Source organism: Ceratotherium simum, chromosome 11 (assembly GCF_057802395.1).
Source record: "Ceratotherium simum simum isolate JZ-2026a chromosome 11, ASM5780239v1, whole genome shotgun sequence".
In the NCBI taxonomy this organism is placed as follows: Eukaryota; Metazoa; Chordata; class Mammalia; order Perissodactyla; family Rhinocerotidae; genus Ceratotherium; species Ceratotherium simum.
The window spans coordinates 25,519,996-25,664,174 of record NC_141910.1 but is presented as its reverse complement, the minus strand read 5'-3'; the positions used below and the strand labels follow the sequence as shown (position 1 = coordinate 25,664,174).

Below are 144,179 nucleotides of genomic sequence, written 5' to 3'. Positions count from 1 at the left end.
AAGATTGCATCTGTGAAAATTCATTGGGCCAAGTCCTGTCTTCCAGGTGGAACGAAAAATTCGCGTTAACTCTTTCACAAGAGCTTGACTGATCATAAGATAGAGGGAGACCCATCTCTGTTTGTGCATTTTAAATAACTTCTGAACCAATTAGAGATCCCAAGAACTCATAGTCTCAGGATAAAAGGTCAAATCAGCACATGTGCCTAAGACTTCAGAGGAAGGTCATTCATAAGAAGAAAGTCTTTATGTCTTAGTCTATCTTTATGTCGTATCCTGCTCTCTTCTCTCACTCACTCCTTTTTCTCTGAGCTTTTCTCCATCCTCCCTCCTAACCTGTCCTTTTTTCTTTCACCTTCAGTCACCATGTTTTCACCAGCTTAATCAGGCTTCAATCTCCTGGGGTAGGTAACAGCTGCTTGTATATATGCAAACATTTACCTTCATGTAGTCTCTGCTACATTTTTCTTAGCGTGATCATCATGTGATAGTGGTGAAAGTCCTCCTAGATCTGGAGCAGCCTGAAAAGATACAGAAATCAGAAAAGATGCAAGTCAAAAATTCAGCAATTTTCCTATATTTCTTCCTCTCTTTGATCAGGTTCATCTCCATACCACTGCTTGGAGGGATATACTGGCTTCTAAAGAGTATGAGAGAGAAAGAGAGAGAGATAGTCTGTGCGTGCGCTTGTGTAGGAGGCAATTAACCGGACTTGTCTAATCAAAATGGTCAATTAATTAGAATTTTTCTGCACCTGAATTTTAGGAGAAATGGAAAGGAAGCAAGGAATCAGCAACATTAAACTCTTCTGCCAAACACATCTGCGTGCGTTTTTTCAGTTAATCTTCACACCCACCCTGCCAGGTAGGTTTTTTTAAGCCTCCATTTTACCCACAAGGAAACTGAGGCGCAAAGAGTTTACAACAGGGGCCAGCAAATTATGGCCCGTGGACCAAACCCGGCCTGCTACCTGCTTTTGTAAAAAAAATTCTCATTGGAACTTGGTGACACCTATGAGTGAGTGTACTGCAACTGCTTTCACACTAGGGCAGCAGAGCTAAGTAGTCACAATGAGACTATATGGCCTATAAAGCCAGATTGATTATCTGGTCCTTTATAGAATAGGTTTGTCAACCTCTGGTTTAAAAGGTAACTATCTTCACCCAAAAAATACTTGATGGAAGTAGGATTTGACCTTCAACCTACACCTTTCTGGTTCCAGACCCTACTGGACTTTGAGACGAGAAACAAGAAAATAAGGTGAAATAGGGTTTTTATTGACTAATCTCAATTTCATATAACTACTTAATCTATAATAAAGAAAGAAAAAACTACTCTGGAATGTTCTGAGGTCAGAACATTCTTTGGGAACACCTGTGTTCTTTGTTCTAGCAACCCCTTCAGGTAATTCTGATGCATGCTAAAGCTTGAGAACCACTAGTTTGTGTTATGGATATTTAATCAGGTTTGGATGGTTGGTTGGTTGGTTGGTTCATTCATTCATTGAACATCTTGTAAATCTTTCTTTATAATATGTTTGGTCTCTGTTTATACAGTGTATACATATTTACCTAGCAGAGGAGAAAGGAAAATGGTGTAATGGAGAAAAACACATTCTGACATTATTCCAGGCCTTTCTTCCCCTCTAGTAGGGTACAAATAATTCCATACTATTGCTATTATTTGACATCACTTGATATTCCCATAGCAAAGTTTCTTATTTAATTAGTAAAGGCTACTATGTATGCCTGTTCCACATTTCTCTAAGATGAAATGTATCCCTGATCTATCCTGGGGAAAGGCCTGGGAGAGCAGGGGAAGGTGCATTTTGACCTTTGGGGGTTTTTGTTCAATGTCTTATTGTTCATTCTTCTAGTATCATGGTGCTGTTATTAAGACAACTACTTGAGAGTAAAACAATGTCCTCTTCATGGAATTAAGAAAAAAATCTTGTCATATGAGTCCGACACCTTCACGTGTCACTTCAGATTATATCAGCTTATTTGTGAAGCTTTTGGCCACAACTACCACTTCATGGATGAACAGGTCTATGGGCATCCCCCCCCACCCTGGATTTTTCCCCTGTTGATGCTGCAGGACCACTGAGAACACATGCATGCATAACCCCAAAGTGTGGGGAAGCGAATGCCCCATGGAGTGAACCTTCGACCAATAGTGGGCAGAAGCCAGCAGATAAATCTTCCCCCTGCCTCACACTAACCAAGTGTAGTGAGATGCAGCCGTCATAAAATATCCTTTTAGAATACAGTCCACAATATGAAGCAAGCAGTGACATTTGCTACCCAGTAGGGGCCAGCTCAGTAATGCACTTCCTTTCCTGTCTCACTCCCCTTTCCCCTCACTTCACTTTCCTGAGCTTCACTCTCTAATCATTAGAAGCACATACACCGTTGCCCTAGGCTCTGTTTTTTTCTGAAACCCAGGCTATGGTGCTACATTATACCAGAACAGAGGTCAGAAACTTCTTTCTTAGATTCATCTCCATCTGTGCTCAGTGAAAGTTCTAGCTCACGGAGAACATTTGAAAAAAGTGGGATTGGGCACTTAGATGATGGCAATCAGATTACTTCAGGATGGATGCAAAGAGCTCCTTGGGGGTGGAGGATGGGTAGGGTCATGGTAAAGTACAGAAGTCCACACCACTGTCAGGGTTCAGAAACACCTGTGGAGATCCCACAGCCCAAATCCCTCAGAGCTACTGCATCAGAATCTCTGGAGTGGCTTATGAAATGTTTATTATATTTTCCCATTTCCAAGCACGATTCTGATGGGTGGTAGGGTAGTAAACCATTAAAGTAGCATAAAAATACACATTGGACTGAACAGATACGATTTGGAGTGCCTTAGTCTTTCACTTATTTGTCTCATGACCTTGAGTAAGTTATTTATCTTTTGTGAACATCAGTTTCCTCATCTCTAAAAGGAAGATGATGACGATACCTATCTCAAAGAATTGTGATGAATAAATTAGCTCATGAAGCACCCGGTACATAGTATGTGCTCAACAGCTGTTGATTTGCTGGTCCCGTCTCATTCCATGCCTTGTCAACATCCTCACATTGACCTCACATTGAGTCCTCTAAGCACATGTTATCACCTGAACCCTTGTTGCACAGAGCTGGGTCCTCATCTTGTATCCTTGCTTTCCCTGTTGCACCTCACTGCTTGAGATTCCCATTCTCTAGACCTATCTGGATTATACTCCTACAAGAGCCTCTGAGATCCCAAACTCAGACCTATCCATAAAGACTTCTGCTTCCCCTGTGGCCTGCAGCTCTCTCTCCACTTCTGAAACGTTCTGGCACTTGTTGTCTTTTCCACTTAGCATTGATTCCTTTGCATCTTTGTTACAACTTTGCATATCTTTGAGTTATTTTCTAATGAGATATACACTGCTTGAGAGAAGGCACTGCCTCTTACTTCCTGGTAACCCTCAGAGAGGCCAGCAGGGAACTTTCAGCTTTGGTTGCTAGTTTTGGTTGGAGAGTTTATTCTCCCTTTCTGAAGAAAACTGAGTAAGTGTGAGAAAAATGCTACCAAGTACACGCTCCCAGACTCCACCCCTGAATCCAGCCAAACTGCTTAACAACGGAAAAGTGTCTGTTTTTCCCAGTTTGGTTGAACGATTTTCCTGTAGATCCACATCTCTTTCTATCACAAAGAAATCACTTTAGCCTGCTGGGTAATTAATACAAATGTACAGTATGGCAAACACATTCCTGTAGACTGCTTATTTTGCTGGTAAATTACAGGAAATCCTATACAGTACACCTGGGATGCCCTGCAGTTTGAAATTAGAATATAAAGTGTCTCCCAGCTCCTCCTACTTGGCCAGGATACTGGTCTGATTGTCAAAATCTTTCTAGTTAGACATGTAATAAACCGGGATGATGGCAAATTCATTTACTTCCCTTTAGCTTAAAATTAATAAAGATTTTAATTCTAAGCTTAAAAAAACCCACCACCCTGTTTACAGCCCTCTGAGTTACTAGAAAGGGATGTGATATGGTGTTGGCTCCCAGTTGTGAATTCATTCAAAAAACATATGCCACATACAAATTTGTAACCAAACCCTTAGAGTTTAAGGTATTTGCCAGTAAAACTCCTTGGCCAAGCTTTAGTTCTGCGTGATGTCACATCTATATGAGCCCTGTGATAGCATTAAACTGGCCACAGCTGTTTCTGATTGAAGCACTATAGCCCCTTAAAGGCAGGCTGCACCTCTCCTCCGCCCCTTCTCTCCCTCTTCCTGAGTGGCTTTCTTTCACAAAAGGACTTCTTTATGAACACGGTCAGTGGGCTCTAGCTGCTTATTCTCACAGCAAGTTTGTAGTAATTCGGTTCAGTCTTGGAATGGTTTTGTCCACCCACGTGCGGGGGAGCACTGGCGAACACACACACACACACACACACACACACACACACACACACAGAAGGCCCAGAAAGGCTTTCTTCTTGATAATTAATGTGTAAATCCTCCCTAGGCCTGTGTGCTGAAGTACAAAGAAAATACCTTGGCATCTTCCTTTCTGGAAAGACTAGTCCAGCCCAGAATAAGCAGCTTGTGGGAAGTATCAAAACTCATCTCTTCTTGGAAGGGGTGGGGAGGGGAATGGTGGGTGGTGTAAACTTTGCTGAAATTTACCCCCATCTTTTTGTTACCTAGTGTGTTCTAGTTCAACAGGGTCCATAAACTGTTTCTTAAAGGGGCAGATAGTAAATATTTTAGGCTTGTAGGCCACACACTCTGTTGCAACTACTCAACTCTGCATGGTGGTGTGGAAGCACCCACAGACAATTCATAAGTGTCTGACAAAACTTTACTTACAAAAACAGGTGTTGAGTGGGATTTTACTCACAGGCCTAGTCTGCCAACTCAGTTCTAGCACAGCGCTAACAGAGCGTGGTGGGCAGGTGCCAGTCCGAAATTGTTTAGAAATGATCCACGACATGGTAAGTACAGAAGTTGAAAGTAAATGGTTAGAAACTTTTATGCAATATGACATTGCCACAACATTCCGTTGTATGAGCATTGCCTTCCTTTCCCTGAAGAAAAGATAGACCAGTTCAGATGTTGTTGACCTTGCGTGTAAAGCTCTATACCAGTCATGCCCAGTAGGACAGACATAGGTCCCTGATGGATTTCAAACCAAATGGACAAATGGGTTGTTTACCACAGAGAGGCTGCTTTAGCAGTCCCCTGAGGGAGAGAGATGTCAGTGTTCCAATCCCAACTTCTAGCCCCACTCGCCTCTCTTGTGAAGAAAGGTTGGGTACTGGTCTCTACTCTGCCTGCTTGAGACCCTGCAACACCGAGTCTCCATTTGCTTTGTCGGCACGTTAGAAACAAAGGGCCCTGTGGCTTGGTGGTTAAGTGCATGCGCTGCGATGCTGGTGGCCCGGGTTCGGATCCCGGGTGCGCATCGAGGCACCACTTCTCCGTTCATCCTGAGGCCGAGTCCCGCATACAGCAACTAGAAGGATGTGCAGCTACAACATACAACTATCCACTGGGGCTTTGGGGGGAAAAAATAAAAATAAATAAAATCTTAAAAAAAAAAAAAAAAGAAACAAAGGGGACGTGCCTTTGTCTCTGGGAAGTTAGCCCAGGAGCATGAACTCCTGATGCATCATGAGGAAGGTTGGATTTTTTTTTCTTTTTTGGTCTTGAGGTGAAAATTATTGGTTAGAGTAGGCCCAAAGGGAATGGGGAAGCAAGTGCAAATTGCCGGACCTGGAGAAAAAGAAAAAGAAAGCGTTACTGCTTGAACCCAGACTGTTTTGTCTCTTTTCTAACTCTCCATCTACCCTCCCTCCAGTAAAGCCACCTTCGGAGCCAGGCCTCTTTTATAAGGTGCTATTCACAGGGTTGGCCTCACAGTTTGTAAACACATAGAAGCTTATCTGGGATCTAGGGTTGAAGTCTTCCAAACCCAAAGAAAACTTTGGAAACTTAAGGTTGTTAAGGAAAAGTATCAAATGCCAAATTTTGCTGTATTGGAACACTTTAAGATACAAGTGCCATTGGATTCCTATCCTTAAAAGCCATGACATCACTGTAGAGGAATATGATGTCAGGCTGTAAAAAGATCAGAAAGCTTTTGAAAATTCCTAGGCCATGCTGGGAAGTTTATATGCAATGCTGAGCAGAAAATACAGTGTTCTTTTTCTTCTTCCTGCACAAGTAGCCCTGCCAAAATCCTGAAGGTGAGGCAAGCACTGCCTAGGAGCAGAGCTGGCCTGGCTTTTATTATTAGAACTTGTTTATTCTGTAACAGTTGCAGTAAAACTTTTTTTAAAAGTTCCTTGGCTTAACTACTGCACAAAGTATTAAATGGTCAGCCACCCCCTTTTAGAAATAGCCTTTACTCTCCGTAAAGTAGAGAAGACACTTTCCCTTGTGTTGGCTCAGTAACGTGGCAATCATTTGTGTATTTTCATTTAAGAAGACTCTGGAATTCTTGTCTTTGCTCTTATTATAGACTTACTGTGGTTCTCTATCTCTTTCTCTCTCTCCAAGGACTCAGTACTAATAATGTTTTTTTTTTTTTAAATAATTTACATTAATACACTTTCGAAGACAATGATCTCACATTCTGATGGTAAACTATTGGGTAAATCATCTGTCAAGAATGATTAAGGGGCTGGAGAGGCTGATTTATGAGGAAAGATTAAAAGAACTAAATGTGTAGAGCTTGGCTAAGAGGAGACTGGGGGACACCTGATAGTCATCTACTAAAATCAGGAAGGGGTGGGACTGGAGGAGAGGGGGAGAATATCTCACCTAGAAGCTGAGCTCTAACTAAGAGTAATGTGAAGAAATTCAGGAGAGGAGGATGTAAGATGGGTATCGTGGAAGGCTTTCTGACACTGAGATCCATTAGACAGTGGGCTCATCTCAGGAGAGTTGGTGTAGGTCTCGTCCTCTGAGAGGTGAATGCCCAGCTGGGGAGCAAGCTATACTTTAGGGAACTGTTCAGGTAGCTGAGTATCTGTGAGATGGGCAGCTTTCTTTTGTTTGGTTCTTTGTTTCATTTTTGCTGGATTGTCATTCTGATGCCTCAAGTCTTTGCAAAACGCTGTACAATACCAACACAAACAAAAAGGAAAAGCTGAGTGATGGGTGAGCCTTGGGACCTATATCTATTGATTCCCGCATGCCTTCCTCCTTTCCCTGCTTTAGTCCCAGTATCCCAAACCCAGCAAATGCACAATGTGTTCTTTAAGTTAAAATGTAAAATAAAATAAAGTAAAATTAGAGCAAGAAAATACCCACTTTTCATACTAATTTGGAAGAAATAAAATGCTTTGAACATTATTGGAAAAAGAAAGAAATTCACCTGAAATCCCACTGACAAAAATGAATAACGTTAACAAGTTGGTATGTATCATTCTTTCAATATCATTTATGCATTAAATAATTTTCACTACTCTTGTTGTTTTAAATTACTTCAAGTTTGGGGTGCCTATACTTTTGACCATACTGCACATTTGGTCATTCCAAATACAAGAAGAATGTGACGCTAAGGCCCAGCTGATTGCCTCCCACCACTAACCAGAGCTCTTGTTAAGTGGTGGGATGCTAGCTGACCCATTGAGGGCATCCTGGCCAGATTCTGTTTAAATCATTTACATACTAGGGAGGTGAGACCACAAGATCTTAGAATAACATTTCTTTGAATGTTTACTGTTTTCCTATTTTCTCTACTCACTGAATGTAAATAGGAAATTATAAAGGGCAGATAGGGCTATAAAGGTGAGAGATTAAAAGAGAGAGAGAGTGAAGAGGTAAAAAAAAAAAAAGAGAAAGAGGAGAAGGAGGAGCAGGGAGACGAAATAAAACTGATTTCAAGGGATTTGCAATCTGGTTAATATTTCCATCTTCTCAAAGCCCTAAGTTTCATATGCATTTTCCCTGTGAAACACAGTATCAGCATAAGGCTAACATTGATTTGAATCTCTCTTAACAACAGATAAAATATCCTAAAATTGTGATGTTATTTAAACAAGGTTGAGAGAGAGAAGGGCACATATTGATGTGACAAGTCACTTTGAGAAAAATAAGATTACATAGGTGAGATGAGATCATATCCAGCTGGGAAAGAAACTAAATTTTCTGAATTTTGGATTACCTTTCACGCAAATATTATTAAAAAGCTCAGAGACCACAATATTGAAGACAAATATATAGCCGATTTCACCTGACCTGTATATGAAAACAAACACATAAATTTTCCGATACACTGAATTTTTTCAGCACTAATTCAAACCTCTGTTATTACAAATAAAACAACCAGTTGTTTTCCTTACAAGTCATTATATGGATTTTAGTTACTCAAATATTTTCGTTGAAATTTTAAGCTTTCATTGAAATTCTTGCTACTATAAAGACATAACCTAAATGTCTTTTGTAAGACTTTTTCATAAAATTTTGGAACTAATATCTAAATTGAAAATGTAGTGTTCGTTTACCTAATTGAGTTTTTTTTCCTCGTTTGTATGTATAACATGTAACTGGTCAGTAAAGAGAATGCTGAGCTGTACTTTGCCTTTTCGTACTAATACTAATGGGAGTGGAAAAACCAACCCTCTCCCTCCCTACCTCCTTCAACCCTAACTGACTTTTGCTCATTTCCTTTCTACACGTACATACCTATAATAAAAGGAAACCAAAACGTCGATTTGAATCTTGCTGCTGGCTTTTCTGACTTTTCAGTTTTGTTTTTCTCTGCTGTTTGTCACTTCGGTGGATGTTTTGTGTGGGTGAGAGTGTGTGTGTGTGTGTGTGTGTGTATGTGGTTTAATTATATGAAAATTATACTGGGGGTTCAGTAACCACTGGCTTGAAAATTAACTGAATTATGAAAGCTGAGATGTTGCTCATAGCATCAGTTAATGACAAGGTCGCCGCCACTGTCATATTCAAAAGAAACGTCACACTTGAATGGGGCTGAGATGGCTGCGTTGTCTCAGGGTCCCAAGTAGAGACAATGAAACAGGGGCTCCTTGGGTACTGTTTCATCCCATGTTTGAATGTAATGCATTCTTCCTTCCACTCGTTTTGGTTTTGCTGTGTTCCCATAACATATGGAGTCCCTAGGTAATCTGCTATAACATGGAAACTTTTGGGGCTGGGGATAACAGATCATGAATAGATTGGAAATTCTCTCTAAATGTCCCCTTGGGTGATTCATGTAAAGGTTCATTGTGTGTTGTTTCTGTCTTTTACAAAAATCAAATATGTCTAGAGTTATTTAGTCCAACAGGCTATATTAGGGATCTGAATGCTAGCATACCCCATACACTACCGGATAAATGATGACAGATGTATGCCCCTAGTATCTCCTCCTATCTCCCCAGCTCTGGGCAACTGTAGTTAATTGAAAAAGAGGAAAAAGGAAATTGAGTCTGGGATGGAATCAGTTGGAGATGGAAGAAAAATTCCAAATAAAAGACTTTAATGTTTAGCTTGTCCCAAATCAGTAGGCAGGATTCATGGGAGCAGGGGGCAGGGTGGCTGGGAGAGCAGTAATTCTGCAGAGCAGCAAGACAGAGAAGGAGCGTGACTGATGGGTGACTTATAACCCAAAAGGAGGTGAAGTGTGCCTCAGCTTCCTTGGAGCCCACTGAACCCCCAAGGATCAGAATGGGACTTCAGGAGAAGAGGAGGCAGTTCCCTGCCCTGGCACCCCCAAATACTATCACCTCCTCTTCATTGAATCTGATATTGTACATGTATCATTTATTTTCTCTCCCTTTCTCTCTCATGATGAAGGTTACCTAAGACAGAAGACTAGAATACGTAAACATGAATATACTTTTCTTCTTTCAAATTTTCTCTTTCCCACCAGGAGCCTAGATTCAATGGGTCATCTAAAGGGTCTTCAAGGAAACAAAAAATGACTAACACCTACCATTTTCCTGTCACTGTGTTAAGCCCTTTACTTACTCCACTTCATTTAATCTTCACAATAGCCCAATGAGGTTAAAATACCACCCCAATTTTAGAGATGAGAAAACCAAAATTTGGAGAGCAAAAGGAAGTAAGTTGCCAAAGGCCACCCAATTAGAAAGCAGCTCAACCTGGATACAATCACAGGACAGACGTCCGAAGCCCAAGTCTGTGCATGAATGCATTTGCAGTCCACCTCTAAGCTCCTGTGGCCCATAGCTAGGGTTACCTTAATTCCTTCTTTACTCAGGACAAAACTACTTTATACTGTTGTCTCAGTTTCTCGCTTGCTTGACATTTGCCCCAGATGAGAGTTTCCTGGCATGGATGATGTGGGTGCTCTGCACATAACCTAGCTCACTGGCGTAGTGATAAGATTTAGCCCACTGCGGTTCCAGCAGCAGGAACAGAGTTTCGGTTCTGACTCCAGGTACTCAGGGAAGCATCAGTGGCACTCGAGAAAATGGGATGCTTGCCCCAGGCTGAGTGCTGAGTGCCCACAAGACAACAAAAGGATGTGCAGATGTGTAGCACCTGCCCTCTTCTCCCCGGTGACTATCAGCTCAACTTCTCTAGAAATCAGAGAAGGTGAAAGAAGGGAGTGGTGAGGTAAGCTGTGATGAGTGGTGAACCCTCAGTTGAGAATTAATCAATATTCTGTCTAATTAGATAACTAAACAATATGTTGTGATTTTCTCTGATTACTCGTGCTGAAACAATAACATACTGAGGAAGGATATTCTTCAGTGCTTATAGTTTTAGAGTGAGAGTAGATGCAAAGTACATTTTTGCAGCTCTTAGTCTTGGAGGAGAAAATGTATAAACACCTAAAGAAGGTCTGTCTTAAGGTTTGGACATCAAATAGGAAAAGCACGTGACATACTTTGGGATGACATATTGCTCAAGAAATGCACCTTCAAGGAAGAAAGCAAAAGGATAAACAAATCCTGACCAGAAATTCCATAGGTCTATGGCTTATGATGCAGGTATATGTCATGGGTATCCCAGTGGATGTGCGCTGGGGTCCCCTACACTTACAGGTGAAGAGAGAAGAATGTGTGCCCGACTTCCAATTCCCACCCTAATATCTGCCACAACGGCCTTGCTGGCTGCGCTGTCTCAATACTTCAGCAAGGTAATGTGTCTGGGTTTAATAGGGTTTTTGCAGAAATAGTGGATGCTATTTCCTGTGTGTGGAGCCCACATCATATCCTTGAACTAGATTCTATGATGGGGTAGGTCGGCCACTTTGTAAGTGCCTAAAAGCCAGTGTGGAAAGAGCTAAAATAGCCAACTTTTTTGAATATTTGCTAGATCATGCTCTATTTCAAGGGTTTTACTTAGAACAAGTTACTTAATATCTTCACTACACATCCAAGGAAGGAAGGACTTTTATTATTCCCACTTTAAAGCCAAGGAAACTAAGATTCCAGATGGAACATCACCTCTAGAGTTATATCATTCTTCAGCCCATGGAGATTGGCCTCCCCAGTGGGATAGCTCTGAACAAGATAAGGAGTATTTTGAGTTTCTTTGGATTCAATCTTCACAATTATTCTTTGTTTCTTTTTAATTTTAAATATACTTGACATATTATTTCCCCATTTCCATCACGTCTGCATTTCTACTCATACATGTATAAGTGAGAGGCATAGTACTGACACTGCCTTAAAGCAGAGATGAAAATTTGATCATGTGCTAGGACTGTGGCAGAAAGTACTTGTTGGCTACCCAATATCCATTCTCCTTCCTTAGAACACTCATTTGGTTGGGGGCGACAATGTGCTCAGATAAAATAAAACAACAAAAACTCAAGTCTACATTCCTCAGACTCCTTTGCAGATATGTGTTACCACGTGACACAATTCTGACCAAGAGGTATAAATAGAAATTTTAAGATGGTTCTTAAGGAGAAACTTGGGGAAAAGGGGAGCGAACTCTGCAGGGAGATACTCTTTAGACTTTATGCATGTCTTCCTTCTTTCTCATGTTCAAGAGCTAACACAGACAGTCTCTTGCAGTTGAACAGGAAAGAAAGGACAATACAACTGTGAAGACTTAAAGCTTTAAGTTGCTTCATCAACCCTGGACTTCCACCCATCATATCTCTTATTACTCAAGAGAGGATGTTAAGAAGATTAAGTAGATAGATAAATGTAAAGCTTATGACAATATGTCCTATAGTAGGTCTATAAGTATGGCTATTATTTTATTAGAGCCACTGTTACACAGGTTTCTCATTGTGCATAGCTGAACCTAACTCTTAACTAATATTAGTGCTAAGTGTAGCTGAACAATTTACTAACAATTTATCTGATAGGCTATTTGAGGGCACTAACAGGGGCCTTCTGTAGGAAGTTAATTGTTATCACATGGAAAAAGCATTGTGTGGTCAAATAAACTTGAGAACTCCTGGAATAAACAAAATTCGTCAGATTTCTGTATTGTAGTTTTTCTCAGAGCCTTTAGTAATTTAATGTACACTAAGAATCATCAAGTGGGAGTTTAAGAAGGCAGTGTTTTCCAAACTTCTTAAGCAAAGAACACTTTTTCTGAATTTTACAGGACTATTGCTCTCCACAACACACTTTCAGGAATTCTTAGATGTGTTTAAAGATGCTTTCCATTTCTAATATGTTATGATTCTTTTCTAAGAATTCTTCTGTTTACAGAATCCCTGAATGCATTGTGCTATTTCATTCCATCCATTTGTTCAAAGTGCTCTCTCTCCCTGGAACACAGCTTTTTAATGAAAACGTTAATTGAGTGCTAGTTTGTTCCCAGCTTGGGTAAGAAATTTTCGTACATTTTCTAAATTATTCCTCATAACAAGCAACAAATAATCGGGGTAGCTAGGTTATGATGTGGTAAGAACAACAAAATAATGACCTCAAAATCTTAGTGGCATAACACAATAAAATGTTCCTCACAAAAAAACTGCAGATCTGAGTGACTCTCCAAGACGACCATCCTCTGTGTGTTGACTCAGAGACACAGGTGGCTTTGAACCTGTGGCTCCACCTTCTCAGGGAAAGAGAGAAAGGCTTGGGCTGTTCACTGCCTTAGCCTGGAAGTAAAACATGTCACTTCCTTTCACAGTTCATTGGCCAGAACTAGTCATGTGACCCCATCTGATTGCAAGAAGGCTGAGAAGTGCAGTCACCCATGTGCTAGGACATTGCTAAGACCATAAAGTCTATTGACAAGTTGGTTAATATTGTTATCTTTTATTTCATCACAGATGAGGAAACTGAGTCTTAAAAAAAGGAAAGTAACTTATCCAAGACCACACAACATAGCCAAAATTTTAATCCAGACTATCCGTCTTTCAGTATTACCTGCCCTCATATTTACCATGGGTGGATTGGTGTAACCAGCTCCTCTCTACCCATCCGCCACCCCTGTAAAGGAACTGCTCAGACAAGAGACCCAAAGCGTCTAATAGAAGGAATAGTCTGCAATCCTTTTTTTCCCCGTTTCTGGACTATTTCCCCTTTACTTTTCACCAACACTTAATGCACATCAACCTTAAAAAAGAGAAGAAAAAAAACTAGCCCCCCCTACACGCACAGACAAGTGATGCCCTTCTGCTGCTTTACAGAATAGAGAGAAAACAATGGGTCCCTGTGTAGAGTTCTAAGTCTTTTATCTTTCTACAGATTCAACCACAGTATTGATTCTTTATTGACCTAAACTGTCCTCAGCACAGCTGTGGTTTTTTCTCATATAGTGTATGGGAGAGTTAAGGCAGATACTACTTTAATATTGATTTTTGTGAAAAAGGTGCAGGAAAGAGGGCAATTTGTGTCTGCAGTCACTCTTCACTATAAAAGATACCATTGTTAGGAGCTTATAGCATTATATCAAGGGTCTTAATCTGTAGCAATCTTTTTTTTACAACTTAGAAATAGGCTTGGGCAAATGTGTTATTGGTGTTAATGATATTTTGAAGCGAAGCAAATTTGTCAGCCTTTCTAAGTAAACTGCTCAACTTAACTATTTGAGGACTTAGCAGGTCGACTCTATGAGTGTGAAGAAATCCTACAATTTATTTATTTATTTGAAAGTCCTTTGGAAATAATGTTTTGTTGTATAAACAGTGACAACAATGTTTGCTCAATTAATCTTTGAGAAATGGGAATGATTATCTGGGGCTGAAATAAGCCATGCATCTCTCCCTAGGGGAAAGTTTCTTCTTATTTTAAGAATCTAAGGATTCTGGTTTCTGGAATATCATTCTGTGATTCAAGAGAGAGGAGGAAAAATGTCACCGAAGAGAAGGCAGTTTTATTGGCCAGAGTGGAATGGCCATTGAACTTGTGGGTGGGGTTTTCATGTTCTTGAATGAATAAGTATTTTTAGAAACATATTTTGTTTGTATGATAGAAAAGCTTCTGAAAGGTTTCAAAGAAGCCATCAGAAATAGTAGCTTTTCTGAATCTGGCCAGCTTTGTTTTATTTTTAGCAAGTACACTAAAAATGGGTATTTAACATTCTAAGTTTGGAGTGTTTCAGCCATAATAGTGTGGTTTTATTGAGGTTATTTGCTTCTCTTCACGTGGGAATGGCCAATGAGTCGGTAAGAAATATTAATTATGTATCTACTGCACAAGAACATTCCCCAATGCACTGGTCATTGAAGAGTACAGGAGTATGATGATTTCGGGCCATGACCCCAGATAATAACGACTATGGACTGGTGTGGGATGCCAAGGAACTGAGCTCTTTGTGGGTGTAGCAAGACTTCTGTTAACTTAGCTTTAAAAGCTCAAAGGGTAGAGTTCCCCTAAGCTACTGGATAAATGTCACATGACAGCCCTCAAGGTTAAAAAGATATAGTACTTCTCAAGACGCTGAGAATTATCATCCTGTTAGGGAAGTCTATACACTGTTTGGCAATATTAAAATGATGACTTCCACTGATGAATGCTGTGTTAGTGAGCTTTAACACTCTCTCTACTGGGCAAAATCCATCTCTTGGGTCTGATTCTTGCAGACAGATGCCAAGATGTATCAAATATTCAAATTATCACTTCCTTGTAACACCTGGTTTCTGCTTAAAACCCCAAGAAATTCCAAAATAACACCTGCTCTTCAGATCATTAGTTGGTATTTTAAACATTTTTCTTTTATCTAACGCTATTGTTTGGAAATGTGTAGTACTGGGACCCCATTGGGCAACCTTGTATATATTAAAATATCATAGTACCTGGTACAGGTTATATAAGAACAAGGCCAGAAAGCAGATCATTCCAGAAGGAATAGAGGAACTAGTGATTTGCTAACACCCTTAATCATCTTTTCTTTCTTCCATTTCATTTTAAATCTCTGTATTGAGTTGCCTGACAAAATTTGCAAATGCGTAAAAAAATATGCCCCATATTGATTGACTCTTTGACATAAGAGTAAATTATCCCTACAGCTCGTAAATATGTTGCTTAGCAAACACACACACAGACATGTACACACACATAGACACACACACCCTCACACTTTATGCCTCTTGAAAGCTAATGAAACAGCTATGAAAATAAACACAGGCCCATGTGCCACACTCTCAAAGACAACAGATAATATGGTAAAATAAGCATTTTACATTCTTTTCCGCCACCAATTCCCTTTTTAAAAATTTTTACTGAAATCCCCTTGCAGGGGAACTCAGACTGTCAATTTAAGGAAACTGGAAGCCAAGGCTTATGGCTTAAATAAATGAGCTGGAATCACTGAGTGGCCAGTTGGGGAGATCTCCCATGTGGCTTAAAGTGGCTCAGAAAACTAGGGAAGCCTAGTGGAATGAATAGGGATTTTTGATTTGCCTTGTCCAAGTGAAGTCTACGTATGATCTTGGTGAACAAATGGCATGTCTTTTCCCAAAAATGTTTAGACAGAAGTGGAACAACTGAAGATTGAAAATCAAAGGAAGGAGGTTGCCACTAAGAACAAAAAATCTTAAAACTTGTAGCTCAGGGGTATGCAGGCCTATAAGCTTCCTTGACACATCCACACTCCCCCACTGTATATATTCTTTACAGCACCCATTGAGGGAATGAGGTAAGGGATGGAGGGTAGTCCTACCTTTTACAGCACATTTTGAAATATTGGGGAGCATTGTTGGTTATCACAATGATCTTGGCCAAGTATTCTAGACCATCTTGCACAATGAAGAACATTCCTCTGTCCTGTAAAGCTTGAGAATTCCCTGCAACAATTGCATATAAGTAAGCCCATCATTAATCTAACCTAGAGCAAAACTTCACTTTACTATTTTACATATTTAGCATAATTTTAACATACACAACTTTTTCCAGAGTGTCACCGCCACATAAGCCAAAGGGATAGCATACTTTGTTTCACTGGAAGCAATGTTAGGAAATTGTTTACCATTTTGGACAGTCACATCTCTGACCAGCTTATGATATTGGATTTATCATTTAACTCACTTCTACTTCTCAGGCTGCATTTACAGCTATTTGACATGCACAGCGATTCTATGTAATTTCAAGCATTTGATTATTTTCTTAAAACATATAACAAAATATATATTTTAGGAAAGGAATATTTGGTCTGATGGAGTTGAGAAAACCATTGATCAAAAAAAAAAAGAAATTAAAAAAAAATGAGTCTAGTTTATCCCTACCATATACTATCTTAGTTCTAAATAGTCACCGTCAAGCATTTCTTCACACTTGATTATCTCCAATTTCTGACTTGACTCTCTTTTTCATATGTCAGACTAGGCACTAAACACCCTTTTCCTGGCCACAGCCCCACTACAGTTCCCCAGTCTACCTTGGATAAATTCTTCTCTTAGGTGAACTCAACTGTGATACCAACCTCAATTTGCCTCTGCCCTAAAACTGGAGGAAAGTCTGTGATCATATAATTCAATCTGCTCGTTTGAAGATGGCAAAACTGATTCTCAGAGGTAGTCTAAGACTTGCCTAAGTTCATACTGTTTTCATAGAGAACATGAGGCAAACAAGATTGGACCCTCAGCATTAATTCTTCCAATCTGTATGTAAGGATCAGAGCCCTGTTTAGCCAAGTTACCTTCAAGCGATCTTATGGCTTCCAGGCTTATAAGACTGGACTGTGATACGATTGACATCTTCTTTCTTCAGAAATGCTAATATGTTCAACTGGAAGCTTCAGGGAGGATATGTTGAGGAAAAGCTTTCAGGTTCCCTCTAGAGCTGAGGGAATATGGGCTATTAGGTTTTGCATGTTCAAGTCCTATGAACAAGATTATCTCTATTATGAAACGGATGAGTCTGGCAAAGCCTGATGCTGCTAACCTCTAGTTCACCTCATTAACTTCCTTTGTTTTGAGGTCATGCTCACTATGGTTAGATTTGGTTCTCTAAGGAGGACGTAGAATGGTTATATGGATGAAATCTAGATTCTGGCATCATTTTTATTGTAAATAAGTATGTTGGCAATCTCAAAGTAAAAAAAATAATAAATTTCTGATTATGGTTTGGCTTTTTCAAGTAGCATTACTACAGACTGCAGAGAGGGAATCTATTGATCACGCTGGCACAATTACTTTTCTTCCAAGCAACAGCTATTTCTCATCACATCAACTTGCTGGTTTATTCCTCAGTTTCTTTGGGGTTAGTTAATTCATATCCAGCTCTAGAAGACGAACCCTCCTTGGGTGCTCACTTGTCAGGTTTCTGATTCTGCAAGTCTGAGACCTATGGTATGAATAAAAATTTCCCACCAGAATGTAAACTCTGTGTGGGCAGGGATTATTGTATGTTTTATTCATTGCTTTGTTCCTAGTGCCTGAGTGTGTGGCATATATTTTGGATGAATGTAAATTCCTCTGGAGAAGACAAACTTCTGGCTATTCCTCAGGGACATACTCCACCCTTATTCCCACACCCACCATCACCACGGTGTCAGTCATATCCATTTTTCTGCCGTTGCTAGCACACCTGGGACTAGGTGTCCTGACTGTCTTACCTTCCTTTCATTAGACATAGCATCAGAAGAAAGGGAGTAATATACCCCCGTAGGCTTGTTCAGACTCAGAAATGACAAACAAGGATGGGACTGAAATGAGCAATTTTTTGTGATTTGGTTTCTGGCAGAACTGAAGAATGAGAGGAATAGGAAAGAAAATCATAAGAAAACAAAGACATTAAAGAAAGTTTTCTCTTTTGTTCTTAGTCCTTTTATTACCTTTCACATGGCATTTAGCAAATAAGATATGGATTATTTAGGCTGAACCTTAGGAAATTAAAATTCAGGAAAGAAGACAAGTACGCTAAAAACTAAACGGTGTCAATTTAATTTGTAATATAGTACCTTCAACAAAATGATGGGGACGTGAAATAATGATTGTGGTTTGAGGAACGGATGAGAGATAAGAATATAGACCATTGTTTCTAGAAGTTTGAGTCTGAAGCAAATGAGAGAAGGTAGTAGCTAGAAGAAAGTTTAAAATCAGGGGTTTATATTTGTTTCTAAAGTAGGAGATACTTGAGCATGTTTTAGCCTGTAGTCTAGATGAAGAGCCATTAGAGAATTTCAGGCTGAAGATGTAGTGGAGAGGTAATAATTGATGAACCAATATTCTGCATGAGATGGTAGTGGAGAGCATCCAGAACGTAGACTTTTCCCAAAGCAACTGAGAAATGGTTCCCTTAAGACAAGTTTAGCTTTTGTTATATATTAGAAACCTCATAAGAGTTCTCTTGCAAAGGGGCATCATAATATATGACAATCTTGCTTCGTTAGTACAGCTCTGAAGACACTTTTATGTGGAGTTCAATCTAAACTTAACTTGTATGCATAACTTCTTCCAAATACACAGCACACTCCTATTTGAATAAGTTCACGATATCTAGAGGAAAAATGGGGGCAAAACGATTATACTGTTCTTACTTATTTAGAGCAGCCCTATTTGCAGAATTGTTTTATACTAAGTTACTCTCTTGACACCAATCCATTACACTGTGGTGCTTCTATTTCTGAAGCATAGTATGATGAAAAGAAAATCTTTAGACTTGGTGGAAAAAGAAAGGTCAGAGCACCCGGATGGATGAACCTCTGCATGTAGAATGATCAGAGATTCCAATGAAACCAACAGAAATCAGAAATGACACCCAGGTGAGTCTCTCTCTGGCAAGTCCTTAACAATATGAGTATATAACCACTTAAATTCTTTTTTTTTTATTTATGGCAGATTCTCAATAATTATATGTCAAGGATGGAATGAAGGAAGAGTTCAAACACATCTAGTCAGTGAACATCTCCAATCTGAATATAAATATACAAATACAGGGGTGCAGATATCAATTATCACATAGAAAATTCTCGTAAATTCACTCTTAGCCACCTTTTCTATAAACAAGTTCTTTACATAGAATCAAAACAAAACGTTGGTAGACCCCTAGTTTATGGACATAGTTATAGAGATAATCCTTATCCTTATCGTATGTGCCGTTTGATTTACAGAAATCTATAGAAGAATTACTTTGAGAAATCACATTCCTTAATTCTGTAATGATATAATTGCTAGCACTAGCACGAACATTTCTGCCTATAAAACATATTTCATTCTTCTAAAAAGATAATATTTAGAAGATTTGAATGAAAATAACTTGCTAAAAATAGTGATTCTGTTTATCTTTCCTTATTTATTTTTATTACAAACATAGGTTTACCATATAGATTAATGAAAGTAGAGCAAATCTAAGGAAATAAAAATCATCCATAATCCCAACACCCAGAAGGCTCAGGTAGCATATTTCCTTCCAGTTTCTTTACCATGAATTTTGTTCATAGTTGATTTTATGTTACATAGCAACTTAGTGTTCTTGTTTTCCCATGTAACATAGCAGTGTTCATCTTATTATTCCATTTTTTTCAAAAACATATTTAACAAATATGGGCCAGCCCCATGGCTTAGCGGTTAAGTGCGCGCACTCCGCTACTGGTAGCCTGGGTTCAGATCCCGGGCGCGCACCGACGCACCGCTTCTCCGGCCATGCTGGGGCCGCTTCCCACGTACAGCAACTAGAAGGATGTGCAACTATGACATACAACTATCTACTGGGGCTTTGGGGGGAAAAAGGAGGAGGATTGGCAATAGATGTTAGCTCAGAGCCAGTCTTCCTCAGCAAAGAGACGAGGATTAGCACAGATGTTAGCTCAGGGCTGATCTTCCTCACACACAAACACAAAAAAAGAATATACAAAAACATATTTAACAAATGTAAAAGAACCCCTTGCATATATTACATTGAACCGTATGAAATTGTTGATATTTAACCTTTTTATTTTTAGACCTCTTAAAAGGGTAATTTCATAGGGTTCAGCTTGTATATAGAACAATTTACCTATCATTTCTCTAATAATGTGATGGATGATTTGATTCTTTCTTGTTTATTTTTTATTATTAAAAACATGTTGAAATGAGTGTCTTTTTAAATACATCTATATTAGCGTTTCTGATCATTTTCATAGGTTAGATTCCTAGAAGTGATGTAATTGAGCTAAGAATAAACATCTGTATAGTATTTTAACTTCTTTGAGAAAAGTTTTTCCAAAATACTGAGCAAAATTAACTCCAATGAACAATGTTTGAGAAAGCCTGTTTAACCACATGCTCTTCAACATTGAAGTTTTTTATTTCTGCACTTTTTGTAAGTTTAATAGAAATATAAACAAAACCAAAACAAAAGCCCAGCAACTGTTTAAATTTACCTTTCTTCTTTAATAATCAGATAAAATATTTTCCATGATTGTTAGTCATTTGCACTTCCTCTTTGGGGAATTGTCTTCCCCTGAACTTCTCTTGTTTTGTTTTGATGGCTTAGTGTTTCCTCTCAAATTCAGGTTGTCATCTTTGCAGCCTTTCCTCTCTAGTTTGTTGTTTGCCTTTGACTTTGTTTATTTGACACTCAAAAAATTTTATATCTTTTGGTTTACACAAAAATTTTACTTCAATTTTCAGAAGTTATATCTGTATGGTTCTAAGTTCTATTAAAAGTAAAAGTAAAGATGTATCTTTATAGCCAAAATGTTGAATGCAATAATAATGCTGTCATAGAATATAGTGGACAATATCATGAGTTTTGGGTTAGAAAAGAAAAAATAAGTCCAGCTTAGTCATTTCTTATCTTTTTGACATTGGACAAATTACTTAACTTCACTAAACCTCAATTTCCACAACTGTAAAATGGAATGATAAAATAACATATAATTTAAAGGATTGGTCTGAGGATTAAAATAACACATGCAGAGTACTTAACATAGTACCTAGTGTGTAATAAGCACTCAATGATTGACTTAAAATTTTTTTTAATTTAAGTATTTAATGAGCCTTATTCTTTTCATGTGACTAAACTTTGCTCTTCAGAAATTATATCCCTCTACATAATGATGGAACCAACACAAGATTTTCTAAACAGTGACTTTGAATGAATAATGGATCATTATTTCAGATAGAACAGGCAAATATTCTTCAATATCATATCTCTACCCTCTTGTGGAGATATATAATACAATTGACCAAAAGACAAAAACTCTATCAGTTTATTTTGGTGTTTTATGTATTCTCTTCTTCATAATACCATGCTACCATATTTCTGCTTCAGTATACTCTAGTTAGGAACAGCTATGTAATAGCAGTAGTAGAAATAACAATTTATTGATTTCTAAATACTGTATATGCCAGATGCTGTTTTCAACACTTTACCTGTATGATGTCCTTGAATCCTCATAACAATTCCATGAGGTAGATAATTACAACTCCCATTTTACTAAGGAGGAAACATAAATGGAAGGGCTCACACAGGTCAGCCTGCAGTAGTTGACTAGGCCTGCTGTAACAAAGTACCACAGACTGGGTGGTTTAAACAACAGAAATTTATTTTCTCACAGTTCTGGAGGCTGGACGTCAAGATCAAGGTGCCTGCAGGGCTGGTTTCTTCTAAGGCCTCTCTCCTGGGCTTGTAGACAGCCGTCTTCTCCCTCGGCCTTCACACGGTCTTCTTTCTGTGCCCATCTGTGTCCAAACTTTCTCTTCCTCTAAGGACACTCATTGTATTGGGTTAGGGCCCACACTAATGATCTCATTTTAACTTAATTACCTCTTTAAAAACCTTCTCTCCAAATACAGTCACATTCTGAGGTGCTGGGGTTAGGACTTCACCACATGAATTCTTAGGGGACCCAACTCAGCCAATACCCTGCCCAAGGTAATAACTTCATATCCACGAGTCAAACACGGGCACTCTGGCTCCAGAACCATACCTTTTTCTTTTTAAACGTCTATTTTGAAGTAATTCCAGACTTACAGGAAAGTTGCAAAAATTGTACAAAGATTTTTCCTATACTCTTCACACAGATTCCCGTGTTAACCTTTTACCACATTTGTTTTGTCATTTGCTCTCTATATCACAGTATAATTTATCAAAATTAAGAAATTATCATCAACACAATACTGTTATCTAGTCCTCAGACTTTAATAGAATTTTATCAGTTGTCCCACTATTGTCCTTTATAAAGAAAGAAAAAACAAAGTTTTCCTATGGTCTAGGGTCCAGTGCTTTACTTAGTTGTCATATCTCTTGGCTTTCCTTTAATTTTAAATATATCTTAAGTCTTTTTTTGTTTTTCACAACTGACAATTTTTAAGAGTACAGGCCTGATATTTTCTAAGATGTTCCTCAATTTGAATTTGCTGAAGTTTCTTCATAATTAGATTCAGGTCCTCCATTTTTGGCAAGAATTCCACGAGGAGACACTGTCTTTCTCAGTGCATCACAGTAGGAGGCACATAATATTGATTAGCCCTCTTACTAGGGATACTAATAATTCTGATCACTTGTTAGGATATTCTCTGCCCGGTTTTTCACTATTTTCCATTTCCAAAATTAATAAATGTCTTGTGGGAAGATAATTTGAGACAGTATAGATATCCTGTTTCTCATCACAACTTTATTTACTAATTTAGCATCCACTAATACTTCTTGCCTAAAATAGTTATGATGGTGATTTTTTAATTCTATCATTCCTTCTTTATCTCTGAATTTCAATTCTACTGTTGGAAAGACATCCCCTTCCCATTTACTTATTCATTTACTTATATCCATGTATACTCATGGATTCTTATTTTAGTCTATGGGTAATAATTCTTATTGCCTTTATTTGTTTTGTTGTTCAAATAGGCCCAATTTGGCCAGTGGTGTCCACTTCAATTTGCTTCTATGTCCTTTTGACAAGTCCTTATTATTTGTTGAGCATTTTCTTAATTTCTAGCACAAAAGATGTCCCAAGATCATCTTGTACTCTCTCAGTTTCAGTCCTGGAATTATCTATCCCTCTGGGGAGTCTGGTTTCCTTTACTGGCTAATGGCCCTTAAACAACAAGCTCTGGGCTCTAGGTGTGCTCACTGTCACTGAGGTGTAATTGATTCTAAGCCCTCTCAGCAGAGAATTAGAAAATATATGTTTGTATTCACACATCTATACTGATTATCTATCATCTATCTATCTCTATCTAAATTGATTCTGTACATCTAAAAATGTTAATACCCTCATTTCAAGCTGTGCAGATGGTCCTGACTTTACAGTCCTTCTAAATCTATGTTTAAGATGATTTAATCTCCTTTTGTTAAAACTGCTCCACTTTCATTTCCAGAGTGTTCAGTGTGTCTTTTTGACTTTTTATTCTGGAGGTTAATACCAGATGGTGACATCACAAGTCTAGGATTAGGAGTACAGGAAAGTTAAGTAATCTTCTGTTCCTATTCAAAAGAACCACATAGGAAATGACTGGAAAAACTACAGACAAAGTTATCATTTTTTGAATCCTTTTTGGTTTGCAAATATGTATAAATCCGGGGCACATACCAGTGCCATAATCATACCCACCCTGAGGTTTCAGAATTACTAATGCCCTGGAGGCGTAGACAGCTGAGGGGTAAGTTCAGGAGTACTGAATTCTGTCACAAATCTGGCCTCAATTCCATATTCAATAGAGCTCCGTGCACTGGATTAGGAGTCAGCGAATTACGGCCACACCCATTCATTTATATATTGTCTAAGGCTGCTTCTGTTACAATGGCAGAGTTGAGTAGTTGCTATAGACTGTAGGGCCTGCAAAGCCTAGAATATTTACTATCTGGCCCTTTGCCGAAAAGGTTAGCCTGTTCCTGTACTACATCATTCTGAGCTCTGATGTTGATAAGTTTTGGCCATATATATGCGTGCATACACACACACACACCCAGTTGCAAGGCAATGTAAGAGATCAACAGATATTTTATTCATAAGTGCTGGCTGAGGGAAAAATCCTGCCGATGGTTGACTCCATATAACGTTGATGCAATTGCATTGGCATGAAGGACTCTTCTTAGATTTCAAAGTATGTTATACCCAGACAGTTCATGAAATTAGTTTGCCTATCCATTCTGTGTGGCATGCAACCTCTTTGATAATTAGGCAAATAAATGTGACCTCCAGATTTGGCAGCCTGTGTCAATTCTGTACGACTTGTCAGTTTGGCTTTGTGGTACTATTAGAGGTTGAGCATTCATAGTTTTGAAAATATGTCTGCATTTCTCATTAATTATTTTGAGATCTAAAAAGAAAGGGAGACATTCTTTGGAAAGACTATGAATACAATACCAAGCTAAAAGCCATGTGGAATGGTGTGATGTCTGCTGGTAGTGCCAAATTACTGTGTGGTTGATCCACTGGCCAAAGTCAATAAGACTGCTGAAGCCATCCAAATCCCTCTTTGTTCCACCCCTAATCAGACCCATAGAGATATGGATACCAGCAATATGAATTTAACCCTGGTTTCATCTTACTTGTTTTGGCCATTCAAAGAAGAAACCCTTAATGTTGACTTGATTTTTTTTTTTTACACTTTTCACGTTATGGTGAATTAAAAATGAGGCCATACCCCGGAACTTTTCTGACCCCATTGTTCGCCTCAGGGCCTTCTGAACATGGTATGGGTGCTACAAAATAGTCTCTCTGGAATCAAAATATTCTGTGTCAAAATCTCTCCTTCTTTGTTTTCTGATGACTCAGGCTGCTACTTACTTTGTGCACCTGTTCAGATGTATTATGTTTTTATGTCTACTTCTTCCTGCCGTAAAGCACCATCACTGTGCTGCCGGCTAAGCTTTTTGTCTTAGAGGTGGTAAGGAGGACACACGCAAACACAGGCACCAATGTTAACTCTTTGATTCCTTGAAAGCAACACTTTCTAGACATGCCTGAGGTCTGTGTTTAGAAAGTGTCTAAATTTTAGTTTTCCAACACAAGACTTTTTAATCTGTCCTTTGGTCATTTCAGAAGATCCATGAGTTTCTTAGGTGGAAACTTTGTTTCGTCCTATTGTAAAGTTATTAACCTCACAGGATTACAGCTTCTAAAGAACTAGAAGTAAACATTGCAGGACTCTTGAAAGTAAGAATGCTACTTTTCTTATATAATAATAGAGGCAGTATTGCAAATCTGTTTGAGCATTTAGCTCTCATTTTGATATCAATGATATTGCTGTTTCCCCTTGCAAATTTTAATTGTCCACAAGCTTCAATACAAAATGCACACCATTCAAATCACCTGTGTGTCTCCATCTGCAAACTCCCATGGTATTGAGTGACATTTAGCACTCACCACCCTCCCATTACCATTTAATAGACTCGATACCCTTGATAATGTTCAGTAATGAAAGTTTTTTAAAGAAATATTCTTTCCTCCCAGAGTTTTGACATCTTTAATCCACTAAATCTAATCCAAAACTCGTGGGGCCAGATTTTTTCAGGATTCAGAGTATTTTGGAGTTTAGAGAGATGTATTGTAACATTCTCATATTGTAACACTCTCAGTGGGGTCTGGGACAGCTCCTTGTAATAAGACATATCAATATTACTGTAGGGAGTTGTATAAATATTCCCAGTGGTATAAATAAAAGCCATAAATAGCCTCATATCAATTCAGGTAAGGTTGTGCCATTGTTACCAAAGGATTTCAAATCAGTTCAGACTTTGCTGCCAAACTCGTTCCAAAAACTTTAGATTTGGGGTATTGCAAATATGGGATTGTTGATCTTTACCGGAGGTCAGCAAAGTTTTTCGTAAAGGGTCAGATAGTAAATATTGTAGGCTTTTCAGGTTATACTGTCTCTGTCTCAACTACCACACTCTGCTGTTTGGGCTTATTAGAAAATATGTAAATGGATGTGGCTGTGTTCCAACAAAACTATTTACAAAAACAGGTTGATGACCTGATTTGACCTATGAGTCATAGTTTGCCAACCCCTGGTCTATGTTATCTTCATTATTTTGAAATTCTGTACCCTGGGTATCAATCCACTGACTAGTTCACAATAATTTCTTTTATTATTCAAAATTATTCAAAATTAACATTTTGAGAACAAGCAAACTTCTTTGAGAAAGGGAAGAGCTCTCTGCTGCTTGTCATACCCATTTCGTTACCTCCTCTTAATTTCACAACCCCAAAGTATATACAAAAATAGTACTTAAATCTGCAATAATACTTAGTACTTAGATCTAAAATTCAATTTGCCATTGACTTTGTGGTTAATATTGTATGATGTTAACATTTGAAAATAAGGAGTGATGAGAATCTAGCGGTGTCAGTGATTGTCATGTTGATGAGTTTAAGGAAAAAAAGTTTTGTCGGGCTTGCCTTTACTTCTGGTATTCTGTGACTGAAAACATCAGATTGAGCATGGTTCTCTTAGTCTCCTGCTTGCTTGTTTTGTGTTTATTTAATTAGAAATGAAAGAAAAGTATACAGTTGGGCTAAGACAGGTAAACAACTTGTAAACTGTTCATGGGAGCTTGCATTTTTCTCAACACAATATAGAGCAAGCCTTCAATTGGTCAAGTTTAAAGTGTTTCTTTGAATGGGCTTGTTCTCTCATCAAGGGTAGGAATAGAGAGCAGAGCAGTATCCCTTATGGATGGCCTTCCAGTGTGCTGAAAACTTATGAGCTCTCAGTAGATGATTGATTGATTATTTGAATGAGAATCAGTTTAATGGACATGACAATACCTTTGGAAAATCAGAAGAAAAACTCTCAACAAACTCTCAGCCATGAAAACCTGATTCTTTAGCCTGTTTCATCTGCTTTTTTGATGATTTCCTGCCTCCACGTGGGGAGCTGCCTTCATGATCACTCTTACAGCTATCTAGACCAGGTTATGTGGTTTGAGGAGAAGTGATCTTTTCTCTTTGTAGTTATAGCCTTTCCTGATTTGACTTTAATTCTTAAGGGTGTTGTATTCTTCAGGAGTCTCTTGTGTGCTTTGAAGGTATTTTTGAAGGTATATTTCTCATGTGGCTTCATAGCTTGGTTTCCCTGCTAGATAACGGGCTCCTTGAGAGCAAGAATAGAATTTCTGTATGTCTATAATCTCAGCACCTGTGCTGATACCTGACATGTGTAGACACTAGACTTCAGACTAAGTGAACAAATATGCATTAATATGCAAACATATTGTAATGACAATTGAACGTTAACCTAGATCAAGGCAATGAGAAATAATATTGGCACCTCTACTAGAGAGGGTAGTAGGAAAAACAAGGTTACATTTAAGAACAAACTTTGTTGCTTTATTTATTTATTTTTTTTTAATTTTTTGTTTATTGCAGTAACATTGTTTTATAACATTGTAAAAATTTCAGGTGTACATCATTGTACTTCTATTTCTGCATAGATTACATCATGTTCACCACCAAAATACTAATTACAACCCATCACCACACACATGTACCCAATTATCCCTTTCACCCTCCTCCCTCCCCCCTTCCCCTCTGGTAACCACCAATCCAATCTCTGTCCCTATGTGTTTGTTTATTGTTGTTATTATCTACTACTTAATGAAGGAAATCATACGGTATTTGACCTTCTCCCTCTGACTTATTTCACTTTGCATCATGCCCTCAATGTCCATCCATGTTGTCACAAATGGCTGGATTTCATCATTTCTTATGGCTGAGTAGTATTCCATTGTGTATATATACCACAGCTTTTTTATCCATTCGTCCCTTGATGGGCACTTAGGTTGCTTCCAAGTCTTGGCTATCGTGAATAAGGCTGCAATGAACACAGGGGTGCATGTACCTTTGCAAATTGGTGTTTTCAAGTTCTTTGGATAAATACCCAACAGTGGAATAGCTGGATCATATGGTAGTTCTATCGTTGATTTTTTGAGGAATCTCCATACTGTTTTCCATAGTGGCTGCACCAGTTTGCACTCCCACCAGCAGTGTATGAGAGTTCCCTTCTCTCCACAACCTCTCCAACACATGTTGTTTCCTGTCTTGTTAATTATAGCCATTCTGACGGGCGTGAGGTGATATCTCATTGTAGTTTTGATTTGCATTTCCCTGATAGTTAGTGATTTTGAACATCTTTTCATGTGTCTGTTGGCCATCTGTATATCTTCTTTGGAGAAATGTCTGTTCAGGTCTTTTGCCCATTTTTTAATTGGGTTGGTAGTTTTCTTGTTGTTGAGATGCATGAGTTCTTTATATATTTTGGAGATTAAGCCCTTATCAGATGTATGGTTTGCAAATATCTTCTCCCAATTGTTAGGTTGTCTTTTCGTTTTGTTGATGGTTTCCTTTGCTGTGCAGAAGCTTTTAGTTTGATGTAGTCCCCTTTGTTTATTTTTTCTATTGTTTCTCTTGCCCGGTCAGATGTGGTGTTTGAAAAGATGTTGCTAAGACCGATGTCGAAGAGCGTACTGCCTATGTTTTCTTCTAGAACTTTCACAGTTTCAGGTCTTACATTCAAGTCTTTAATCCATTTGGAGTTAATTTTTGTGTATGGTGTAAGGTAAGGATCTACTTTCATTTTTGCATATGGCTATCCAGTTTTCCCAACACCATTTGTTGAAGAGACTTTCTTTTCCCCATTGTATGTTCTTGGCTCCTTTGTCAAAGATTAGCTGTCCATAGATGTGTGGGTTTATTTCTGGGCTTTCAATTCTATTCCATTGATCTGTGTGTCTGTTTTTGTGCCAGTACCATGCTGTTTTGGTTACTATAGCTTTGTAGTATATTTTGAAATCAGGGAGTGTGATACCTCCAGCTTTGTTCTTTTTCTCAGGATTCCTTTAGCTATTCAGGGTCTTTTGTTGTTCCATATAAATTTTAGGATTCTTTGTTCTATTTCTCTGAAAAATGTTGTTGGAACTTTGATAGGGATTGCATTGAATCTATAGATGGCTTTAGGAAGTATGGACATCTTAACTATGTTAATTCTTCCAATCCAAGAGCACGGAATATCTTTCCATTTCTTTGTGTCTTCTTCAATTTCTTTCAGAAATGTTTTATAGTTTTCGTGTACAGATCTTTCACCTCTTTGGTTAAGTTTATTCCTAGGTATTTTATTCTTTTTGTTGCAATTGTAAATGGGATGGTATTCTTAATTTCTCTTTCTGCTACTTCGTTGTTAATGTACAGAAATGCAACTGATTTTTGTATGTTGATTTTGTATCCTGCAACTTTACCATATTCGTTTATTACTTCTAAAAGTTTTCTGGTGGATTCTTTAGGGCTTTCTATATATAAAATCATGTCATCTGCAAATAGTGACAGTTTCACTTCTTCCTTTCCAATTTGGATCCCTTTTATTTCTTTCTCTTGCCTGATTGCTCTGGCTAGGACTTCCAATACTATGTTAAATAGGAGTGGTGACAGTGGGCATCCTTGTCTGGTTCCTGTTCTTAGAGGGATAGCTTTCAGTTTTTCACCATTGAGGATGATATTAGCTGTGGGTTTCTCATATATGGTCTTTATTATGTTGAGGTACTTTCCTTCTATACCCATTTTATTCAGAGTTTTTATCATAAATGGATGCTGGATCTTGTCAAATGCTTTCTCTGCATCTATTGAGATGATCATGTGATTTTTGTTCTTCATTTTATTAATGTGGTGTATTACGTTGATTGATTTGCGAATGTTAAACCATCCCTGCATACCTGGAATAAATCCCACTTGATCATGGTGTATAATCTTTTTAACATATTGTTGTATGCGATTTGCTAGTATTTTGTTGAGGATTTTCGCATCGATGTTCATCAGTGATATTGGCCTGTAATTTTCTTTTTTTGTGTTGTCCTTGTCTGGTTTTGGTATCAGGGTAATGTCAGCTTCGTAGAATGAGTTAGGGAGCTTCCCCCCCTCCTCAATTTTTTGGAAGAGTTTGAGAAGGATAGGTATTAAGTCTTCTTTGAATGTTTGGTAGAATTCACCAGGGAAGCCGTCTGGTCCTGGACTTTTATTTTTGGGGAGGTTTTTGATTACTGATTCGATCTCCTTACTGGTGATTGGTCTATTCAAATTCTCTACTTCTTCTTGATCCAGTTTTGGAAGGTTGTATGATTCTAAGAATTTATCCATTTCTTCCAGATTGTCGAATTGGTTGGCATATAGTTTTTCATAGTATTCTCTTATAATCTTTTGTATTTCTGAGGTGTCTGTTGTAACCTCTCCTCTTTCATTTCTGATTTTACTTATTTGTGCCTTCTCTCTTTTTTTCTTGGTGAGTCTAGCTAAAGGTTTGTCTATTTTGTTGATCTTTTCAAAGAACCAGCTCTTGGTTTTATTAATTTTTCTATTGTTTTTTGGTCTCTATTTCATTTATTTCTGCTCTGATTTTTATTATTTCCCTTCTTCTACTGATTTTGGGCTTTGTTTGTTCTTCTTTTTCCAGTTCCTTTAGGTGCATTGTTAGATTGTTTATTTGAGATTTTTCTTGTTTGTTGAGATAGGCCTGTATTGCTATAAACTTCCCTCTTAGAACCGCTTTTGCTGTATCCCATAAATTCTGGCATGTCATATTTTCATTTTCATTTGCCTCCAGGTATTTTTTGATTTCTTCTTTGATTTCTTCATTAACCCAGTCGTTGTTCAGTAGCATTTTGTTTAATCTCCATGTATTTGTGGCTTTTCTGATTTTCTTCCCATAGTTGATTTCTAGTTTTATACCTTTGTGGTCAGAAAAGATGCTTGGTATTATTTCAATCTTCTTAAATTTATGGAGACTTGTTTTGTGGCCTAATATGTGATCAATCCTGGAGAACGTTCCATGTGCATTTGAAAAGAACGTGTATTCTTCAGTTTTTGGATGGAATGCTCTGTATATATCTACTAGGTCCATCTGTTCTAGTGTGTCGTTTAAGGCCAATGTTTCCTTATTGATCTTCTGTTTGGATGATCTATCCGTTGGTGTAAGTGGAGTGTTAAAGTCCCATACTACTATTGTGTTACTGTCTATTTCTGTTTTTATGTCTGTTAATAATTGCTTTATATATTTAGGTGCACCTACATTGGGTGCGTAGATATTTACAAGTGTTATATCTTCTTGTTGGATTGTTCCCTTGATCATTATGTAATGCCCTTCTTTGTCTCGTTTTACAGTTTTTGTTTTAAAGTCTATTTTGTCTGATATGAGTACTGCTACCCCAGCTTTCTTTTCATTGCCATTTGCGTGGAGTATCTTTTTCCATCCCTTCACTTTCAGTTTGTGAGTGTCTTTAGGTCTGAAGTGTGTCTCTTGTATGCAGCATATATATGGGTCTTGTTTTTTAATCCAGTCAGCCACCCTATGCCTTTTAATTGGAGCATTTAGTCCATTGACGTTTAAAGTAGCTATTGATAAGTATGTACTTACTGCCATTTTTTAACTTTTTTTTTTTTTTTTCTCAGTGTTTTAGTAGTCCTTCTCTGTTCCTTACTTCTTCTATACAGAATTGATGGTCACTTTAGTTTGACCTCTGTCTGAAAGCTGTACTCTTTAACTACCCTCCTCCCTCCTTTTATGTTTTTGATATCATATCCAACCTCTTTTTTGTGCATTTGTATCCATTACGTTCTGATCGTGGAAATAGATAATTTTTCCTATTTGTGGTCTTCTCTTTTCCCCTTAAATCAGTCCCTTTAACATTTCTTGTAACACTGGTTTCTTGGTGACAAACTCCTTTAATTTTTGCTTATCTGGGAAAATTTTGATCTCTCCTTCCATTTTGAATGATAACCTTGCTGGGTAGAGTATTCTTGTCTGTAAGTTTTTCCTTTTAGCACTTTAAATATATCATGCCATTCTCTTCTAGCCTGTAAGGTTTCTGCTGAGAAGTCAGCTGATAGCCTTATGGGGTTTCCTTTGTATGTAACTTGACATTCTCTTGTGGCTTTTAGGATTCTCTCTTTATCTTTAATTCTGGACATTTTGATTATGATGTGTCTTGGTGTGGGCCTCTTTGGGTTTATCTTGTTTGGGGCTCTCTGTGCCTCCTGTACCTGGATGTCTGTTTCCTTCCTTAGGTTAGGGAAGTTTTCATCTATTATTTCTTGAAATAGATTCTCTGTCCCCTTGTCTCGCTCTTCTCCTTCCGGGACACCTATAACACGGATGTTAGTGCGCTTGATGTTGTCCCAGAGGTCCCTTAGACTGTCCTCACTCTTTTTAATTCTTTTCTCTTTTACCTGTTCACCTTGGGTAATTTCTTCTAGTCTTTCTTCCAGCTCACAGATCCGTTCTTCTGTATCCTCTACTCTGCTTTTGAGTCCCTCTAATGAGTTTTTCATTTCCAGTATTGTATTCTTCATTTCTGATTGGTTCTTTTTTATATCTTCCATTTCTTTGTTGACATTCTCACTGAGTCCATCTATTCTTCTCCCCAGATCAGTGAGCATCCTTAACACTCTTAGTTTGAACTCTCTGTCGGGTAGGTTGCTCATTTCTGTTTCACTAAGTTCCTTTTCTGGGGTTTTGTCCTGTTCCCTTACTTGGAATGTATTCTTTTGCCTCTTCATTTTGCCTCTTTCCCTGTGCTTGTGTCTACTTATTAGGTAGGTCAGCTACGTCTCCTGCTCTTGGATAGGTGACCTTATGTAAGTGATGGCTTAGGAGGCTTCCAGTGTGCTTCCCTCAGTTCTCAATGTTCCAGGGGTGACCCCTATGTGGGCTACGTGTATCCTTCTGCTGTGGCCTGTTTGCTCTCCCTGTAGGCACCCAGGGAGGCTGAGTTATGCTCCTGGCCAGCTGTTGTAATGCTCAGCTGCTTGTAGTTGTTGTGGGCCCTTCAGTCTCTTTATCAGCTGTGGGGAGCCCCAGCACAGTTGGCTGCAAGTTCTAATACCACATTTGTGTTGCAGTATTTCTTTTAAGTGAGTAGGCCCCCCCCCCCATGGCAGGTTGTTAGGCTCAGGGCCTTACAATTGCTGTAAGCCTCTAGCCTATTAGGTCTCTTGTCAGCTCTCTGAGGATTGCAGCTGGGTGGGGCTGGCCTCAGGCACAGGAGCACCCAATTGTTTCAGGTTGTGGAAGGTGGAGCAAACCTCCTATGTGGGTCTTTGAGAAGTACAAGTCTTCTGTGGCTGAGAAGCCCTGCCGCCCACAGGTCCACACACACAGTCAACACAGTCCTGCCCCGTGTGAGTGCCCGACCTCCCCAAGTGGACCCAGTCTCTCCACGGCGGGAGCCCCACACACTCTGCCACCGCCCCACACTCTCCACCCGCTCCTTGTGCACACCCTGCCCTGCTCAAGTCAGCTCAGTTGCCAGGCTGCAGAGAATCCAGTCACCAATCTATGCAGGCCCACACGTTGCCTGAGGGCTTGTTGTTGGGTGGGGCTAGTCTCTAGGGTGGGCTGCCTGCCCTGGCTGAGCTGGATTAAATCGGTGCTCTAGCGGGTGGGGCAGACCCTGGGCTAGCAGGTCTCAGGGAGAACTCCAATGGCGTCTGTGTCAGCATGCTCACACCAGGCCACAACAATGGCCGCCGCCAATGTCCCAGTCCCTGGAGAGGTCTCACCCCTCACCGAGATGCACTCAGGGCCTATTAGGTGAGTCTCTTGTCACCGAAGCACTGTGCACCTTTCTTTCTGGTGATTTTAGGATGCTTTCTGGAGCAGGTGAGTTTGTGCGGGCCCTTTAAGAGCCAGTTTTAGTTTCTTTGTGAACCGGGTTTTCTGGGGGTACTCCCCAATGCTTTAGTAGCAGGCAAAGTCAGATATTATGCTGCTGGTCTCAATTGTGCTGGGTCCACAAAATGCCCACAGCGGGGGCGCTCCCCGGCTCAGGGCCCCGCGCCTCCAGGGAGGCTGCGTACCTGTGAGCTGCTCCTGGCGGCCGTGAAGCTGGTGGCTTGTGAAGGCGGCGTTTTTCCTCTCCAGAAGGGAGTCTCTGCCTCTTCTACCCCAGTTAGGATTGTCCGTTGTTGCAGGAGTTCCTCTTATCCAGTTTTCAGTTCTGTCTCAGGGGTAATTTTTCCACGAGTAGTTGTAAATTGGCTGTGTCCACGGGAGGAGGTGAGTTCAGAGTCTGCCTACGCCGCCATCTTGACTCCGCCCTCCCAAACTTTGTTGCTTTAAACAGATTTGACTAGGCAAACTGTGAGGACACCTACAAAAAGAAGAAGAGCTGATGGTGATAATTTGTGCTTACTTTCTCCTGGATTTAACCTGGTTACTAACTGATTTGGTTGTATTATGAGACAATGAACTTATATAATCCATTTCTCCTTAAGGACTTTTCATTTAGCATATGAAGAAAGAAGAGCCACTTGAGATTAGGTCAACAAACACATAGAGACAGAGATTGGATTGGGGAGGGAGGAGGGCAAAAGGGACAATTCGGCACATGTGTGTGGTGATGGGTTGTAATTAGTATTTGGGTGGGAAACATAATGTAATCTATGCAGAAATAGAAGTATAATGATGTACACCTGAAATTTATACAATGTTATAAACCAATGTTACTACAATAAACAAAAAATTAAAAAAAAAAAAAGAAATCACTTGCTAAGGTACGAAGAGAAGCCTGGATAAGGAGGACCAAGCTCAAATGAAGTAAAGAAAACAGACGTTTCTAAATCGTGTAATTATTAGTTAAAGAGTATTGTCTATTAAGATCCTACAGATGCATATTGCAATGTATACGGTTTCCCTTCTAGTATGAACGTGTCAGAGAGACAATCCCCCATCTCCCTTCCATCCCATCTGGAAATGAGGCCCATGTAGCAAGCAGAAAATGACACCTACCCAGCTGCCAGGACTATGCAATGAATGAAGCAGCCCCTCAAAAAATTCTGAATGGATTGCCAATTTTTATTATGTTTAAGGCAGGTAGTAATTTCAGTTTTCAATTCCACTAAGTAATAATAGTTATTAATTAGTAAATTAGGCCACTGGGTTCTAGAGGTGAGCTAACAGAATGATTAAGAAGGAGAGAGAGGAAATTCACAGATAATGCTCAGGTTTCATAGAAGCCTGCCACGATCGAGAGTTTATGTTTGTACATCTCTTCAGAATGGATTGCTACACTTAAGAGCAGCTTACATTGCCTGCAGTGCTGTCTGTTTAGTAATTGCAGCAAAGTGAGGTACTGTACCGTACATTGTCATAAAGATGTCAAGAAATGAAGGGAGATGTTCGAGGTCTCAGCTTCTAATACTTCCATTTTAAATCTGGGGGCATTAAATCCAGGGAGGAGAATTCCTGAGTCCCCCCCCCAACACACACACCAACAAAGGGCTGAGACATTTCTTGAGTAGAGACTCTGACATCAACCCTAGGGAGGATTTTGGACTCCAGGTAGGTCTAATTGATTTTAGAAGCTAATTTTTGGAGCTTGATATTTCTAACATGATAGCTTCATGGAGGCTTGTGGACCGCGTTTGAATGTACTTTTCATGGCTGTACCTGGATAACGACAAAATCCTGAAACATCACTTGAAACTCCTTAAGGACATGAAAGGCTAAAACTGAAGTTTATCTTGCAGGGTTCTAGATGGGCAAAAATGCAGGTAACATATCTTAAGGCTGTTGGAGTATATTTCTGATACTAAAAGAAATAATCGAGAAGTGGAAAAATCAGTCAAACTCATGCTGAAGATACAAAAATGTAGCAATTTGCTGGTGTTTAATGTGATTTTTAAAAAAAAATGTACGAAGGCAAACAGATCTATGCATAATACACACTATGCCTATAATGGCAAAGTGAATTAAATCATTAAGACAGATCCAGACTACTCTTTTTAAGGAAAATAGCATATCCTTATTCTTCTATTAAAATTAGATATTGAATGAATTTTGTTTAAATGAAAAATTGATCTATTTTACTTTGCTTATATAGAAATAAGAAATCAGCATTACTTGAGACTTTAAGACAAACGTCCCTATCCATTTGTTCTCTCCATCTGAACACTCTCTCCTTGCCATGTCATTATTTTTGCTCCATAGAGATTCATGTTTGAGGGTTTTTTCCCTCCATTTTTTCTTTTCTTTCTACTTTTCTTTTTGTCTTTTCTGAATATTTGCCTTTAAAATCATCATGATGTACTAGAAAGAGTGGTTTTTAGTCTGACAGAAACTAGGTTAAACCCTTGACTCCACTACTCACTAGTTGTTTTTTTTTTGTTTGTTTTGCTTTTTGCAGGGAAAGATTCCCCCTGAGCTAACGTCTGTTGTCAATCTTCCTCTTTTTTTTTTCTCCCCAAAACCCCAGTGCATGGTGGTATATCCTAGCTGTAAGTCCTTCTAGTTCTTCTACATGAGCTGCCGAGACAGAATGGCAACTGACAGACAGGTGGTGTGCTTCCGTGATCAGGAAATGAACCTGGGATGCCGAAGCAGAGAAAGCCCTGAACTTTAGCCAGTAGGCTATCAGGGCTGACTCCTCACTGGTTATTTTGACTTTGGGAAAATTGATCAACCTCTCTAAGCTTTTATTTCCTCACCTGTAAAGTGGAGAATATGGAATATGTACCTCACACAGTGGTTGTGAGTTTGCTATGATGCAAAAATACTTATTTTGGGAGTAAAGAAAGGAAAAAGCTTGTAACTGGTTAGTTGGCATATAGACAAAACCTTTTACACCAGTATTAGTATTTGACTGGATTAACTAAAACATAATCATTTGAGAGGTAAATAGACTCAGTGTCTATGAGCACCGTGATTGAGTATTTGACTATGACAAGTGGCACTTAGTACAAATTCGTTCCTTTCTCACTTTCCTAACCCTATTCTCATCTCAGAACACACCCACATACACACACACACATGCACACACACTCATTCACTCACAGGCTTACCCGTCTATCCCTGCCTTAAGTCTAATCTATGTCTTTAGGTGTGAGTGGTTTTAGTGACCTCCTGCCTTCATTCATCTATCTCTAGTTTCCACACACGAGTGTACATTTCCATATTATACCATCTGGCTCTGTTCCATTGTTTTCTTTGTCGTGTTATTGCATTAGGAAATCTCATTTGTCATGAGAATGAATGTTAGGTCTATCCACTGTGTTTTGTTATTTGGAGCCCTCAACTGATTTTGAGACTACAATGTAAAGAATATAACCGTTACTTTCCATTGGTGGAAGATTAAACACATTGTTAGAGAAAATATTATAAAACACACTAGAAAGAGGGGACGAAAGCATGGATAGTATTACAATCGAACAAGATTTTCAAATAAGATTTGAAATAACGTCAAGCTCATTAATGTTTATCATAAAAAGTCAACCTATTCTTGTCCTCGAATAACCAACCAACCAGTCAAACAAACGGACAAACAAACAAAAACCAGAACGATTTGTGAGGGAGACCCAGAGTTTAGATCTAACATTTAAACATGAATTCACTGTTCATCAGTTGACTAGGAAAAACAAATGTCTCCGTTTGTATGCAAAGATGTGGCGTGTAAGTTCCTAGGGATCTCACTCAAGGCTGCAAGACGAGTTCAGCAAAGAAGCTAACTAGGTTGGAAAAGCATTTGAAGGTTAAGGTGCTCTCCAGGAGTTTCTGCTTCAGTCATCGCTATCACTGAACTTGTCTGCCTTTAAGGGTTTGTAATATCTAAATTCAAATTATTCCATCTCTAAAGCTACTCAGTGATTTTTTTCAACCACCAGCACAATGCAGTTTTCTTTTGCCTGTCACCTCGTATCATCACCTATGACACAGCATTGTGCAGGGAGCACAAGCCTGGAGCTTTCGTTCAAGGTTACCTCAAGCCCTCCATGGTGAGACATTTTGAATAACTTGGAATTATTTTAACTAGATGTGTTTGTAGCTGTCAGACTCCAATCTACACAGTTCATAGAGGCTCAATTTCTTTTCTATATTAATAGCTCATTGAGCAAACATACTATGCCATACTACATATATATATGTAGTTGTTTTTTTTTTTCCAATGAACTCAGTGGTCTTGAATACCAAGTGAAAAATGTTTCTATTATCTTTGCCTGTTTGCATTTCAAAAACTATAACAATGCATTGATTTTTGAGACAATTATCGGGGCTTATAGAAGTTATCCTCCTGCTTGGATATGACTTTTACAATTAAAGTTTCATTAGATGTCCCAAGGGGAGTTTTCATATTCCAGGACAGAAAAGAGATACCTTGGGTTATGGAAATGGCTATATCAAATGTGATATAAAATACTGGGTGAAAATTGACAATTGCAGTCAAATATTAGAAGGTGTGATCTACATATGGTTATCTATAAAATTTTCAGGAATCCTGATAAGCCGCTTTTTTCAAATTTTCTTTGTATTTCATGACTTACATTTTGTACTTGATTGCACATCAGTTTAGCTCTTGTACCAAATAGAACATGTACTCAACCCCTCCCAAGTATGGGGAGCAAAACAAAGACATTTTGAGGCATTTACCATGTAACTGAGAAAACAAGCCATACATAGACGAAACAATTAGAAAAGTTGTTGAACCACACAGTGAGTGACTAATTGGCATTGGACGGGATAGATCAGTGTGGCATGTTAATAGCAGGTGACGACTTCATGAAGGAGAAAAATTTTAAAGGGTTGGTATTTAAATAGAGAGAAAAATGAGTTTGGGTACATTTCAGTGTGGGAAAATAGCATAAGAAGAGGCATAGAAATAAAAACAGACAGTGTGTGCCATCTTAAACTAAGTGGGAAATGAGGATTGAGAAATAGCAGGGATAATTTGGACAGGTAAGAAGAAACGAATTTCTGGAAGGTCTTGTAAGTCAGCCAACAAAATTTGAGATTGATACAGTGGGTATTAGGAAGTCTATGCCACAAATTTTTAGGAGTGCTGCAGCATTGATAAAAGTGGTGCATCTGTAGTATTACTATGCTAGCACACGCCAAAGCATCAAGGTTCGTAGGTCTCTGGTTTTGAGTGAACTATATGGCAACATACAGAGAAAATGCATAAAATGATTGTGGAAGTCTCAGTATTCTTTGGAGAATTTTATGAAAAGTGGAAATAGTACAAGGAAATAGGAAACAGGCAAATGTTCTGAGAACCAAAAAATAGCAAAAGTGCATTCTGAAAACTATGTGTTAGTATCGTTTATATCCATTTCTTAGAAATTTCAGAATTAACTTTTAAGTTTCCATCTTGTGAAACATAAAAACACGCTATGAGCATTGAAACCTTTGCAGGTTCACTAAAAACAAGTGATGACAGATAAGATATATTTTAATTTTTGATAGCATTACTAAGCCACTAGGTCTTATTCCTTTTGTTAATCTTGTGTTGTAGGAGACAGTCTGATACCTGGTAGGTGCTTAATAAACAAATGTTGCATATGGCTGCTTTAATACATAAAGCAGAGGAACAGATTTCTCTAAATCTATATTTGTCAAAATCTCTGGCAATATTATATGGGGAAAAGACAAAAAGTGTGTAAAAATGGTTTTATAGTTAGGTCGGCTCATTCTTGTTGACTAACCGTAGTGTTTTGCTAAATACATCGATACTAATTGGCAATGTCATATTCAGTGCCAATACACTGTGTTCTTGGTCCTGTCTCCCCAACATTTCTATTAAAAGTTTCTGTGTTGCTAAAAAACGGAATGCATATTACATTCGTGTGTGTGACACCAAGTTGCAAGGTTAGGTTATACATTTGTCAATGGATTCAGGGTAAAAAAATCTAAACAGGCTAGATCAATGGCCTCAAAAATAATTAAATACATAACCTGAATCAAGGAGTGTTATTCGGCTGCAAGAACAAAGAGGGCAGAGAGACAGCTTTAGTGTAAGAAAAAGAAACAGCCCAGGAAATTTGTTGCCCAAGTCAAGGACTAGACCAGGAGACATGTATGGGCTCACACAGAAAGGAGGTAGGCCTCAAAGGAAAAGAGGCCCCAATTAGTTACAGTATGTAGCAACTTTTCTCTTCCTGGAGGTGGAGGTGGAGGTGGAAAACCTAAAGTTGGCCTCTATTAAATTGGGACTATGACTTGTTGCCGTAGGCCCATTTTAGTCCCTCTTCATTTATTAAGTGGAGTTGCTCTCCGTTCAGGGTTGATTACTACATAAATAATTGAAGGTCCCCCAATGTGAAGATTAAGAGAAGGAAGCTCTAACAGTGCCCCATCCCATTAGCCACAGGAAGGCAGAAGACATGAGTTGATTGAACACAAATGAGAACAATTTGCATTGGCTCCAGCCACTCTTTTTATATCCCTCTGTGGACAAGGGTTGGTTCCAGGCTACCCTTCAGCAAGAGAATGTCTTGCTATGGTGGTCCAAGGAAATTTGTCTTCTTGATGGGATAGCATTTCACTCTCCAGATTGATAGCCCATAGTTAAATTATGAGGCAGGTAGTTTATTCAAATGCTCTTGATGTCCTTTTAGTAGCTGTCCTTGTCATCCTTGGGATCTTTCCTCAGAACATACTCTCTTTCTGATTCCCTATAGATGTTCTGTGTCACCTAATATTATGACCCAACTCTATCTGTCCTTGAGAAACACCTCAGGCCTCTGCTCAGAAACTCATTCCTTTATTCTAAGTCCATTCATCTTGTCTCTCTCTCTCAGGGTTTTATGGGATGAATAGTTATCTCATCTAAAGAAGTAAGTTAATGAAATCTACCACTCCCCTATACACCCACACCCACACACACACACCCCTACTCCAGCATTCTCTGCTTTAGAAGAAGAATGATGCACCTCTGTGTGGCAGGACTCTATATGGTCTTAATAGGCGCACCTTGATAAACTAGTACCTTAATAAACTATGTGGTGGGAGTGAGGGCTGGGGATGGCAGCATCTAGAACAAATGTGGCACGTGGTGTTTACTCAGTAAAATTTGTCAAATGAAGGAATTATGACTCCCATTCTCTTCAGTCCCTCTACCTTGTACGAGCTGTAACTAATTTCCTCACTAGTTTTCCTAACAATCACTTACACCAAGATAAGTATTAGTTTTTTTCAAAAAAAGTTGTCTTATAAAAGAGTTAGCAGTACTTTTATGTTGCCCATTTTGAAACAATAACCTGGAATAATTTTTCTGAAAACATTTGACTATTTCCGGGGCCAAACTTAAATTTCAAGATCTACAACTCATTCAGGAGGGATGGCCTCCCCTCCTTGCCTCTAATGGAAAGGGTGCTGAGGCTTCCGGTCCATCCTGCCAATAGGAACCATTTACAATGCTCTGTTATGTGCCAGTGACTTCACAAGGTGCCTCACATACATTATTGATTTAATCTTTAAAACAACCCAATTAGGTAGCTATTATCTTCATTTTAAAGATGAGGAAACAGGTTTATAAATGCTATGCCCAAGGTCACAAAACTAGGTAAGCAACGGAGCAGGGATTACAAACAAGTAATCTGACATTGTGATCTTTCCAGGAGAGCAGTGGATCTAAGCCAGGGTGCTGGATTCAATCCAGGCTCTGCCACTCGCCATCTGTGCATTTGTTCAACACGTGTAACCCCATCGCACCTCAATTTTACCAGGAGTTAAATGTGGACGGTTATAGATAATTCACAGAGTCACCCTAGGATTCAATTATTTAGTTCATGTAAAATATTTAGAATAATGCTTGGAACATAGTAAGCACTTAAAAATTGTTATTCAAATTTGTGTAGAACTAGTGCTCAGTATCTTGTAATTTAGCAATTAATAGTTTAATAATTCTTTGTTTTATTCTCTGTGGTGTTATATCAGGAATTAGATGATTTCATGAAGGAATCGCTTAATAAACTGTAAACTCCTTAAGGACTGGGTCTTTTGTGCACTTTCAAAAACTGGAGGATTACTCAGTGAATATTAGACACACGATTACAACTTATGAATAGGGATAAAAAAATATGAATGATCCAATATAGTACCCTCTCCCAAACAATGCCTTCCTTACATTTGCGTAGAATTTTATAGTTTATGATGTGATGCACAGACTTCAAAAGAAAAATCTCCACAGTAACCTCTGCAAAGTATGTACCTTTATTCCCCATATCACAGATAAAGCTAAGCTTCAGGAGGGCTTCAGATGAAACAAATTGAGGTTTACTCTTCTCACACAACAAGGAATGCAGAGCTGTGTGGCAACTGGCATTGTTTTTCTGGCTTGACAAGGTTAGGTGTGTCTCTGCTGCCATTTTCTTGACTTTTCCTTCATGGTCAAAATATAGCCACTTCATTCCTGGTGAGGATGTTAGCATTTAAGGCAGTGAGAAGGAGAAAGTTTTGCATAGGCCTCATTGTTTTGTTTTGTTTTTCTTTATTATTATTATTATTATTATTTTTGCTGAGTAAGATTTGCCCTGAGCTAACATCTGTGCCCATCTTCTTCTAGTTAGTATGTGAGCTGCCGCCACAGCATGGCCACTGACGAGTGGTGTAGGTCAGCGCCCAGGAACTGAACCCAGGCTGCCGAAGTGGAGCGTGCCAAACTCAACCACTTGGCCACCAGAGCTGGCTCTTTTTATCACTTTATTGAGGTCACACTGGTTTATAACATTGTATAAATTTCAGGTGTATATCATTATATTTCAGCTTCTGTATAGACTGCATCGTGTTCACCACCAAAAGTCTGGTTTCCATCTGTCACCATACATATGTTCACATGGACCTCATTGTTCATTGTCCTTTTATGTGAAGGAAGAAGAGCTTCTCTAGGAGATTTCTAACTCCCCAGAAAGCTTTCTTCACAAGTCATGGGCCAAAAGAATGTTATATGGCAGCCCTTCATTTCAGGGAAGCCTGGGAAAGGGAAAAGCTTGGCTCTCTCACCTTTAGAATAGGCAGTAGCTAGGGGAGAGGAGTTGGTAATAGCTTTTGGTAGTTTCTCGATAGCGTCTGCCAATAATCAATGTTAATGCTATTGTTACTACTCCTACTATTCTATTTCTACTGCTACTACTAAATATTTTACCCTAATAAATGTAGTATACTCATTTGCTATACCTCTAGTTCATCAAGAAATGAGAAACGAGAAGACTTTCTAGTGTTGATAGAGATAAGTTGGTATTTGAAGGTAAAAATAAGATCCTTATCCCACTGCTGCCCTTTAACAGAAGACATTGATAACTGATATATAGGGCCTTTAAAAATATTCAACTCCTAAATTTGTATTCAGCATGAGCCCAGAATCATTGCCCGTATGTTTATGAGCTGCTGGTCATGTGATAACTGAAATTACCCAACACTTTGAAATGTCCAGCTCAGGTAAAGCTTGTAAGGATTTCTAAAATATTTGGTTTGGCTTAGATGGGGCTTGAACAATGCCTAAGCAAGAGAAGGATGGAATAAATATGAACCAAGTTGGGTCATTACCAGTCACACATCTTTCACTCTCAAGTTAGCAAGAAGTTAACTTCCTGTGAAGTTAGCAGAGCCTCTGGGTCCATTTTCACCCAATATAAACACCTTTCCAACTTCAACGTTGGAGGCAGGGCCCTAAAAGTACTGCAGAGGGAAACTAATGTAAATCTTTCTGTGTTTCACAAATATAACAAACTTACAATAGATGAATTGGGTGAAAATACACTGCATTTGTTCACAGGATGGACTTTAGGTCACTTTTGTCTGATCCATCAGCCATTTCCCCTCACAAACCCTTCTTGCCCCTCTCCATATTTCCAGGAAAATGATTATATGCATGTGTTTTTTTTGGGAAGTAAAGACAGTCCAGGACACAAGAAAAGTCTGGAGGTTGGGGAGGAGGGGTGGCGAGATGGAACTGAATCAACTCTGGCTTCATGTCCAAGCTGGTATGAGCTGGTAGGTCATGTCATTTTGAAGACAGTGCCTCCTAGGAATTCTGTAGCCACTCTGCTGTTTGTGCCCCAGCTCATTAGCAATCTCGGAAGCCAAGGCTGGGTATTGGAAATGGGCAAGTAAAGAGAACTGTTCTATTTATTGAATGTTGGGGAATGGTAAGAAATGGAGAAAACACAAAATTGCCCTATTATTTGGAAAATTGGAAAGATACTGGTGCTGTGTTTTCTTCACAGCTATGGTGCTAGCAGAACAAGATGAGCTAGACCCACTGTGTTTTGTCTTTAGTACACATCTGAAATATTTGCAAATGTTTGGCACTTGGGAAAATGATTTTTGGTGAAGTCCATTTTCCCTTAACATAAAATGAGAGAGAGGGTAGAGAGAGAGAGAAGGAAGGAAATGGAGAAAGGTGCTTATTCAGAGACAGGTGAAAGGGAACTTAATCTGATCTGTCTACTTCGTTTATACTTAACTCATCAAAATGGATAAGCGTTGGGCTCTTTAAAGTCTAAAATTCAGTGAGCTTCCATGGGCATTCTTTTTCCTAGAGAATAGGCCAGCTGTGACAGGATGTTTCAGGAAATTGGTCCCAAAGCTAAGATTCATAAAGTTTGGCTGAAGGCAAAACCTATTCTCCTCTGCTCATTATCAAACAGTTACACGGCATGCAGTTGGCCATTTAGCTGCCTCCTAACACCTTGCATTGCCATATTATAAACTCTGCTGCTTTGTTGAAACACCTGCAGAGTTTCTTGGCTCATCACCACCATTTGATCACACGACAGGAGTAAGGGAGGTTCATTTGCCTCTTGGCAAAACATGTGAGGACATATCGAGAGCTGGCTTACCCCTTTCCTTAGCATGGAATCCTGTTGGTGAGGATGCTTCCCTGCCCTCTACATAAGGAAGTGAGGACCAGCAGCTTGAAGCAAGAGACTTAGCATAGTCTATTACTAACAGATTTATTAATCATAAACTATTACTAGTTTAACTAGTCCTTTTATTTTGTTGATGCCACCTTTAGATATTGTACTTTCCCCTTGATTTTTTTTTCTCAGAATAATATTCATTCCAGAACAATTTAATTCTAAGTCAAAGGTAGCTTTATGATTGTGGCAGAGGTAAAGGGAAGAAAATATAAAGTTGGAAATAAGCATCATATTTGCGTCCTAAAAAGACATCGCCTAGAGCAGTGGTTGTTAAACTTTTTGGTCACAGAACTCTTTTACAATCTTAAAAATTACTGAGGACCTCACAGAACTTTTGTTAGTGTGATTTGCATATATATGAGTATGTAGGTCTATCTATATATCTATATCTGTATCTATATATCTCTTGATATTTTATCAGTAAGTAGAATAGAGAAATTTAATCATATAGTATTGCAAAACAAGATCACAAAGTAAGTAAATTTCTTGTTGTGTTTCCAGAAAAAGAGAGATTTCCAAAGAAAATTAATTTTTGGATTTCAAAATAATTATATATAGGATTATCTTAAGGTTAACAAATGCTATAACTAGTATAAACAAAGATACCTGGTAAGAGCATAGTAGAAGTAATGAGAAAAAAAACTGAGTCAATCCCTGAAAATTCTCATTTTTTTTCAAGACTTTATTTTTTTAGAGCAGTTTTAGGTTCACACCAAAATTAAGAGGAAGGTACAGATTCCCCACATACCTACTGCCCTCACACATGCATAGACTCTCCCATTATAAACAACCCCACCAGAATGCTACATTTGTTATAATTAATGAACTTACACTGACACATCAAAATCACCCAAGTCCATAGTTTACATTAAGATTCACTCTTGGTCTTGTATATTCTATGGGTTTAGACAAACATATAATGAAGATTCTCATGCTCCACCTATTCATCCCTTCTCCTCTCCTCCACAACCCCTGGTAACCACTGATTGTTACAGTCTCCATAGTTTTACTTTTTCCAGAATGTCAAGTAGTTGAATCATACAGAATGTAGCCTTTTCAGATTAGCTTCTTTTTTTTTTTTTTTTTTTTTTAATTTTTTGTTTATTGCAGTAACATTGGTTTATAACATTGTAAAAATTTCAGGTGTACATCATTGTACTTCTATTTCTGCATGGACTACATCATGTTCACCACCAAAATACTAATTACAACCCATCGCCACACACATGTACCGAATTATCCCTTTCACCCTCCTCCCTCCCCCCTTCCCCTCTGGTAACCACCAATCCAATCTCTGTCCCTATGTGTTTGTTTATTGTTGTTATTATCTACTACTTAATGAAGGAAATCATACGGTATTTGACCTTCTCCCTCTGACTTATTTCACTTTGCACGCATCTAAGGTATCTTTTAATGGCTGGACATCTCAAGTTTTTTAGCACTGAATAATATTCCATTGTCTGGAAGTATCACGGTTTATTATCCATTCACTTACTGAAGGACATCTTGGTTGCTTCCAAGTTTTGGCAATTATGAACAGAGCTGCTATAAACATTTGTGTGCAGGGTTTTGTGTAAATATAAGTTTTCAAATTCCTTTAGGTAAATACCAAGGAGCACAATTGCTGGATCATATATGAAGAATATATTTAATATTGTAAAACATCACCAAGTAGCCTTCCAAAGTGGCTGTACATTGTGCATTCCCACCAGCAATGAATGAGATTTCTAGTTGCACCTCACCAGCATTTGGTGTGTCAGTGTTCCAGATTTGGGTCATTCTAATAAGTGAGTAGTGGTATCTCTTTGTTGTTTTAATTTGCATTTCCATGATGACATATTATGTGGAACATCTTTTCATGTGCTTATTTGCTGTCTGTACACTTCATTTGGTGAGTTGTCTGTTAAGGTCTTTGACCCGTTTTTTAAATCAGGTTGTTGATTTTTAGATGTTCCTTGTATATTTTGGATAACAGTCCCTTATCAGATGTGTCTTTTGCAAATATTTTCTCCAAGTCTGTGGCTTTTCTTCTCATTCTCTTGATATCGTCTTTTGCAGAGCAGCAGTTGTTAAATTAAGAAAGTCCAGCTTATTAATCAGTTACCCATGGATCTTACCTTTGTTGTATCTAAAAAGTCATTGCCATATCCAAGGTCATCAAGTTTTCTCCTATGTTATCTTCTCAGAATTTTATAGTTTCGCATCTTACATTTAGGTCTGTGATCAATTTTGTGTTAATTTTTGTGAAGGGTGTAAGGTCTGTGTCTAGATTCACTTTTTTGCATGTGGATTTCTGGTTGTTCCAGTATCATTTGTAGAAAAGACTATCTTTGCTCCATTGTATTGACTTTGCTCCTTTGTCAAAGATCAGTTGATGAAGTCTATTTCTGGTCTCCTTGCTCTGTTCCATTAATCTACTTATTTATTCTTTCACCAATACCACACTGTCTTGATTACTGTAGCTTTATAGTCATTCTTGAAGTCAGATAGTGTCAGTCCTCCAACTTTGTTCTTCTCCTTCAATACCGTGCTGGCTATTCTGGCTCTCTTGCCCTCCATATAAACTTTAGAATCAATTTGTTGATATCCACAAAATAACTTGCTGGGATTTTGCTTGTGATTGCACTGGATCTATAGATCAAGATGCAATGAATTGACGTCTTGAAAATATTAAGTGTTCTATCCATGAACATGGAATATCTCTCCATTAAAACTCACATATTTGTTCCCTAAAACTATTCTGTTAGGAAATTCTGGAATATATGTGCACACATTCTATTAATCGTCAGAGTGATGCCATCATCATCACTCCTCATGTAAGCTATAGAAAATTCCCTTGTGTAATCATTAGTAAACGAGAGTGAAAAGGCAAAAAAAAAATCTTATACTATTGTTAAAATAGTTTTGACCTGCTGGACCCTCTAAGCAGGTCTTGGCCATCTTCCAAATTGATCACATGTTGAGCATTCTGGGCTAGAGGATCAATGCCCTGAGTTTCAGTCTGAGATACACTACTAACTAGCAGAGGGGCTTTAAACAAATTAGTTAACCTATCTATGTCATCATCACATGTATCAGATAATAACATCAGAAGGTGAATGTTCAGTTGTTTTATTATGGAAAACTAACTGCAACTGCTCTTCCCACCGTTCACCTGTTGTATTAGATAGACTCTAACATTTGGGAGGAAATGACCACTTCCTTCCCATCACTCCAACCGCTTTAAAGGAACTTTTAAGGACTAATTGGCACTGCCCTCAGGTAAAGGTGAGCCAGTTTTCTTTCTGTTAATATTGTGGCACAAATGATACTACAAGGTTCATAAAGAAAAGAAAAAGAGATGCAAGAGCTTTTTGTCTGCAAGGATAAAAGTGCTATGATGGTAGCACACTGAAAAAAGGCTGGTTGGGAGTTATCAGGGCTTCGAAAAGTGGCTAGGGACCTGCCTTTGTTGCTCCAGGCAAGTGGCCCTTTTTACTGTTTGCAATTTACTTTAATATACCTCAAGCTATAAACTTATAAATGCATGTGTGTGTGAGTGTGTGTGTGTGTGTGTGTGTGTGTAAGATGGGTCTGGAATATCTTATACAAAAAAGAAAGGAAGTGCTGAAAGAATGATGAGCACATGTTAAAAGAACACAGGAGGTAGTTTAAAGGGGACTGGCCAATTCTGGGACAATTTGAACATCAAAATAAATAACAATAGTAGGAGAGTATAACTTATTGGATAAAGTAAGAATTCCTGGGTTGACAATGATATAGACATATAGGGAGGAAGGGAAATCTCTCCCTTGTAGGAGAAAGACAACTAACAACTCAGGAATGACAAAATTAGGAATCATAATTTGTTAACGTTATTTTGCTGATTTTGATTATTATTATAACCATGGTTATGCAAACAATGTCTTGTTTTTAGAAAATACATTATGAAGTTTTTCAGGGGGTGAGGAGAGAGAAAAAGAAAGAGAGAGAGACAGAGAGACATAGAGAGACAGAGAGGAAGGAATGAATCTCCCTGAATGAAGGGTATGGGTATCTAGGAATTTCTGGCATTATTCTTGTAACTTTTCTGTAAGTCTGAAATTATGTCAGTTTTTTAAAAACTGAAAATATTAAATAAAATAGAATACTTCACATAAACTATATGATATGTGATATATATAGATCTGTCAATTTTACCTTGTATCATAAGGACTGTTTGTTAACATCTGAATACCAAAATCGGATGCTGAGTTAGCATTTGAAATATTCAAATCAGAAACTCATGTCTAGAAATGGCTACACATCAGTAACTTTGTCTTTGAACAACCCAGAGGTACAGCTAATCAGCATAATAGATGTTAAAATTTTTTTAATAATTAATATAAGTAGTGTTGAAAATATATGGATTAGCTAGAAATACTCTACAGTACTTTCACCCTTTCATGAACAGAGTGTAAGAATCTTTCCAGCTCTAAGGCCTTCTCCCATTGTAATGGGACCCTAAGCTTAGGATTTCAAACCAGTCCATACAACAGCCTATGAGTGGAGGATTTTTGTTGCCTGATTCCAACTAGATATTTAGTTGAATTCTGCCAAAAAATAGGTATCTCATCTACATCTAGTGACCCTTTCAGGCAACAATTTAAAGGAGCCCATAATCTTGAGCTTATTGCACACACTGAATGACTGTTCTTGTGCCTGCTTGCTGATAAATATTTATTTGATCTGAGGTTGGCTTTCACTGTAACACACCACCTGTATTATATCACCATGGTGGAAAGAGACAGTATTAGTTTTCTAGGGCTGCCATAACAAAATACCACAGACTGGGTGGCTTAAATAACAGAAATTTATTTTCTTACAGTTCTGGAGGCTGGAAGTTCAAGCTTAAGGTGTTGGCAGGGTTGATTTCTTCTGAGGCCTCTCTGCTTGGCTTGCAGATGTCCACCTTCTTGCTCTGTCCTCATATGGTCCTTTCCTCTGTGTGTGCATGCCCCTCATGTCTCTTCTTCTTCTTATAAGAACACCAGTCACACTGGTCTCGGGCTTCTACCTTAATAGCCTCATTTTAACTTAGTGATCTCTTCAAAGACCCTGTCTTCAAACACGGTCACATTCTGAGGCACCGGGGTTGAGACTTCAACCAATTAATTTGAGGGGATGGGGGGACACAATTCAGCCTATAACAGAGACTTAGAACCCAAACTTCCCTTTGACTGTTGGAGGCTCCATATATGTATCAGAAGACTCTACTATTGTGAATAAACAAATGGGCCTAGGCAAGTTCCAGCATTCCTTTATCTGAGGCCTGAGTCAGTAGATCCTCCAGTCAAAGTTGCCACGCTAGAGCCCAGCAGTCACAGGACCCAGATGCTAACCAAAGCTCTTCCTAATCCTTTCCAGATATGCTGGGTATGAATTCTGCAAATGTTACAGAATATTTATAAATGCAACATGTGGTAGAAATTCATGAAGTCTCTCTTGGAATATGTGTGTGGGAGCTCGGGTATAGATTTACTCCAACTTCAGACTTCTGAGCTGGGGTAGTGCTTACTGAACACTCTCATTACGAACACTAACTTTATGGAATTACTGTGATTATTAATATCCCTAGCACACAGCTGATGCATAATTGACACTCCATAGATGCTAACGCTACCTAGGAAGGCTATTTAACCCTCCTTATGAATGCCCAAAGCTCACCAGATCATCCTGTGATCTCCCTAAAGCTGAATTATCACTTACAGAATGGATGGTGAAATTTAGTTTAACAATAGATGCAATAAGCATTGATGCCTGCACTTGGAGTATTCAGCAGGTTTTTGAATGCTAAGTTCTTGAGATCTCAAAATGATCATACTGACCAGTTTCCTGGTTATGTTTAAAGATATGTGATAATTCCGCGAAGACTGAATGTCATGGACATAAGCACCAAGTAACTCTGAGGGTGAGATATTAGAAAATGGCTTCTCAATCATGCACAGTAATATTACTTTTGAGAAAAAAATTTTAAAATAATACTTTTGCAATTTAGCTATTAATTAGAATCCAACCAGCATAATATCTGCTGAACTGTATACAATACACAACACCCAGGCACAGACATATATTCTGATATGAAAAGTACAGTTGCTCATAAAGTACACATCAAACGTACGAGAGGCTCTTTTCCACAGCTCTCAAAGGGAACAGGCAGATTCCTTAATCTAACATCATTCATGTTTATCTTTACTTATGAATTCATGGCTGAGAGATCATGGCTTCCAACCTTGTGACAGACAAGTTCTATCCCAGCTTCAAGATATTTTAAATTCTTTTGTTTTGCTTTTAGGCAAAAGCAACTCTAGTTAGATTTCAGCTGGGTTGTGAGTATGGCCTCCCACCACGAGCCCAGCCTTTACTGCTATTTTCTTTTGAGATGCAGAAGAAAAATACGTCACAGATTTTTTTCTTTAAGACCTCATGGTTGATGGTGCTGCTTGCTTTCTGGGGGACTAGCTGAAACCCTTTTTTCTACCTACACAACCATCTTTAGCTCCTGGTTCTGTGGCACTCACTCTATAGGCTTTGGGTGTTTACGCTTAGTCACTGGGACCTATGGTTGACATGGAGACCCTTACCAAGGTCTCTCTTATCAGGCGATCCTTCAGGGAAGGACTTGCTGACCACTGCAGAGTGCTGTGAGCAGACTGCCTCCAGCTGTGGGCTCCTTCAGGGCCTGCTCAGCTGATAAGACCACCCATTGGATGTCTTGCCCCTCTGGTGGCAGCTCACATTGGTGACTGAACGAGGTGAGGGCATCAAGTCCTGACCATTTTGAACCAAAGTGGGGACACTGACAGGCGAGTTTCTCTCCAGAGCTCCCTCCTGGGGAGCCACAGATTCGTTGGGCTGCATAGCAGTTAGACTTTTTTCTCACCCAATCCTGCTTCCTCTTCCTTTTTCCACAGGTCTTGATCCCTAATAAACACCTTACACCCAAACTTCCATTCAGGATCTGCTTCTGGAGAACCTCACCTGTGGCAACCTCCCTTTCTATCTGATCAGCTTTTGACTTCCTTCTCTTTCCTTCCCACATTCCCTGAAGCAGTGGAGAGAAGATATCTAGTAACAGCCGTCAGATTAATATCTAATTTGCATAGAAGTTTTTAAATGTACAAGTGTTTTACAATTAAAAATAAAAATTCCTTTTACATTTTACTTTTAACTTTCTTTTTTATATTTATTCCATCAACAAACACAGAGGGGCGAGATATACTTCCTGTTGTCAGAAAGCCATCATTCTTGTTATAGGCCAGTGCCACCTGATTTAAGGTCATTGGGGACATTTTATAGATTCTTAGGGGTTTTACCCAAGATGCCAAAGAGCAAGATCTAAGCTAGAGCCCACTCTGCTTCTGAACCACGGTTAAGGAGGAACTGAATACTGAGAAGATAGTGAGCGAAGACGGGAGGGAGGTTGAGGGAAATGTACAGATCTTTTCTTCTCCACTTTTCCAGGAGAAAAGAAACAGTGAAATTCAACCAAGAGGAGATTTGTTTATGATGACAAAACGGTCTCTGAAGAAAAGCAATAATATATTTATATAAGCAAAGAAAATATTTTCTTTTCCGTGGATATTCTTTCCTACATTGGTCACCTACTACCAGACACCTGTCTGTGTTTTCAAGCCATTGTCACCATTTGATATTACCACATGTGTCAATTTCCATGCGTGTGGGTGGAATCTGTTAAAAAGACCAAGACTGTCTGACACATATGAGGAAGTGACATGAGGCTTAAATTCCTATGATGGAATGAATGGCTTTGTCCTTGATCAGCTCACCAAACTCTTTTTAATATTAATATGCTATTTAAAAATGCATCATTTGCCTCCAAAGTAGCTCAGTGGGCGGCATTAGAGCCCATGGGCAGGCTAGGAGGCCCAGAGTGAAGCAATTAATTGCTATTTATCACACACTGCTGCTGGCTCCCAAGGATCAAAACTTTAAGCACTCCTTGGCAGGGAAGCAGGGTCTCCATCTATTCCCTGGTGTTGAAACTCTAAGAGTCACTCTTAGGTCACTTAGCGTGACCTAAGCTACCTAATTCTTGGAAAGACTTGGAAATATAACAATACTTTTTTTAAGGGCCAAAACTTCACATGTCTTTCATTAGCTCCATCACATGTGTCTCCAAGTAGAACACACCTTTGTGACTTTTTTTCAAACCAGCATAACTGTGTTTTGTAGCGGGCTCAAAATACTCTTTCTGTTTCAACAGAGGCAACATACTGAAAGACACGTTTCCAGCGGAATTTACAGACTGCTTCTATTCCCATCTTCCTTCCGTGCTGCTAAGAAATAGAGGATTAGGCTGGAGCCAGACAGATGCTATAACTACTGTTAGAAAGAAATATAGATTTTAGGTGGGAAGCTATAGACACCCAGATAGAACCATGAAAATGTGAACTGAGTAGTTGAGCTTGAACTCAGCAAAAACACTTGTTCTATTTAGTATTTGTTATTCTCAAATGGTAAATCTTAGAGAAAACTGTGCTAGAGAAAGTGAAACCAGAAGTTTATTATGAAAATGAGCGCAGAACTGAAGACGTGTTACGAGTCCCATATCGTTGCCTAATGGGGGCATAGCAAATCCAGCACAGCCTGAGGCTGAGGCTAAAGAAGCTGGATTCAGTACAATTTGATCTGTTATCTTCCCCAGAATGTCCTTGTGCTGTTTTGTTTGGGGTGTTTCCATCTCACTCTAACGTAAATAGTGCCCAGGAATTGTGCTGTTTTGTTAAGAGTAGGGTCTTTTCTGAAAGAAAAAAAAAATCTGTTTAGTAACAGAACATGGTTATTTTTCCATGTGTTTATAGACTAAAGTAAGCAGACCTTTTCTCCAAAAAGTAGCAAGATGGCCCAGCCTGTTTCAGAGCAGAGCTGTTATTCATTCATTCACTCATGGATAAGGCATTTATTGAGTCTACATTACTAGGGGCTGAGGTTATACAATAACTAAGGCTGAGACTGAGTTCCTTAAAGTGCTCCATTGCTCGTGTATGGTAAAATCCCCAGAGGATGATTAATTGCCCCTGTATTTACCCTCCTTGTACCCCTGACTTTTCCACGTAACCTTGGAGTAGTCTCCCAGCCTCCCTCTCTGACTGAGCAACTTGTTCTGCCAAAGGGATAATCACAAACATGGAGTAAACAGAGGCTTGAGAAAGCTTGTGCAATTGAACATGCTCATTCATTTTCTTTTACAACTTTATTCAAGAATAGTTGAAAGAATAATTGCATATATTTAAAGTATACAAAGTGATGATTTTATATATATATATATATATATATAATGAAATGATTACCAAGATCAAGATAATTAGCACATCCATCACCTCACATAGTTAACTCTTTTCTGTGTTTGTGGTGAGAATGCTTAAAATTACTCTCTGCGACTTCAGGTATTCAATACCACATTATTAACTATAGTCACCTCGCTGTACATTAGATGCTCAGAACTTATTATTCTCATAACTGGACGTTTGTACCCTTTGACATACATCTCCCCAGTTCCTCCTCCCCCCAGCTCCTGGCAACCACCATTCTATTCTTTGTTTCTATGAAATTGGCTATTTTTTTTTAAGTCCACATATAAGTGATACCATACAGTATTTGTCTTTCTCTGTCTGGCTTAATTTACTTAGCATAATGTCCCCCAGACACATCCATGTTGTCACAAGTGGCAGAATTACCTTCTTTTTTTATGGCTTAATAATATCCCATTATATATATATTTTTTTGTTATTGTGAATAATGCAGCAGTGAACTTGGAAGTGCAGATATCTCTTCAGTATCCTGTTCTCATTTCCTGTGGATATATACCCAGCAGTGGGATTGCTGGATCATATGGTAGTTCTATTTTTAATTTTTTGAGGAACCACCATACTATTTTCCATAATGACTGGACCAATTACAATTCCACCAACAGTGCACCAGGGTTCCCTTTTCTCCACATCCTCATCAACACTTGTTATTTCTTGTCTTTTTGATAATAGCCATTCTAACAGGTGTAGTGTGACATCTCATTGTGGTTTAGAGTTGCATTTTCCTGATGATTAGTGATGTTGAGTACCTTTTCATGTACTTATTGGTCATTTGTGTGTCTTCTTTGGAAAAATATCTATTTAGGTTCTTCGCCCATTTTTACATTGGATTATTTGCTTTTTTGCTATTGAGTTGCATGAGTTCTTTATATTTTTTGGATATTAACTCCTTATTAGACACATGATTTGCAAATATTTTCTCCCATTCTCTGGGCTGCCTTTTCAATTTAATGTTTTCCTTTGCTATGCAGAAGCTCTTTAGTTTGATATAGTTCCACTTGTTTGTTTTAGCTTTTGTTGCCTGTGCTTTTGCTGTCTTACCAAAAAAATCAAAATTTAACCAAGAAGATGAAAGACCTGTACACAGACAACTATAAGACATTGATGAAAGAAATTGAAGAAGACACAAGTAAATGGAAAAATAATCATTGTTCTGTGATTGGAAGAATTAATATTATGAAAATGTCCATACTACCCTAAATGATCTACAGATTCAATACAATCCCTATCAAAATTCCAACAGCATTTTCACAGAAATAGAAAAAACTATCCTAAAATTTGTAAAGAATCACAAAAGATGCTGACTAGCCAAAGCAATTTTGAGAAAGAAGAACAAAGCTGGAAGCATCACACTTTCTGATTTCAAACTAGACTAGAAAACTATAGCAGTCAAAACAGTATGGTACTGGCATAAAAACAGGCACATAGATCACTGGAACAGAATATAGAGCCCAGAAATAAACCTATGCATATACAGTCAATTAATTTTTTACAAGAGCTCAAAGAACACACACTGGGGAAAGGATGGTCTCTTCAATAAATGGTGCTGGGAAAACTGGAGATCCACATGAAAAAGAATGAAACTGCATCCCTGCCTTACACCACTCACAAAAATTAACTCAAAATGGATTAAAGAGTTAAATGTAAGACCAGAAACTGTAACACTTCTGAGGAAAACATAGGGAAAAGTCTCCTTGATATTGGACTTGATCATTCTTGCCCTTTGCCATCAGAAGGAGAACATGCCTGGGCCATTCTGCTGGAGGATGAGAGACATGTGGAATGGAGCCCTGTTACCCTAGGCACCCAGATCAGTCAATAGCCAGCCTTCCCCTGGACATCTGAGGAGGCTCAGCCAGCATCAGCAGAACCACCCAGCTGATCCACAGATCTCTGCAGATTCACGAGTGAATACAGACAGATCAGCCATGCCCTGTCCAGGTGCTACAGACCACAAGCTAAATAAACATCATCATATGTCACTAAGGTCTTGTCATTGTTACTCAACGTTATTGCAACCAGGACTAACTGATAGCACACGCCAAGGACAAGGCCTAGGACTCTTCCTCTGCAGAGGCCTCAGCTGACCTTCAGATAGGATTCTTAGCAGATCTAAAGCTTTTTAAAAAGACTTTTTGCTTATTTTTGCCTTTAAAATCATCCTGGACTTAAAAGCATCTGACTCACATACATCATATATACCGTATGCTACCAAATACCTTCAGGGTGTTTCTTCTGGCCAATATGGCTGTCAGTGAGCACTGGTACCTGTTTGTCAGTGACTTTCCAAATGAGCATCAGCATACAGGACTATCTTTCCTAATTATGGGCCTTCGAGGCTTACACAGACCTGTCTACCTCTATCCAGGTCTGGTTCCTGGCCTCAGGCAGCCCTTACCCAAAGGTTTTCCAGGGATCCCCCTGCTTTCACTACGCAGAACTATCTTCTCAGGCTAACTAAAGGATTGAAATAAAATGCATAAAATCTGGTTTGGCATTACCCTTTTCAATTAATTTAGATTTTATTGAGAAAGATTTATATTGTGTGGAATATTAATCATGATTGATTAAATGTTGTATATGTGGTCATGTCTATGATCAATTAGGCATCAAGTTCTTGATCCAGAAAGTAAGCTAATGTATAACATCGAAAGTTGAAAGTTGTATCAAATATCCTAGAGTAACAATGTCTGTCCAGGGAATAAGTATAACTGTAAACTTCCAACTGCCTGCATATAGAATCAGAGAATTTTAGATCTTTGAAAGTCTCAGAGATTATCTCCAAATCTGTGGTTGGTTTTAAAAGGTGAAGAAAATTGAAAAAATTTGACAAAGTCAAACTGGCACATTTGAGAGTATTACCTAATATTTTAATTAGATAAAAAAAATTTAATTTCTTGTTAAAAACATCAAAATATGTCATACCATCCAATTTTTCACCTGTGTAGTATTTGTACATAGTTTTAATTTTTTTATTTTTTTTGGTGAGGAAGATTCACCCTGAGCTAACATCCCATTGACAATATTCCTCTTTATTTATTTATTTATTTTTTTTGCTTGAGGAAGATCAGCCCTGAGCTAACATCTGTGCCAGTCTTCCTCTATTTTGTATGTGGGTCACCTCCACAGCATGGCTGAGGAGTGGAGCAGGTCTGCGCCTGAGATCCAACCTGAGAACCCAGGCTGCCCCAGCAGAGTGAGCAGAACTTGAACCACTCGGCTACAGGGCCAGCCCCTGGTATTTTAATTTTTGAGTACTTAAAAATTTTTTTTGATAATCCATTTGTCACCTTCAGGGCTTTAATAACTAAACTCAGGAAGCCAAATAAAAAAAATTAAAGCCCAAGAGTTTCAGAAAAAGCCAGGCTCTAATTCTGCCTTGGCCATTTATTAGCTATGAGCTGTTGTTGGTCAAGCCCCTTCACCTCTCTGAGCCTCGGTTGTCTCATCTGTAAGGGGGATGATAACGCCTAGCTCAGAGGTGAGAAATAAATGAGATAAATATGGGGAGAGCTTAGTCCAGCATCTGGCAAAGAGTGAACACTCAAACTGATAGCTATGTTGACTCTCTCCACTCCCTGCCTAATTTTTAGTAACATTGTGTCCATGGTGGGCTGGGAGAGGCCTCTTGGGAAATTCTAAGGACTGTGCACTTAAAATATGTGGAACTGGCTTCCCAGCAAACAACACAAGAGCCAAGAAAGCAAAATCACGACCCCAGCATTTCACACAAGACTTCATCTCCATGTCACAAAGGGACGTGAGGAAAGAGGCTGCACCGTGTGCTAAAATGCTACCGGAAGGGTGTTGGAGGCAGGAAGACTTTCCGCATCTGTTCTACAGAAAAGGGCTTACTTTAAAAAATATATACCTATGTCTCTATGTATCTTGAAACCATCAGAAGATAGCTTCAGATTCTCCCCCTTCGCTTCAGGCATTTGCTCTCAAAAGTGTGGAGGAGGTTATGGGTATTACAAAAGCGTCTGTTTGAGAAGTTATAAGAAGGGTGGTGCAATCTGGAAAGGTGACTTGGTCAGGACTGGGTTCAAAATTATGATGTGTAGGTGGAGAAATTCTAGCAAGGACCTAAATCAGTTTTTCCTCCTAACAGTTCTTTGGGATTTGTGGGTGCGGGTTAACATTTGGCCAACTAGGCTGGACAATATTTCAAATATTGTACAAAAAGTAATAGCACAGAAATCTAAAATCCAAAGCTTGTAGTTACCTTTGAAAACCGGCGTCTCATAATTTCTCATTGTGAAACAAAGATGGAATTAATTAATTAATACTGGGGTTTTGTTGGGGGGGAGGGGTCAATCAATTCAAGTTACCCCAGGATAGTTCATATTATTTACATGAAAACAGAAATAGAAATAGCCCCAACTCTTGGTGCCCGCTGATACTGTTCTTATCAAACTGCGCGAGGACAGTTACTTTAAGGATTTAAAATAACTAATAAGAAGTGACACAAAGCATGTACTCACGATCTATTTCTATAACTGTGATACATTTGGACACTGTATTACTTACCTAGAGCTGCAGAAACAGATTGCCACAAACTGGGTGGCTAAAACAACAGAAGTTTATTCTCTCACGGTTCTAGAAGCCAGAAGTCCTAAATCAAGGGGTCAGCAGGGCTATGCTCCCTCAAAGGCTCTGGGGAAGAATCCTTCTTTGTGTCTTCCTAGCTTCTAGTGGTTGCCGGAAATCCTTGGCATTCCTTGTCTTGTAGCTGCATCACTCCAATTTCTGTCTCCATCTTCACGGGGCCGTCTTCCCTCTGTGTGTGCCTGTGGATCTGGGTGTCCTCTCCTCTTCTTATAAGGACATCAGTCATATTAGATTTACGGCCCACTCTAATCCAGTATGATCTCATTTTACTTCAACTAATCACATCTGCAAAGACCCTGTTTCCAAACAAGGTCACAGTCTGAGATTCTGGTGGACATTAGTTTTAGGGAACACTACTCAATCCAGTGCAGACACCAAAATCAAGAAAACATACAGCAGTCTTTCTGTCTGGCCTAAAAACAGCAAGGAAGTCAGTCAATATTTCTTAAGTGCAGTGCATGTTTGCAGCATAATTTGTTAGAGGGGAGAGCCAGGGTGTTGTAGGCGGATATGAAACTTACCTCTGGTTTGTTTTTGTTTTCTTTTTCCTTCCCTTTTTTCGTAAACTATATTGACATCATTCAACTTTTAAGTTGAGAGAAGGAAAACAAACAAAAAAGATATTTAGCAAAAGATACAGAGATTTACTGGTGATTATGTCTCAAAATAATAGTCAAAGCAAAGTTTTGTTGGAGAACACAGGTAACAGATGCTTTTTTCATTTTTTTAATTCATCATGTTGTGATCTTTATTTTATTACCAAAGAAATTGCTGGACAATGGAGAGAAGAGAAATAGAGAAAAGACTGAGCTAGACAGAGTAACTCAAGAGATGAAAAAAGCCTTTAAACCTGCATATATATACACACAGACTATCTGATTGCGTTATGTGATAGAAAGTAATATGTACCAAATATGTCTGCTTCCTTCCCACCTCTGGTCCAGAACTCAGGAGTCCTGAGTTCGATTCTCACTCCACCACTGGATGACCGTGATTTATCAACCTCTCTGTATCTTTAAAATGGGGATAATTATACTTGTCCTATCTATCTTTCAAATTCATTATGAGGATTAAATATGATCATGGAAATGAAAGGACTTTGAATTCTAAAAGAAAACTGTTCTCGTGATTGCCAAAACTATTCTTTCCGCTTGAAAACTGCATTGATATTCCTGGCAAGCTTAAGATTCATCATCTCCTCCAGCTATGTAATAGGAGTAGCCACCATTTATTGAGCAGCTGCTACAACACACTGTGTGAGTCGCTTTATACAAATTATTCCTAATGCTCACAATGGCTCTGCAAAACAGACTTTGTTATCCCTGTTTTACAGAGAGGTAGTTAAGAAGGAAAAGGACTATGTGACTTCTCTCTGGTCAACTCAAACTTGAGCCTCAAAGTCGCACAACTTGCAATTGGCAGGGCCAGAATTCTTTGCCAAAGTCAAGTTGGTTTTTCTTTCTCTCCCCAACCCTAAGATTCTCCCGGGACTTTTTACACACATACTCATCTGCGTCACCCTCCCTCTCCTCCAGACCAAGGGTGTTGAGCAAATTAGTCATTTGGTTTAAAAAAAAAAAATCAATCTCAACCATTATTAGGTGGCACTGGGCTTAATCAGAAAGAATTGTTGGAGAGAATTTCGGTTTTCATCTGGTTATTAGTGGGCTCTGAGTTTCTGTGCTTCTGTGCAGGTGGAATTAAAATGAACCAACAGTGTTCTCTATGCAGTTTTGCAAATCTAAGTACAACCGTTTTCCCACTTAATCCTCAGCTTAGCGCTGGTGTTCTGTGATGGCAAACAAGGGTTCTCCACTTGCTCCTCTGCTGCAGTTCAGCTGAGACCCAGACCGCTCAGCAACAGCTGTAGCTTCGTCTGCCTCTCCACTGTGGGGAACGGAGTGTGCTGATCTGAGGGTACACGGAAGATGGAGTTCAGGAAGATGGCATGGATTTCTAACTACTTTTTATCCTCTCCTTTTCAATTTTGTGTTTTGCTAAGGCTTTATAATGTATCCAATTTATTAGTACAATTGTAGATATATTGGTAGCGCGTGCTCAAAAATATTTTACTGACGGGCAATATGATAAAAAATGTTTGGAAACCACTGGGTCAGAGCTCCAGAGCCATTTAGCCTCATCATTGGCGTGGATCTGGGTTTTTACAGCCCCTGGTATGGCCTGTTTTTGTCGTAATCATTATGACAGTGATAGTTTTAGGGTAAATAAGATGAGAATGACAACACTTCATTTTTTTTCTAACTGATCATGTATCCGGTTTTACCTATGAAAATGGGTTAATGTATTTGTACTGAACACTTCATTCTTCATGGCTCACGCTAGTCATAATTGTGCAAGTGGGCTGTATCTAAAGAGACAATTGACAACAATCAAAAAGCGGATCAGCTTCAACAATCCTTTCTCATCCAGCAACCAGAATCTCAGCAGCTCAGAGCCAGATAATAACCAGATAATACTGAAAGATTCACTCAAGCAATTATTTTTGATTAAGCCTATATGGTAACTAATAATGATGGAGATGAATTTATTTAAAGCAAATGACTAATTTTTAATGCTCACTTTTCCAGTTAGTGACCGTCGTAACTCCTCATGTGACCCTAAGTCACCTTGGATTCACCTTAATTTCCTAAACAGGCATGCATATTCTGGTTATTATGCATGAAGCCCTTTTTGCAGTGGTGAGCATTGTCTCACCTCCTTTTGACTTTTGTTAATCTGACAGCCACACAGCCCTGTCTTGGGGAATATTGCAAGGCATCTCCAATTCAATAGTGTTTCTGTGGTCGAGGGGTTTTATGTAATTATGGAAGTTCTGTTGTTGATTTGAATGTTATATCCCTGTTGTGGAATTATGTTTGGACTTTATCCTAAAGGACCGGGAAGGGATTGTGTTTGTTTTGCTCGAACATTTCTTATCACAGAACTATGTTGGAGACAAACCCCGACGACACAAACATTCAAACACCACCTTCAGATGTAATATTGATTTATAAAACAACAGTGCACAGCTGCCAAGCTTCACTCTTGAATACAGAAGGTCTTCAATTCCCAACAAATTACTGGCATTTCTACTGATTTACAAATTAGAGTTTCCTCGGAATATCTCACAATTCTTAATATTCCAGTCACCTTCCTCTTCAGCCTTCCCTCTTGAAATCTGCATGTGGGGAGGAGCAGGGAGCGAGAAAGTAGAGCATTTGTAAAATTGGAGTTAAAAAAATCTAGATCAACTTTTATCCTTAGGCAAATTATGCACAGAGTTAAATTAAACCACTATGTGTACTTGTAGATGGAAGAATCAGAGGTGGAGGAGGGGTCAGAGACACTGAGATCAAAGTTTCTGTTCTTTGAACAAAATCCCTTTGAAAAGCCCCCATGCCACCTATTCTGCTTGTTAATGTTTTGGCTGGGAGTGTCTAGAGGTGTCATCAGCAGCAGAATATTTTTAATACCATATTTTTTTTCATTTTCTGTGTGCCGCTAGCTCTACTTAGCAAAGCACCAGATCCTTTGCCAGCTCTGTTATATGTCTCTTAAGGGAATATTTTTGTTAATTGCAAATATTTGATTGACAAACATAGGATGCAATTAGTAGTCAGGCACAGTAGGAATGTGCAGTGAACTGGATCCCTGAACCAACGGATCTCAACTCTCCCAGCTTGATCTGAAATCGACTAGAGCATTTCAACCATATGTTTGCCTCAAACTTCCTCTTTCCTGTGAACGTTGCTTATTTCCCCAAACTAGCTTCTTTTCACGTTGGTTCACCGAGGGAACTAATTCCTCTATGATCAAGCCAAAGAAAGAAAATTCTTCACAAGTTTCGGTCTGGTGGGGCTCTTTGACCATGGCGGTAGAAATTAATGTGGACAAGATTACACATGCCAGTTGTTCTTTTCCAATGCCCTGGGTGAAAAAAGAATCCACTCTTTTTTGAATTCAGACCTTTTCTGTTTAATAGCTACTTAAAACAACCTGGCACCCTCTGATTACCTTTATCAATTTTGCTTCTTATACCTATAGCAAGAGGAGCCCTTTGTTTTGTCTTCCTGCCAATGTGAAATAAATTTCTGTTTTTAAAATATACCAATCTTTATGCCATAAAACAGTTGGAGGTGTTGGAGTCTGATACTATCAGATATTCTGTACCTCCCTCCCCCTCAGGATCTTAATTAAGACTCACAGAATTTCGGGGGAAAGAGAGAACCTCAAAGCCTTAAATATTGGCTATAAAAGTCTTAAGAAAATTTAAGCCGTTTTCCAACCTATATGATATAAAAAACAGTTGAAAAACTGAAAAAATCATCTCATCAGACTGAGTTTATGGCACTAAAACACCAGTTGTCAATTGTTTTCACTGATTGATGCAATTCACATGTTATTTTAGGGGATGATATATACAATATGAGTTGCTCTCTCTAAATGATAAGCAAATAGATATCAACATTGTGCATAAAGAGATAAGAAATCTCTCAAGGCAGTAGGACAGCATCCTGCACGCTTAGGAACCTCCCGCAAGTACATGGCACATGATGTGGGGCCTTCAATGAAGATGGGGAACCCGAAACCCAGGGAGATTTTAAATTAGTTCAAGGACATACTAGAAGTGCTCGGTGATATGGAAATTTAGGGCAGGAATCCTGACATGCAGCCCATGAAACCAGAACGCTTGTCAAGTCTGTCAATTATAATGTGCCACATTCCAAATAAAGCTTTAGAAACGGGCATCTTAAGGCTGCAAGGCGCCACTGTGGTTCATCTTGACCATCCTCTTTCCTCGAGAAAAGCTGAGATTAATTTTTTAAAGGTAGCAGTCTGCTCCAAACATACAAATAAACAGTGTTCTTCATGTTTGGAAGGTAAATAAAAACATAGAAGAGCAAAGTAAGAATCTGGACAAATAAAAGGCAATCTCAGGTTCTCTTCCTCGTCTCTTTCTTCCCCTCTTGGAATGACTGTCCCAAGCTCAGTCACCATGAAAATATACGGGATGAATCTGGCTTAGGCTTAGAGCACTGCAGTAGCAGATTCTTTGGGTACTCATCTGCCCTGTGGCTTCTGCTACCTGTCAAGATAGCATCTAAACTGATCACATCAACCAGAGTCCCCTAGTTCAAGTAAGCTCACCATTTGTCTGGGTGTCATAGATCCTGGGACTCAGACAGATTTAGAGGTGAAAGGGATCAAAAAGGAAATCCACCCATTCACTCTGAGCTCAGAGGCTCAGAGAACTGACGACTGCTTTGAATTACTCCAAGTGATTACCAAAGCCTACTTCTGAATGGTTTAATGGGTTTGGCCCCATGGTTCAGGAAGAGTAGGGGGAAAAAGCAGAAATCAATGTAAAAAAGAATAAACCGAAGCAGCTACACAAATAGACTTGCCTGGTGAGGTAACAGCTTTCTGAGATGAACATTTCTTTTTTTTGCTGAGGAACTTTTGCCCTGAGCTAACATCCGTGCCAATCTTCCTCTATGTTTTAGTATGTGGGCCTCTGGCACAGCACGGCTGCTAACAGAGCAGTGTAGGTCCTTGCCCAGGAACCAAACCTGGGCCTCAGAAGTGGAGTGCGCCAAACTTAACCACTAGGCCACTGGGGCTGGCCCTGAGATGAACATTTTCTGGGTAGGGAAGGGGAGGCTGGTAAGGGACAGGGATGTATGCCTTTCAGATTAGAACAAGATCACACCTCAAGCATGCCCATAACCAGAAGGTTTCTGATAGAAAATCAAATAATGCACCTGGTAGGACTGCTATATTTTTTAGAACATATTTACCTCTGTGCCGTTTTCCGTGAAAACCACCTGCCCTCAGAGCATCAGGTCTCTTTTCAGAGTCTCCTCATTTCTCTCGGTTCCCAGTTCCTTTGCTAATGCATTGGTCTCTACAGGAGTTCACAGCTGAGATTTTAAAGGCCTTGTGTGTAGGGAGTCTTCTCTTTCTCTCCAACCTCTATCGTTCTTAGTAGGGGCTCTCTGCCTCTCTACGAGAGCTTCTCAAACTTAAGCGTGCATCAGAATCACCTTCAAGGCCTGTTAAAATGCAGATTGCTGGTTGGGGCCGGCCCCGTGGCATAGCGGTTAAGTGCATGCACTGCTGGCGGCCTGGCTTCGGATCCCGGGCATGCACCGAGGCAATGCTTGTCAGGCCATGCTGTGGTAGTGTCCCATATAAAGTGGAGGAAGATGGGCACAGGTGTTAGCCCAGGGCCAGTCTTCCTCAGCAAAAAGAGGAGGATTGGCATGGATGTTAGCTCAGGGCTGATCTTCCTCACACACAAAAAATGCAGATTGCTGGGCCTTGCACCAGAGTTTCCAATTCAGTAGGTTTGGGGTGGGGCCCCCAAATCTGCCATCCCAACAAGTTCACAGATGCTCCTGATACTGCTGGTCCAGGGACCACACTTTGAGAACCACTGCTCTCTATACAGAAGCAATGTTTAAAGTATGTTATTAACTAAAAAGAACTTCAGCTGTCTAGAAATAGATAACAAAGAGTCAGAGACATAGTGCCTGGCATGTACTAGCTACTCAATAAATATTTTTGATTGATTGAGTTGAGGCTTGATGTTACCCTCTATTTACTTATATCAGTCCAAAAACACAATTTATGGAGTTGAACATGTTCCAAAATATTTCTCTTCTGGCCAAACCCTAGGCTGGGTTCAAATCTCATTTGTGGCACTTTCTAGCTTTGTGAAATTTGGCAGCTTTTCCATTATCTAATGTTTCTAAATCTGTTTCCTCAGTTATAAAATTGGGGGAAATGGGGATATTGTGAGGATTAAATAAAATAACTGTTATCGCAGTTCTTCTTAGCACAGTGCCTGAGTGCAGAAATACTCCTTTTCTTTATATAATATTGGTGAAAATAAATTTTCTGAAAGTGACAGAAATGAATATGAGGCATTCTTTAAAATAAGAAGTGCATCTTAAATTATGTGTCAGTATCCAATTCCCTAAATACAGAAAATCTACATGTAGCCTGTATACCAGCATGACTCCAATGTGAAAAAGAGCATAGAAATCCACTGCACTAAAATACATTTTTACTAGAACACTGGATGCAATTAATCAGTTTGTTTTAATTTATGAGGAATCACTAAATGGTTTAATGGGTTAGCACATAACGAATAAATAATGGGAAACTTTAAAAACCAGTGCACTAAGTGGCCCAGATGTTCATCAGCTGTTTAGAAGCATATACACCTGTGGCTTTGTATTAAAAAGCAAAGAATATTTCATGTACCTTTGTTAGTTTTCTTGCAAAAAATCTTTAAAAATCAAAAAAACTTATTTTCTAGGTCTGGCTTGGTGGCGTAGTGATTAAATTCACATGCTCTGCTTCAGTGGCCTGGGGTTCACGGGTTTGGATCCTGGCATGGACCTACGCACACTTATCAAGCCATGCTGTGGCAGGCGCCCCATATAAAATAGAGGAAGATGGGCACAGATGTTAGCTCAGGGCCAATCTTCCTCAGGAAAAAGAGGAGGATTGGCAACAGAGCTGGCTCAGGGCTAATCTTCCTCACCAAAAAAAAAAAATTTTCTAAATGAGTTACTATCATTGAATGAAATTAGAAGTATAACTAGATCACTTAATTCTATATAACAAATACATTGTTTATATGTTCATTTTAATTTAACTTACGTAAAAAACTTAGATGGTTCTTATCATGTTCCAGGTGTTATTCTAAGTGCTTCACAAATATGAACTCATTTAATCTTCAAAATAACCTTATGGGATAGATATAATTAACATTACCTCCATTTCACAGTTCAGGAAAGTACAGCACAAATAAATTAAGAAAATTGTCCAGGGGCTGGCCCCATGGCATAGTGGTTGGGGTTCAGCACGCTCCACTTTGGTAGCCTGGGTTCTTGGGTTCAGATCCTGGGCACAGACCTACGCCATGTATCAGCCATGCTGTGGCAGCGACCATATACAAAACAGAGGAAGAGGAGCACAGGTGTTAGCTCAGGGCTAATATTCCTCAAGCAAAAAAAAAGAAGATGAAAATTGTCCAAAGTCACATACCTAGTCAATGGTATAGCAAGGATTTGAATGTAGGCAATCTGGATCTGAGTCCCCACTCACAGTACACTACCTTTCAATCGCCTGGGCAATCTACCTTCCAACACTGGGCTGGAGGATGCAAGGGGTAAGTGACCCTGCCTTCATGGATTTTACAGTCTCACCGGAATTAAGAATGCTACAGGAATTCATTAAATGACAAGTGCCAGTATTTATGGTGTGTAGACAGAGGCCACAAACTGGGGAACCACAATTCAAATATGGCTTCTGGATATGCTTTATTTGGGTCAGATAATATCTTGAAATTTTTGAGCTAAGAGTCTAAAATGGAAAAAATTTTACTAATATTCCAGATTTTCAGCTTTAAAAAAAACTTAGTTTTAGAAACACCGTGCCCAGATTCCTACATGAAACAATCAGATGGCACTAAATCCTCTTCTGTTTGCTCCAGTTCCTGGCAGACATCACACAAGACATTTTCACATACGCATTTTTATCAGACACATGCCACTCACTTACGCTACTTGCTTAGCCCCTGAGTTGACTCGTATATACATAGTACATGTCCTAAGAAAGCGGTGTGGGGAGCCCTGGGGAAGGTTGCTGCCTGGAGGATTTGTGAAGGCCCCAGGAAATAAAATATTCTTTGCACTAAACTTCAAAAGAGGAGGAGGACAGGTGGTTGTAACAAGACCGTGGTGAGCCATCTGATTCCTTCTGGTATCCAGAGTGTATCCACACAAAATAGCTCTTCTAAATTCAACCAAATATTGAGTGACATCACAGTTTTCTGACACTCATTCTTGTGGTGACTACCATTTGATGAGAGTCAAAATATTCTTGCCTGAGTAGTGAGTATTGTTTATTCACTGAAGTTCTGCCAATCTCACTTCTCTGAAGTAGAAAGAAAGCTCCTTCTAAAATACACGCTCCACGAAGACAGGGATTTGTTTGTTCTGATCAATGTTATTTCTAGACTCTGACACTGTGCCTGAAATGTTGGAAGAACTCAATAATGTTCAAGAGAGAGAAAGCAACCAGCCAACCATGACATCTGATGGATGTCAGCTCCCTGGGAGCTTTCTTCCTCACTGCTAAGTGTGAGTAATAATGGCTGCTGACCACATGCAAGAATAGTACAAGAACTTAGCGAGAACTGTAAGACTATATAAACTCTTTCAACGTTCAGGAAGAGTCAAATTTGTAACTTGATTTAAGAACTAGACAGAGCCATGATTTCTCAAGATGCGGTCCCTAGATTGTCCACATCCAAATGGAGCACCTGCTGGAAATGTCGACTCCCATGCCCCACCCCAGAGCTAATGGTGCACAGAAATCGTCATTTACGCATGCCAGGTAATTCCATTTCACACTAAACTTTGCACACCAAATGTTGGTAGAACCAATATTCAGTGGAGGAGAGGGCTTAGCAGCCTATGTTTTGAGCCTAAAATTACAAGATTCACTCAATCCAATCCAATTCAGTTGAGGTGGAAATTATACAGTGGATTTTGAATAGATGTTAAATCAGTCTGTAACTTCCTGATTAAGCCGAGTTTTCACCTGGCTGGTGAGTGCTTTGTTAATACAGACTGTGTGTGATGTATCTGCCAAAGTGTCCTGACATTCTTCTGATCCAGGACTAGTGAGTTGGTTGCTGTTATTTACTCTTTTGTTATTTATACAAGATTTAACTAGGATGTATGCTTTACTATAGAAGCTGCAAAATTTTGTTTTGTTTGGCTGATCCTGTTGTTTAAAAATGAATTTGCATGCCTTTATGGGTATACTCTGCCCAGTTTGGCCACAAATTCCATCATTCCTATTATAATTCAGTAGGCTCTTTCACACACTAAGGCATAATTCTACTCAGTATGGCATCCTGAATCCAATCATTTCTCACCACCTCCACTACCACCACCCTAGCCCAAGCCATTGTGATCTCTCACTCAAATTATTGCTATAATCTAGTTACTGGTCTTTCTTCTTCCCTCTTGCCCCCTTAACTCTATATTCTCCATGCAAAGGCCAGACGATCCTGTAAAAACAGCTTATCGGCCTCTCATGGCTTCCCATATCACTGGAATAAAATCCAATATTTTTATCACAGGACTCATTAATGCTGTTTACAAAATATGTATAGCTCTCTGCTTACTGGACACATGGTAGACTTGTACTTACTGCCCACGGCTGTCCCTTCTCCCTCCCCCACCATCACTGAATGTGGCTGTTTGACTAGATCTAGCCACGAATTGTTTGTGGAAGTGATGTGTCATTTCCACGCTGGGACACTAATTGCTGATAGGAGACTCTTCAGAGATTTCTTTTCCCCTGCCACTATGACCAACAACATTCCTGATAGTGGCTGCTCTGATCCCCTGGTTCCTGGGACGAGACTGACATGCTGCAGAGCCTCCGACCTAACAAGAAAGAAACCTCCGGTGTCTTCAGCCCCTGAGATTTGGGGCTTGTTTGTTACCACAGCACGATCTTGCATACCCTGACTGCTACTCTGACTTTGATCTACAAGGCACTGTATGATCTAACCTCCACCTACCTCTCTGAGCTCTTCCCCCGTCTTTTCCCCTTTCCCACTTTCTTCTGCTGTACTTGCTGTCCTTGAGCAGACCAGCTCTATTCCCAGCTCAGGGCCTTTGCACCGTACAAACGCTTCATGGCTGCACCTTTACACGCTCCCCCACTGCATCCAGGTCTTTGCTCAACTGTCTGCTTCTTAGGGAGGATGTCCCTGACTAGGTATCCAAAATAGAGCCCCTTATCACTCTCTCCTCTCTTACCCTTTTTATTTTTCTCTGTTATCTTAGTTTTTCTTTATCATTTTACTTTCTGTCTCTAAAGCTAAAGTGTAAACCCTTGAGGACAGGAACATTATTTTATTCACAGATGTCTCCCCAGCACCTTAAGCAGTGCCGGGAATAGAGTCGATAATTATGAAACATTAATATTTGTTGAATGAATGAATTTATTTGGGCTTATCACCTAGCCATCAAGTTTATCATCTGAAAGTATGGATTAACAGGGCCCTCAACCTACTGCATAGGTTATGTTATATTTTTAGAAGGATACAGCATAATGTGTTTCATTTTCTCACCACAGTGACAGGTTAATTCACTTAATTGTTCCTGTTTAAGGTGTCAAGAAGAAACGTCCTAACAAGAAACGATGCATTTGGGACTGGTGGGTTTGGTATTTTTGGTTCCTTGGGTATCTTATAGCCTCGATCTTGTTTCTTACCTTGAAATAACTTCAGAAGGAACCATGAGACCCAGCATGCGTTGGAAGGCTGCACAGGAAGTTGAAATCCTTCATCTTTCACAAAGGAGGATCTGTTTATCATTTATCTTGAAGGCACTGGCAGAATTTTGCTTTGTCATACAAAGTTTATTGATTCTTTTGTAGCAGCCTTGTTTGAAAATTAATTTGGAATTTAAGCAACGACCTCTTTGAGAAATAGTAAACATTTAATTTTTTATGCTGAGCCTTCTGAATGTTTAGTAATGGGGTATGAGTCACACTGAAAGAGAAGCTTCATTTTCCACTCTGAATTTTACACAATACAATTTTACCTATAAAAGACAGCACATCTCAGTAAACTCTGGAAATGTAAATTTATAATTTCTCCCTTCTTAGAGTCAGCCATACAATACAATTACCATAAGAAGATTGCTTTAAACATGCAATTATAAATATGGCATGATTCTATAAATTATCTGTAATTTATTTATAAATCTTCTGCAAGGGCTAATGTTTAACACATGCACATATTTTTCTATATTCCCTTTCCCTTCAGTTCTCTCATATCATTAGATAAATACACTTAATGAGGGTTTATTATGGAAATAAAATCATCTAAACAGTATTGTATGGTCTACTGTATTATGAAAGAGCTATTTTAAAGCCTATTAATGTCCCTGCTTGGGCTTGTCCAAGTTCGTGCCAGTGAGGAATGATAACCTAGAAGAAAATTCCTATTTTGATTATTCAATCAAATACAATCTCCTGTATTATTCAATCAAATCAGCTCTTTTCCCTTTCCGCTATTCCTTGCCTATAAGTCACAATCAGATAGAAGTATAACTTGAGAGCAATTTCTTCTTCATGACACTGTCAGAGGTATTAAAAAAGACCAGGTTGTGAGTCAACTTTTTCAGGTACTAAAAAAGCAGAAGAAAAACATATTCCTTCTATAAAAGACTGCTTTGAGGTCTAAGCATCAATTAGTTTTTTAAAAAAGAAATGTGTTAAGAATTGGCAGCTAGATTTTGCAAATCGTGTATATCACAGGCAAATCTGATGTGGTATTGGAGTCAAAGAGGTATGCTTTAAACTTCCTGACAATGAAGCGCTTCGGTTTTGATTTGTAAAATGAGAATCCCCCAATAAATGAGGCAGAGGACCATTTATGACATTTTTAGATCACCGAAAGGGCTTACATGCCCAATCTCAATCTATTTGATATAACTCACTCACCCTACTTCGCTTTCCAAATAAAACAAACAAATATCAATAAACTAACCCTTACGACTTGAGTTCTGGGATTCTGTCCTAATTGTCACTCTATCCTTAGCACTGAAGTGCACCCCTCACCTACCAGCTGCTGCTTAAGATACTGGATACAAAACGACGTACAAGTGACCTTCCACCAGAAACGCATTAAAACAAACATGAAGGAGGACTCAAAACAATTCTACTGTTTTGTAGAAACTGCACCATATGTATGTACCTAAATATACAAATAGAGATGATCACGGAGAAGGAATAGGCAGCACTGGGAATGTTTTAGCTTGATGACATAAATGAAACTGATATGCGTCTAACCCACAAGGTACAGGCATCCCGTAGTGACAGCATCTGGACAGGTGACTGTGTTTTTTCCTTTACTTTTCACATAGTCTTTTAAGGACAACCTAGAGCAACGGTCTTCAAAGAACTCTCTCTCCTCCCTTTTTGAAAAAACTGTTCTAAAGCAAATGCTGCATCACATCCCCTGAAATAAAATCCTACTCAAAATTTCAACAACCCCAACGTATAAAAAAGATAAAAGTACGGGTGGAAGATGCATTCTGCTGGTTTCTCTTTACTCACCCCATGGTAGCACCCAAGATCATTACCCAGAACTCTAGGGCTCCTAGTTAGAAAAGCAGTGACTCAGATACACAGGAACTGGATAGTTTTCAATTGTACCCAGCAGTTGTATATGTATCTATGTCGCATTCACTAAGTAAAGATATAAACACTATGTCTACATAGTTTATAATATATAAGTTTAATATTAATATACACATGTCCAGATCTATACAAATAAACCACTCTTAAACTGGTCAGTCAGGACAAGTAAACAAGATCGGAGCCATACTTTGGTTCCATATTGTGATTGTGTAAAACAAGGCGTGATATATTTTTCCTCTATTGGACATATTTTCAGAATCGTGTGGGGATTTATATGCATACCCTGTGCCATTTATAACAGTGCTACAAATAACGAGGATTATGCTCATTAGCAAACATTGCTACTTTTCTGGAGGGGATGTGAGGCAGACATGGCTGAAGAGAAAGTCTTTTTTAGGAAGAAGAGACAAACCTGGAAACAGGAACCTATATCTTGGTCTTGTGACTGTTTAGTGCAGTGTTTCATGAGCTAGAGAGAGAGAGAGAGAAAGAGAGAAATGATGCTTTGTATAATGTCTTACAAGCACCACAAAGAAATGTGATGTTCATCTCAACTAGACACAGCTATGATTTTGCCATCTAGGTTCTGAGAAATATTCATCATATCGGAAGAACTTTCTGCTCTAAGAAATTAGGGCCACATGTGACATGGGGGAGGAGGGAACCTACCCAAACAGTTCTTTAAAAAACATCTTCTATCTCTACCACTAAGTTTGGATAAGTAATTGACGCGAAGGAAAGATAGCTTTCACAAGGAATTAAAACTTAGTTGTCAAGTTGCCCTTCAGTTTTCCTCAGTCCCCATCTCACCCCATTTTCTCATCTGTTTAGCTTGTGTTGTTGTGCTTGCTGTTGTTTTTCTTAAGGATAATTTTTGCTTCTAAATACTGAGAAAGAATAATCAGGTGCTTGAGAAGTCGTGTCTCTGTTCCTCTCCCCACACGTGACTGCTTTCTGTCTGGTGCTTTGTCATGGTGCCTCCAGAGCAGACTTCCTCGGCTTCCTTTGTTATCCTCGGCTGATAAATAAACAGCACAAAATTACCGAACTTATTATGGTAATTGAGAGAAGGAAATGGAATGCGGCGCCTGCCCCCCTATCTATTACACCGCCACTGCGAAAGTTGGCTCAAGCTGCCCTAAACCTCAGACGCTAGTGTAACATCGGCCCCTCTCCTGCGCCCCCCTTCTTCCCGCAGCCCCCCACCCTTCGCGATGATTGTTTTCTGTCCATCTCGAGCGGGGTGTCAGTTCATTTAGATTTACATCAAGTAGTAAATTAAAATAATCACTCAGCAAACACTCTGAGCTCAGTTTTCCCTTTCAGTCGGGAGTTGCGCGAGCTGCTTGAAGCATTCAAGCAGAAAATATTGCTGTCTAGATATTTGTCCTCTGGGTGATAAAGGAGGCATTGTCTTGGGACCCACTCAGGCCTCCGAGCCGATCGTCGCTGTGCATCACAGCTGTGAAGTGCGCTTTGTTATGTGTCTGAGGACTCGGGTTCAGGACCTTGTTTTTCTTGAAATACCAGACTGATCAGAGCTGCATATGTTCGGGGGAAAGCAGGGGTCGGTGGTTCTCTGTCCACATTTTTACTAGATTATTCTTGGACAGAACTCTGGGAAAATACCCTGCAGCCTAAGCCATCCCAAGAGTTTTGCTTTGTTTTAATTCGTTTTCTTTCTTTCTCTTTCTTTCGACTTTCTCTTTTTTTTCTCCTTCATATTCTGCATTGTTATCATCCTGGAAAATGCTAGAGTTTATCTGCATGAGTCAGAAACAAAGGCTTCCAGCGTTGCTTGGAACCCAGTGCCATAATGTACCAAGTTATAAACCTGTTTCTTTGTGTTCTCATTACAGTACATCTGTCCGTCCATTTAGAAATCAAAATGCAGAGTTCGGTCACCTGGGATGACATATAGGGTGGGCTAAAGAGGTTTTTCACCATTTGTAAATGATCAATGGAATCTTGAAACAAAACAAGGAGTTGATAGGGCAAAAAGAATCAGAATTTTTGCTCGGAATGAAAATTTAAAAAAATAAACAAAAATTATCATTTCTAAATCTCTAAGCCATTACATTTTTATTTCAGCTTTTTTTTAGGTATGTTATTGCTAAGTATTCGAAGGAGTAAAATATTTGTTGCTGTAAGTAGTGAGAGAAAAACGTCAAATGATAACGAGCGTGGTGGCAGGCATCTGATTGAAAATGGGAATTTTTAGTCAATTATCTGAATTTTTCCAAATAGTTCCACATGCTTTGTTAATTGATTGCCATTATCAATTTTTGGCCTTGTGTTGTATTTGTATGTAAGCCAAGTTATCTATACTGAATGTGATATTTGATATATTCCTTATGTCTGTGTTATGGCTAAATATACATCTTCAAGTATAAAATTCCCTATTTATGCACAGAAGTGGAAGTACTGTAATAAGCAAAAAATTGATATGAAAGAAACAGGATGAACACATATATTTACACACACATATATATGGTCACACACATGACTTCCTTATGAATGAATGATTTCATAGTCTTGAATTAAAGTGCATTCCCCTTTGCGGTGTTCTCAGTGAGTGGTGATTCAAGCTGTGGCTCCGTCCCTGGGACCCCACCACTACCAGCTGCAAAGCTCACACTTTGGACTACATGAATCTTTCCAGTAAGGCTGTATCTATAAGAACCAGAGGTGCCATTGCACTGACAGTGCTAAGCCCTCAGATTATACCAAGACCTGTGAAAATAAATGGGAAGAATCACCAGACCAGAGTAAAACCATAGATCGATTCCAGTAACACTTTATGTCTGGTAAGTACCAGTTTAGTTCAGAAATATAGGTTGAAAGAACCAAATCAGAATATTTGGTCCTGATTTGCATGGGCTCCAGAGTCAGGGAGCCTGGTTTGATTCTCTGGTTTACTATTCATAGCTGAGTAACCTTAAGCAAGTTACTTAACTACTCTGGGCCTCAGTTTCCCCATTTGTACAATGAGAATATTATTGATATGAACCTCCTTTGGTTGTTAAAATTGTTTAATGAATAATGCACATTAAATGCTTAGAATGGTGTCTGGCACATAGCTAATATTCAACAAATATTTTATTAACAATAGTGATGACGATAATAACAATAATAATCCCCATGACAAGCATAAGGGTAATCCTAAATCCAGGAAGTACAACTTGGGTTGGGTAGGTTTGTCTCGGGTTTTCTAAGATTGATGAATATATCAGAATCAGGTTGTCCTGAATTAGAATCTCAATTCAGCCATTTACAAGCTGTGTGCACGGGCAAGCTACTTAACTTCTCTACGTTTTATTTTCTGCATAATAAAATAATACCTGTCTCATCCAGTTGTTCTGAATATAAAAATAGATGGTGCATATAAGTTACTTAGCACAGTACACGGCCAACAGAGAAGCCCTTAAGGTATGCAGGACACTAGGCCAAAAAAAAAAAAAAAATCTTTCTGTATAACCATTTAAATAGTATTACAACACTCGAGGGCCAATCACTGAAGATTTAGAAAAATGGATAGAGTAGAAAAACTTAGGCATTTTTCTTGTGCAATCAATATATGCGAAAATCTTTCAGTATCCAGGCATGACTTCTTCCTGTTCAGGTACAGGAACCTTCTCCTTATGTTTTTTTATTTTATTTTTTAATTTTAAGATTTACTGTTTCTGACTAAAGTCACAACTCCCCCATGAAAAAAAGATAGAAATGTTATTGCTTATAATGCCATGACTCTTTAGAAGTTGTATGGATTGAAGCAATATAGATCTTCTGGCTTCTGCAGTTCCCGAGTACCATTATTTTAAGGCTAGTTACAACATTACTTATGTCACCTCATCCTCCACTGTGTTGTCCATGAATATTGCCTTCCAATAATTCTCTGGAAAGTTGTTTTTGTGCTTTATTGATGACAACCACAAATGTTAAGTTTTGCCTAGAGTATGCAAGAAAATGTGAAGAATGACCTGTTTCCTGATCATGTTCAGCGTACAGTTCAGAATTCCACAATGTACATGTAGAGCGATGTGTCTTCCAAACATCTTTCTCTTGAGCTAATTAGACTGTAATCATTGAATTTGATCTCTTTAAGTGTTGCCTGTACCCTTGCCTTCCACACACTTCCACCAGCAGGGAGGGTAGACAAGGGACAAGAGGCTGAATGGGGGGGACAAGAAGGGACAAAAAGAATGGTCCCATTTGTATAAGAAATGTCTGTCCTTGGATCAGCATGGCTTAAAATTACCAAGGATAGTATGACATGAACATATCAATTGATCAATTAGTCAGAACATTAATGGTAAGGACCCATTGGCATATGGAACAAGCCCTCAAAGGAGATAGTTGTGGCCATCCGGAGGACTGTCTGACACATGGCACCGAGCCTATGGAGAGGATGGGGGTACTTCTCTGGGTGCCAACAATGATGGGCACACTGGGTAAGTGGTATCTGTAGTCACCCTCACCACCCTTAGGTACTGTAGACTGAAGATGGCACTGTGATTGGTCAGAATATGGACGGATGAGAATTAGCACAAGGGCCACATACATGGCTCAAGTCAAAGGTTGGCAGAGGACTGAGGTAGCCTAGACTCCAAAACTCCTCCTGCGTCTGACTTTAGAGTCATACCATTCTGACATGACACCCCAAAAGAAATACTGCACTGACCAGCAGGAGAAATCCATTCACCAGTCTACTTTCTACAGAACTGGATGGCCATGTGACCCCAGAGAGCCTGGGATGACTCCACAGACTCAGCCTCAGAGCTTCTGGCACATGTGGTTGACCCCATGATTGCAGGAAATGTCATAGCACCCCAAAGGAGAGCAACAGGTCAGGACTCAAAAGGACCCCAATCTGGGCTCAGGTAGACTTACTAACATGTCTACCAGAGAGAGACAGAAAAATCTGAGGAAGTCACTCCGTGGCTGGAATGATATTTTCCTGTGGGTTAGGGAAGAAAAAGGAGAAAAAAGAATGAGTATATGATACAGAGGCAACAGCCTCGGCAAAAGAAAGAGAGAGGAGTGCAAATGGCCTAGTTATTGAGGGAAATGCAGGGGCTTTTGGTGACACGGAAGTTGATGCTTATAGAGTCTAGAGGTGAAACTGGAAAGTTGGGCTGAGCCTGGGTTTTGAAGAGCTTTGAGTACAAACTATAGCTCTATAAGTTTTAGGGGCCTATTTTATGCCAGGGTCTGGGCATTGGAGACGCTATGCCAAGTTTGGAGGGAGAAGGGTGGATGGGTGAAAGATTTTTAAGCAATGTAGTGGTCTTTGTTTTAGAAAGATTCCTCTGGTAGAACTTTAAGGGTTTGATAACAGTGGGAGAGGCCATAAAGAGGAAGATTAATTAAGGAGCTATGGAATTACTTCAGGGAAGAGATGAAGAGAACCTCAGTTAGGATAACAGAATGAGAATAGAGAGGAGGGGATGGTCCAAAACCCTTATAGAGGGAAGGTCAGCAGACTTTGAGGACTAACTGGATGGATGCTGGAGGAAGAGATTGGCCGCTTGGCGTTCACAACCACTATGAGATTTATTCATTCAGTCAGTCCGTGAAATTTGTTCAGTGGTGGGTTCCCACATGGCAGGCCCTGTGCAGGAAATACAGGAGGAGGAGCAGGTCTGGTGCTGATGGGCTCTCAGTGGTGAGAATCTTCTATATGCAGACTGCCAGGCCTCTCTCAGTAGGCATGTGTTCTAGAGCCCAAGGATCTGTGTTTTTAACAGTTATCCCAGATAACACTTTTCATCAGGAAATTTTGGGAAACACTGTATGAAATAATACATTTGATTCTGGATGGGTGGAGATAATCTATATATTGATGAATTATGGATGAACATATATATACAGGATCCTGCTACATGTACATGGGCATCAGAGGCAGAAGATATTAAAAAGGAGGTTTGCTAAGCTATTCTATGGGGAAAAACAAACAGAAGAAGCTGAAACAATAAAAAATAAACTCTCCAAGAGTACTTATCTCTGGATCTGAGAAATGGAACTGGAAACCTCTGCCGATAGAAATGTCTCATTCATTGACTGAAAGATTGGCTCAGCCTCCCATCCAAATCCAGCTTCAGGCTTTAGCATCAATTATGGTGATTTATGGTAATTCTTCGCTTTGCAGTGGAGCCCCTGACTTGAAGCCCACACTGTGCTTATCTGCTGCTCCACTGGACAACCAATACCAACGAAGGCAAAAGACCTTCTAGTTGGAGGGTAAGAGAGAGAGAAGCAGGTTTTATGTTTCCTGCAATGCCCTTCATCCTCACCAGAACTGTGAGGCCGGTGGAATTTGATTTTGGTGCACTCCTTAACCAGGATGCTTGTGTTATCCATGCAGTCTCCCACCACTCTGAACCACAGCATAAACACAGTGCCCCACGCAGGCTAGAACCCCAAGTATCTAGATTGTCCCTGGTTGCTACGTCTAAGATCTAGCTTTCTCTCAAGGTCCCAATTATCATTTTTCTCCAAAAGGCAACAATGTTTTAATCTGACTGCTTGATTTCTGCAAAGTTTTTGTGCATTGTAACAGCTTAGTGTTTTATCTGACTCAGGTAGTATGCACTTTAATGGAAGACTTCTGCAGAGACAGTGTCTTAAACTAAAAGGGTAACTTGATGGAATTCAGGTAAGAACAGATATTTTGTTTAGTTGTAGAGAAACTAATTACCCAGGGCAAGCAGAGAATGAATAAGGTTTAGGAAACAGTACTTTCTATAATTAAAATTTGAAATTTTTAATTATAAACCCCAAATATCAATGCAGGCAATAGCAACTTCTTTATTAGACCATTTAGGACATTTAAATGAGATAACATATACAAAGCCCCAGCTGAAGGATTTGGAATTCAATAAATATCAGTTTTTTTCTTATACACTCATCTTCATCTGGGTAGATGTGGGTTGCCCTGTGATCATTTACTGTGTATTTTTTCCAGGTTATTCAGCTAATAATTCTATTTAATTCCAAAGAGATAAGGATGTCAAGAAGCAACTGAGTGCCAAGGCTTAGAGCTGGGAATTTATATATATATTAGCACATTTAAATATTGGCAAGCAGTCCTATAAAGAAGTTATAAAAATACAGTGAAAGCAGTTGCTATATGGTATAGTTAAGGTGAGAATTCTGGTACAATCATCTTTGGGGGAACACCATGCTGTTCCTATGATAATTAGGTAACTTAGTGGCTTTTAGAAACAATAAGCCTAGCTTGACTTAAATTTTGACATCTAGAGAACCTTAAAAAATGTGGAATTTTGCATCTCATTGGCACCACTATTTTGCCATATTCTGCATGAAATAAATATATTATGAATAAAATGCTCCAACTGTAGAGTGTGGGTACTATGATATCGCTGCGGCTGCTCGGATGCCTTTTTCCCTCTTTAACTTTCTGTTCCTCAGGAATGTTCTGAAGAGGGGAGGGTTGTCAAGGAACCGTGTGCTGGTGGAATAAAGTTAAGCTACCATGATTTCCTATTCAACACTGACTCAAAGTGAACGCATACACTATGCATTGGAAATGCTGTCAACAGTGTTCTGGCTGTTTGTAGGTACTCAAATCACTAACCTTGCCAAAGAAGAAGTTTGTGAACCTCCTTTTCAGAGGTTCTGTCTCTGATATTTCAGAACCATTCAATTATAATTCTGATGCTTCCTTTTATGTGGCAGTCATGAGTTGTCAGCAAGGATAGAATTAAGAGAGGCACGTGAAGTGTGCTACGGCGCCTCTGCCTAAGGATCTCTATTTCTTTTGTTCATGGTAACAAATGACAGCCTTAAAGATATTTGTCCTGATTCCTCACTGTCCCTATGCGGGTAAAAACTTCCATTGAAGTCAAACAAGTTTCATTGAAGTTAATGGGAAATAATGCCCTTGAAGGGAAGGGAGAACTAGGGTGATTAATTTTAATTAGCCAAACATAAACAAGCATGTGTCTACAAGTAGTGACAGGAAAGTGGATGTTTGCAACTCCTAACTTAGCTTTAGGGGTCTAGGTATGGCAATTTTGTAGAGAATCAGATAGCACTATTTCAACCCAGGAATGTAAGAATGTCCATAAAGAATAAAATCCATTCTCCATAGGTGTGTCTTTGAGATATACCCTCAAAACATTAATTCAACAAAAATCTACTAGAATATTATCACATGCCAAACACTTTTCAGGCCTTGGGGATAGAAAGATGAGTACAACTAGCTGCCCATGTGGAGCTAATATTTAGGCTATGGAAATAGCTCAGTAAACAATTTTGGTACAAGTCATTCATTTGTGTCTCCATCATTCATTTATTGATTTGTTCAAGAAATACTTAGCAAATGCCTTCTAAATATTTTTGCGGTGTTCTCGTAGCAGGAATGTACAAAGTACTGTGGGAATCCGGTGAAAAAGGAATTTGATTCGGCATGGAAGGTTGAGTTATAATCATGCAAGTCTTCTCAGAGGTAGTGTCACTTGAGCTCAGTTTCACAAGAATAATGTTTAGTTAGGTAAAGAAAAAAGAAAGACAGAGGACATGGGAACTATATAAGGAGAGGTATGTAAGCATAGAAACTCAGGGCATATTCAGAAAAAATATAAACTTCTACAAGGCTCTAGTGTAAGGATCAGCAAACTACGGCCCACCAGCCAAATCCGAGTCATCATCTATTTTTGTACAGGTCACAAGCTAGGAAGGTTTTTAAAAATTTTAAATGGTTGAAAAAAATCAAAAGACTATTTTGTGAAATGTGAAAATTATGTGAAATTCAAATTTCAGTTTCTAGAATAAATTTTTATTGGAACACAGCAACACTCATTCATTTTCGTATCATCTATGGCTGCCTTTGCTCTACACAGCAGAGTTGGATGGTAGCTACAGAGACTGTATGGCTCACACAGTCTAAAATATTTACTACCTGGCCCTTAAAAAAAGTTTACCAATACCTACTCTAGCATATAAGGTGCTAGTAGATTGAGATCAAATTGTGATGAAGCTTAAATATTATTTGAATGAATTTGGACTTCATCTTTTGGGAAGTGGTGAATACAAACGTTTAAGGATTTATCTTTATATTATAAAAATAACTTTTTGATGAATTTAGCATTCATTAAGTTGATAAAATCTTCCATTCAAACACAAGTGTCAAATGACCACAGAACCTTAATCAGGATACCTAACATTACCTAAAGATAATTCAGAGGTAGTTCAGATGTGTCTCAAGGCCCATGGGTCAAAGAGAAAAAAAATGAGTTTTATGTTTAGAAAGTCCTCAAAGTGGCCATTTGGCAGAGACGGTTTCATGAGGAGGAAAGTCAGACATGTACCTACTTTATGGTATAATGACTAAAGACAAAAAAACAAAAAAAAATGGTGGGGTCGGCCCAGTGGCATAGTGGTTAAGTTCGGCATGCTCCACCTTGGCAGCCTGGGGTCACGGGTTCAGATCCCATGCGCAGACCTACACCATTCATCAAGCCATGCTGTGGCTGCGACCCACATACAAACTAGAGGAAGATGGGCACAGATGTTAGCTCAAGGCCACTCTTCCTCAAGTAAAAAGAGGAAGATTGGCAATAGGTGTTAGCTCAGGGCCAATTTTCTTCACCAAAAAAATAAATAAATAAATAATACAAAAAAAAAAAATTGTCATTTGATTTAAGCCAGTGTTTCTAATATTTTGAATAAGAAGAAGATCTTTAATGACAAAAAAAAGTTACAGGCCATTTTGTATGACGACAGTCATACACATGTAAGAAAGTGCATAAATGAATACATTTTACATTAATTTAAATTTAAGCTGCATTTGTAAACATAAAAATAGTATAAATATATGTAAGCCTTATTCAATCTTTGAATACTATTTGGTGTATGTGGTTTCAGGGACTTCAAAAAATTGTGAGGAACTAAATGTTCATGGTAAAAAGACAAGGAGTCAATTGATGAATATAATGCCATAGTACGATTGTGAACTGAACTGCTTAATAAGTTAAACGATTTGCATTTTGCATGCACCATTTCTTATAGCCTTCAAATTAAAAAAAAAAGACAAACAAAAACAAATTTGGTTAAAATAATCATCCAAAACAAACAATTTGGTTAATCATGTACTGTGTAACTTTTAGACCTGATTGACTGATTCCTTCTAACAGCTAATTCCTTAAACAGTTAATTGATTCATCCTCAGATAAGCACGGAAAGGTCATGCTAAAATTTCACCCATACCGCACACTCTATTTAAATTCTAGTCCTAACCTCTTCGCTCACCTTTTACCCAGATAAATTCTAAAATTGGCTCAGAGGCTACTTGCAGAACAAATCTAATAATACGAATCTTTTGCAATGCAAAGAAAAGTAGATAGCTTGTTCCTAACGGCTTAGGAGATACGTGGAAAACGAAAGATGAAAAAAGTCTTGGCAGGAGACTGATAAATTGATATCATCGAAGCTCATCATGCCACAGGAGCCCTCAACCACAGAATTAAAAAACAACCACTGATAACAAATAGGTGATTACCAGAGGAGAAGGGGGTGGGGGGAGAGCAAAAGGGGTAAAGGGGCAAATATTTGTGGTGACGGATGGAAACTAGACTTTTGGTGGTGTACATGATTCAGCCTATACAGAGGTCAAAATATAATGATGTACACCTGAAATTTACACAATGTGATATACCAACGTGACCTCAATAAAATAATAAAAGAAAAAAAAAACAACCAGTGAAAATATAATACTCTGGCTTTCTCTTCAGAAAACTTGACTGAATCCAGCTTAAAACTGCATTCAGTGAATCCTCTAACATTTTGACCGAGGGGTGATCTGGAGGTCAGCTTTGAGGTCACGAGTAGGGCAATGTGATGAAACTTCCATTTCACTGTCAACCATGCATTTGAATGAAGTTCTTTTTTACAGACAGAGTAAGAGGGAAAGGCCAGTAGGGATACCCTTGGTTGTCAATTACTGCATGTTTTATGTCTTGAGTCATTGGCCCTAGAATCTGAAGCACTCTTTCTGTCTGTTTGTTAAGAATTGACCCAAGATCCTTACTTTAACCCCAGAATATGCAGTAAACTTCAGGGTCACTATTTTTCTTATAGCTATGATTACTACTCCCAATGTTATTCTGTTTACATGTTGCTTTTAACATTTTTATTACCATCACCTCTAATACCATTTGATTTTTCACAATAGTCATAAATTGATATTTCCATTTGACACATGAAAAACACATTTGGTGGTTTATTTTGAAGACTGCAAGTCAGACATTTTGTCTATTTCAATACAGGAAATTTTTGAAAGTTCAAGAAAACCCAACTATTCTTCTTAATTGTGTCTTCCCCTACTACACACCCTATAGCCAAATAAAGGAGATTTGGTCAGGTCATGATCCTATCTGATCACCATACTCCTAGCTGAACATTAAGGCAAAGATAGATGAATAACGGTTTGGTTGGTTAATAGGCAATTTAGCCCAGAGAAATTAATCTAGTTTGTAGCTAGTCAAATGAATTACAGATAATACAGGATTAGGAATCTGAATTAAACCCATCAAATTAGAAAATCAACAAATATCCATTAGGGACTTTTTATGGACAAGACATTGTGCTAGGCACTGAAAGATTGATAATAAATAAGATAGTGCTTTTATCTTCAATATGTTTTACAAATCCATTGAAAGAAATGTATTAATTTGTTGAAGCTCATATAGAACCTTTTCACTGAGCCTCCATTCTAATCTAAGCATTTTCAGTAATACAAAAAAAAAAGGTAAAAAAAGACTACTACATTCAAAGTTGAACTTGAGTCTATATGATAACTCTGGTAACTATGTTGTGTGGTTATAATAGTCTCTGAATTAAACCTTAACTGATAAGTTTACACGCCTACAAAGGACTCAAGACTTGATCATAAAAGACTCATGAACCCCCAAAAAAGTTCCAAACATCATTTGTATAAAAAATTTACTTTAAGACTATGTAGTGGAATGAGAACTAGTTTTTCAATCAGAATACTTACCTGTATCTAATGCTGGCTTTGCCAAGAACTACTTTGATCTTTGATCTTAGTCAAGTTACTTAACCTCATCTTTAAAATGGTGGTGGAGTTGGGATAGATACTGAACTAAGGCTTCTTTCACCTTAAAATCTCCATTACTTTAAAAGTGTATTGAATTATTAACAGTAAGTATTATGAGATCTAAGTATACACTAGTCCCATCCATGTGAAATAACAGCCCCACTACTCACCTTCCACTATGGAAGGCAAACAATGTAAAACTTTCTTACAGCTATGGTTTGATTTCCTTAGGCTTGATGAGAGTTCTCTTACACCCTGGTAATAGGTATGAGTGACTGATTTTCATTATCATATAGATTAGAATAGATGATGCTAGAAAGGATGAAAACCATAGCAGAGTGGAGGAGGGTAGAGAAATGAAGAAGCTTATACAAAGGTTTTATTTTTCAACTTGTGGTGACATAATTTTAGCCACTCTACTGGGCCTTTTACATTAAGCTCCTCAAATCAGAGTAACAAATGCATATGTACTCGTGGAAAATTTCCTGTTAAGAGAAGATCCACTATATCATTTCACTGAAATGGAAATATGAAAATAGATAACTGTTCAATAAATTAAAACACAGTCCTAACGAATATTTACTAAAGAATCATAATGTAATGCATTGGTTCCTAAAAAGACTAATAGAGATTTTTTACTTTGTTCAGCTTAGTTCTTCATTGGAGGCAAAATGGTGGTGGACTATCAGCAAGAGCTCTAACCTTGGAGCTGAAAAGAGTCTTTATCTCAACTGCTTCTAAATGGTCTTAGGCGTGCCCATCCAGAGGAACCAGGGTGAAGGATCTTGTGTGGATTGACTGGGCCCCTGATTGATAATTCCTACTGCGATACACTTCAACGCCAGCCCACTACAAGAGGCTGAGATTGGATTTAGAGCCAATGTAAGCTCTAAATGGAGTTTTACTGTGAAACAAAACACCTGTCTTTCATCCCAAGCTAAATTGACAAGCAATAATTTAGTTGTCTAAACTGAGAGCTTTCAGGATTCCAAACTGCATAATGTCAAAAGACAATGTATAACGTTGCCTTTGGAAGGTTCAAAGGTAGAATGCCATGTAGGCAAACCTATTAAATGACTGGTCTTTTCCCCTCTCCCTCTAGCTCTTTCTTCTGTCCTCTCTCCCTTCCTTTGCTACTTTCGTGTCTGTGTGCGGGGGTGGGTGGGGGAAAGGGATGAGGTAGGGTGGAGGAGGTGGTGACTAACTATAGAAATTGGATGGGTACCTAACAAAGGAAATCTTAAATCTAAAGAAACCATTTTCCTCTCTTGTGCTTTCCACTAGGCGAGCATCTCCTATGATCAGCTGAACCAATCAGAGATTAAATGGAAGAAAAGAAATAAAGAATATTTGAGCCTTTCAGGAAAAAAAAAATAATATTTGATCAAGATTACTAAATTCCTGCACCATCTCCCTACATTAATATATATAATAATATAGCCTGGATTTTGTAGTAACTTTTTCCATAGGAATTATTCTGATTCTTCTATCTTCCACTTCAGTTGTGTTTGTTAAAATCTGGGTACCTGGCATCAGAGCATCCAAATTTAGACCCCTACACTTGACTAAATCTCACGCTTCTTCCTCAAAACATTTTGGGATAAATGGTAAAAATAACCATGGCCTTTGTTTCCCATAAACTAAGACCACATATACACACACACTTGGGCATTTCTTTTTCTTTTATTTTGCAGGTTCACATGCTATTCCTTCTTCTGTTCTTTTTTCCAGGAGAGCAAATGAAGGAAGCAGGGTTGATTAGCAAAATGAAACAGATGCTACAAAAGTAGCCAGTTAGTTTTCTGCGGAGAAACCTGATTGGACTCTGCCAGCTGTCAATTAGCACTTCCGTGTTTTCTTGATGAAGTCGTATTTACTTTTCTGGACTGCCATTGGCTGAGATGTTTAGTGTAATGAATGCTAGACTGAGCCTAGATCATTTTTTAAATCATAGCTTGGGGCTTAACAGCCCTTTAAATGCGTTGTATAAACAAGATAGCTGTTAATTCTCAATCAATGTATCATTAATCATCAAATAGTATTAAAAAAGGAACTGTCTTTAAAAAGCTCAATAAACTCTACTAAAGTTAGCAAATTATCCGTTCAGGGGCTATTTTCTCATGCAGAGAGTGTCAAGATTTTAACAGAATTATATTTGAAAATACATATTTCTGTGGTCTAGTATCTGAGATATATATATATTTGTCTCCATAAATTATCGTGGCCTCAAGAAATTAGTAACAATTACAGCCTTCAATCTATAGTCATTAATAAAAATGGAAAACATATCCCATAGTGAGTTTCATGTGTCTTTAGATTGCTGACACTCACTAGCAAGCATTGTACCAATTTCACGTTAGGAAGTTAATTAAGGCAAAAACTGGAAAAATATGTGTAAGCTATTCTTTCCCGTAGTAAATACATATAGTAATTTAAAATTCATCTACAGTTCCATAGACTCAACCCTTGGGGAGGAGTCTAATGATTCTAGCTTACCCCATCTCTTCCACTGGATTGCAATTCTGCCTCTCTTGTGTGTGGGATCCTAGCGCAGTGCCTGGCATATAGTAAGAAATGAATATTTGTTTTATAAATAAATGAGTGAAGGTGGGAGATGTAAAGGGATGTCAAGGCAAATGACATTTATTAACTTTTTTTCTCACCATTAAGCTGTATGCTTTGTACCTGTTATCTCATGTAACCCTAATAACTTTTTTAGGTAGGTGGTATTATTCTCATATGTAATATTCAATATAAATTCATATAGAAATAAATATTTAACTTTATTCTTACATTTCATTAAATTAATTTAATATAACCAATTATATATAATCATATTTAATATATCATGACCATAGTTTAAGAAGTCAAATAATGACTAAAAACTTACAACGATAGCTGTTTTTCTCTCTGAGGCCAGTTTCTCCAGATGAGCGTTCTTCAGTCTCTTTTCTGAGGATATTATGATGCCTGGATGCCATACAAAGGAGTGAGTGACAAATTCAGCCTGTGGCTTCAGAATGGAGGAAATAGTAGAAGTGTGTTGAAGGATAAGTGAGATTTTACCAGCTAGTTGGGAATAGAGAGGACAGTATTCTAAGTAAAAGGAGAAGCAATAACAAGGCTTGGAATTATGGAAGTTGCTGGTACGTTTGTGTAGCTGAGAGCATAAGATGCCTGTGGGTAGATGGAGGAATATAGGCATCAGGAAGTGAAGCTGGAAAGATAACCTTGGACTGTTGCATAACAGACTTGTAGTACTATGTGGGGGAATTTGCATTTTGTTATGTATGTAGAAAGTCAAGCGAAAGCTCAAAGAAGCATCAAATCTGTATTTTAGATTTGGCAATATTGTGGAGAATGGTCTGGGGAGGGAAGGAAGTGTAGGAGGCTACTACAGTCACCCATACAAGAAGGAATAAAGACCTGTGTTACAACTATGTACTTGTGGTCACTGTTGATGCCCTGCTCAACAGCCCATCTCTCACCCCTTCATCAGTAAAGGAATTCCAATTGTGATGGGGCATCCATTCCTCAGTGAGGCACCCACATCCCCGGTTCAAAAACAAATCTTGACTAATTGAAGGCAATTGTGGAAAATCCACTTAAATTGCTAGTGATTGGCTAAGGGGCGTGCCATATGACAAAGTCTGAACAATGAGATGTGAAGGGAATTTTGCTGGGAGCTTTTGAAAAATGTTTCTTTCCTTTTATAAAGAAATACTAGGCTGGACAGCTCCTTCCACTGGCTATTTTCATGCTTAGATGCCATGTTATAAACTGTGGCAAAACATCTGACCATGTAGGAGAGCAGAAAGAAAGAGCCTGGGCTGTTTACGATGTTGTTGAACTGCTGAGTTAATTAATCCTTATTCTTCCCATCGTAAGAGAAAGTATATTTTCCTTTATCCAAATTGGTACACCACCTCCTCTTCTTCCTCCTGCTACTACTGCTACAAGTAATACGACGTGTTTGGGAATATTACCACGTGCCAAGCACCGTCTAAGACAACAAGCCTACAAAGAAGATTCCATTGTTATCACTATTCTACAGATGAGAACATAAGCTCAGTAAGGTTAAGTAGTTTTCTGAGGTCACACAGCTGTTTAGAGGTAGGGCCAGCCAGACTTTGAATCCACATTCATAACCAGACTATAAATTTATAACCTCAATGCCACATTGCCTCTCAAGGTATGACACTAGAGGAAGGCAGAGTGGAATTTTGAAAAATGTATAAGTTACATCTATATCTATGCGCTTAGGAACTCGATATATTGGATAATAGACAAGGTATCGAAGATAATTACTAACATTTTTTTTTTTTTCAGGGAAAGATTCGCCCTGAACTAACATCTGTTGCCAATCTTCTTCTTGTTTTTTTCCTCCCCAAAGCCTCAGTGCATGGTTGTATATCCTAGTTGTAAGTCTTTCTAGTTCTTCTATGTGAGCTGCCACCACAGCATGGGAAGCGAATGTGGGCCACCAAAGTGGTGAGAGTGCAGAACTTTAACCTCTAGGCCATCGGGGCTGGCTCAAGCAATTTTTTTTTTTTTTAATTGAGTGACATAGTGAATGCTGCTAAGAGTAACCAAGGCTGGGACTAAGAGCAGAGGTTTGGGTTAGGAATTAGAAATACTCCATAGCTGAGTTTGGGACCTGTTAAAATAAGAGTATCTGGAATACGTTCCAAAGACAGTTGGGAATGTGAGACAGATTTTTAGTTCCTGTTGAATTGCCTTGTCTGGAGTGGGTACTTAGCAAATGCTTGTATAACAAAATCAATTAATAAATAAACCACCTCTGAATATGTACATAAACATGCCCTTTCCCCTGCTTCCAACTTCTGCCACCTCACTCAGATGGATATAAAATCAAACACAATGTAACAAAGAGAGAGAGAATCTAAAATATCTCCACTGGAGCATACTTAGTCTTATGCACACATAGCTAATAAATAGCAATGATGAAATTCTTTATTTTCAAAAGATTCATTGGTTGTATTTTTACCTATGCATTTTCAAACATGAATTCATAGTCAAATACTCATCATAAATATTTTTATCCCTTTTACTGGTATTTGCAGTTATCTAACTAACAATTAGATGATCCACAAGGTAAATTTTCAAGTGCTTTGTGTATTTTTTCCCTGAAAGCATTAACAGCAAGGGTCAACAGCCCTATGATGCTTTTTGAGTGACAACCAAGTGACAACACATTGCACTGATGCTCCTGTCGCCATCCATGTGTTTTAGGTGTGTGTGGCAGAGAAGGCAGGGAGACAACCAAGCACCGTGCTCTTGAACAGGTAAGGGTTTTCTTTCAATAAGCTAATTGTTTGCAGTAATAGAGTCAAATCAAGGGGGAAATTGTTTCAGCAGTGAGACACTTACCCAAGTCTGAAGGGTGACAACACAGTGAGAATCAACTACTGATAATAAAACAATCCAGTCAGTCACTTCTTTGTCCATTTATTCATTTATACCAGTGATTTGTTTGTTTGTGCACCATTTATTGATCATCTCCAATGTGCCAGGCACTCTACCTCTGCACATGTTTGTTTCCACTGCTAGACTAAAAACAACTTGAAGACAGGGAATGTCTCCTAGTTAATTTTATTTCCTCAGGGCGGAGGCTCAATGATTCTTTAAGCTGATGTAAACTGCACTAGACCCAGGGAGGAGAGAGATATCAAAAGGAATCCTGGTCCATAGGATTCCAGTGTTGCAATGCACACAGTCTACATGGAAATGGCACCTTAATTGAACAACCACGTGGCTCTGATGGACTTGGTTTTCAAAGATGTTCACAGTTTATTGAGGTAATTAGCAAATAAATGAAATACAGTAGTCCCCCCTTATCCATGGGGGATACGTTCCAAGACCGCCAGTGGATGCCTGAAACCACGGATAGTACCAAATGCTATATGTACAATGTTTTTCCTATACATACCTACCTTTGATAAAGTTTAATTTATGAATTTGGCACAGTAGGAGATTAACAATAATAACTAATAATAAAATAGAACAATTATAACAATGTACTGCCATAAAGGTTATATGAATGTGGTCTCTCTCAAAATATCTTGTTGTACTGTACTTACCTTTCTTCTTGTGATGATGTGAGAGGATACAATGCCTACCTGATAAGATGAAGCGAGGTGGATGACGTAGGCATTGTGACCTAGCGAATTTTCCATTTAACATTTTTCGGACCACGGTTGACTGTGGGTAACCAAAACCCAGATAGCGACACTGTGGATAAGGGGAGACTACTGTACCCAAACACTGGTTTGACAATCATTTCACTTAATTGATTCGTTTTAAAGACACTGAATACTTTTGTGGTGAGAAAGACATGGATTCCAATCCTGGCTGTGCCACTTTCCAACTGTATGTCTGTGGCTGAACCGGCTATTACTTTCAAGATTTATTTCCCAACTTTTAAGATAGTGATTGATATAACAATCACCTACAGTGGTATTTAAATTAGATCTTGAATGTAAAATGCTAATCATGGCATGAGATTCAAGGTAAGTGCTCAACTAAAGGTAATGGGTGTAATTAATTCTTTTTGTCCTAAAGTTGATACAATCTAATCTAAACATTGCATATGTAGTACTTGACCAAGGATTCCTGGTGGCAGTGTACTTTTTTTGTTAGAATTTACTGGCAGTTAGGTATTACCCTTGGCGTGGCTTTTCAACATTGTTTTTAGCTACTACTTTAAACAAGGAAGTACTCTGAGGGAAAAGGCTGGAAATTATCGATAAGTACAAGTAAATCCTAGGTGATGAGTTGCATTTGGTGGACACAACCTTTGCTCTGTTCCACTGTGACAGGCAAGACTATGAGCCTAGTGTCTCAGTTATTCAGCTGAAATAAACAAACAAGCAAACAAAATCTCGTAGCAGATTTAGGTAGTCTAGGTTTAGTGCAGCAGCTCAAAAATGTCATTATGGGCAGAGGCATTTTATCTCTTTGTGCTCTGTCACCCTCTGTCTATCAGCTTTGGGACTTGTGTCCTGTGGTTGTTACTTTACAATTATAAGATGGCTGCTACAGCTCCAGGCCTTACTTCTGCTTTCCAGACAGAAGAATGGCAAAGGTCTTATCCTTTTGAAGTTTTGTATTTTTATTCCAAGAGTAGTGTCCTCCTCAGCAGGCTTCCAATTATATCTTGGAGGCCAGAAGTGAGTCAGTCATATGCCCATCTTTAGACCATTTGCTGGCAAAAGTAGTGAGATTTCAGTTATTAATTTAGGTCAAGAGGAGAGGTAGAAACATATCTAGTTTTCACCTACTGTCTGAACTCACAAGTAAGAAAAGCAGCAAATATCTATTGGAAGGGAACAAGGCCTTCCAAACTCCAAATACCTTGGGAGAAATTCTATTTGGTTTAAAATCAAAGACCATTAGGGCAGTTACATTACACGCAAGGTGACCTTGGACAAGTTACTGAGCCCCTTAGAGCCTTAGTTTCCTCCTATGTAAAATGGGGAAAATAAAATCAATCTGAGAGGTTTGAAATCTTTTGGGCCAATCTCTTGCTGGTACCAGCCTCTGGACAAATGTTGATCTCCCACAGTGAGACGTTGGCTAAATTTACCATAAAACTCTAAAACTCAGTTTCTTCATCAGTAATGTGGGTACAATAATAGTGAGGTAATTCTTGTAAAGCATGCAACATAGTTTCAAAATTATACAGTTCAATGATAGTTGATCATGATAACGGAAGATGGTAAAGATAATGATGTAGGCTGGTTAGTCTACTTGGGTGGTGTTGAGAGTCAAAAGAAAAATATTTCTGCTGAAAATAGCTCCACAGCCTTGAAACCCTACTCTTAAAGGGAGATTCCATTGGGCCTTGAAGGACCCTTGGTTATTGAGAATTTCTTCGTTGAGTTCAATGGTAACGCTGAAGCTAGGTAGTCCTTAATTTTACTAGCTGTTAGCTGCTAACACTTTAAAAAGCATGAAAGAGAAGTGTCTGAGTCTTTTCTGTAACTATTTATTTATGGGTTTGGTAGGGACAGAAAGGAAATATCCTTTTTTCTCCCCCTTCCTTTGCCTCTAGATTTAAGAAAACTCATTTATAAGAGCTCCAGTTCTTTTCAAACAGACTCCCTCAAATCCAGTTTTTCTCTTATGACTTTAAGAATTCGTTTCAGTAGGCCCGGCAGTTCTGGCTTCTGCCGGCTGGACAAGCCCACAGGTTAAGCTCTGGACGGCCAACTTTGCCAAGGGGGAATTCAGCAAAGAAGGATAAAAGTCTTGGCTCCTATGGGAGGCTCTGAGAGTCCCTCTCCTCTCACTTCTCAGGAAGCTCTGGAGGATGTTTTGTTTCCCTCCTCTTCCCCTGTTCTCCCTTTCCTCACCTGCCAACAATTATGCCATGTGCTAAATATTGCAAATGAAAAGACCTTTTTCATCCCTCTCAGGGAGATGGGTTATCTTGTTTTCATGTTGGGGAGCTCTGGAAGCCTGGGAGTTTGGTGAAGGATTTCTCTAAGTAAAATCCAAGAATCAAGAGGGACCCCTCAAACTCCAAGACTTCTAAAATAAGAAGAACCAGATGGAGTGAAAAAAAGAAAAATATATAGAGAAAAATTAAATAGTTGGGCTTTCCAATGTCCTAAATTTGCTTCTTGTCTTGTGTTCCCTATTTTATTTTCCTTAACTCCTCACCTCTCTCCAAGCCTATAAGCCAACCAGTTACCTAGTGTGTCAATTCCATCCCAGAAGAACCTCTCTCAACCCCTGTAGTTTTACTTCCTGGCTGTCCTAACCTTAGTTCCGGTACAAAGAGAACCATTGTAGCAGTCCCTGAACACTCTCCTGGCCCCAGAGCCCCCCATCCTGTTGGAAGGCATTGTCCTACGAGTGCAATCAGGTTACCTCCTGCCCCTTCAGCACCTTCCCACTGCCTCTACCATTAAGCCCAAGTTGCTGATCACCGCATGTAGGGTTTATTACGATACGGCTCTATCCTGCTTCTCCAGGCTCATATCCTGCTCTTTCTCCATCTGTGATATTGTGATTTATAATAAGAAATACATATTTAGTCTTTGTCCCAGTTTCTGGCACACAGCTCCTAAAACTCTTGAAATTTCCTAAATGACAAGAACAATAAAGGTGTCTTTTGATATTCAAAACAAACCCTTTCAACCATACCTGAGTTTATGTTAATAAGATGACTTTTGGGGAAGAGAAGGACCTAAGGATGGGGATTGGTTTCCAGGGGACCAACCATGTGATTAGAGGGTTGGACTATTCAGCCCCACCCCCTGATCTCTGGGGATGGGAGTGGGGGCTAGAAATTGCATTCAGTCATCAATGGCCAACTATTTAATCAATCATGTCTGGGTAATGAAGCCTCCATAAAAACCCAAAAAGAGTGGGTTCGAAGAGCTTCCAGGTTGGTGAACATGTGGAGATGCTGAGAATGATGCACTCAGAGAGAGACTGCTAGCTCCGTGCCCTTTCCATATACCTTGCCCTATGCATCTCTTCTGTCTGGCTATTCTTGAGTTATATCCTTTTATAATAAACCAGTAATCTAACAAGTAAACTGTTTTCCTGAGTTTTGTGAGCCACTCTAGCAAATTAATTGAACTCCAGGAGGGGGCCATGGGAACCTCTGATCTACAGCCCATTGGTCAGCCCAAGCACAGGTAACAACCTGGAGTGGCATTTGAAGTGTGTGTATGGGGCTGGGGGAGGGCAGTCTTGTAGTACTGAACTCTTAATCTGTGTGATCTGATGCTATCTCCAGGTAGATAGTGTCAGAAATGAGGTAAATTGTAGGACACCCAGGTGGTGTCTCAGAGTTGCTTGATGTGAAAACCCCACATGGTGTCAGAAGTGGTGTCAGGAGTGAAGTAGTATAGTAGAGTAGACTGAGGGTAAAGGAGAGACACACAGGAGTGTTTTTTCCCTTACACCATCTTGCTCCTAGCCACAGCCACACTGGTCTTCTTAATGCTTCCTGCCTCTCTAGAACTCCCCTCTGCCCTGTGTCCAGGTGCAGGCATGTCTGCTCTGTCAGAGCAGTATGGCTCTATTGCCTTGTTGGTTCCAGTGCTCACTAAGTCAATCTTGGAGTCATTCTGGGCTCCTCTCTTTATCTAACACTCCACATCCAGTCCATCAGGAAATAATCTGAGCTCTTCCTTCGAAACATGTCCAGAGTCTGAACTCTTCTCAGCACCTTTATTGCTACGTCCTTGTCTTAGCCACCATCATCACTGACTTGGATTATTGCAAAGTTCTCTAACAAGTCTCCTCACTTCCAGCTTCATCTTCTACAGTCTGTTTTCAATTCAGCAGCCAGAGTGACCCTTTAAAAATGTCTACCAGATCACAACACTCCTCTACTCCTCCCTTAAAAGTGCTGCGAAGGTCCCTTAGTCACAGGGAGTAGAATCCAGAGTTTTCACAGTGGCCTCCCATTGTCCCCTCCCTCACTCCACCACATGAGCCACACTGGCCTCCTCGCTCTTGCTTGATCAGGCCAGACTTCACCCACTCACCTTAGGGCTGGTACACTATCTGCTTCCTCTCCAACTCCACTGCCTCCCCCTCCACACACACAACCCAGATCTGCTTGGCTCTCTCCTGCGCCTCTTTCCACCACTTCCTCCAATGTCTCCCTCTCAATGAGCCCAGCCTGACCAACCATCTCATTTAAAATTGCAACTTTGCCCCTACCCCACATTTCTGATCCCTTTACCCTACTCTGCATGTTCTTGTTTCCACAGCCCTTGTATAACTACTCATTCATTGTGTTTGCTGTTTATTGCCTGTCTTCCTACCTCCCACCTCCCATGCCCCAACTTCGGGATACTATAAACTTTTGAGGTTGGGGATCTCTATGTGGATCGAGTGAAGGGTTGTGAGGGAAGGGATGACCTGATTATTTATTTATCTGCTAGACACTTCTATGATGCTTACCACATGCCAGGCACTATCATAAAACACTTGCCAAGCTTAACTTATTTAATCCTATTAGCAAACCCATAAGGAAACTTCTATTTTTATCCTCACTATACAGGAGAGGAAACCAAGGCATGGAGGGGTAAAATGACTTGCCAGGATAGGCAGGTGGCTAGTGACACAGCCAGGATGCAAACACAGGCAGTCTGGCTCTTGAGTTCTTGCTGTTCAGTGCTGCACTATATGGCTACTCATTGTGCTATGCTGAATAAGTGTATGAATGGATGCTTTCAGACTCAATTCCGATTCTAAACTTTTAAAGCGCTGTTCACTATCCTTTTTCTTTTCGGGAACAATTAGCTGCTCTACCTTAGTACTTACTATACTGTTATAATGCCCCTCCACTTGTAGGCTGTAAGCCCCTTGAGACTGAGAATCTAGCTCAGGACCTGGTCCACTGGAGGACACCCATCAACATTTGCTGATCCAAGCGGAGTTGAAAGAGAAGAGTCATGAATTGTTTGTAGGATGAATTTTAAAGACTTTGGAATCCAAAATACTCCAAAAATTGGGGTCAGCTACTTGCAAAATAGCTGGAAAATTTTGCTGGTTCTAGAGGAACGGCCTTTGTTTGGCTATCTAATTATTTTTTAGACAAACATCCTAACTACATTTTTATTGTGTTTATCATCTTAAATACAAGTTTGTTGAAACTTGGATACACCTAAATATTGGCATTATCATTGATTAAAGAGATAAAATGAAAAAAAGAAAAGCAAATCTTTCCAATAGTACACCTCTTTACTCTTCTTTTTCTTTTTGTATGTCTTTAACTATGTTTGGTATAGATTTGATATTGTGGAGAAATAAACCACCATGCCTAAACAAGACGTGCACCATGCTCATTCATTTTTTCACATTCTCAGCCACTCAGTAGGAGGCATTGTGTTAGGCTCTCTGAAGGGTACAAAGAGGGTTGTAAGACTATGTTCAAGCAGTTGGCCATCTAATAGGGAAGGTGGAAATAATAGGCATTAAAATGAATATAGGAAATTCAAGTAATAATATCAGCAACAAGCTAACATTAATAATAATAGCTAACCATTTAAAACTCTTCTGAATTATCAGGCATTATGCCAAAAGCTTTATACACATTTTTCCATTTAATTTTCATAGCGATCCAATGAAGATCCTATCAGTGGCCCCATTTTATAGATGGAAAGACTGAGATTCTATACAACTTAAGCAATATAACTAGTCACATTGCTAGTGCCAGAGCTGGGAATTGACATCAGAGTCTGTGTTCTAAAATTAAACTTAATAATGGAAAATTAAGGAGCTGGAAGGGGGAAGGGGATAGTTGCTAAGTCATCCAATACATCTCAAACCTAGGCAATGACAACAGTTCTTAAAGGAGTTAATAGTAATAGTCTGCAACTGTTATTATTATTATTAATTATTTTTTCATGGTGACTTTAATGTAGAAATAGGGAGCCAGGATTTCTTGTATTCTTACCTGTGTGATGGAAGGAAAGGTATTTAGTGTCATAGTTGTAGATTATTCTTTTAGATCCTTTTTTATCCTTTTTCTCTAGCTTTCTTCTTTCCTTCCTTCTTGCTCTCAGATGTTGATGCATTGTATTTCCATATCAGATCAAAAGCCTATGGGATTTTGAACTTATTGACACTGTTCTGTTAAAAATTACATTTAGAAGTATGTTAAAAGGTCACCTCTCTGGTTACCTATTTCCTGACACTTTGCTAGCACGGACTGTAGCCTTGGTTCATTAGTCAAGGATATTAACAGCCAGGGTTCAGCTTTCTGAGGTCACGTGGTATGGTCTGGGCCCTCACATATTTCTGAGGCTTGTTAGAGTCTTTATTCTTTAAGAATTTCCCATTAATCTCTGCCCAAGAAGTGCAATAATAGGTTAGTTAGTCATCAGATACAAATCAGAGTCATTTCTACAAGTATCTTTAATAACATTCATTAGTTCTACACTTATGTTTTAAGGGAAATGAAGGTGGGGGAAGAAAATGCCCCCTCTCCAACACCAAAATTTTTACTTCTTCAAGAGCATCTCATTTTTGAATTATTGAAATTAAGACACTTAGAATGTGCCAAATCAAATGCAGAAAATGTGCTTTTCCTGTAGAAATGAGGGCTCCTACAATCCTGACATTTCTTTTCACATAGAGGCATCATCTTTGCTCATTATCAGATTTTACAACTCATTGTTCCTTTCCAGTCCTGAGGGTAAGAGGATCATGTAAATGGACAGGCAAACACTTGGCTTATAGAAGGCATCCGATATTAATAATGGCAATAAAAAATGTTTACCTAACTTGAGTAGATTGTGTGTATAGACAGGATTTGTGTGTGTGTGTGTGTGTGTGTGTGCGTGTGTGTGTGTATGTATTCCCCCTTCACTTGGAAAGGAAATATCAGAAGATCAGGAAATGTATTATAGGGTTTTTGTATGCAATATTAGTCCATTTCTTGGCAGACGCCCAAATCTATTGTGGTGAGAAAGTAATAGATGAACTAACTAGGGACTCAGACTTACTGGCTAGTGTCCAAGAAACATTAAAAAATTGAGTACTGAACATAACAAGTAGGATAGTGCATGCAAATTTAGATGTCTTATTGAAAACAGCACATTTATTAATATATTAGACTTGTAGACGTGAGGGTGTTTTAATACCTACTCAGAAATTACTCATGGGTCAGCTTCACAGAAATATCACTTGCATAAGCGTGAGCTTACAGAAATGGTGCCAGGCGTGAGTGATCGTGGCTGGACTATTCTAAAGAAAACTGGGAAATAGGCAAAATATGTTATTCTCATGGTCAAGGCATCACCTTCCTTCTTAAGTAACTTAATATTAATTCATTGAGTTCCTACTATGTGTCAGGCCCTATTCTAAGGTGCTGGGAATACTCAGATAAAAAAAAATTAAAAACATTATCACGCAGAAACTGTTTTTTTTTTAAAGTCAAGTTTATTAAAACAGAATTTATATATAGTAAAATTTACCATTTTTAAGGGTATAGTTTAATGAATTTTGACAAATGTGTACAGGCATATAAACACCACTCTAATCAACATACAGAATACTTTCATCTTTGTAAAAAGTTCCCTGTTGATTCTTCGTAGTCAATACTCTCCTCTGATCCCCAGCGCCTGGCAAACACTAATCTAACTTTTGTCCCTCTAGTTTTGCCTTTTCCGAACACCATACAAATGGAATCATACAAATTATAACCCTCATGTCTGGCTTCATTCACTTAGCATAATGCTTTTCAGATTCACCCTTGTTTCATGTATCAGTGGATCATACCTTTTTATTGCTGAATAGTATTTCATTATTTCATTTGTTTATACATTAACCAGTTGATTTGTTTGAATTGTGTCCAGTTTTGGTGATTATGGATAAAGCTACCACAAATATTTGTGTAAAGTTCTTGTCCATTGTATAGGCTATGTTTTCATTTTTCTTGGGTAAATATATAGGAGTAGGATTGCTGGATCATGTGGTAAGTGTATGTAGAACTTCAAAAGAAACTCCCACAGAGTTTTCAAAATGATGGTACCATTTTGTTTTCCCACATAGTGTATGAGATGTTTAGATGATCCACATTTTTGTTGGCACTGAGCATCATCAGTCATTTTAATTCAAGTCATTCTCATAGATGTATAATGCTATCTTATTATGGTTTATATTTGCATTTCACTAATGCCTAATAATGTTTAGCATCTTTGTAGGTATGTATTTGCCACCTATATCTCTTTGGTAAAGTGTCTGTTCAAATCATTGTCCATTTTTTAAAATTGGGTTTTGTCTTCTTATGGAGTTGTTTTGTGAATTTGAACATTCAGTTTCCTCATCTGGTAAATGGAAATAATGCCTACCTCGATGTTTTTTTTGTGAAAGCAAATGAAATATGTATATAAAAATTTTTAGCATAGTCCCTAATATATTGTAGGTATTGCATAAATAACTATTATGCCCTTCATTTTCATTGATAAATTGTTTTCAATTTATCATACTCAGTACCTGAATAATATTCAAGTAATTGGATGTGCTTAATAGTTCAATCAATCCCATTTTGGGGTATTATAGTCTTTACAATGTTTTGTTATTTAATATAACATTTCAATCAACATCTTTGAAGAAGAAAGCTTGTCCCCTTTTGCCATAGACGTAGAATTATTAGGTGAAATAGCACGTCTATTTTCCCCTTCCTGGCAACAATATTTCACAATGTATTTTGGTTCTAGCATGTACAGATTGGTTCAATAATCTTGCCTTTGATGCATATTGTCTAAATTTTTGAAATTGTGCTGAATGTGGTAAGTTGTGCTATAAACGCATAAATTTTCTTTTTCTGTTGTTTTTAGGGTTCTTTTTTTTTTTTTTGGCTGAGGAAAATTCGCCCTGAGTTAACATCTGTGCCAGTCTTCCTCCATTTTGTATGTGGATTGCTGCCAGAGCATGGCCACCAACTGGAGTAGGTCTGCACCTGGGAACCAAACCCAGGCCGCTGAAGCAGAGTGCACCAAACTCAACCACTGGGCCACGGGGCCGGCCCCTGTAAATTTTTTTGATAATGTAGAGCTGACACCCCCAAATCCAGAATTTATTGTTTCAAATCATGTTATTCAAAAGTTTTATTCTTCTTCTTAATTAGATAGCACATTGAGCAAAACCAAGTCTTTTAAATCATTGAGGTGCTTTTAAGACCTCAAGCTTACTATTAAATCACTAAATGTCAATAATCATCTAAGACTCCAGATGGAAATATAGAAGAAGTTTCTGAAGGTATATTGATTTATTTTTCTGACTAGTACTTAATATGAACCTACAGGGTGATTATTTCCCCCTTCTGAACCTATAGGATTATTGTTTCTTATAGGAACCCAGAGGGGGTAAACTCCTTATTTGAAGGCACTAGTGAATCAAGATTTTACTCTAGAAAATGTAATTCTTTCCTTTCCCAACTGGCATTTCAAAGACATTTCAAGTACTCATATTACCAGATATTAAGCACTTCAGGAAGAAATTATCTAAATTTCCCAATTTGCTCCTTAAAGACTTCTTGCAGACTCTTTTCAAATTTGCCTGCAGAGTGCAGATTGTCGTGTGCCCAACACTAAATTTACTCAGGTAGTGGAAACATCTCTGTGTGATTCCATGCCCCTAATTCATGGTAGATAAGAATGCCAGTTCATAACAGGATCATGGTAGATTTTCTGGAGAAAGTAACTTCTAGAAAAAGGAAAGGTGGGTCTAATTAGAGATTAGAAACTGTTTATATAAATATTAATTAAAAGGAAAAACAGGTAATGTTTTTGTCTGTTAATAGTGCTGCGGCAAACACCCTTGAACATATCTCCTTACGGTACAAGAATATTTCTCTAAGATAGATACATAGAAAAGACACTGCTGGGTGGTAGGAAATGGACATAAATGTTTTTCTTTTTTTTTTTTTTTTTTAAAGATTTTATTTATTTATTTTTCCCCCAAAGCCCCAGTAGATAGTTGCATGTCGCAGTTGCACATCCTTCTAGTTGCTGTATGTGGGACGCGGCCTCAGCATGGCCGGAGAAGCGGCGCGTCGGTGCTCGCCCGGGATCCGAACCCGGGCCGCCAGCAGCGGAGCGCGAGCACTTAACCGCTAAGCCACGGGGCCGGCCCCATAAATGTTTTTCATCGTTGCCAAATTTCTCCCCAAAACGGCTTTAAGTATTTTCTTACATTGTTAAGATCCCTGGTGTTATCAGACTTCAATTTTTGCCTCCCTAAGAGTTGTAAAATGGTATTACATTGTTGTTTTACTTTGCAGTCCCTAATCAGTAGTGGAATGGAGCATTTTATTTTTCATCTGTTTATTGGCCAGTAGGGCTTCCCTTTTCCTTCTATCCTTACCACTTTCAGAGAAATGAAGTTCCCTTATCTCAGTCCCCCACAGCCCACCTCAAGAATCCTAGAAAAGCCCTGGGCCCTGCCTTCTCAGAATGTGGTCCTCAATAGCATCACTTCTCTGGGGTTGCAAGCCAAGCAATTTAGAGTCAAGTGTTACACAACAAACCAAGTCCACCAACCTGTTATTCTACCAACATGGCCCTTAGGTTTTAGATGACATTTCTATCTTTGAGCAATGAAGACAGCCTTTGAGTATTATACAATTATCTATTACTATATCATGTCTTAGTTATCATTTAGGATTCTATCAAAGATTAGTTGAGGCTCAGGTAGGATTATGAGGAGGATGAGGTGGGACGTTACCCAGAAGAAAGTAAAAGACATTGACTTTAAGTAGTTGGTAAGCACCTTAGGATAGGATTTGTGTCTTTCTTGGCGGCCATGCTGTGGCAGCAACCCACATACAAAATGGAGGAAGACTGGCACAGACGTTAACTCAGGGCGAAACTTCCTTAGCAAAACAAAAAACCTAAAAACAACAAAAAAGAAAATGTATATGTTTTTAGCACAACTTACCACATTCAGTACAATTTCAAAAATTTAGACAATATGCATCAAAGGCAAGATTATTGACTCAATCTGTACATGCTAGAACCAAAATACATTGTGAAATATTATTGCCAGGAAGGGGAAAATGGACGTGCTGTTTCACCCAATAATTCTACTTCTATGGCAAAAAGAGGACAAGCTTTCTTCTTCAAAGATGTTGATTGCAATGTTATATTAAATAACAAAACATTGCAAAGACTATAATACCCCAAAATGGGATTGATTGAACTATTGAGCACATCCAATTACTTGAATATTATTCAGGTAATGAGTATGATAAATTGAAAACAATCTATCAATGAAAATGAAGGGCATAATATATATAAGAATTCTGTATCTATACTATGATTATAATTATGCCAAATTTATAAGCTCATGTGGACAGGAATTTGAGGGGAGATGGCAAATAGTCATTCACTTAGTGGGTTTCCTGGGGTCATGGATAAAATTATTTTTTTTTAATATTTTATTAATTTTACTTTTTTCTGTTATTTTAAAAGAACCTTAAATACAATACCCTCTTCCTTGAGTATATTGATTATTTAGATCTGTGCCTCATCTCTACATACAATAGCCAACAGTAACATGAGTTTTCCGAAGACATTTAGAATAAAATGAATCCGCAGTCTTTGCAAGGCGGCTACAGTTTTCTTAGATAAATCACATCATTTTTAAAAAGAAAGAATCTTTTCCCTCTTTTCTTCTGGGCTCCAGCAGGTGGGATCACCTACATAAGATATCTTTGCAGTAACTTTTTCTCCTAGGACTTTCCTGAGCCCCTACTAGCTTTCCCGAGTTTGTGTAATCAGAACAACCTTAAAAAATAAATAAATAAAAATCAGAAAAGGTGGACTTCTGAGATGGAAGAATTTCCTTAAGCTCTCGTGGCTCTAATTGTTACACGCAAATTGTTCGATAAATAACGTTGGCCATAAAAAGAAAAGATATTAATTAAGAAAAGGATTTAGGCTGACTCAGTCTCATACGTGAGACAAAAGGTTAAGTAAATGCCAAGGCCGCTGTGCCTCTTCAAACAATGAATATTAGTTTTAGAATCATTAAAGTCTGCTTAGAAAACAGAGTCATATTGGAGACTTGTATGCCAAAATAACCAAGGCCAGAGCTGTTTCTTTTCGATCTGAAGCGAAATTGTACTCCAACTGAGGGCTAAATATAGGCAATTAAGAGTGCTAGGTAAGGCAACAGGGATGGGCACTTGTAATGTGCAGCCCAATTGAGATCATGTTTTTCCTTGAGTGTCGTAACTTGCGCGGTTAATATGTATCAGCGAGATCTGCATCAACCTTGCTGAGGAAAAGCGGGGCTGACTGGTGGTGGGAGGCTATTCCAGGCTCTGATGTGGTTGCGGCAAAATCCCAAAAGCAGGCCAGGAAGGGACAGGAGTGAAGATACTGCTGGGACAACTGTCTGCCCATGGCCAGGTATGCTTCCTCTAAGAGCAAAAAACGCTATCTTCAAAGCAAGATGCTTTGCAGATTCACCCCAAATCCCCAGCTGGTTGAGGCTTTGATACTTCCTATATCAATCTGAAAATTCTGCAAGCTAAGCTTTATTTTGTAGTGAATTTTTTTCACTAAGATTATTATTCTTTAATCACTGTCTACCTTTTGCCAGGTAGGTGCTCTGCTGAAATTGAGGGGAGCAGGAAGGACAGCTTTTGGGACCACTTGCATTTTGGTAGAGCTTATAATTATAATTTATATTTCTTCTATTTTTATCGAGTTTTCCAAATACCTTGCGGAATTCCAATGCCTCTATGAAGTCAAAATAAGTGTTTTAACATGAATACTTCCAAAGACAGGCATAAATGATTCATATTTACATATCTGGGGAAGTAAAGTATGGTATTCAAATTCTAAAATTTGGAGAAATTTTTGGTGGCAAATTCCTTTATAATTATTGCTAACGTTAATTTGTGTGGAAAATTAATACATAATTTTAAAAATCCTATTAAATTCCTGCTGTGTATAATATCTGTGGTATTGAAAATAATTACGGTCCAACAAATGCCTTTTGCCTCACCTCCTCTTTTGTTGAATGTCTAAACATGTGTATTCATTTAAAAGACAATTCAATCCATTGCATGTAATACATTTATTTTTATACTGCTGGCTTCTGAAATCATATTTTTGTTTAGCTAAATATGGAAAATAAAGACCTGTAATTCCAGCTTGAACCCATTAGGGAGTAAAGTGGAGGTGTACAGTTCTGAGTTTGGAGAATTCCTAAAATGGGGCAAGAAATATGGATAAAAAGTGATGTGAGTAGAGATGAAGGAGGGGGCACTGGGTGGGTGTCAGCTCCTCAGCTACTAGATAGAGCAAGTTCAGTAAGTGATTTCACCAGGTCTTGCCCTAGTTTCTCCACTTTGAAAATTAGATAATACAACCTGCCTCCACTCTGCCCTTCCAGTACTTTCCTCACTTCACAGGAATATTTTACGAGATTAAAGAAGCATATAAAGAAACAAAGGAACAATAAAAGAGTCAGCTGGTAGAGATAAAATACTTTCATGTGAGATGGCTTAAGTATTTTTAAAGTATGATAAAATTTCAGAGCATTATTAATTTTTATTCTCTAAATAGCTAATCATGAATTTGATAGAAACTATTTCTTTTTCTCATTATAAAGCCCTTACTGAATGCTTAACTCAATTACCATAATTTCAACTACAAGAAATATATATATATAAACATTCTGTATATAATGCATATATACATTATATATATGTGTGTATTATGTATATAAAATATATATGCATTATGGATATACAATGCATATGCAAATACTTTAGGTATGTGTGTTTATGTGTGTATGTGTGCATACATACATACATACACACATATGGATGAACAGTGAAATCTCATATTGTATATATGTGTGTGTGTGTGTGTGTGTGTGTGTGTGTGTGTGTGTGTGTGTATACTTTCCAGACATTGTAGGACTAAAGGGAAGAATTTTTCCTCTGAAGATTTCTATAGAAGCAGCTGGCAAACCATGGAACTATGTCATAGATAGGACAGCCCTACGTGTAGATCCTTTTATTAAACTCTTCTGGGTTGAAATTCAAAACAAATTACTTCTATGCTGAATTATCTCTGTAGAAAAGCGCAGCAGTGAGGCAGACCTGGCCATAGAAGTGGTAGATACAGGGAACTTTGCATCTGACAGAAGGTCCTCAGCCCTTGATAGAGACAAGTGGGTAAAGAGTGTAGTGTAGTCTGCTGTTAGTCTTCCTCTGTGCTGGAAGAGGGTGTGAGGCTTTATGTGGACATGGCTATATAAACAGAAGGGTCATATGTCAGGGTTGGGGGAAGGAAGTGGTACAGAATGGGAAACAGGGAGTGAAATGTAGAGAGGAAAAAATTAAAATGGAGACAGTATACGTATATAGAGTGAAATAAACAACGGGAAGCACAGAAGGTGACAGATGCAGAGGCAGAAACAAACAAACAAAACTAGGGACCTCAATTAAGGAGACAAATGGGATAAAGTATAAAAATATAGAAGAGGTGGGAAGTGAGCCAAATAAGAGACTGTGAACTAGGGTGGGGAAGGGAAATACAGAAAACGGAGTGACTGGCTTCAGGTAAAGATGAGCATAGAGAAACCATAGCAGGTTAGAGAGTGACAAGGACAAAGGGGACTCTGAGAGGGGACCAGAGAGCCTGAAGCATCCATGAGGTCATAAATAAAGGCACAGAGACATTGCGGGAGGAGGAAAGAAGAGAAGGAACTAAAAGAAGAAGACATCTTATTTTTAACACAAAAGGCACAGTAATGGTATTGGAAGTGACTTTGCTAAGGAAGCTCAGGTGCCTAGAATGGGATGGATGTGGGGGCAACAAAAAAATGGATATCGTGTTTCCTTCCCTTTAGGAGACATGAGAAATATTTAACGTCATGAGAAACACCAGTCTAATAAACAAGAATCAACTATTGAGCAAAATGAGGAAGTTATATTTAAGTACTAAGCATGCGGTTGGAACAAAGTTATAGGATTTCAGAAGCAAAAGGAGACCATCTCGGCAAGAGACAAAATTGGTAAAATTTTGATTAAAAAAGCCTCGAGCTGGGGCTTAAAGGAGAAGAAATTTTCCACAGTAGTAGAGATGGCTGTTCTCTTCTTTGTCCCTCTAACCTTCTCGGTAGATATGACATTTGTGAGGGAAGTCTCGGGCCCCTGACCACCATCACCTCTCATGCCTTCCCCTGCTCTTCTCAGACCTGGTCCTGGCTTCAGCAGCTGCCACCCTCACCCCAAATATGCCCTTCCTTTTCACGCCTCTGTCTCGGGGCATTAATACCACCTCCTACACTTGGTTTATCCACCCTATTCTACCCCAAAACATCTTTGTCCACAAATCGTCCACCCATCTTTGGAGGCCTAAGTCAAACACCACCTGCTGCTCCTCTAATTAAATTAAATTAATTAAAATGTTGCAGTTAAAGTTTCTGGGACATTGTCTGAACACAGAAAGCCACAAACAGTTGCTAGTGTCCAGTTCTCTGGAGGATACAGAGGATTGGCCCACTCAGCCTTCATTTCCTCTTTCTTCTGTTTGAAGAGGTTAGAAAACTAAAACCATGTTCCCAGTTTCCCTTGCAGCTAGAGTTCAATGTGAATTAAGTTCAGCCAAACATATTCCTGTGAGACTTAGAAGGAGGGAATGAGGTAGAGGCCCTGAAAACACGAGGCTCTTTGATGGTGGCATTGCTTGTCAATTTTCCAGTCTCCTGGCTTTGTTGACAGGCACTTGGGGTGGTGACAGTGGCAGTAGCAGCTCTTTAATTCCAGTCCCTTTCGTAGCTCCAGTGGCAGCCTGAGAGGGTGTCACTCCTCTGGAGAGCCCACGTCATTTTGGGAGATACTCCTGACAGCTCAGTCTAGAACCTGAGCTTCAGTTCTTCCACCATTTTTTAAGCACCCAATTTCCTCTATTTAATTCTTTCTGCTTAAAATATTCTGAGTAGTTCCTGTTTCCCCTACTGAAACTTTACTGATATAAATTCTGATACAAATAGCTATAGCAGTTGGGAAATTCACTTATAAGCCAATGATAATACACTGTTGTGTGCCATAGCTAATTATACATGGGCTACACGTGTTTTCTTGCCTTTTATACTGTGAGTCCATCAGTAGACCATAACATATAGCATAGAGCCAAATACAGAGTAGGATATCCACAAAAATGGATTAAATGACTGTACTCGGTTCTTAATACAGTGTCCCAGGCAACATGGGCATTACCTAAACTGTTTACTTTTTGTTCCTCACCTAGACCATTTTTTCTCTACTCTTTGACCAACAATTAGATAAGGGAAGTAAAAACTCTGACACATCATACCATCTCCAATTTGCCAAAATGTTCCTTAATGACATGCTTTATTATCAACTTTGGGGGTGGGGTGGAGGGAGGAGGAGCTTTGACTTGGTGTGTATTTATGGGTTTTTATTATCCTTGAGATCCCTTCCAATGACCAGTTACCTGAGAATGGGATTTTATATACAAGTTTGCCTGGAGAAGCCTTTATGCTGATATGGAATAGGTAAACAAGAACCAGGTTTGAATTTTGATAATAGTGCCAATATATGAAGCAATAAAATTATGCCAAAGGATTTTATTGTTGTAGGCTATTTCTGCAAGCCTCATCGTGATTTCTGTAATTAACATATTTGCATTTGTAGTTAAAACATATACCGGAACTAATAAGAGATCATAAGCTTGAGTTTTATAAGCTGCTTCTACCCACAAGCCTTGGGAATTTTGAGATGTTTTAGCTATTTTATAGTGCAGTTATTATCCTCTTCGGGCTTCAACTCACAAATATTGAGTTCATTTTTGATTTTTTACCCAATTTGCAAATTGTCTTGCTCTTAATCATTACCAATTAGCAAAGAAAGCAGCAAAATGTTTTTGTTATTATTAATTTTCCTTTCCCTATTTTACAAAATTTCTAGTCCATCCCAAGTACTTGCCTAAAAAATGCTAAAACAAAGTAATGAAAGTTGAGAAAGTTAAGAACAATCAGTATATGCGTTCATTGTTAAGACCAGTCCTAGTCTAAAACAAAAATAAGAAATGTTGTGGTGTATCAAAATGCCACTCAGTCTTATAAGTGGTTTTCAAAATGTATGACCAAGAAATGTTTTTTAGACCCCTCCATTTCTCTTCTTCCCACTCACTTTCACTCTGCACAAGTCCACATGTCATTATATTCCAACAAACTTAAACAGCCACTTGGCAAAGATATATTTGGTTTTTCCCCAAATGCCCATATGTCCATGTCATGCAGAGGCAAATGTTACTGGAAGAAGATATGTAATGCATTAAATGCCTGGACCTTCTAATCACGTTGACTTGTGCTTTTGATGGCACCATTACCTAGCTGGGTACTCCTCTAGCTCAGGCCTAATTCCTTGACCTTGTCCTTTAGCGAGGATAATACTGAAACTCATAAGTGTTACATCCTTTCGTTTACCAACTAGCTACCATATTTATAATTAAGAAACAGGAAAGTATCAGGAGGAAGCAACCATTTCCAGTCACCTCCTGTTTCCCTCAGAAAGGGGCTGAGCCCATCAAAGAGAAGCCAGATTTTTAACCAAGGGGATCAACATCCTACAGACAAATGAAATACCTATTTCACTCATTAATTCATTCTTTCCCTTTCTATGTGCTAAGCGGAAGTTTTAGTGAGATGAAGAATTACAGTCCCAGCCTTCAAGAGCTCTCAGTCTCCTGGGGGAGACAGAAACATCAACAAACCCACCCTACTCGATGATAATTCCTGCTGCAGAGGCATCAGCAGCGCATTCTGGGAGCACGGAGCGGGGGCAACAGGAAGAGGAGTTTTGAACATGTTCTCAGTAAATACGCAAACTTCTCTCAAAATGTGTTGCAGTGGCAGTGGAGGACAAGTTGATGTCATTATATTCCTTTTAGAGGGAAAAAAAAAACCCTGAGATTCAGAAAAAACTGAAAGTAAACTTTTCCATAGCCATCATACAGAGCTGAGATTAGAACCTTTTCTGAAGGCACAGTGACTCAGCCCAACAAAATAGATGTGCTGTTCCAGCATTGCTTGGCAAAAAGCCCTTCTTGCCATGGGTAGAAAAGATGCTACATTTTGTTTCATATTCAAAATATGTTATATAACTCAGTTGGAATTCACTGAAACTGTGTTCTCACTTCATTCCAGACCCTTAAGGGATACTAGGAAACGAATTGTGGGCAATGGAGCACCTCTTTTTCTATTTGGCTTTTCCTTTCCCAAGTCAGCTCTTTCTCTTGACTCCCCATTTGTGTTAAGGTGGCCGCCATTTCTCTGTTATGCAAAAGCAAAGATTCAGAATCAACTGTGAGGATTTTTTTCCCCTCCCACTCCTATCAACTTGTAGCCTAAGGTTTACTCACTCTTTCTGAGTGTAACACACCCAGCAACACACATCTTCTTTTCTATCTCCTGTCCCGCCATTCAGATCATGACACTGTGATTCTTCCAACGGTACGCCACCAACCTGCCCATCTCTAAGCTCTCCGATTTACACTGTCTGATTTGTCTTCCTACATTTTTCCTGTCATCAATTGATCATCCATCTCAATGCCAAAACCTTAAAGTCTCTCTTTTGCCCGAAAGAAAAAAATCTTAGCCTGCTCATGCTCACTGGTCCTCTTCTCAATTCCTGACCCTGTCAAGTCGTTTCCTCGCTGTTGCCCATATTCATCTGAAGTTCTCACCTTTTCATTTTTGCTGGGGCCACTGGCCTTTCCTGCATTACTTTACATTTCCATTTCCCAGTCCCTCCCTTTGACAAGGCTCCACCTCAGCCTCTTGATGTCTTTCTTGATTGCTCTAGCTAATCACATTTTCCTTCTATGCTGAACTCTCAGAGACCTCATAAGCCATAGCCCTAATTTGGCCCTTACCCTAAGAGAGCTGGTTGGTTAGGAAATACTGTCCCTGCACAGTTATATGCCAAATCTTCCCAAGTATTTATCCAGGGCTTAATACTTGTTAGTCATTGTGAGAAATACCTTACTTATATTATTGTTGTAAAATTTTGCAAAAATCTCACGAGTCAGTAGCCCATTCTCAGATGAGAAAATCAAGGTCCAGAGAGGATAAATCCCTGAAGCCGCACAGGAATAAAACCTAGAGCAGCACAACTTGTTAACATTCCATCTGGACGGGAGCTCAGGTCTGTAAATGACAGGTTCATGTGGTCTCCATTGTGATATATTGCAAACATTTTGATAGAATGGACCACGCCTAGGACCTCTTTATAACCCACCAGCAGTTAACCTCATGCAAATTCCTAACCAATCTGTATTAATTAATTGCTTCATTTTAAGGGTGCGCTGTAACCTCAATTTTAAAACACAGAGTAACAGTGGAATCTAAGCCAACTATAGGCTCTAAATGTCCAACTACATTTCGAGTCTGCAGAAGTACACACCTGTTTTCATTTCAGAAACACACACTTGTTTTCATTCCTAAGGGAAGTATAAGAAAGCAGATTTGGGGGGGGCTGGACTGGTGGCGCAGCTGTTAAGTGCGCGTGATCTGCTTTGGCAGCCTGGAGTTCACAGGTTCGGATCCCGGGAGTGCACCGATGCACCGCTTGTCAAGCCATGCTGTGGTGGTGTCCCATATAAAGTAGAGGAACATGGGCACGGATGTTAGCCCAGGGCCGGTCTTCCTCAGCAAAAAGAAAAGGAATGGCATCAGATGTTAGTTCAGGGCTAGTCTTCCTCAAAAAAAAAAAAAAGAAGGAAAGAAAGAAAGCAGATTTGTCCATGGCTAGGAAAGAGAAGATCTTAGAAACCATTCTTGTCGGTGAGCAAAGAGAGGTCTCAATCTGTGCCTGCTAGCCCTTTCCTCCTCACCATTGGATTTGGGGTTAGGGTGCTGGTGCAAGTCTTCCAGTTTATGCTTTGACATAGAGGATATTGACACCAAGTCTGTGGATTTACATAGAACAGCTCTTTGGGAATCGGTCCTCCACAAAAACCTTCTGCCATTTTGCTCCAATACAATTAGGCCATCCCAAGTGGCCCCCGTGAAAAGTGTGACCTGTTATGTAGTCATTGTGCCAGAGAGAAGGAGTGGCAAATCCTGCTTGGGACAAGGCTCCTTCAGATGTAGAAAAGTCTTCATTATACCAGGTCAAGCATTTAAGTTTCCTCAAAACACTGGAGGGAGATATGACATGCTTAAGTTCAAAAAGTTCATGTCTGCACAGCCAGTGATTAAGAAAATTTTTCATAAACCTCAGAGGTTCTGTGAAGATTCTGGCTACTAAGAATGTCAGTCTCTGTGATGAAAGATAACTGGAGTCAAGTTAAAGAATAAGGTTGGCATCTTCACTGTACGGGTTCAAGAAGCTGTACCCCACTAGAGTTAACTAATATTATGCAAGCTTTGAAAAGAGAGATGTTTTTGTGACTAGGATAACCTAGGGAGAATAAAAAGTCTGATTTGACGAAAAGCCTCTGGTAAAATTAGAACCTGCTTCTGTGCTTATTCAAGGAAAATAGAAAGTAATGAAAATTAAAAGAGTGGCAGAGGAATCTTGCAAAAATCCTGACAAGATGGCAATCTGGAATTCAATAGAGTTGATTTTGTCTTTCTCTATGGTTTCATCAGTTTTTTTCTCTTCCTCTCCATTTCTTTTTCTTTCTCTCTTTCAAACAGAGACACATTTCTTAGTAAATTCATTATATGCATAAAAGCAATATTTTCAGGGAGTGCACGTAACCTTTTACAGAAGAGACTCGCATTGAACAAAGGGGAGAACAATGGCCGCTCCTCAGCAACCCATCAACAAACAGTCACTACCTGGTGCAAACTCAATTGGAGGGACAGTGTAAGGTTCTACAGAGAGGGCAAGTGGCTGATTTTAGCTAAGTTCCGAGGATCTAGCCTGGCAGACGGCATTTATCTGGGTATCATGATTTGGAAACTGTTTATTATATCAAGCGCCATGAATAGAACCTGGAACACCGACATGTTTTTCGCGGTTTGGGGGGGGGGGGCGCGGTGGGAGGCAGAGCACAAGATGAGATTGAATTGTGTTACACGCAGAGGGCAGTTAATATCCAAGTCAAGAGACATAGTGTTAACCAGTTTGAACCAACACAGCATTCATTAATTGATTAAACCTAATGTGTGCCACACTCTGTGCTCTACTGGCTTCAGAGTATAAATACAGGCCAGGCCAGACCCGGTGGACCAAACCAGATGCTAAAATCAAAGCTGAGGGCGCAAAAGCAAAAATCAAGACAGAAAAGTGAGCTGCAGAAGTCTTAATCCTGGGGCCCTTAGAAAAAGACCCGTAGATTGCTGTTGAACCAACTGCACTATAAAGTGGTCTGCTTATTTCAGAAGATCAATGTCTTATCCCTGGGCCAGTCTGGAATAGGCCAGGGGTTCACTCTGATTCTGTAAGCCAGGAGCATCCCGGGTCACTGAGGACCTTTCCCCTTGTTGCTCAGTCTAGCACACAGGAAAGAAGTAGTATCATGGAAAGGCGTGGCCTATTGGGACTTCTCACACTAGTGTGGTAAGGGGGAGTGATAATTATAGACATGAAGCATCTGGTACAGAGCCTGGTGAACCCTAAGGTCTGGATTGAAATCTTACTAATTGTGTGACCTTGGGTAAACCACAGCTCCCTGAAACTCAGTTTCTACATTTGTAAAACGGGTATCATAATACCTCCCGAGCCTGTCCTGGGTAGGTCTGTTCTCAGACCCATTTTCTGCCTTTGCTCTGCCCTTCTCTGTATTGCAGGGTGCTGACCCTGCAATGGCATTTCTCTGTTTTCTGGCAGGAGGCAGGGCAGTGGTGAGAGAACAGAGAGCATGGAGATGAGGGATGCCAAAGTCTTTCTCTCCCAGTTTCTCTGCCTTGGCTGGCATTTCCAGAAACAGCAGTGTCTCCTTGTTTCCCTCTGGGCTCTGGTAATTCCACCTTCTTCCTTTTCCTGTCAATATAAGGGTGCCTCACCATCCCCTGTTTGGCTTCTCAGCTCTTGCATTACCTGTATTATCAATTCACTATCTTAAATTTGCTGCATTGCCAATTCTGTCTTAAATCCTCTCTGTTATAAATATTTAGAGGGTATCCTATTTCCTGTTTGGATTCTGACCAATACACCTTGCTCACAGTGTTGTTATAAGGGGTAGTGATAATTACAGACATGAAGCAAATAGTACAATGACCAGTGAATAGTCAAGTGCTCAGATATTTGCCAAATATGGATGGAGGTTGGAGGAAGACTTGCTTTATGTTAGCCCCTTGAGTCCCTATTTTAGGCTCCATTCCCAGTTCTTCCTCATTGTTTGCTTACTCTTCATGGCATTTGTTTGGTAACAACACATAGATAGCTTTGCATGTGAGGTTAGATAATATTTTTAAATTAATATTTTACCCCTTTCATGGCCATAAATATACCAGGAATAGCAAGTCCTGATTTAAATGCTTATTGCTAAAAGAAAGGCTTTAATGTTCAAATTTACCTCTTTCTCCACTCTTACAGTAGTTTGTGAGGGTACCATGTTTCCCAGGTAGTCTGAGGCTGGCCATACTCTCCTTGAGCCCATCTGATGCTTTCTTACACAGCCTGAAGATCTCTTGCAGGAGCCCATGACAGCTCTTGGAAATCTATCACAGGTCAGGCTTTCTTGGCCACAGTATAAGCATCTTTGTATTCACCTAGAGAGATAAGAGCATTGTCATCGTTACTTATAGGTGTCTTTTCCTCCTATGGGCTACCAGGCAGCCCTTTGCCTAGAAGCACAATTAGTATCTCTTTACTGACCATTTCATTGCTAAAACTCAGATGTGTGGAATAGGCCTCTCAACCATCATTACCCTCAAGAAATCATTCTTTTCTTGAGAATTGGGATGCTGGTTCAGGGTTATTTTTCTGCACCATCTTTGGCATGATATTTAACCCCTTTGAGTTACACTGTCCTCATCTGCAAAACTGACAAAATAGCACCTTCCTAATAATATTTTTTTGCAGAACCACAAGTATGTAGAAGTTTTTTTGTTTGTTTGTTTGTTTTGTTTTGTTTTTGCTGTTTTTTTGTGTGAGGAAGATTAGCCCTGAGCTAACATCTGATGCCAATCCTCCTCTTTTTGCCGAGGAAGATTGGACCTGGGCTAACATCCATGCTCATCTTCCTCTACTTTATATGGGACGCTGCCACAGCACGGCTTGACAAGCGGTGCATTGGTGCATGCCCAGGATCCGAACCCGTGAACTCCGGGCTGCCGAGGTGGAGCATGTGCAATTAACCGCTACTATAAGTTGTTTCTAAAAATCAAGGGATGCGGGGTCGGCCCTGTGGAGTACTGGTTAAGTTTGGCTTGCTCTGCTTTGGTGGCCCGGGTTCGCGGGTTCAGATCTCACATGGCAGATCATCAGCCATGCTGTGGTGGCCACCCACAGACAAAATGGAGGAAGATTAGCACAGATGTTAGTTCAGGGTGAGTCTTCTTCAAGTGAAAAAAAAAAAAAGATCAAGAGATGCAAGAGTGCCAAGACCATTCAACGAGGAGAGGAGATTCTTTTCAACAAATGGTGCTGGGAAAACTGGATGTCCACAAGCAAACCAATGAAGATGGACCCTTATCTAACACCCTATACAAAAGTTAACTCAAAGTGGATCACAGACCAAAATGTAAGACCTAAAACCACAAAACTCTTAGACGAATATATATGGCAAAATCTACTTCACATTATATTTGGCAATGATTTTTGGATGCGGCACTAAAGGCACAGGCAACAAAAGAAAAATAGACAAACTGGACTTCATGAAAATTCTAAAATTTTGTACATCAAAACACATTATCAACAGAGTAAAAAGGAAATCCAGAGAATGGGAGCAAATATTTTCAGAACATATGTCCGATAAAGAATTAATATCCAGAATATGTTAAGAACTCTTAAAACTCAACAACGAACAACAAACAACCAAATTCAAAAAGGAGCGAAGGACTCAAATAGACACTTGCACAAAGAAGATGTACATATGGCCAATAAGCACATGAAAAGGTACTCAACATCACTAATCATTAGGGAAATGCAATTTAAAACTACAATAAAATACCACTTCACTCACATTAGGATGGCTACTATGAAAAAAATAGAGAAAAACAAGTGTCGGTAAGGATGTGGAGAATCTAGAACCCTTGTGCACTATTTGGTAGAAATGTAAAATGGTACAGCTTGTGTGGGAAAAAGTACGGCAGTTCCTCAAAAAATTAAAAATAGAATTACTGTATGATCCAGTAATTCCACTTTCAGGTACACACCTAAAAGAATTGAAAGTGAGATCTTGAACAGATATTTGTAGGTTCATGTTCAAAATAGCATTATTCACAGTGGCTAAAATGTAGAAGCAACCCAAGTGTCCATCAATGGGTGAATGAATAAGCAAAATGTGGTACATATATACAATGGAATGCTATTCACTCTTAAAAAGGAAGAAAATTCTGACACATGCTACAACATGGATGAATCTTGAGGACATGCTAAGTGAAATAAGCCAGCAACAAAAAGACAAATCTGTATGTTTCCACTTATATTAGGTACTTAGTATAGTCAAAATCAGAGACAGAAAGTAGAATGGTGGTTGCCAGAGGCAGGGGTGATGAGAGAATGAGGAGTTATTGTTTAATGTGTACGGAGTTTCAGTTTTACAGAATGAAAAGAGTTAGGGTGATGGACAGTAGTGATGGTTGCACAACATTACGAATGTATTTAATACCACTGATCTGTATATTTAAACATTAAGATGGTAAACTTTATGTTATGTGCATTTACCACAATATAAAAAAAATTGAACAGGAAAACAATCCCAAGGCATCCATGAAGTAAAAGCCACCTCACTTGGGAGGATTGGAAGACTCATAGACTGGATGCGCGAGGTTGAGTCTGGGAACTTTGCAGACAGCCAGAGCCCCTTGGGCCCAGTGGCTCCTTGAGTAACTGCTGCCTTGCTTCTTATGTTACCTAGAAAACCAGAGACTTGCCCCATTTTAGGCTCTGTGGAAGGTATGTAACTAGAACAAAACATGGCTTTCGTTTCATTGAGAAGAGAAAAGTATACTTTCTCTCCTGGTTCATTTCAACTCTACTGTCCTACTTTGCTGCCTTAAGGAAGCCTCATGCTTTGCAAAGTTTGACCTGTCTTTTTTTTCCAGGATGAAGCCAGAAGATCATCAGTACTAACCATTATTCTTCCTAAAATTTCTCAAATAATGGAGGACAATCTAGATTTGGCAGTGAAATCCAATCCTAAGCTAAGTTGGGAGCCCCAAAGCCAGCCTGTATAAAATCTCATCATTTAGCACTAAGTTTTCAGCCTGTCTCTTGGACTGACTCACCAGAGGGGTTCGTCATAAAGTGAGGCATCCTTCCTTTTCCAGTAATTAACTTTTAAGAATCTTCCATTTTTTTTCCTTTGCTTTTTCTTACGTAAAACCCTAATCTCCAAAGCTTTGTTGAAGCTCTGGAAAAATTAAGATCAATTATTTAGGAACCCAGCATCTAGTGTTTCTTTCTCTCTTTTGACTCTTCTCTACTCTCAATGGGAAGCGGGAAGCTCACTCACACCAAAGTCAGCACTGAGAACATTGCTGTAGATGCTTCCCATCCTTTAAAGAAGGGGCTTCACAATATCATATGTCACACTTAGTAGAAATCAAAGGCAAACGGGCTAGCTATACAAACTGTGGAGGCTTTCATTGCTGAGTTCTCTGATTTGGAGAGCGCAAGCCAAGATTAATAAAAATTTGGAACATCCATGGAATCTTCAAGATGGTTTAGATAGGAAGGGAAATGGACATGAGTGGGGGTGGGGGATATACTTTTTCCATTGTCCCGCTCCATAGCTTTTCCTTATTTGAGGATCCAGTGATGTTAACTTTCAATGGCTTTCTTTTCCCACCACACCGCTTCTTTCCTTTCCCTTTTACCCCCTTTCTTTCTTTCTTTGCAGGTTGCTTCCATCTGTAACGTCAGCAATAATCACTGTGGTATTGTTGCTTAGGCAGTTTTGAAGAGTGAGAAGTGGGCTGTAATTGAAGAGTTCATTACCAAGATCAGTTGGATCCCTGATTACAGTGGCAAGGTGAAATATTTATCCTCACCGAAAAGCTCCTGCACAACCGTTTTCGAAGTCACCCACTTTTCACTCTTTTTTCATTCGAACTCCAATGAGCTTGTCAGCAAAATTAAAGGTATGTCATTCACATCGTGCCTGCATTGCAAAGGACTATAAACCTGCCAACCTCTTTGATGAAATAAAAGGGTTTTATTTATGATTCATGTAAGAATATGAGGTTATTTTTATTCCGTCAGTACACTAATAATCAGACAAGGGCTCGGGAAATGAGGAGCCCAACTGACAGGGAAGGTTCTGATAAAGGGGAAACCTCTAGGGTGTTTGCCCCTCTTTGTAATCTCCTTTCTAGTGTGAGGTTATGAGCGTGGCAGAGTGTGAGCCAGCTATAAGGCTTGGCTGCAGGAACAAAGACAGTTGCAATCCAGCAGGACTTGGGATGCCATTCGATGAAGGAGAGGGAAAAAAAAAGCAGTCCCTTCGACGAAAAAAAGTTTTTGCTCCGGCCTCAGGTTAGCAATTTGGAGCCTCTCCAGTTCCCTGTGATGTCTCCAGTTCAAAAGACAGCCGATCTTCCAGTCTGCACTCCTACTGGGCATTCTAGCCAAAGTTAAAAAAAAATAATAATATAAAAAGATAAGTAAAAGAAAGAGAAAGGAAGAAAAGCCAATTGGCCAGGTTCCTTCCACAATCATTAACCATTTGTTCCTGCCACCCAACGTCCTTGGTTAAGGTGATCTGACTTAAAGGCAAACAAATGTGGCTGAGTATATTTCAAAGGACACCCTTGCCTTGTTATTTCAAATACTCCCATAATTTGGGGCCCCTTTCATCTTTGTTCCTGCTCTAGGATGTGCTTGGAAGTTATTTTAATCCAAGTTGGGGGTAAATTCTCATTCCTACCCATTCTTCCCATTGAGATGACCTCAAGCAATTCCGAATAAAAAGTTCTCACTGCATGAACCGGGCAGCTTTAGGACCTGTGATTCGCTCAACAGTGACATCTTGGCAAAGAAACACAAAGACATACAATCTACTGAGGATGAAGTGCAAGAAAGTTCACTGGAGGAAGGAAAATAATACTAATCCTTTATTCAATAAGCAGGAAGTAGAATGAGTTGCTTTTTTTTTTAAGGTTAAGTAAGTGAAAATTAAATTTAAAACAAGAGTATCAGTTCCCATGAGGCAGGAGTGGTTATCCAGATGGGTCTCACTGAAAGAGTCGTTTTGATGAAAAAGTGCCAATTAATGTTATCTGCAGGTATTTAGGTATATGTGTCTCTATGTCTTTCCAGAGAAGTCGCTCTGGCAGGGGGACCAGTTTGAAGAGCAGGGGTCCTGACTATTCCTTCAGAACTGAGAGTTCAGTTCTCCAGTGTTTGTCCTCCTCTCTTCATGCGAAAGGGCACTTTTTCCAAGGATGTTATTGCACCGTTGACTGAAATACGCTTTGAATGACACCAGAACATTCTTCCAGGATGGCCAATTACCTGGGATGTCATCTCCAGAAGTAAACCCCTGGCCACACACCAAAGTAATCGAGGCCTGAGCCGTATGTCCTACGAGAAGGGGTAAACGACACTTCAGCCCAGAATCCGTCTGCTTGGGCACTTGGGATAAACGGTTTATTTCACCTGTCACCCTGTACTATTAGGAAAAATCAGAGAAAAAATGTCTTGCTCAGGTACTATCTGATCAAAATCATTAATCTCTTCAGAAAGCCAATTTTTTCTTTCAGTTTTCAACATATAATCTGATAAGGCAACCCCTTAGTTTGAGAGAAATGGCACGTTTCAAAGTGGCCTTGGCTGGAAGCCCAGTAATCCTGTGTTCTAGTCCTTGTTCCACAGCTGAACATCAGTGCAGCTTTAGCAAGCGGCCTAACATCTGTGTGCCTCAGCTTTGTCATCTCTCGAACAAGATTCTCTTAGCCCCTTGCTTGACTATTTAAGCGGCAAATGAGATATTGCATGTGAGTGTTTGGGAAAGGATAAAGCTTGATGCAGAATCAAGCTGTTTTAAATGTGAAATTCTACATTCAAAAATGTGCTTTGGAGTAATGTGTGCCAAACAGTCTTAAATCTGGGTTCTACAAAGGGTTTCTCATTTAAGGTGGGAACTGGCATTCTCCTGCCGCCTTTGGATGAGGAAGGACTGTGAATGGCGGGGCCCAGAGAGGCAATTGTGTTCCACTCAGGGCCCCTCACAGACTTCTTCTATAGAGAAAGCAGTGGCCAAGTGGCCACTGTCAGAACGAAGTGGGAGAAGTCCTGAGCCCCAAAATATTCTAGAATGATCTAGTTTATGGCATCCAGAGATTCCAAGGCCTCATTTATTTTTATTGAAATTACACAAAAGTGAGAATTCCTTCATCCTGTTAGTAGTAGAGAACTGACAAAACAATTACCATGGAACTATTAAAGATTCAAGGCCACTTCCTCTTATGTCTTGGGCTTTCCTCAGCCATGGTGCAAGAGGCTGCATTTAAAGATCAATATTTGGCCCTGGAGAGGTGCTATAATTTCTTAATATCCCATGGCCGTGAAGCACACCTCTCACGTCTGCCCCAGCATCAGGAGGGACAGCAGGTAACTACTCCATCAGCCCTAGATTTCCTTCTCCTGAAGCGGGGAGGTTCATTATCCTCCCTTTATCAGCAGTGAGGTTTACAGCTGAATCCATACGAGAGATCCGTGTGAAACACGAGCCGAGAGAGAGGCACTGCGTCTCACCATTAATAAGCCCTCTTCTGGGATCCGGCATTAGCGAGATTCAGCGGATCATGGAGCACAGGGGTATCATTTTTACATGATTACTCTAAATTCTTAAACCAGAGGCTTAAGAGAGAGGCTTCTCACAAAAGCAGCCGTGGGAATTGTTGAATGATTGGTACAACACTTGCAGTGGGTTAAACTACTTCAGGTAGCTCCACTTGTGGGGTTTACAACCAGGTATTTAGCAACCTGCTCTCCAAGAGAAGGGGCCAGGGGCAGAAGGAAAGGCAGCGCTGTCACTGGGGAGAGGGCAAGATTTCCTGTTAGCCGTGGTGGGGTGCGCTCCTCCTTGGCAGCACCCACAGCCCTGCCACGCCCTCTTCCCACTCCTGCTGTATTTGCCCGGCTTCTCACCAGTTTGGTGTTTGGGATTATCCACTTTTAGGACACTAATGCCACTACTTGTCTTTGAAGAGGCTGACACTTGTCTCCACAAACTCATTTTTTTCCTTCTCTGCAGAAATGAGAGGCCTGGTTAGAATGACTGGTTCAGACAACCCAGAACATGCCCTCTCAGCCCACACAGGCTTCCATGTTTCTAAAATAATGTTGATTTTCAGAAAATAAAATGCTGATGCTATTCCCTCTCTTCCTTTGGTCCAAAATTTCAATGACTCCTGTAACCTACCAAGAAGGTCTCTCTGAAGGTAATGTGCCTACATGTGCCTGAGTGACACTCCACTGGGCCCCTCTGTCTACGCATCAGCTAAAGTTTGATTCCACCAGCTCAGAACAAGGTCTACCTGCCTCCATTCAGAACAAGCCAACACTCACACAAGGGAATTTTCTCAGAGGAAACGTGATGCATCCTTCTGCTTTGCCTCTGAATGTGGGAAGTCCCAGGGGACAGACCAAAGGCTCACCCCGCCTTCAGCATTTGAACTCTAAAGATGCATCTCTTATCTGATTGCCTAGTACATAGGTGTATTATTTGAAGCCCCATCTTGCCCTTAATCATATGGGATTTTGTGTGGTTCTCTCATTGTTTCAAAGGTTGGTGTCACCTCCCCACATTGAGAAACTAAGCCATTGAAGGGTAGGGACTGTGCTGTAGGCTGCTTTTGAACACTTGGAGGCTTCCAGCACAGCCCTGTACATATTTACATGCTAAAAACAGACTGGCTGACTTCAATGGAAATGCAATTTGCCTTTTTAGGCTTTTTCTCCCAAAGCCACTGACACTTATTTGAAAGTGTTTCGAAAATGTTTACATCTTTATGAGATCTAGATATCCATACTGTTATGGACTGAATTGTGCCCCCCAAAATTCATAAGTTGAAGCCCAAGCCCCATTGTGACTGTATTTGAAGATAGGGCTGTTAAGGAGGTAAATATAGTTAAATGAAGTCGTAAAGGTGGGACTCTAATACAAGAGGACTGGTGTTCTCATAAGAAGAGGAAGAGACACCAGAGATCTTTCTCCATGCACATGCACAGAGGAAAAGCCTTGTGAGGACACAGCAAGAAGGTGGCTGTCTGCAAGCCAGGAAGAGAGGCCTCAGCAAAAAACAGCTCTGCCATTACCTTATCTTGAACTTCCAGCCTCCAGAACAGTGAGAAGATAAATTTCTGTTGTTTAAGCCACCCAGTCTATGATATCTTGTTATGGCAGTCCAAGCAGATGAATGCACACACCTCCCCATTTTAGAAAAGATATAGAGAAATGAGTGGTCACACAGTGACAAAGCCAGGGTCAAAATACACATCTGCTCTCACTTTGTGCTCATTTTATTCTCTCATGTTGCAGTTGGGGCGTGTAGAAAATGCTGGGAGAGAGTGGAAGGGAATTGGAGTGTACAAATGAAATCTTGATATTAAACCATACTGGGTTTCTTTTATTATCTTTTCCTTTGCTTTTGGATTTATCTGAGATACAACAGCCTTTGGAAACCTATTGACCTGCAGATAGTGGGAAGGGAAAGGAAGGCTGGTGGCTTCTTCTGGAAATCATATTGCTTAGTGAGTCTCAAAATCAAATGCAAGAGAGTTTTCCATGGACCTAGCGTAAGGGAACACCCTCTAAAGAGATATTTTGTTTTGTTTCTTCCAGACCATGCATATGTATATAACTTAGAGAGCTGTTCGGAACTTTTCTCTCACAAAATATAGGGGGACTGATAGCTATTGGGACAATAGGCTAACAATATGGAAAATAAAGAAAATTTTCAGACAGATCAAAGATCTAAATATAAAAATAAACTATAAAAATACTGGAAGAAAATGTAAGTGAATATTTACATAATTTTGAAGTAGGAGAGGTCTTTCCACATACGAAATTGAGGATAGAAATTCTAAGAAAAAGTATACATTTTTACCTCATAAAAATCAATAACAGTAGAAGAGAAAAAGCAAACCAAAATATGAACAAAAATGTTTTTAAAAATATATGGGAACATGTTTGCAAATATATAACCAACAAAGAGTTAATATACTTAATATGTGAACAGCTCTTCCTAGTTAGAAAGAAAAAGACAAATGTTGCAAGAAAACAGTGGGCAAAGAATGTGAATAAGCAGTTCATAAAAAAAGAACCTTAAATGGCAAACATATAGCTAAAAAAGAGGTTCATCCTCTCTGTGAGTCAAATAAACTCACATTAAGGCAATAAAAATAATTTTTTGTATCAGAGCATGTAAGTAATAGTTTTTTTTTTTAATTATAGTATCCAAATTGGCAAGGGTGTGTTTCCTCCCTTTTATAAAGTGCTACTGAAAGGGTAAATCAAGAAACATTTCTTGGGGGACATTTAGCAACTTATCAAAAGTCTTAAAATCTATAACCCTTTGACTTGACAATTCCACCACTAGAAATTTGTCTTAAGGAAAAGATTGAACAAGTAGGCATATGCACAGAAATGTTCATCATAGATTTGTTTATAAGGGCAGAACTATTGGGGAAAATCTAAATATTCAATACTAAGACACTGGCTAAACAATCATATGTGTGTTTCATGGACAAGCCATTAAAAATGATGAAGAAGATATTATGGGTTTGTCAGCATGCAAAGACATTCATGATATAGTAAGTGAACAAAACGACTTATAAAGTACAAATATATACACATATAGTTTATGTGTATGAGTATGTGTGTGTGTGTACAAAAATTTTGGAAGAATACACTACAAAAGTTAACAGTTTAACATGGGTTATCTCTCTAGGTATAAGTTTAGATTAAGCTATTTAATTTTTATTCTTATTCATCCGTAATATCTAATTTACTAACAGTAATCCTGCTTTTCTTGCAAAAGAGCCACAATGAAGAGGATGGGATAAAATGACAGAGGATATAATTGGAGAAACGATTTTGGAAATGGAAATAATGAGAGAACTTTTACTCCATTGGCTGCTCTTAGTGTTTCTTAAAGTGTGGCCTGAGCATCAGAACCACTGGGAGGCCTTCTTAGATGTACCAATTCCAGAGCCCTACTCAGACCTATTAAATCTGGATCTCTGGAACAGGGCTCAGGTATCTACCAATTTAACAAGCTCCCCAGGCAATTTCTATGTAGTATAAGGGTTGAGAACTATGGCTGCAGAAACCACCTGGATCCTTTAAATCTCAGAGTTACTACAGTGGTCAGTCATATTGAGTGACAATTATGTACTAATAGCTTCTAGTAGCGTTCTTATATGTGCAATGACTGCTAGGTCTTCATTAAGGCAGCTGAGGGATGCATCTCAGGGTATCCTGGATGCAAGGAGAAAAGCCCCTGATCCAGCTTGCACTTTTCCCTTCCTCTCCCCAGAGCATCCTTCTGTGATTCGTAAGCCATAGAAATCACCCTGGTCTCTAAGTCTCCTTGCATATGGTGGATATCTCAGGGCACTTTCAACCAACAAAGTAGACATTATCCTTTGGAATGAGCTCCAAGGGCTGGAGAGAAAGAGCCCGCTTAGAAACCGGCCAAGGAGGCTATGTTGGAGGAGAGTGAAAAGAGAGGCATCCAAAAACCTGAAGCTCTCTCAAGGCTGAGGTACTGTTGGAGTGGATTGAGGGAAAGAGGAGAAAGGGTTCTTTTTTAAATCAGCCAGCTTTCCAGGGGTGTGAGTTGCCAAAACTAAGTTTTCCATTAGTTTAAGCACAGGCTCTGCATCTGTCAGCCTTCCAGACTCTGATGATAAAATGATACTCATAGAGTGTGGTTGCTCCCAAATGCCACAGGGAGTGCGTCAGTCCACGTCTGGCATTTAATTGCTTTCCTAAATTACCAGCAGGTGGTGCAAGAGTTTCCAAGTCCATGGACTTCCCCTTCGCATGGCTTCTGCTCTGGAGAGTCTCTGTCAATAGCCTACCCCTCCTTCCTGTGAGTTTCTCTCATAATCCTTACATGGCTCCTCCGTACTTGAATAATCACAAGGGAACAAGAAGCATCTTTAAAACGCATTTTGTACCTTTTAAAATGTGTTAAATATAAATGTAGACTCAAAGAAACATGCATTAATTATAGAACTGTGTTAGGAAAAGGAAAAAAAATCCCATTACTAGCAAACCCAGCAGAAACACCTAGTTTCCTCCTGTTGGCAAAAGAAGAATGGAGAAATTTAGCAGAAACCTTTGGGATTTAATGCCCCTTACCTCCTACTAAGGAGACTGTGAAAATGGATTTGGGAAGGGGGGTTGGTGTGGGGGAGGGGATTAAATTAACCCAACTGGAAAAATCTGAAGGAATAACAGGAGATAAAATTGGCCACTGTCTGAATTGCACTGGTAGCTTCACTGGTTATATAAGAAGTGAGGAAGAATCTCCAATCAGGGATTCCCGGAGGTGTTTCAGAATATTTCAGGCCAAGGAAGAGTGGGGACAGACTGTTTTAAGAAAGCATCAGGCAGCTAGAAGGAAGTTCAGAGGGGCATAGAGTCCTGTGCTAAGGAAGACCTGGAAGCAAAAGGGACCAAGGCTTGAGTTTGCTTGTAGTGTGATGGAAAACTACATTCTCTGAGAGTGAAACTTGGACAAGGTCTTGAATCAGGGATGCTGTGGGGTTCCTGGGTCTCAGGCGTCTAGAGCAGAGAGCAGAGTTAGAAAGAGAGTGGTAGTGAAGTCGGGACTTTGAATGTTCACACATCACATGCAAGAACTCAGACGTGGGGATGAGAAGCGTGAACTCACTATGCCAGTTCATGGATTCAAATGGGGAATCAAACGGACATGAGATTAATGCGGTTGTGAGTATTCGTATATTTCTGAAAAGAGCTTGAAAATGATACCACAGTTTTGGACAAACAGAACTCCAAAGATATATGGTAGAGCTTGGATCATGAGGCAGTCCATGGCTATATGTAGTCCAGGCTGAATGAACCTGCTTTTTCTAGAGATCTTCCCTCTTTCAGGGACCTTCTTCATAGCCTTTCCAGGGCTGCCTTATTGTTTCTGAAATTGCTAACTGCTCCAGAGAACCAACCCATAAAGATCATGAGCAAGACTTTGATACGTTTGGTGACTTTAGGCAAGCTATTCAAACTCTATGAGCCATTACATTTGAGGCCACACATGTAGAGTCCTCCACCCATAGTGAAAAATTGGATGTTAATCTGAAAAAAAGAGTTAAAAGGGATATTCTATATAAAACGATGGAAGGGATAGTGATGGACATGAAATCAATTCTGTTACACTCAATTCATTTGCTGAAACCATATTATATACATAAACTTGTTCTAATATGCAACTGAGACATGGTTCGCTGCTTGAAATTAAGGTTTGTTGTGACAACTCAGGATATGCTGATTGTCACTAAAGATGACTGTGGGCATGTAAGGAAGTAAAATGTGCTAGTTGATAGGTAGGTGAAAGTGATGTACGACAGCTAATGAGACAATAGAATGTGTAAATGGAAAATATACTACCTTGGTTGTATTATATCACCATCCATAATGAAGGAACTGAGATTGTACATCAACAGTTAGTCCTCCAACATGTGTTAATTCCCCCATCAATGTAGTGAGGGAAGTAGGAGCCCAGCAAAGTGTTGACAAACACACGCTAAGAGAAGTATTAAATAAAAGCAGAGATAAAAGGCCACTTTCCTATACAAAATGACTCAATTGTCCTAACCCCTTCTCCGTTTAAGTGTTTCTCTAGTTTCATCTGACATTTTTACCTTTTTTCTTGGAGGAAGAGGTATTTTGCCCCCTCAAAAGGCTGAATATTACTTGAGAATATTTCTCCTCCATAGCACATATCAGCATGTAACAAATTATATATTTTACTTATTTTATTTCCGCTTTCCACTAGAATGCAAATCATGAGAAGCAAAGATCTTTGCCAATGTTTTTTCTTTAGTGCTGAAAAGTGTCAGACACATAGTAGGTGCTCCATAGATAATTTTTACACCTCCCACTACCTCTTTGAATCTTTAGACCTCCCTTATTCCTAATGATAAGCTTAGGAATTTATATCATATAAATAAGAATTCTCCCACAAAACTATTATTGTAACTCCCTCTTCCTCCTTTTTTCTGCCAGACACCCCAATTAAGTAGTCTGCTCTTGACCAGCTCCCCCAAGCCTCGCCATGTAAAGTTATGCGTTATCTATTGAACTTCACTCAAAGAGCTTTCTCAAATCTGCCTTCCAAGTTCAAGGGGCCTTTTTAGAGCCAATACCCTATGCAACCACTCTGCCACATGTAGCCCAGTTGATTACTCCCTTCTTCTTGAAGTTTCCTTTCTCTCTTGTCTTCTGTGAGTTTATATTATCTTGTTTCTTTTCCTATTTCTTCAAAGGATCTATATCTATCTCTCCCCTTCTCCACCATAAGCCAAACAGTGTGAGTGTAATGATGGGTTGTATGCATATGTGTGGTGGGGAGTGTTTGTTCTTTTATTATGTCTCCCATTATTCCTTCTTCTAAATGCGACCTCCTTCAGTGTTGGGCATAATAAAGAGGGATAATTTTTTCTTTTTTTAATTCTCCACCATTTTTGTTATCTATTTGGAGGGAAATGGCTGATGGTTGACTATTCATATGGGAGCATATTGTTAGTTGGTTGTAGCCTTTTTAGGATTTGCACCGTTTGATTAAGGGAACGAGATCAATACCTCACATTTTTATCTCTTGACAATTCAAGAACAGGAATCTACCCTCTCAACATTGTTAAAATGATATGCCCAAACTCTCACAGTTATTAGGTAGTAAGACAAGAATTTGCCTGAGAGTACAGTACTATACTACTTTTAAACATTCAAATCAATACACTTTCTTAGTTCTTATATCCTGTTTGACAGCACTCGTTCTGATTATGGTGGTTCTTTTATAGATCTGCCTATAGGAAGAGGATGGTTGGTTCAAGCCAGTATATATATTCTGTTTTTTTTTTTGTGAAAGCTATAGTTCTCATTGAAAAGTGATAGTTCTATTTTCTTCCTCACATTCTGTGAGCTTAGATTATGCAGCCCTGTCCCTGAGAGATGGATCAATTCTTTAAACATTTAAAGCCTGCTAGGCTCAGCACTAAATTTTAGAGCTGTGGTGACTTTCCAAAGTGAGAAGAACCTTGTGATGCTTCTTGGTGATGCCAATTTACAAAGCAAATGAATAATCAAGCATCGTCATCTCAAGATTTTCACAACTAAGATCAATAATTCTGTAGACTTACCAGGATATGATTGACAATTGAAACAAAAATATCCTTTAATTCAAGTAAAGTGTATTTTGCATAACATAAATGTGTCTGAGAAGAACAAAATCTATTTTAAGTTTTTTACGTTATTATTGCTTAAAGGAATCCTTTAATGGAATGTTTTCTGTGGTGTACATATTTTTATTAATATATTTGTAAATTATGTTTTTAATTATCAGTATTTGTTTATAATGCAAAAGGTACATTCATTGAACCCCTGCTAGGTGGCGGTCATCTCTAAAGCCTTTCATTAAGATAGTCATTGAATATCAGCACACACAGGCCTCATGTTGGAAACAAAATTTCTTGATACCTGTTATATATATACTTTTTTAAACAAAGCATATTGCCCCAAAATAATCCTCAGATTGCTATGAACTACTTGATAAGTACCTGTTTGTTATTATAATTTACTAAAACCGTGTTAGCACTTCTGATGATGGTCAAAATGGAGTAAGCCCACTATACCTATCACTCCCACTGATTACAACTAAAAACTCTAGACAACATTTAAAAAGCAACTATCTGAGGACTCTGAAAAGTTAGCAATAGCAGACAAGTTGGAGAAGGATGAATTTGGAAAGACAAATTCAGGAGTGAATTCCCAAGTTTTTCCCAAATTTGACTTGAGCATGTGATAGTAAAACCTCTGAGGGGAAAAGGCTCCCTGAGAGCTAAAGCATGTAGGAGAAATCTCAGAGAGAATAGAGCTGGAGAAGATAACCCCTTCCTTCTGTGTATGAATTTACACAAGTCCTGGGCTCACCCCTAAGATGTGCATGAGTGTAATAGATACAAGCCAGCACAGCAAAGGCTTTGAGAACTGAACTATGATATAAGCTACTGCCCCAGTCCCAGACTAACTAGTGAGAGTTACATGAGCAAAACATATCTAAAGCAACATAGCAAAACCTTTGAAATCTTAACTGACATTGGAACTGCCACCCATAGAAGGCAAAAAAGACTTTTCAGTCTGAACCTAACTGGGTTGATTGCCTGCTAAAATAAAAAATCAACATTCACCAGAGATTTTAATAGCACCCAGAGTCTTACAACATGCTATTTTAAATGTCTAGTATAAACCCAAATATTACAGCAAAAACAAAGAACCAGGGAAAATATGACAAATTCTCAGAGGAAGGAAAAATAATAGAACTGAAAGGAAGAGAAACAATTAAATCTGCAATTATAGTTGAAGACTTTATCACTACTCTTTCAATTATCAATAAAACAAGTAGACAGAAAATTAGTAAGGATATAGAAGACAAAGTAAGGATATAGAGGACAAAGTATGTCCTTTGATCATAATGGAAACTAAAAACAAAAAGATATCTGAAAGTGCCAATATAATTGGAAATTAAACAACACACTTCTAAATAGCCATAGGTTAAAGACAAAGTATAAAGGGGAAAGATAAAATATTTTGAACTGAGTGACAAAAATGAGGATAAAGTTAAATTTTTGGGATGAAGCTAAAACAGTGTCTCGAGGACAATTTATAGCATTAAATGCTTATGTTAGTAAAGAAGAAAGGCCTCAAATCAATGATCCAAGTTTCACCTTAAGAAGCTAGAAACAGAGGAACAAATTACAGAGCAAGCAGAAGGTAATAATAAAAATAAGGACAGAAATCAATGAAATTGAAAACAGAGAAAAACAATAGAGAAAAAACAATAAAACCAAAAGCTAGTTCACTGAAAAGATCAATAGAATTAATGAATCTTTAGATGGACTGAATAAAAAAAAAATGAGAGAAGATACCAATTTTCAATATTATGAATAAAAGGGAATATCACTACAGACTCTCAGATAGTAAGGAAAGAAGGGATTCTTAAATAATAAGAGAAAGCTAAAAAAAATTCTATGCCTATAAATTTGACAACTTAGACAAAATGGACGAATTACTTGAAAGATGAATACAAAAATTCATTCAAGAAGAAATAGATAGCCTGAATATCCCTAAATCAATTAAAGAAAATTCTTCATAATTAAAAACTTTCCAGGAACGAAAAGCCCAGGACTAAATGGCTGTACTGATAAAGTACACCAAATATTTAAGAAAGAAATAATATCAACTTTACATAATCTTACACAATTTTACACAAAAATAGAAGAGGAGGGAACATTTTCCAACTCACTTTGTGAGGCAGTACACCCATATGAAAAAACAGATAAAAATAATATAAAAAATGAAAAACTGTCAACCAATGTCTCTCATACACGACACACAAATATTCAACAAAATATTAGCAAAACAAATCTATCAACATATAAAATAAGAATAATACATCATGACCTAGTGAGGTTTAGTTCATGAATGCAAGGCTGGTTCAACATTCAAGGGCCACTCGATGTAATTCATCACAACAGACTAAAGAAGAAAAACATGATCATTTCAACAGATTAAGAAAAATCATTTGACAAATTCAGCATCCAATTCCTTGATGACAAATTGTATTGAGCATCTTTTCATATGATTATTTGCAATCTGTATAACTTCTTTGGTGAGGTATCTGTTCAGATCTTTTGCCCATTTCTTAACTGGATTGTTTGTTTTCTTATTATTGACTTTTAAGGGTCCTTTGTATATTTTGAATACAGCTCCTTTATCAGATATGTGTTTTGTAAATATTTCCTTGCAGTCTATGACATTTGTCTTTTTATTCTCTTAACAGTGTCTTTGGCAGAGCAGATGATTTTAATTCTAAGGTAAAATTTACCATGTTTTTGGTGTCATGTCTAAAAACTCATCACCAAATCTAAGATCACATAAATTGTCTCCTATGTTTTTATTTTTCTAGAAATTTTACAGTATTGTGTTTTATATTTAGTCCTATGACCCATTAGGAATTAATTTTTCTGAATGTGTAAGGTCTGTGTCTAGATTCATTTGCATGAGTCTAGACAATTCGTGCATTCGATTCAATTTTGCATATGGACATCAAGTTGTTCCAGCATCGTTTATGGAAAAGATGATCCTTTCTTTACTGAATTGTCATTGTTCCTTTGTCAAAGATCAGTAGACTATATTTGTGTTGGTCTATTTCTGTCCTCTCTATTCTGTGCCCTTAATTTATGTCTATTCTTTTGCTAATACCAGACTGTCTTGTTTACTGAAGCTTTATAGTAAACCTTAAAGTAGGGTAGGGTCAGTCATTCAACTCTCTTCTTTTTTAGTATTGTGTTGGCTATTCTAGGTCCTTTGCCTCTCCATTAAATCTTTAGAACAATTTTGTTGATATTAACAAAATAACTTACTGAGATTTTCACTGGGATTATGTTGAATCTATAGATCAAATTGAGAATTGATACCTTAATAATATTGAGTCTTCCAATCCATGAACATGGAATATCTTTCCACATATTTAGATCTTCTTTGATTTCTTTTATGAGATTTTCATAGTTTTTTGTATATATATATATGTGTGTATATATATATATATACACACATATATATATATACATATATCCTGTACATACTTTGTTAGATGTATACCTAAGTATTGTGATAAAGTATACATTACATAAAGTTCACTGTGTTCACTATTTTTAAGTGTACAGTTCAATGGTACTAAGTACATTTGTATTGTTGTGCAACCATCACCACCATCTATCTCCAGAACACTTTTTCTCTTGCAAAACTGAAACTCTATATCCATTAAAAAATAACTCCCTGTTCCCTCTTCCACCCAGCTCGTGACAATCACCATTCTACATCATATCTCTATTATTTATTACTATTATTATTATTTTAAATACAAATTGTATGTATTTAGTGTATACAATATGAAAATTTTATATACATATACATGGTGAAGTGATTATTATAGTCAAGCTAATTAATATATCCATCTCCTCATAAAGTTACTTTTTTTCTTTTTTTCTGGTGACAGCACCTGAAGTCTACTCCCTTAGCAAATTTCCAGTATTCAATACAATATTATTAACTACAGTCATGATGCTGTGTATTACATCTCTATGCTTGTTCCTTCTACATAACCACACCTTTATAGCTTTTTATCAACATCTCCCCATTTCCCAGACCTGGTAACCACCATTCTACTCTCTAGTTTTAGGTATTTGGCTTTTTTAGGTTACGCATATAAGTGAGATAATGCAATTTTTTTTCCTTTCTGTGTCTGCCTTATATCACTTAGCATGATATATTCCAGGTTCATCCATGTTGCTTCAAATGGCAGAATCTCCTTCTATTTTAAGGCTGAGTAATATTCCATTGTACACACACACACCACATTTTCTTTATCTATTTATCTGTCAACAATACTTAGGTTATTTCCAGATCTTGGCTATTGTGAATAATGCTGCAATGAACATAGGAGTGCAGATATCTCTTAGAGATCCTAATTTTAGTTCTTTTGGATATATACCCAATAGTGGAATTGCTAAATTATGTGGTAGTTATATTTTTGTTTTTGGAGGAACCTCCATACTGTTTTCTATAGCTCCCGCACCATTTTACATTCCCACCAACAGTGACCAAGGGTTCCCTTTTTTCCACATCCTCACTAACACTTGTTATCTTTTATCTTTTTGATAACAGCCATCATGACAGGTGTGAGGTGATATCTCATGGTTTTGACTTGCAATTCTGATTACTAATGTTGGGTACCTCTTATATACCTATTGGCCATTTGTATGTCTTCTTTGGAAAAAATGTCTATTCAGATCTTTTGCCCATTTTTTAATTGGATTTTTTTGTTGTTGTTGCCATAGACTTATATGAGTTCCTTATATATTTCGGACATTAATCCCTTATCCAATATATGGTTTGTGAATATTTTCTCCCAATAAGTAGGTTGCCTTTTCATTTTGCTGACTTTTTCCTACACTATACAGAAACTTTTTAGTTTGATGTGGTCCCACTTGTTTATTTTTTCTTTTGTTGCCTGAGCTTTTGGTGTCATATACAAGAAATTATCACAAGACCTGTGTTAAGGAGCTTCTACCCTATGTTTTCTTCTAGGAGTTTTACAGCTTCAGGTCTTACATTTGTCTTTAATCCATTTTGAGTTGATTTTTGTGTGTAGTGTAAGGTACGAGTACAATTTCATTTTCTTGTTTGTGGATATCCAGTTTTCCCAGCATCATTTAATTAAAGAACTATCCTTTCCCCATTGTGTATTCTTGGTGCCCTTGTTGAAAATTAGTTGACCATATATGCTTTGGTTCACTTCTGTGCTCTCTATTCTGTTCCATTGGACTATGGGTCTATGCCAGTACCATACTCTTTTGATTACTATAGATTTGTAATATCATTTGAAATCAAGAAGTATGATACCACCAACTCTGTTCTTTCTCAAGGTTGCTTTGGCTGATTGAAATCTTTTGTGGTTCCATACAAATTTTAGAATTGTCTTTTCTATTTCTACAAAATGCTTTTAAAATTTTGACAGGGATTGCATTGAATCCATATATTGGTTTGCTATTATTTTATTGAGTATTTTTGCATCTATGTTCATCAGACATATTGGCCTGTAGTTTTTTTTTCTTGTGGCGTCTTTGTATGGCTTTGGTATCACCCTGATACCATAAAATTAGTTTGAAAATATTCCCTCTACTTCTATTCTTTGGAAGAGTTTAAGAAGATTGGAATTGAATGTTTGGTAGAATTCAGCCATGAAGCCATCTGATTCTGGGCTTTTCTTTGTTAGGAGGTTTTTACTTATTACTTCACTCTCCTTATTTCTGATTGGTCTGTTCAGGCTTTCTATTTCTTCTTGATTCAGTCTGAGTAGGTTGTATGTTTCAGAAATTTATCCATTTATTCTAGGTTACCCAGTTTGACCACAAATAATTATTTATAATATTTTGTTATCATCCTTTTTATTTCTGAGACATCTGTGATAGTGTCTCCTTTGTCATTTCAGATTTTCTTTATTTGAGTCTTCTCTCTTTTTTATTCATCACTCTAACTAAGGGTTTGTTGATTTTGCTTATTTTTTCAAAAAATCAACTCTAAGTTTTGTTGATTTTTTTTCTATTCTCTATTTGATTTATTTCAACTATGATATTTATTATTTCCTTCCTTCTGCTAACTTTGGTTTAGTTTACTCTTCTTTTTCTAGTTCCTGAGGTGTAAAGTAAAGTTGTTTGTTTGAAATCTTTCTTCCTTTTTATGTAGGCTTTTTCAAAAGGTAGCATATTTTGTATCAGCTTGAAAATAATTTTCTATTGTTCCTCCCCCTTGCAAAGATCATATAGTAAGGAAGAAAGTATGAAACAAGATTTGACAATACTGTTGAGAAGAGTGCATTGATGACTCTAAACATGCAAAACCTGGAAATAGAGACTTGGTGCCTATAGAGGTCTTTGGAAACTAGACAGTTCATAAGAACAGGCATTCAAAATGGGGGCCAGAGAAGAAGCCCCACCCAAAGAGAACTTGGACACAAATCCTCAGTATCAAGGAGGGGGGCGTCACCTGAGGTTGATTTTTTAAGGACCACAAATACTTCCAATTCTAATATGTACAACTCTTTGCAATGTGACATTGACATGCCTCCCATCCAGAGGTAGATTCTACTTCTCTACCCCTTTGAATCTGAGTTGGCCTTGTGATTTGCTTTGCCCAATAAAATGTGGCAGAAATGACTTTTTGCAAGTTCTGGAGCTTTGTCCTTAAGAGGCCATGCAGCTTCCATGTTCACCCTATTGGAACCTTGTCTTGAGGTTGCCACAGAAGGAAACCAGTTTTGCCTACTGGAGGAAAAGAGACCACATGGAGGAGAATCAAGATGTTCCAGACAAGAGTCAGCACCAACATGTGAGTGAGTCCTTCCTGGAATTTCTAACCCAGCCAACTCTCCAGGTAAATGCAATCACATGAGTGGATCTAGGCTAAACCGGAAGGGCAGCTTACTCATCAACTGTGAGGAACAATTAATGGCTGCTTCAAAATACTAAGTTTTGGGGTTATTTGTTATGCAGCAAAAGACAACTGATAGATCATAGTAAAACATAGTAAAACAAAACAAAACATATGTTTTGAGGTTGAACAAACAATGCAAAAGCCCACTTGTGAGCTCTGAAACCCTGTTTCCTAAACACTGAGGGCTTAGAAATTGGATAATTGAATAGCATTTGGATAATTAAATAGAAGGGAGGAAGGTGTTTCAGGCAGGCAAAACAGCATGAGCATAAGCAAGAGACAGGACAAAGAAACAAAAAGACTCCCTCTTTCATGCATTTTTCTTTTCAGAAGAAGTAGTTCCGTGTTCCTCTCTAAATATTCCAAAAGTATCTTCCATTGGGAATATATTTAGTGTTTCTTCTAGAAGAGTAAAATTAGATTGTAAGTTCTTAGAGGAAGAAAAATAAAATGGAAATCAACACTAAGTGAGCATTTACTATGTACCAGGAATTTGATATTGATTAATCTCATTTAATCATCAAAACATTCCTGGCCATGGTATTTTTCCCTATTTCACAGAAGAGGAAACTAAAGCTCAGGGATATTAAGTAATTTACCCAAGTTCACTGAGCTAGTAAGTGGTATTATCTTGTTTGTTTCTATTCCAAAATCCATACCATTTCCACAACTACATACTACCTCCCAGACTCTATTTTATCAGTCTCACTATCAGCAGTGCTTAGTTTATTTCCCAGAACCATCTAGATACTCAAAAATGTCCCTTAGAAGGAATTTAGAGGAAGAAATCTTACATGACAGGAATTTCATTAATCTTTTAATCTAGTGTTACCAACAGATTAACAGTTCTTTGTGCCCAGCCCACTTCCTTTATGTGTCCATTAATTCACAACTCAGTCATTCATTAATTCATTTAACAGATAGGGATTGAGCACCTCATAATTACCAGCTTTTTAGGCACTAGGAACCCAATAGTGAGAGGACACACCCACACTTAACACACACATTCATACTCACAAAGGCTCTGACTTCTGAAAGGTGAATTTGGTCACCTTTGTGTCCTCCCCGGAGATTCGTGGATGTTGGTGTAAGCCCCTTACATCAACAACTAAGTTGGCTTCTCACTCATTTGTTTGATCTCTTCTTGGCCTCCTGACAAAACAATGCGGGTAAATAATATATTCAAATCTCTTTGATTCTCCTCAATGAATAATAATAGAGTGCCCTTCCCAGAAAGGGGAGCACAATTTACTAATGATTCTTTGTTTACCTTTAGGAGTTACAATGGTCAGAACACATATTTGCTACCTGTAAAGAACTTACATGTAGTCTAGTTAGAATGGTTTAACATGATTTTAAAAATTCAATTATTCTGTAACACATATCAAAGCCCTTGGAACTTAAAGTTAACTGAAATGTGCATCTAAGTCAGACCACAGTCTCCTGAAGTTCCTATGGCAAGTTTGTCAAAACTTGGAGAGTGTCATTTATTCCCAGCTGTTTCTAAGGTTCACAACTTCCACCCCCCCCATACATCTTCTGAGATTCTTGGCTGAGAGAGCTGTTTGTTTCTTTATTTAGCAAAAACTAGCACAGCTCTGCTTAGCAGAGGGACAAGCTGGAATTTGCAAGTCTCTGCGATATCACCCAGGCAATTGCCAACTTGTCACAGGTGTACATGACAAGAGCAGTGGGAGAGAGAGAGCCATGGACGGGTGTGGACTTGGATGCTGGGGCTCCATGCAAGCTCTCCACACTTGTTCCCACATCTGTTAGGGAAAATCGGCTTTTAGGGATGGGCAGAGGTAGGGAGTGCAGGTCCTACTTACAGTTTACAGGACATTTTGAGTCAGCAATTATAAGCAGAGCTGTTGACAGAAAGCTGCTTGATTATTAAGCCGCAAAGAAAAGAATGGCAAGAGTAACTTGAAAAATAAATAGATAAAAAATGGTGAGTTTTCTGAAAAGCAGAGAATAAAAGTGAGAGATTAGTTTTATTTTTAAAAGCTGCTGAGTTGTTCTCACTTCTTTGCTAAGTCTCTGGATTTTTTTTCCCCCAGAAGACTTGAACACCTGACCCGAACTGAAGGGGCCACGCCGAGGCTCAGCTTACCGACAGGTGGACAGGTGGCTGAACGGGTACGGCATTTCTGTTTCAGGTCAGCTTTCTATGGGACCTAATTGAATAATACCACCTCTCCCTTTTTTTTTCCTTCCCCCTCATTGATCAAGCTGCTTTTGAGAAAAGTGATACTTTGCATATCTGGCTAAGTGCTGTTAACAGCCTCTGCCTGCGGTTTGTTAAAATTAAAAAAAAAAAAAAAAAAAAGTGTGATCTTGCCTGAGAAATAATTTGCTTCTCTCCAACCAATGATGGCTTGTACTTTATGCAAATTGGTATCTAGGGACAACAAATCCCATTTAATACATATGCATAGTTCATAAAAAAACGACGTGAGAGAAAGAGGAAAAAAGATAAAGCAACGAGTCAGCAAAAGAACAGGTTCCGAGGAAATTTATTGTCCCAAATTGGACATTTGTAACAGATGATGTGAACAAGTGTTAACTTTGTTTTCAGCAGCTCTTCACGTACATTCACTAGACATCACACAGATTATGTTTTAAGGATCTGAACTGTAATAAAAAAAAGTGTCTATGGGCTTTAGAGTGTTGTGTTCCATATGGTTAGGGAAGTACGGAGTTATTGCGACAAGCATCTTGTGAAGCTCATTACGCGCCGTGGTGTTAGATGCGAATTGCCGCGCATAGCTATAGGGTACGTACATGACATCCCACAGTCAGCAGATAGCAACTGGAAATGAAAGATATGAAGGCACAGAGTACAGCTTCAGGGAACATGTTAGACAAAACATCTGCTGGTATCAGAACACTGCATTATCAGATCATTGTGGCCATGAATTTTTTATAAAGACACTTTTTTTTTCTAAGCTGCAACTTTGAAAGTGACATTTTGTGCAAAAAGTTTTTGATTGAAGCATGAAGTCAGGAGGAAGTCCAGCGCAGTGATTCATTGTGGAGAGAACGCATGTTGGCAGCCCAAGAAAACTCCCTTTTGTAACCTGGGGCAATGTCCACTAGCAAAATCCGTGCTGTAGTACATGCACATGGGAATGCATAAGCAAGAAAGTTTTCTAAGCAGAAACATGACTGAGGTGTATTGGCCTTTCATATCATTCAGTGTGTGGAATGGTCCATATCCTAGACACACACTTAGCACTCTCTTTTCTCATGTGGGCAGAGTGTCAGTCACCAACTCCCATTAAGCAAGGAGGCCATATTCCATCAACTCACCTCTTGTGCTCTGCTTGTTAATGGCAGCCATTAACAAGCCATTTCTTGTCCCAAGAAATCTTGCCATTTCTGCCCAAGAGTGCTCTTGTAAGACATTCCTTCACTTCAGGAAACAAGCATGGATGAAAAACTAGTCGAGTTCTGATCCTTGGGAGTGTGTGGTGGGTACATTAGTGCTCCACAGTCCTTGGGAGAGGGTGAGATGATGGTCTGAAGACAGGGAAGGAGTGAGGAGATGGTGCTCACCTTGAGAAAAGTCATAGGTCCTGATATTTAGGTCCCATTACAGGATGTCACATATTTCATCTTGGGAGATAATAAAGTGCTTCTAAAAGCATTATGACTTATGGAAGAACCAGACTATCTGCAGCCACCTTTGTGTTAATGTGGCTCTGAGAAATGGAGTAATTTCACTGATTCAGACCACCTAGGCCATAGGGTGGCATATTTCTCTTGAAAGATCTAATGCAAAAGAGCAGCAGAGGGAAAAGAGTTCAAAGACAAGTGGCAGGTCCCTGAAATGTGTTCTGGAGAACTTAGAGGAAGTATTTTCCTCTCCTGTGCAAACAATCTTCAATTTAACATTCTTTTCAGTAAACCACTGGAGTCCTCTTTTCACCCATTACAGTAGTGACATACTGGGTGAGATCACTGTGAGTTTGGGAAACCCTCAAGAGTCAGAATATATTCATTTATGGAAGCAGATGTGCAGGGACATCTGTAGAATAATGGGCAACAGTTCCAGAAATGAAAGAGAAGTGGAAAAGGTGCTCATGAATGAATAAACAACCACCACAGAAGCCTATACTTCACAGTTCCACCTCCAAGCTCTTCTCTTATAATCCTCTACATTTTTTTCCATTTTCTTTTTCTCATTTCCTTCTTTCTTCTCTTTTAGCAAAGGCAAGGTGAGGAAGAGGGTTTCTTTTTCATTTATAATTCCTGTTCTGTGTTGCTTTATAGAAGAGGTATTGATACAGAGAAATAGCCACTGGGAACTTTTCTCTGCTGTTCTCTATGAGAGTTTGGATAAACCATCAACAGTACACAGGTGGATCTGAAAAATCATTCATTTGTCCATTCAACAAATATTTCTTGAACACCACTTACCATGAATGACCCTTCAGCTAAGAACAACAAAATTGTTTTATATCTATATTCATTTTGAAAAACATTTCAAGTAACAACTTAGTAATACTCAGAACAACGGAGGAACAAAGAGAGTTACGTAACCCTGAATCTGTCTTTGTCTTGAGAACATTTGCTCTTCCAAGTAAATTTGGTTTTGGTTTACTTGATCTCTGAGGATGTGGGGAAGTTGAAGTCTAGGGGGTCACCCCAAGTGGGAAATCTAATATGAGACACTCCTGCATACAACTAATCCCTCCAAGGGCTGTATACTCAGTGTAATATAACACAAAAGCAAACACATCCCTATCACCAGCCCATTGCCAGCCCACATTCCTTGCCAAAGGAAGGCAAATAAAACTGCCCATCTGGAAATTCTGTGTAGGATGGAGGAGGGGTATCTTCTACTACAATTCATAACCACAAGCCAGTTATGACATGGTTATGTCATTCAAAATTCATACTCTATGGGGTGTCAAACACACACTCACACACACACACACACTCACATGCATGCATGCAGGAAGAATTTGGTAAAAATCCCAGACTGTTGGCAGAAACAGGACAGTTTTTTCTAGTGTAACTCATCTTTAATATAGGCCTCCAGGAATGCCTACAAATAAGATTTTAAAAGCTATGTACAAAATGCACAAGGAAACAAGATACCATGAGGGAGAATCATTAAAATTTGTGGACAACATGATCAAAGACCAGAAAATAAATGAATCATATATCAAGTATAAAATAAATGTGTGTAATAAATTCTAAGAAAGTAAATAAGACACTGAAATTATTAAAAAGGTAAAGATTATAAAACTGTGAAAGCATATTTGAGCAAGAAACAAATGAAACTTCTAGAAAATATATATATCTAAATGGATAGGTTTAAAATTTTGTTAGATATAAAGAAAGAGAAATTTTGTGAGCTGGAAGATATATCTGAAGAGAAGCAAAGAGATGCAAAATACTTAGAAAGTTAAATCAACAGAGGGGAGCAAAAAGCTCTAATATATGACTAATTAATTCTCAAAAAGGAAAAAGAAAGAAGGGGACTGAGGCAATATTTGAAAGCATAGTGCTTAAGAACTTTCTAGGACTTATTTTTTTAAAAATACCAATTCTCAAATTCATGTACCTAAATGAATCCTAACCAGGAAAATAAGTACCTAGACACATATGAACCTGGAGAACACAAAACACATAAACTTATTAAAGTACCAAGAGAAAATTAAAAACCTTCAATGATTTGGTGAACTGACAGCTAACTTCTCAACAGCCACAACGAAAGCCAGAACACAGTGTAACAATATCTTCAACGTGCTCAAACAAAATGTGTCAACTGAGATTGCATATTAATCAAAGTAATTTTCTTTTTTCCAGCCTTATTGAGCTAGAATTGACACGTAAGACTGTGCAGGTTTAAGGTGTACAATGTGATGATCTGATGTATTGTGAAATGATTGCCACAATAAGGTTAGTTAACACATCCATCACATCACATGGTTAGTTTTTGTATGTGCATTGAGAAATTTTAAGATGTACTCTCTTAGCAACTTTCAAATATACAGTACAGTATTGTTAACTATGGTCACTATGCTGTACATCACATCTCCAGAACTTATTCATCTTATGACTGCAAGTTTGTACCTTTTGACCACTTTCACCCATTTCTCCCAACACCCATCCACACTGTCCCTGGTAACCACCAATCTACTCTCTGTTTTTATGAGTTCGGGATTTTTAGATTCCACATATGAGTGAGATCATACAGTATTTGTCTTTCTCTATTTGACTTATTTCACTTAGCGTAATGTCCTCAAGGTCCATCCATGTTGTCACAAATGGCAGAATTTCCTCTTTTTTATGCCTGAATAATATTCCATCATACATATATACCACATTTTCTTCATCCATTCATCCATCAGTGGACACTTATGTTGTTTCCTTGTCTTGACTATTGTAAATGATGCTACAGTGAACATGGAGGTGCAGATATCTCTTCAAGATTGTTATTTATTTTCCTTCAAATATATACCCAGAAATGTAATTGCTGGATCATACAGTGGTTCTATTTTTAATTTTTTGAAGAACCTCCATACTGTTTTCTGTAGTGGCTGGAACAATTTACATTTCCACCAGCAATGTACAAGGGTTCCCATTTATCCACATCCTTACCAGCACTTGTTATCTCTTGTCTTTTTTATATTAGCCATTCTAACAGGTGAGAGGGGACACCTCATTGTTGTTTTGATTTGCTTAGTGATTAGTGATGTTGAGCAACTTTTCATGGACCAGTTGGCTATTTGTATATCTTCTTTGGGAAAATGTCTATTCTAGGTCTTTGTCTATTGTTCAATCAGATTATTTAGAGTGTTTTTGCTGTTGAGTCACATGAGTTTCTTATATATTTTGAGTGTTAACTCTTTATTAGATATGGGGTTTACAAATATTTTTTTTTTGCATTCCATCTATTGTCTTTTCGCTTTGTTGATCATTTCTTTTGCTGTACAGAAACTTTAGTTTGATGTAGTCCCGCCTGTTTATTTTTGCTTCTGTCACTTGTGCTTTGGAACTCATATCCAAAAAATCATTTCCAAGACCAATGTTAAGGAGATTTTTCCTTATTTTCTTATAGAAGTTTTATGGTTTCAGGCCTTATATTTAAGTCTTTGATCCATTTCAAGTTAATTTTTGTGAGTGGCATAAGATGAAGATCCAGTTTCATTCTTTTGCATATGAATATCCAGTTTTCCCAGCACCATTTATTGAAGAGACTGTTTTTTCCCCATTGAGTATTTTTGGATCCTTTGTCAGATACTAGTTGACCATATATGCGTGGGTTTATTTTGATTACTATAGTTTTATAATATAGTTTGAAATCAGGAAATGTGATGCTTCCAGCTTTGTTCTTCTTTCTCAGGATTGCTTTGGCTATTCGGGCTCTTTTCTGGTTCCATACAAATTTTAGAATTATTTTTTCTATTTCTGTAAAAAACGCCATTGGAATCTTGATAGGGATTGCATTGAATCTGTTATATAGCTTTGGGTAGTCTGGAAATTTTAACAGTATTAATTCTTCCAATCCATGAACATGGGATATCTTTCCATTTATTTGTGTCTTCAATTCCTTTCACCAATGTTTTATAGTTTTTGGTGTACATTTCTTTCACCTCCTTTGTTAAATTTATTCCTAAGTATTTTATTCTTTTTGATGTTATTGTAAATGGGATTGTTTTCTTAATTTCTCTTTCTTATAGTTCACTGTTAGTGTATAGAAATGCAACTGATTTTTGTATGTTGATTTTGTATCCTGCAACTCTACTGAATTTCTTTATTTTCACAGAAATCTGCAATCTTAACATGGATCTTGAACATATCTTTTAAAGTTTATTCCTATGTGTTTATCATGTTTGTTGCTATTGTAAATAAGGACTTAATTTTATATTTTCTAATGGATTGTCTTTTTCACATATGAAATATATACACTCTGAATATTAATATTGTGCCATTTTACCTACCTGAATTCTCTTTGTTTGAAGTATATTTTTGCTTGATTCTTTGAATTTTTTTGATGAATAATCATATTATCTGCAAATTTAAATAGCTTACCTCCTCTTTTCCAGTTTTATACAGTTAATTTATTTTTCTTATTTGATTGCATTGACTGGTTTTTCAAGTTTAATGTTAGATAATTGTGATAAAAATGAGCATTCTTTATATATTTTTTATCTTAGTAGAGACACTTCTAGTACTTACCTACTAAGGGTCATAATTACTTTGGACAGAGATAAATAGATTTTTATCATTTTAAGGTAGTATCAACAAATTTCTATTTTAGTGAATTTTTTCCAGGAATGTTGAATTTTATCCTTTGGAATCCGTGGAGGCAATCATGTGAGTTTTCTTCTTACATTTATTAATATGATAAATTACGTAACTAGATTTATTGATATTAAACACCCTGCTTTCCTTGCATAAGATCCACTTGGTTATGAAGTTTTATTTTTTAACGTTATTCAGCAATCTTTATGGTGATATTTTATTTAGAATCTCTGCATTGATATTCATGAAATATTGGTCTGTAGTTTCCTTTTTCATGAAATCATTTTCAGCTTTTGCTATTAATGTTTAGTCAATACATAAGAAGAATGTGGAAATATTGAAGTTATCCACTCCTTTAAGATTTTCCTTGTGGACATGTCTGGACCTGGTGCTTTAGGGAGAACAGTGACATGGGGGATATGGGACATGGACGAATGTGAAAAGAAGACATAACTTTCATTTTTTGTTTTCATTTTTTAATAGCTTTGTTGAGATAAATTGTGCATGCCATAAATTTCACCCACTTACTGTGTACAATTCAATTCAACATTTGCAGAGTTGTCCAGTCATCACCATAATATAATTATAGAACATTTTTATTACCCATCCCCCCAAAAAAAACCCCAACCCAATTAGCAATTACTTCCCCGTTCCACATTTTACCCCCATCACCAAACCTAGGCAACCACTAATCTACTTTCAGTATCTATAGATTTGCCCATTCTGGAGATTTTTAAAAAAAAACTCATACTACAAGTGGTAATTTGTGACTAAATTCTTTCATAGCACAATGTTTTTGAGGTTCATGCATGTTGTAGTGTATATCAGTATTTCATTTCTTTATATTGCCAAATTATATATTATCCCTTTGTATGGATATACCACATTTTATTTATCAATTCATCAGTTGATGGGTATTTGAGTTGTGTCCACTTTTGACTATCATGAATAATGCTTCTATGAACATTTGTGTACAAGTTTTTTTGTGGACATATGTTTTTGTTTTTTTGGGATATATACCTAGGCAGGTGTAGAGAACTTGTAGGGGTTGGTGGAGGTTCAATGAGAATTTTAAAAGCTGAAATCTTTTAGGAAAGGGCTAAAGTATTAGAAGCTATTTAATATCAAAAAATATTTTGAGGATATATAGGAAGACATCAGATGGATTACGTGGGTTATGTTTAACAGCTTGAGGAACTCCTAAACTGTTCTCCAAAGCTGCTGGACCATTTTATAATCCCACCAGCAGTGTATGAGGGTTCCAAATTCTCCACATCCTCATCAATGCTTACTATTATCCGTCATTTTAACTACAACCGTTCTGGTGGATATGAAGTGGTATCTCATTGTGGTTGTGATTTGCCATTTCCCTAATGACTAATGATGTTGAACATCTGTTTATATGTTTATTGGTCATTCGTATACCTTCTTTGAATAAATGTCAGTTCAAATCTTTTGCCTATTTTTTAATTGGGTTTTTCGTCTTTTTATTATTGACTTGTAAGTGTCCTTTATATATTCTCTATACAAGTCCCTTATCAGATAAATTATTTACACATCTTTTATTTCAGTATGTAGGTTATCTTTTCACTTTCCTGATGGTGTCCTTTGAAGCAGAAAGTTTTTAATTTTGAGGAAGTTCCTCTTGTCAATCTTCTCATTTATCACTTGTGCATTTGGTATCATATCTAAGATATCATTGCTTAACCCACTGTCACATATTTTCTTCCAAGAATTTTATAGCTTTAGCTCTTATATTTAGGTCTATGATCCACTTTGAGTTAATTTTT

At 38.6% G+C, this 144,179-nt stretch overlaps 1 long non-coding RNA gene across 1 annotated transcript; it reads left to right on the top strand.

Annotated features, from left to right (window-relative positions):
- The first annotated feature begins 33,679 nt into the window (after positions 1–33,679).
- Positions 33,680–117,003, top strand: LOC147915958 (uncharacterized). Its single transcript, XR_015553566.1, has 3 exons — positions 33,680–33,830; positions 89,468–89,520; positions 116,722–117,003. It is a non-coding gene; the product is annotated as an uncharacterized LOC147915958 (long non-coding RNA).
- The last annotated feature ends 27,176 nt before the right edge of the window (positions 117,004–144,179 follow it).